This window comes from Salvelinus namaycush, chromosome 31 (assembly GCF_016432855.1).
Source record: "Salvelinus namaycush isolate Seneca chromosome 31, SaNama_1.0, whole genome shotgun sequence".
Taxonomy (NCBI): domain Eukaryota; kingdom Metazoa; phylum Chordata; class Actinopteri; order Salmoniformes; family Salmonidae; genus Salvelinus; species Salvelinus namaycush.
Window position 1 is genome coordinate 42,534,100 of NC_052337.1, and position 144,179 is coordinate 42,678,278.

Here is a 144,179-nt window from a genome sequence, read left to right on the forward strand (position 1 = left end):
TATAGGCTGAATCGATATATTTTCATCAGCTAATTTGTATCGACATTTTCGCCATCATTACAGTCTATGCTATGATTCATTTGCCTATCTGGGTCATTTCCATAATTTTCATCATATTCATATGGGCCACAAAAACATTCTTTAACTGCAGCGGAAGCAGAAATAATGCTCGATTCTGTTGGCCCTAGTGAAGATAGAGGAAATGAGTGGAATACTGGAACATAAGAATGGAGATGTTGTAAATCAAGATAAGCCTCGGAATGATAATGCCCCATTCCTTGTTGGAGTGCGATTCACGTTTGCGGTCACAAAGATGGAGAAGTGGAGTCAGTCAGAATGACCAGGAGTGGTATGATGTTGATTTCATGTGTCAAAAGAACAAAATGAGAACGCACAAATTATCGAAGCATGAAGTAGAATGCTATGATAATCGGAGTAGGGTACCGGTATCTTATCCGGCATCTCGATGGATATGGAGGTTTCAAAGTTTAAGATGAACATGTCAAGAATAGTTGATTCATGTCGCTTAACCTGCACTGTGAATGGAAAGAAGGGGGAAAGACTTTCTGTGTTATTGATGTTTAATGAAGAAGTTCTCCTGACCTGTATAAAGCTGGGATATATGAGATATGTGGTGTGAGCTTATGTACAAAACCCACTTCAATGTCATAAATGTAAAATGTTTGGCCATGTTTTTGAAAACGGAATATCATTGTTGAATCAGTGAGGATGCAGTGTTGCAATTGTTCCAGAGTTCCCGTGGTGCCCTGTTAGGGTGGAGGAGGTCAAAGTAGGAACGATCAGGGCTGTTGAGGTGTCCTATGCAGAAGCTGTGAAAATTGTCAAAGCAGCAAGTAGATGATGTCCAACAGTCTGTGGATGTCAGTCAGTTGAGAGATCCTGAAATACTAATCGTGAAGGTTGATTTTGTTTTGTTTATTGTGCAAGTGATTAATTGTACAGGTCAAACGAACAAAACATCTAAGAAATTGGAAATTGTGAAAGTGGCTAAAAGGTTCTGGGATCTCCTGGATTTCATAGCAGAAACTTTGTAGGTAATACTGTCTGAAAATGCTTCCCCCTCTCAGGCTCCAGAGCCTGTGTAGGGATCTGAGTAAATTTTACCAAGTGAAGGAGTACATTGACTTTTGTTTCATTTTAATTATTATTAACATATTTTTTTGTATCTCAGTTTTACCCTACCCAGCCAATAAAACATTTAAAGAAGAGGCAGAGCATTTTTTGTTTTGTTAATTAATGGACTAGCTAGGCTAGCCAGCTGAGCATAGTGTAGTAGTGTCATTAATTTATATTATGAACTAAAAGCCTGCTAGATCACAAAGTAAGGACTATGTACTGTCGATGACACCTCGTAGCCATCGATAGCATGCAACAAAAGGACATTTTATCTCTGCATGATTAATTCTGCATTCTAGCATGGAAGCTATCAGCAGCTAGCATGCCCGGCTAAATTAATCCAATAAACTAGCTATTACCCAAAGCATGTTGACTTGCTAATTTTATTAGTCATAGTTTCAGATCCTCTTGTTAGTCTTTGCTATTGTTACAGGTCCCCGTTTTGGGACTGGTGCAGCAGAAAATAGTTAACACAGGATAAACTATGAAACAGGAGAACATGGCTTCTCTTTCAAAGGTTCTCAATTATTGTCTTTTCATTGTATTTCAAGTGTATTTAATAATCTGTCTCGTAAATCCCTGACATATTAGTTATTTCACATATCAAACATACATCAATTTACACATCAAAAAGATTAGATTCCAAATCCTCAAATTCTTTACATTTATACCCGAAACACATTTACTCTTAACTGTAATTCACCCGTTTAGGTTATAACGTTAATTATGTAACGTTAGTTGACTGTTCCCCACTATAGCCCCATAGGAGACTCCAAAACATGTAAGCCTTTAAAGACTGGTATAACTCAATAGAAGTTGACTTTATACCCATGCTAAAAATACATTCACCCAGTGTAAGGGCTAATAGAAAGACCAGACTATTTCAACTGACATGAATGCGAATTATTGGAAAATGTTTGAACAAGCTAGCATAGCGCTAACCGAAGCTAGCAACCAACTGACCGGAGCTAGCAAACGGCTAACCGGAGCTAGCCAAATGCTAACAGCTTTTCTAACATTTAGAGGACAACAATTACAAAGTTCTTAAACATCAGTTACAACATTAAATTCTCTAAACCCTTAGGATATTGTCAAGAGTGACTTTTTTTTTTTTAAAGTTCAGGAGTTCGTTGTTTTCTAGAACGAATGCACAGCCATCATTTCATTTTACACTAGACATGCGTTTTCTGTCTAGTACGAACTTATACAATTACTATATTATTCAGTGTATTTTTGCACTTTACTGACCTGTAACACAGGAGAAATAATGAAACAGGAGAACATGCCTTGCCTTTCGAAGGTTCTCTCAATTATAACACACAGGTGCAGGATCGCATATAGTCCCAGTGCGAAGCGAACATGTCTCACTGCCCCCTACTGGCCAACTGTAGTATAAAGGCCTTGCAATGGCGAAACCTTAGAGGACTGACATTTCAGTAAAAGCATTCTTTCCCAATACAAAGAAACAATACATAAACACAAATGTGACCATACATTTTGCGTGTGTCATACTATCATTGCTATCTGGAGTAGCTTGATGACCTAGAAAAAAAACTATATTCTAACATTAGATTCAGTGTTGGGAGGTAGTGAACTAAATGTAGTTCAACTAGTAATTCAATTACATTTTGCAGTAGCTTAGTGGTATTTGAACCAAATTTGAAACACGTTGTGTGCCTAATTCTCAGTTGTTATGTTTAACAGACTAAATTACACATTCTGTTCATATCTGACTCAGTCATCTGTTCTGGAATTTGTAGTCTGACATTTCAGATTTAGATATGATCATTTTTCACTAAGTAGTTTGGATGAACTACTTTTCAAATTAAGTTTAGTTAAGTAAACTATATTTTTCTTAACGTTAGCTTTAGTGTAGCTTACAGTGCCTTCAGGAAGTATTACAGTGCCTTCAGGAAGACTCATTACACATTTTGTTGTGTTACAGCCTGAATTCAAAATTGATTAAATAAGATTTTTTCTCTCCCACCCATCTACACACAATACCGCATAATGACAAAGTGAAAACATGTTGAACAGCATGAACAGTGACATCTAGTGGTCAGAACATGGTACTTTCAAACTACATTATGGTAGATAATGCAATCGACTTCATTGACTAATTTCTCTGAACAGGGTGAAAAGAACATCACCAGATTCACAGGGAATACATTACATAGTATGGAGAAGCAATACTCAAAGCCACATCTTCATACTACTTGTCAAACATACAGAAAATATACTGGTTGTTGGGGTGGGATTGGCATGGGGTGTGGTGGGTCCATGGATGGCTTTTGACAATGTTTTTGAGATTTCTCTACCCCAAGATGTACTCTTAAGGAGCCAACCTTACTCCGTAAGGTCCAAGAACCTTTTATGTTATTTTCAGAGGTAGGCTGGCAGCCAAAACAGCCAAATACTCCATCTACCTAAACGTGAATCAATTCTCCATTGCGATACAGTTCTAGAAACATAAAGCCCTTTACTTTTATATCACAAAAAATAATTACGCAAATGCTAAATATACACTTACTGTACACTGTTTTAACCGGCTTTATCACAGTTGCAGCCAACAATATTTGTCAGTGACAACACGTTTCTGGCGACCTTCTTCTGCTACACATGTGTTCGGAGCATGCTAGATAGCTATCTAGCACATGCGGTCCATCTGTTTACCGTAAACACGTGCTGTAACATGGAGATATGGCCGTGTGGGAACCTGAACCCTATAAAAGGTGTGTATCAATTTAACCTTTTGTTTTATGAAAATTATTTCTCGCTGATATGAAGGATAAAGTCCTTATGCTTCCAAAACCGTACCGCAAGTGATGCGTGTTAATGTTCAGACCGAGCATCGGGGCTCTTAACAAAACCACCCATATAGAAGACACCTTCATCCAATGACTGTTATGTGTAATTTAATGGAACTGAGAGTCCTGACCAAGGGCTATGATTCCTCATGTCGTACTCATCAGTAGGAAGAAGTTTGGTCCAAATCAGTGTGAAGTTATTGGTAGCTTGGTAAACTATATTTTCAAATTTCCCCTACACGGGTTAGATAGTAGTGAAACCTTATTGCCATGCAATACCTGGACTCCAGGAAGAGTAGCTGCTGCTTTGGCAGCTAATGGGGATCCATAATATATACAAATACCTTTACTCTGTTGTGTGCCCCTTTCATCTTTTCAGCCTTAAAACTGTTCCAAAAGTCTGATGTTCCAAAATGCCTCAAACTCCTAAAGTTACACAAGAGTACCCATTACATTGAATTGGGGAGTTACCAGCAATGTTCCCTCTAATTTTATTAGTCACTGAGCAAGTTTCAGGTCTGCTGAGTGCAAACTTGAATGTTGTGAACATTTGCGTTTACTGTGAACACTGAGGTTGTACCCGCTTTAAGTTACAGTTTTAATTGTGGCCAAATAGGCTACTGTGGCTATTTGATCATAATGTAGGTGTCACAACTTCCGCTGAAGTTGGTCCCTCTCCTTGTTCGGGCGGTGTTCAGCGGTCGAAGTCACCAACCTTCTAGCCATCGCTGATCCTCTTTTCATTTTACTTTGGTTTTGTCTTGTATCACACCTGGTTCCAATCCCATCAATTACATGTGTATTTAACCCTCTGTTACCCCTCATGTCCTTGTCGGTGATTGTTTATTGTAAGTGTACGTCTGTACTGGTGTGCGTCGGGTTATGTTACCCATTGATTTTTATTATGTTTTCCGGTGTTTTTTGTAAATACACTGCGCCGTTTGAAACAGTTATTTCTCTCCTGCGTCTGACTTCTCTGCCAACAGTTCACACCCTTACAGTAGGCCTACCAGAGTGGCTTACCATCAAAAGCAATGGAGAAAATTCATCCCATAACATTTTTAACATGTTCTATCATTCAGCCTACAGTAACAGTCAATGTGTGGTGTTCAATGTAGGCCTACATTCCATGAAATTTTAGACAAAAACATGCATTAATGTTTATCCACTTGTCCTTCAGACAAAGAGGTGACTGAAAATGTTGTGTTTGATGCAAGAAACCACTTTACAAAATAAAATGCATTATTACAGATAATCAGACAAATTATGCTACCCTCTGCCTATTGGCTACTTAGCTTATTCAAGCCTGTCGCAAAATACAACACTGCCTCTTTAAGACAAAAAAAGATCTTTACTTGACTTACTTTTTAAAGATGTCTGGAAATGTATACGTTTTTTTCTTGTGTAGGAAGGAATCACTCCCCTATTGCTGACTACAAATGATCTATAACTGGGCTAATAACTCAGTAACTAGCACATGTGTGTAACGGCAGCCTTCCCTCTCTTCACGAGAAGAGAGGGTGTAACAGGGATCAGACCAACACGCAGCGTAGCCAGTGCTCAACATGTTTAATTAAATGAATAAACAGTGAACACTTACAAATACAAAATAATAAAATGTGGCAAACCGATACAGCCCTATCTGGTGCAGAGAAAACACAGAGACAGGAAACAACCACCCACAATCCCCAACACAAAACAAGCCACCTATATATGATTCCCAATCAGAGACAACACAAAACATCTGCCTCTGATTGAGAACCATATTAGGCCAAACATAGAAACAGACAAACTAGACACACAACATAGAATGCCCACCCAGCTCACGTCCTGACCAACACTAAAACAAGCACAACACACAAGAACTATGGTCAGAACGTGACAGTACCCCCCTCCTGAGGTGCGGACTCCGAACGCACCCCCTAAAACTCAAGGGGAAGGTCTGGGTGGGCATCTGTCCGCGGTGGCGGCTCCGGCGCAGGGCGAGGCCACCACTCCACCATTGTCTTTGTCCCCCTCCTTAGCGTCCTTTGAGTGGCGACCCTCGCCCCCGACCTTGGCCTAGGAATCTTCACCAAGGTCCCCACTAGATTGAGGAGACAGCTCAGGACAGAGAGGTAGCTCAGGACTGGCGGGCGGCTCTGGCGGCTCGGGGCAGGCGGGCAACTCAGACGGCGCTGGGCAGGCGGGCAACTCAGACGGCGCTGGGCAGGCGGGCAACTCAGACGGCGCTGGGCAGGCGGGCAACTCAGACGGCGCTGGGCAGGCGGGCAACTCAGACCTGCTGAGGCGCACAGTAGGCCTGGTGCGTGGTACCGGCACTGGTGGTACCGGGCTGAGGGCACGCACCTCAGGGCGAGTGCGGGGAGAAGGAACAGTGCGTACAGGGCTTTGGATACGCACAGTAGGCTTGGTGCGTGGTGCCGGAACTGGTGGTACCGGGCTGGAGACACGCACCACAGGGAGAGTGCGTGGAGGAGGAACAGAGTTCTGGAGACGCACAGGAAGCCTGGTGCGTGGTGTAGGCACTGGTGTTACTGGGCTGAGGGCACGCACCTCAAGGCAAGTGCGGGGTGCTGGAACTGGAGGCCTGGTACGTGGCGCCGGCGAGCTGGTGCATGGGGCTGCCACAGGAGAGCTGAGCTGGCACAGGACGTGCAGGGCTAGGGAGGCTCACAGGAGGCCTGGTGCGTGAGGCTGGCACAGTCTTCACCAGACGGCTAGCCCGCACCTCAGGACGAGTATGGAGAGCTGACTCAGGTGACATCAAATCCCCGACACGCTCCGTCGGGCGGATGTCGTGCCTCCAACACCAACACAACACCTCCCTCATAACTCTCTCCTCCAATTTCCCCATTAGATCCTTCACAGTCTCTACTTCGCTCACCTCCAATACTGCCCTGACCGGCTCTGGTTCCATCCTTGGCTCCTTACGGTAAGCAGGGGGAGTTGGCTCAAGTCTCCTACTTGACCCAGCTACACTCCCCTTTACCCCCCCCCCCCCCCCCCCAATACATTTTTGGGGTTTCTTCTCGGGCTTCCTACCGCGTCGTGCTAACCTCATTCGCTGGTATCCCTCTGCACATTGCTCCATGGAATCCCAGGCGGGCTCCGGCACTCTCCCTGGGTCGATCGACCACCTGTCTATTTCCTCCCAAGTGGTATAACCCAGATCCTGCTCACGCTGCCGAGCTAGCTCCTCAAAACGCCGCCTCTCCGCTTTCGCTGCCTCCAGCTCCGCTTTGGGGCGGCGATATTCCTCTGGCTCTGCCCAGGGTCCTTTTCCGTCCAGCTCATCCTCCCATGTCCACTCCTGAACTCGCTGCTGCTGCTGCTGCTGCCCGTTGCTACGCTGCTTGGTCCGAGATTGGTGGGTGGTTCTGTAACGGCAGCCTTCCCTCTCTTCACGAGAAGAGAGGGTGTAACAGGGATCAGACCAACACGCAGAGTAGCCTGTGCTCAACATGTTTAATTAAACAGTGAACACTTACAAACACAAAATAATAAAATGTGGCAAACCGATACAGCCCTATCTGGTGCAGAGAAAACACAGAGACAGGAAACAACCACCCACAATCCCCAACACAAAACAAGCCACCTATATATGATTCCCAATCAGAGACAACACAAAACATCTGCCTCTGATTGAGAACCATATTAGGCCAAACATAGAAACAGACAAACTAGACACACAACATAGAATGCCCACCCAGCTCACGTCCTGACCAACACTAAAACAAGCACAACACACAAGAACTATGGTCAGAACGTGACAATGTGGCTACATGCAGCTCTCACTTTGATCTCAGAACAAGCGCATCTATTCACGACCACTCATGCTGTAAACATAGTCCAGTTCAAAGTAAATGGCACAGATCCATATATGGCACTGTCTATTTGCATAATATACCATTGCATTGTCTATTATGCAATCCATGATTCGCAAAATAATTTTTTGAAAGAGGAAGCATATGTTTTCTTTTCAGTCTCCTCCATTTCCACTGAACGATGTGAACTGTAAGGATTTCTTTCCTATTACTAATATTGTAAAATTAACAAATTTACAAAAATACCTGTTTTAAGGCCAACTTACAGAAGAGGAACTTTTTGAGGCAAAATCTTTTCAGTCTGGAAAAACGCCAGGGCTTGACAGTATACCAAACCTTTTTGATGTACTCAAAGATCCATTATTAGCATGTTTTAATTACTCCTATAAAAATGGTAGACTTTCAGGTACTCAACAAGAAGGTCTGATTTCATTACTACTTAAACAGGACTCAGGTGGTAAGTATAAAGATCCAGTCCATTTAAAAAACTGGAGGCTTCTTACACTTCAATGTGATGCGAAAATCCTGGCGAAATGCATAGCACATAGAATAAAAAAAGGTTTTACTAGATATTGTTCATCCTGATCAGACAGGTTTGGCTATGTTAGCTAGCTGGCTATGACTATCCAACACAACACTGGAACTCTTCCAAGTCAAGGTAAGCTTTTGGTTTAATTAATTTATTGCCACCGGGGCCCACCGGTGTAACTGCTGACTGACTATGCACTAACCTTTCTGCATGATTGTAGTGGGTTTACGAACGTGTTAGTTCTGTTAGCTATGTTGACTAGGATTTTACTTTAGCTAATATGGGGACAATGATATAGGCTGTGTGTAGCAGTTATGACATGGTTTGGCTTGGAAAGGTTTTTTCGCCTGGTCACATACAGCTGATGTGTTGTTCATTAAAGTCCACAAACAAAGGGAAAATGTGAGAGGAGAAGAGTGCATTCTGGTGAAAAACGTTTCTTAAATGGAAGCAAACGAAACAGGGATAAAAATACCTGAATTTGTCCAATAGAAACTCTCGTTTTCAACTGTTGGATTAATGATTACACTCTAGATAAGCTAGATGCAGGCAAGAGTGTGCAAGGCGTTATTGAAGGCGTCTGTCTGTCCACGTGTCACTGTCTGTCATCTAAAAAAATGTATCTTGACCTGTGTGCACCTATGTTGTAAACTGTCATTCGTAGGCTAGGTTGTTGCAACCTCATGATGGGTATAGGGAAAATTTGAGTATCATGTAGTAGCCTAAACCTATCAATGTTACATTGAACTGGGTAAATGGAATATGAATGACAGCCATCCAACATGCTGTAATAGAAATAAGGCCATGCTCATGAACAAAAAAAGAATCCTCCCTCAACATAAAACTGCACTGAATTTGTCAAGAATATGATGAAATCATTTGCCTTGACATAATTTACTTTAACTTGTAGCTACAGTACAGTTGACCATAGCCTCTTGTCTTCTCCATGCCATTAAATGCCTTCCAGAATATAACCTAGTTTTGGTATGGGAGGATGATTTTCTCTAATCCCATTCTATAATCTGACCTGCCAGCGCAAATCGAGGGATTATAATCTACAGCCATTGTTCTCTTCCTACAGCCACTAATTAGAAGTTGGTAAGAACGGGTTTGAGCTGTCAGATACTCCCAACACAGACAGTAAATCTCCAGATTAGACAGCTTTGCCTGAGATAATGACAAAAAAAACATCTTTCCCACGACAGTCTGTTGGAAAAAAGATTTACCATATGCGATTCTTGGACCTAACCTGAATCGGATGTTCTTTTGGAGAAAACCCTATGGGAAAATATCACACCTAAAACAAAGGGCCAGATTCAATCCGATCACATTTTGTCCGCTATCACGATGTAGAGGCAACGTTCCCCTATTCGTGGAGACCACATTCACGGTAAACGCGGCATATGTCTGCTCAATCTGCTCAATCTGCTCAAAATGTCAATCGCGCTATAACACGGATCTTTTCCCATAGGGGATTTTTGAAACACCTAAAATAAGGGCTTTGTTTCAGTGTAGGCTTACCCTGGCGTGATGTTTGATAACCATGTAAATCTCTCTGACAAGGTGACTTTTATCAATATAATTTTCCTGTATTTACCCCCCCAAAAATACATAAATGCTAATTATCTGCTAATGTGGGAGTTACATGGTTACCATGGTGCTGTGAGGTCACCTAGGCGGAGAGCTCCTGTACATTGTGTTCTTTTTTATAAATCTCTGTTTTGTTCACATAAATATTGTGATCTTCAATGTAAAAGTTACAGGACTTCAACATCAAATCAGTTTTTTGCCTTGGCTAGCTAGCTACCTGGATGGCTAATACTTGCATTTAAATAATGCTGCAGCAGCTCCGGTTTTTATGTTTCACCTGGAAGGTGAAGACTGCGGTGTCTGAGCTGTCAGAGGGACTGTTCCTGACCACTGCTGATTTTCTGGCGCTTTACTGCAGCATCAACCAGGTGCCTGCTTCACTGTCGGCAATGGAGGATCAGCTACCTACGGAGTAGAGGCTACTATGGAGTAACTGCGAACGTTGGACAAAGCTATGGGCCATTAAGAGCTCCTGGCTTGTCTGACAGACTGACTTTCTCCCTGGCTGCACCCTCCGCTCAAGCCATACTGACTTTTCCAAACTGCCTCAACTCCATTCGTTTTGCATCTTTAATTTGTTATTCATTGATAAATGATGTATTTTGTTAACAAGAGGACCTCAATGGAAATACGTTTCTAAACTTTGTTGTCATATCTCATACTTAACTACAAATGCCTGTCTCAAGCTTCCCGTCACTCACCAGGGCCATGATGATCTGGACGAGACTAACGTGTCGAGGCAAAGGTAAGAATCTTGTCACGATCGTCGTATTGTGAAAGAGAGGAGGACCAAGGCGCAGCGTGATAGCAATACATCTTCTTGTTTAATGAAGACGAAAAACGAAGAAACACTTTACACACTAAACAAAACAACAAACCGACGAACGTGAAGCTATACAAACATAAGTGCAGACACAGGCAACTTAGACATAGACAATATCCACGAACTACCTAATGAATATGGCTGCCTAAATATGGTTCCCAATCAGAGACAACGATAGACAGCTGTCTCTAATTGAGAACCAATCTAGGCAACCATAGACCTACATACACCTAGACTGAACACTGCCCCATAAACATACAAAAAACCCTAGACAATACAAAACACATACATCCCCCATGTCACACCCTGACCTAACTAAAATAAAGAAAACAAAGATAAGGCCAGGGCGTGACAAATCTCTGGATTAGCTATCTAATATTAGCAAAGTAGTGAATAAATTGGCAACATTTGTTTAGATGGACAACTCTGTCTTGGGCAAGTTTAACATTTACACAATACCTGTTATCTTGCTAGCTAACTCATGGTTAGCTAGTTAGCAACATTAGTCTGGCTAGATTAAATGTCTATTTGTCTAGACATTTAAATGCATAAGAAATTCATAAAAACGAGCTTAGCCTTCTTTGGCTTTCATAAACCAACAGTCTAGCTTGCTAGTCAACTAGCTAGCTAACGTAGATGGTGAAGCTAGGTGTTCTTATGTTTATTTGTGTCTGTAGGTGAGGGTTGGGTAGTTTACTTCAAGTAACTACTTGACTTTTAGCTACCCTAGCTAGCTGTATTATTTTAGTCTGGATTTTTGAGAGGTTTCAGAGATGGACTGATTAGCATCCTCTCGAGTCAACAGTGTGCTTAATTTACTGCAGGAAAAGTTTGCTGTTACCCTCTGAACAGCAGGTCATTAGTATAGCTAGTAGGCAAGGTTATGGAACCATATTTAGTCCTGTCTGCTATGGTGGGTTTTACATTAATTGTTTTTGAGAGAATTACTGTCACATTATTGATGCCAAATTGCTAACCTTATTTGCACCTTCTCTATTCCAGAACCAATGGTTGTGCCTGAGTCTTATCACCTCTCAACTAGGTAAGCTGTTTTAACCTGGGACACTATTCTCCTGCTTTGGTTTAAGTCATTGCTGGAAGTCAACTGAAGAACAGGAGTGTGTGACGGGTTTTGTCCCAGTCCAGCTCTAACAACTGACTCAACATAACAAATCACGGCGATAGGATATGATTTTTGAGCTGGGCTGGAACAAAACCTTATACACGCTCTTGTCATTCAGATCTGGAGATGTCCACCGTTTTAAGTCATTTCTGTACTACGGGTACAATATGCTCCTCTCAAGTTGAACTTGAACTTGTTGACTGATGCCAAGGCGGCGGCTGTTAAGAAGGAAGCAGCTGTGAACCAGAAGACTGCAGCCAAGGCAACACTGGTCCACACCTGTCCTGTCTGGTGAGTAGTATTGGTTGGTACTGTATGTGCCTTTAGGTTCCTCTCCATGTGTAGACTATTGTACTGGCCTGTGTGGTACAGTCTTTCATATGTGTAGTAGTTTGTTGCATCTTATTGCTTAGTTTATCATTTGTGTCAACTTCAATCTAAGCCACAGATTATTTAACTTCCACCATTTTGTACTTGACCTTTATAGATGCAGACCTGAAGACATTCAAGCAGCACTTTGAGAGCAAGCATCCCAAGACTCCAATGGTTCCAGTACTGGTTGATGTGCAGGCCTGAGTGACCACACACTCAAATGGACCTACAGCTGAGATAAGATTCTTCCATCACTCACACACAGTAGACGTAGTGTGAACCACCATGTTGTCGGCAAAATGCTGTCCTCAATGCTTAAGTTGTATTGTGTATGTCTCAATTGGTGGAAATGCTGTGATCACTCACCGTCTTTAATGTTGTGATTCAGACGCACAATTACCACGATTTAAATGCTGCAACTGAGACGGAATGACGTCGAGGGACACACGCTGAGAACCCGAGTATGACTGGACACGGGCCGGATATTTGTGACAGACCTAAAAGGCGTGCAGAAGCACACCAGCACCCCATGTTATGTTTCTTCCATGGCCAACCATCCCTTTAGTTATCGCCTATTCCACACTATGCCCCCATACTCCCTCAAATTCGACCTTTTTGAAACTCTCCATCTTATCTCTATAAACCCACCCTACCTTCACCCGTTTTCCCTATGCTTTATCCTTCACTTGTTCTCCTGATTAGATAACATCTAGATTCAAGAACGTTTAAAACTGTGGTGTACTGTTTTTGTCACTTGTTTCCCCCCACATGTGTAACACTGTCCTGCTTATTCTAAGGTTCAAACTGAATGCAATGGTAAATATGCTGCTCATAATTGACAGCAGCAACATGGACCTGTTAAATTGACAAGAAGGGTGTTGATATAGCTGCGTTTGGCATGGCTTCCTTGTTTTCAGTCTTAAGTGTGTTTCTCATTCTGCTGTAGTTTACATAGACTCAGCAAAAAAAGGAAACGTCCCTTTTTCAGGACCCTGTCTTTCAAAGATAATTCAAAAAAATCAAAATAACTTCACAGATCTTCATTGTAAAGGGTTTAAACACGGTTTCCCATGCTTGTTCAATGAACCATACACAATTAATGAACATGCACCTGTGGAACGGTCGTTAAAACACTAACAGCTTACAGACGGTAGGCAATTAAGGTCACAGTTATGAAAACGTAGGACAATAAAGAGGCCTTTCTACGGACTCTGAAAAACACCAAAAGAAAGATGCCCAGGGTCCCTGCTCATCTGCGTGAATGTGCCTTAGGCATGCTGCAGTAAGGCATGAGGACTGCAGATGTGGCCCTGGCAATAAATTGCAATGTCCGTATTGTGAGACGCCTAAGACAGCGCTACAGGGAGACAGGACGGACAGCTGATCGTCCTCACAGAGGTAGACCACGTGTAACAACACCTGCACAGAACCGGTACATCCGAACATCACACCTGCGGGACAGGTACAGGATGGCAACAACAACTGCCCGAGTTACACCAGGAACGCACAGTCCCTCCATCAGTGTTCAGACTGTCCGCAATAGGCTGAGAGAGGCTGGACTGAGGGCTTGTTGTAAGGCAGGTCCTCACCAGACATCACCGGCAACAACGTCGCGGTTTTGTCTCACCAGGGGTGATGGTCGGATTCGCGTTTATCGTTGAAGGAATGAGCGTTACACCGAGGCCTGTACTCTGGAGCGGTTTCAATTTGGAGGTGGAGGTGGAGGGTCCGTCATGGTCTGGGGCGGTGTGTCACAGCATCATCAGACTGAGCTTGATGTCATTGCAGGCAATCTCAACGCTGTGCGTTACAGGGAAGACATCCTCCTCCCTCATGTGGTACCCTTCCTGCAGGCTCTGACATGACCCTCCAGCATGACAATGCCACCAGCCATACTGCTCGTTCTGTGCATGATTTCCTGCAAGACAGGGTATGTCAGTGTTCTGCCATGGTCAGCGAAGAGTCCGGATCTCAATCCCACTGAGCACGTCTGGGACCTGTTGGATCGGAGGGTGAGGGCTAGGGCCATTCCCCCCAGAAATGTCCGGGAACTTGCAGGTGCCTTGGTGGAAGAGTGGGGTAACATCTCACAGCAAGAACTGGCAAATCTGGTGCAGTCCATGAGGAGGAGATGCACTGCAGTACTTAATGCAGCTGGTGGCCTCACCAGATACTGACTGTTACGTTTGATTTTGACCCCCCCCCCCCCTTTGTTCAGGGACACATTATTCCATTGATTTTAGTCACATGTCTGTGGAACTTGTTCAGTTTATGTCTCAGTTGTTGAATCTTATGTTCATACAAATATTTACACATGTTAAGTTTGCTGAAAATAAACACAGTTGACAGTGAGGACGTTTCTTTTTTTTGCTGAGTTTAGTATTTTATATTAAACCTACCTTACACATCCATTTGTAACTCACCCACTAAAAATCACAATATGTTTTACATTCTGTGTTATTGATGCTGGTCTAATTCCTAAAATGGAAAAGCAGAAGAATCTGTGGCTCTCAGACAGTGATAATTAAGTGATTATGCCAGAGAAGCCGGTGTTTGGAGGATATATTAACATGGGTGTTGTTCGGGCAAACCGTGCCAATATATCCTCCAAACACAGCTTCGAGTACATTATCCCTTTTCTACAACGGGTTATCAACATATTCAAATAATGATTAATGAAAATGTCAAAAACGTTATTTTGATTAATTTATTCATACTATTTCATCCTTCCACACGATGTAGTCCCGACACAAATCTAGGGTTGTTACCCAAGACATTTTCTAGTGACATTTATTTGGATACATCCATGACAATGAGCTAATGACGTGCGATTTCGCCTGGCATAGAAAATGTGCTCACTGTTGTTCAGAGGAGCTAGCCAGCAACACAGCTAAAACAATCACTTCAAACTGAAGCTGGAAAGACTGCAAACTAGCTGCACTTCGTTTAGTTTAACCTTTTTTCAATTGACATTTCTTTGAATATATATCCATAAAAATTATGCCAGCTGATTCATGGTTTCGACTGGCTTAGAAACGCTGCCTGCCGGTCTGTCTCGTCCCGACTCCTGAGATATTCATTAATACCCGACAGCTGGTGATTAAATTTGAATATTGAAACAATGTTGCAAATGTCGGAGAAACAGACAGCAAGGTTGATACAAATCTCCGCTGTTGAAAACTAAACATTAGTCTAAAAGAAAATGTGAGATAATGTCTAAATGCTTTTTATAGTGGAGATCAAGGTTAGAAATTGCTTGGCTGACGAGACAGTGAATTGCGCAGTCAGATGGAACAGAATAAGTAGGCATTTTAATGTTATAGATTTAGCCGATGGCAATTTGTGGAATAGACACCGGCTGGAATGCGGCTTTAACCAAATCAGCATTCAGGATTTGACCCACCCGTTGTATAATAGTTCATATGGAGCTCTTTGATGTCAAAGGTTTGTGACACGGATGAATAAATACATTAATCTTTACATGTTATGTATAAAATACATATTTATGCGTTGTTTACTATTTTGATTTATTTAAAACAATATCATTGTTGGAGTTCAGGCGTTACGTGATTGATGGGTGACTAGGTGCATTGTCAAATAAATCTGCTTATTCGTTCATGATTATGGATACATTTTTCTGCAATCTGGCTTTAAATCTGCAACAGAACATGTCAATAAGTTAGTTCTGAATTGCTTTAATACAGCAGTGTATACTGACACCATGAATTGAAATAGATCTCACCTCGTTCATACACTATATATACACAAGTATGTGGACACCCCTTCAAATTATTAGGTTCGGCTATTTCAGCCACACCCGTTGCTGACAGGTGTATAAAATCGAGCACATAGCCATGCAATATCCATAGATAAACATTGGCAGTGGAATGGCCCGTACAGATTTCTGCCCTACTAGACCTGGTCCGGTCAACTGTATGTGTTGTTATTGTGAAGTGGAAATGTCTAGGAACAACAACGGCTCAGCTGCGAAGTGGTAGGCTACACAAGCTCACAGAACGGGACCGCTGAAGCGTGTAAAAATCATCTGGCCTCGGTTGCAACACTCACTACCAAGTTCCAAACTGCCTCTGGAAGCAATGTCAGCACAATAACTGTTCGTCGGGAGCCTCTTGAAATGGTTTTCCATGGCCGAGCAGCCGCACACAAGCTTCAGATCACCATGCGCAATGCCAAGCATTGGCTGGAGTGGTGTAAAGCCATTGGACTCTGGAACACGTTCTCTGGAGTGATGAATCACACTTCACAATCTGGCAGTCCGACGGACGAATCTGGGTTTGGCGGATGCCAGGAGAACATGCATAGTGCCAACTGTAAAGTTTGGTGGAGGAGGAATACTGGTCTGGGGCTGTTTTTCATGGTCCGGGCTAGGCCCCTTAGTTCCAGTGAAGGGAAATCTTAATGCTACAGCATACAATGGCATTGCAGACAATTCTGTGCTTCCAACTTTGTGGCAACAGTTTGGGGAAAAACCTTTCCTGTTTTAGCATGACAATGCCCCCGTGCACAAAGCGAGGTCCATACAGAAATGGTTTGTTGAGATCGATGTGGAAGAAGTTGACTGGGCGGGCACAGTCCTCAACCACATCGAACACCTTTGGGATGAATTGGAACATCGACTGCGAGCCCAACATCAATGCCCGACCTCACTAATGCCCTTGTGGCTGAATGGAAGCAAGTCCCCACAGCAATGTTCCAACATCTAGTGGAAAGCATTCCCAGAAGAGGGGAGGCTGTTATAGCAGCAAAGGGGGGACCAACTCCATATTAATGCCCATGATTTTGGAATGAGTCCACATACTTTTGGTCAAGTAATGTATAATTGGAAGAAATAAGGGTCTAGATATAGATCTCTACTGGCTGAACGAGAAGAGGATCTGGTTGCTAATAATCATCTAGGTAGGTAGGTAGCTAGCTAGCTTCTTTGCAAAAAACAACCTAGTATTCATGGCACATTGTAAATATCTGACTGCTATAAGGATAGTATTCTGTACAAGACCAAATGGATACATAAGACCACTGGTATTACAGGTAGATAAATGAAATATGGTACAATAAATGAAAATGTAGCTAGCTAGCTGACAGCAAAGATGTCAGCTAGAGATGACGTGCAGGAGCTTGCAGGCATTTGTAGTCTTGCATGATGTCTACTTTGATGCTAATTAGCATTTTCGAATCTGCGAGAGACTAATATATTGATAGAATTCACCTTGTCCGAGAGAGAACGATATACACGGTTATCAAAACGTCACGCCAGGGAAAGCCTACCTGAAACACAGACCTTGTTTGAAGTGGTTCTGAAATCCCCTATTGGGAAAAATGTAAGGCGGAAAAAAACGATTGGAAACATTTCCGTGTTTGGCCACTAGATTTTTTTATGGGTATTATGACACGTCCACTGTGGGCCTCTATGGGGGGGGGGGGGGGGGGGGGGGGGGTTACACATCCTTTTTACCTCAGATTGGTGTTGTTAGTATAAAAGTTTATAGTCAAGAACAATTGCTTTTAGTTTTTTTTTGCTGTTGATTTTGTGGCCACACACCAAGTTGTCCTATACAACTTATTCCCAGATTCAGTGTGGTTTTTGAGCTGTGTTATTTAAAACTTCTTAAGACTAGGGGGCAGTATTCAGAAGTTTGGATGACTGAGGTGCCCAAAGTTAACTGCCTGTTACTCAGGCCCAGAGCCTAGGATATGCATATGCATGGTAGTATTGGATAGAAAACACTCAAGTTTCTAAAACTGTTAAAATAATGTCTGTGAGTATAACAGAACTGATTTGGCAGGCGAAATCCCGAGGACAATCCATCCAGGAATTTTTGTTGTTGTTGAGGTCACTGGATTTTCCAATGCTTTTCTATGGGAAAGCATAATTATTAGGACCCAGATTGCAGTTCCTATGGCTTCCACTAGATGTCAGTCTTTAGAAATTGTTTAATGTTTTTTTTTTTATGAAGAAGTATTCGTATCCTTTCTAAGTGTCACCCAGGTGAACTCTAGTCTTTTGGTGCGCTTGAATCAGAGCGCGCTCCTCATTTTTCTCCGGTATTGGAAACAGTTTATTCCGTCTTAAATGTTATCGATTATTTACATATTAGGGTACCTGAGGTTGGATTAGAAACGTTGTTTGAAATGTTTGGACCAAGTTTACAGGTAACTTATTAGATACTTTGTAGGCATGTTGGGAGAGTTGGAACCGGTGTATTTCTGAATCAAACGCTACAAAGAAACTGACATTTTTGGGATATAAAGGACTTTATCGAACAAAACGACCATTCATTGTGTAACTGAGACTTTTGGGATTGCAAAAAGATGAAGATCTTCAAAGGTAAGCGATTTATTTTATCGCTATTTCTGACTTTCGTGATGCATCTACTTGGTTGGAAAATGTTTTTCATGCTTTTGTATGCGGGGCGCTGTCCTCAGATAATTGCATGGTATGACAAAGCGGCTGGATTATCAAAATCCAACACTCTGAAATGTAGCTGATGGTCTTCTGCAAGTTGTCCTCTAACCAGTGAAGTAAAAAAGAGCTTCAGTTTCCATGTGTTTTTTGTTGTTGTGTTAGTTTCAACATCGTCTAAAACCAGATTTCCCCCCCAATCAATATGATTTATTGCCACTTGTCAAAACAGGGTTTTTGGTGCTGAAAACTAGCGGTCATTGCAGATAGACCTATATGAAATAGAGTTTCAAACCTATTTCATATAGGCCTATTTCATATAGGTCTATTGGCCTGCCTGATGTCACCAGGCAGGCCAAAACTCCATGCCACCAAAACAGGCTGAAATTTCAGGCAGTCTTTTCAAACAGCTCTTACACAAAGGGTATTATCATAATTTTCAAAGTATTATTCTAACCTCATAGTGTGGAAATGTATGTAAAACACAGGAAAATCACGTTTGACTGCACAGGGCCATTAAGTTTTAGGAATATAAATTGAACTTTCAACATTAATTTCTAATGGCATCGTACTTAATCAGGTTAAAACTGCAGAAAGAGTCTAAAAATGTGCTGCGATTTATTTTGATGATATACTAGAAATCACCAAATCGGGTTTGCCCTGCCTAATGCTAACATGAAAGACTGCAGTATATTTTGCTTTATTAAAGATTCTGACTTTACATTACCTCTTCAACATAACGTTTCAGGATAATACAAAAAGATAGAGAACCAGGGTGTATTCATTAGTGGGATTCCTTTACAAAACGTTTTGTCTGTTGCAAAAAGGAAACCGTTTACTGTTTATCCTAGGAACCAAACTGAAGAAACAAAACAAAACACGGAGGACCTACCCAAATTTGTCCAATAGAAACTCTCGTTTTCGTTGCAAAATGTTTTCCGTTTGGAGTAAACGTTTTCTGTTGCAAAACACATAGATTTGATGTATTTTACTATGTGCAACAGACAAAACATTTTGCAACAGAATCCGACTAATGAATACACCCCCCAAGTTGCACCACTTGTTTTCGTTATTCTGTTTTCAAAAAGGGACTTTACATTGATTGTCTGTGTACTCGCAGCAAAGAGGACAGTCTTAAAAGTGCAAGTAAAATGTGGTGTTAGCTCAACAACTTCAATGGCTTTGCAACCACATGAAATCTCAAACTAACTGTAATACATTCAGGGACCTCTCCAATCCAAAGCAATTTGTTTGTTTATTTTTGACTTTACATTAAAAAAATTACTTAAAACCACCCCATATCACATGTATGAACACAACCAACTGTTATTGATTCAGGGATCTCTTCCCTCAAATCCACGGCAATTACTGTAGAACCTTTTGACTCTATTTCCTCTGAATTTTTATTCAATTTTACTTGCAAATACTTCCTTAAAACCTCAGTAGCTTCCACCCCATATGACTTTAAATGAGTACAACCAACTGTTATTGATTCAGGGATATCTTCCCCTCCAAACTACACCAATTACTTTTGCACTTTGTCTATTTTTTATGAATTCGAATTCATAAAAGTCAAAAGATAAAAACAGGGGGTGTAACTTGTTTGATACCGTCAGCTGATTTAGAATACAGAGTGGCTGCGGGTGCCAATTCTTCGGAACCCTTATCTCGATAGCTAAAGATCCAAAGCTTCTGCGCACGTGTCATTTCCATCATCCTGGCACGTTCCATTGAATAGGTATTGACGAGCATCTTTAATATCAAGTTGAATGAGAGCTATAGCTAGCTAGCATAACTGTTTACATTTCAAGTTGAATTTCAAATAATGAGTAGAATGCATACATTTTGATCAACTGCTTAGCTCTGATTTATTCCAATAAGCTGTCTATTACCCAAAGGATGTGGACTTGCAGATTTTTTTTCCTGTCATAGCTTCAGATCATCTGTTGGTCTTTGCTATTGGGGGGGCTCCCGAGTGGCGCAGCGGTCTAAGGCACTGCGTCTCAGTGCCAACGTTATATTGCAGTGAAACCTTTGTGGCCTCCAATAACTTTACCCTGTTGTGTGCCCCTTTCATATTTTCAGCCTTAAAACTGTGCCAGAACTGTGAAATCTGATGTTCCAATATGCCTCAAACTCCTCAAGTTACATAAGAGTGCCCACTACAATGAACTGGGAATTTACCAGTAGCTGGCCAGTCCTTGTGCCCAGGGGAATCCGCCTGTACACATTTGAACAGATTCTGTTATTCATGAAAGAAACCCCATACATTACAGATGGATACGGAGCCCGCTTACAATCCAAACTCTGTCTAAAAAGGTATGTCAAGAGAATAGTATAAGCTCAATGTAATGTAGTATGTTTTTGTATCGTTTTAATAATATTTACCTGGTTGTTGTTGTGTAGCCTGGTCCCAGGTCTGTACTGTCTTGCCAACTCCCACGGTTATTGTCACGTCAAACAATGACCATAGCAGTTAGCAAGACGGCTGTTACGGGATTTTTGTGTTTAATGACTAAAATATGTATACATTTGACTTAGAATTATAACTAAACAGAATACTACTATATTACTGTAAGAATGAATCTTATTACAATCATAAATGTTGAATGTTATGTGTTCCTTGTTAGAAAGAATGGGTTTATCTTCAGACAGGCTAGAATGATGTCTCTACCCAGGGAGGGGAAAGACCTTGGGTTGGTTGTAGATAGTTTAGCAGGTGGCAGACAGTAATGAGAACTCGAACTGTATTGCCATTGTATCCGAGAGGAGGTTGGACATTAAAACCTATGACATCATCTTTATTATATAACCTGATGTAAAATGTATTATGATCAGTACTCTCGAGAATAAACGCTATTGATTGATTGATTTTAAGACTGGTTTCTGTCCATTTAATGCTGATAATTATCTTACAAATTCTTATTTATAGGCAGAGTGTTTTAATTGAATTGGTTGATAAACAGGAATTACAATTCCTTTAACAACGGCACAAACAGATATGGAACGAGGCTCGTTGTTGAGAGTGTGTTGTGTTGGATGGTTTTCCACCCTTTTAGTATTTTTATCCTGTCAAATGAGACAGTCAACATGGAGTCATCTTCTGTGGTTCCTGCTCTTCTTCCTACTGGGGGTTAATGACATGTCTACGGTACTGCCAGCTTCAGGAGCCAACAAAGACTACGGCATCTACTGCATAGGACGGTTCTGCTTTCAGGTGTGTGTGTGTGTGTGTGTGTGTGTGTGTGTGTGTGTGTGTGTGTGTGTGTGTGTGAGAGAGGCAGGGGAGAGATCACATATCTGTCTGTCCTTGAAACTCCTACAGCTTGTTATGGTTTACAGGTCTTATCTGTAAGGCTTAACTGTGTCCAGGAGTATTGTTGTTGTATGAAGCTACCTGTCGTTTCTGTAGGTGTGTATGCTGTGTTCTGTGGGGTACCACCTGTTCTCCTGCCACCTCTCAGAGAAGAAGTGCTGCCACTGGACTACGTTGGAACCTTGGCTGTTACGTTCCAGGGGTCTTGTATGCCTTCCACTGCGTCGCTGTGTCTTAGACAATACATTCCATCATTTGTTGTGTTTTTCGCTCATACCGTTTGTTTCAGTAAAGATAACTTTTTATAACACATGCAATCTGACACTGTAAACATATAACTACGCAAACTGGCTCTGAAATTACATATTTTCCCATAGCGCATCTTCTACCCTCCGTCTACTCTAAAGTTCTGGAGACAGGTGTGCCTAGTGATTGTTATAGCGTTGATATTGGCCGTGTTCTTGGCTCAGATCCACCCTCACTACCACTCTAAGGAGTGGCGACACCAGCGTACTTCCATCCTCAGCTCAGTGGCTGGCTATGGGGTCATCCCAGCCGTCCACTGGGTCTGGCTCAATGGAAGCTTCAGCTCTGCTGTCGTCCAGATGAGTCATCAGATACCTGAATTACAATATTGGGTAACACTTTATTTGAAGGGTACCTACATAAGGACTTAATACCACATTCATAAAGAGTACAATTATGCATCGGTCCAGTATTCTGTTACCGTGAATGTCTCACCATCTGTTATCTCTGTCTGCAGTTGTTCCTGCCTCGTGATGGTGATGTACTTGATAGCTGGAGCCGAGTTCCTCTTTTACATCGGTAAAATCTACACATCTCATAGCAAATAACCACTTACATGTGTCATTCTGCAACTTGTCTTGCTCAAACTGATACCGTCAAACGAGCTGAAAATGTCAAGTGACCTTGTGATGCTCCTTGACCTACACAGGTCAGCTGAACTCCCTGGGTGCCAGCCACCAGGTGTGGCATGTCCTGGTGGTGTTTATGCTCTGCTCGTGGCACCAGACTTCTGTGTATTTAATGAACTTCAGGCACAACCAGCCCTGCCCCCTTATCTACACCAGCAGCAGCTAGAGCCTCAGACTGGCCCAGCCAACAACCGAGCAGCCACAGACTCTACTGTAGCCACTCAATGTAAACCAGACGACAACTGAACCTTTAACGTAATGTAACAAAATGTGGAAAAAGTCAAGGGGTCTGAATACTTTCCGAATGCACTGTATATACTAAAAGGGACATAATTTTAATGTATCTGTATTAAAGGCATGTCTCTCTTGATTATTTTAAATGAATAAAGAATGCCTAAAGGAATATTGTTCAATTAATGTTCAGATTTTTGTTTTTTCATTAGTCTGATTAATTTTGCGTAATTTTGTCAGATGCTCAAAGTCTGTCCACGAGAGATTACGCTCAGATTTACTTTCACTTGAAGATAACAGTAGCTATTAGAAAATGCCTTCCTCCTCAAAGTTAAGAGACCCACTTGTCTTCTCCACACCATCAAATGTCTTATACCAAGGTATAGTTTTGGCATGTTAGGATGACATTTTCTGTAATCCCATTCTATAATCTGTAGTAATCTCTGACCTGCCAGTGAAAATTGAAGGATTATACTCTAAAGCCATTGTTCTTTTCTTAGAGACACTAATTAGAATTTGAAAGGAAATGGTTAAATAGTCCCAGCACAGACAACAAATCTCAAGATTATACAGTCTTGCCTGAGATAATGACAGAGATCATCTCTCTTCACAACAGTCTGTTAGCAAAACATTGCAGAACCACATTAGGAGGATTTATCAGAGGATCTTTTGGAGACCTCAATCTTAGTCTTACTTGACACATTGTCTTTATTTTCAGGTGCAGACAGAGATTAAAAATTCCTGCCATGTAAAACACAAAATCACACATTATATCAGAATTGTGCTAAACAGCTTTCACTGGTTAATCACCCCATTACATGGCAACTCAGGAGTCTGCACTGTTTTGGGGATTATAGGGTGAGATCAGGGCTTTGTATTACGAGAGAGACTCCATGATAACTGACAGTTCTGAATCAGATGTGAAAGTTATTGCTTGCAAATCCAATGCAAGCATTTTTGTACAACCTCTTTTCAGAAAAAAAAGTAAAATTAGTTAAATGCCCAGTGCATTCAAAAATGTGATTCTGTGTTTTATATACACAAACCATCTCTTTCCATGACACAGACTGACCAGGTGATGCCAGGTTACCCAATTATTTTTAAGCCGTGAGACATGGATTGTGTATGTGTGCCATGCAGAGGGCGAATGGTCAAAACAAAAGATTTAAGTGCATTTTAACGGGGTACGGCAGTAGGCGCCAGGCGCACCAGTTTGAGTGTCAAGAATTGCAAGGCTGCTGTGTTTTTCTTCACGCTCAACAGTTTCCCATGTGTATCAAGAATGGGACACCACCCAAAGGACATCCAGCCAACTTGACACAACTGTGGGAAGAATTGGAGTTAACATTGGCCAGCATCACTGTGGAATGTTTCAACACCTTGTAGTCCATGCCCTGACAAATTGAGGCTGTTCTGAGGGCAAAAGGGGGTGCATTTCAATATTAGGAAGGTGTTCCTAATGTTTTGTACACTCAGTGTATACTTCCACACTATGACATGAAATTGTGAAAATTATGATAATAACCTTTTAGTGTAAGAGCTGTTTGGAACTCTTCCTTATTGGTCTATTAACTAATTTACCGCCTGTTGATATCACCAGGCAGGCCAAACACCATCCCACCAAAACAGGCTTAAATTTCAGGCAGTCTTTTCAAACCTCTGCCAATAACAGCTGGTTTTCCCCTCCCCACGCAGACCACTCCCAGGCAGTCCTAGTAAAATTCTTGCTTGAGAAACTGCTCATCAGCCATTTTTTCCCCTTTTTGACTGTTTTAATTGAAAACCGTCACTTTAAGGTTACCCAGAAATGATTTGATATTGAGATAAAAATGGCTGCGTTGGACCTTTAACTGAATCACTGCTACTTGAACTGCCTTTGCTCGTATTCTACAGATTATATGACGCTTCGTTTCCACCTACTGGATAAATACCACATTACAACCAACTGTTAGTTTTAATACTACACTTCATCCTAAAACAGATAAAATACCTTCCCTCTTTGTACCTTTAACAATTTGGGTAATACCACCAATGCAGGTTTGTCCTAATGAAATGCATTCAGTCCTCAGTAATGTTGGCAATCAATATATCAGAAAAAGCTCAATAAGTGACTCTGGCTAAAGAATCCTGGTGTGTCTGCTGATCAAACACATTACATGATCGAAATGCTTCCCAATGTAACACTTTATACACACTGAAACAAACATATCGATGATTCTCAGGGTGAGTTACTAGACAGAAGCTAACATGTGCAGGGTCTTCCCTGCAGAGTAGACAGGAGTGGACTCGTGTCAGTCGTCTTCACCGCAGAGCTTCTCCATAGCTTCCCACTGAGGGATCAAGAAGATGTTCACATGGGCAGGGTTATATGATGACTGACTATAATGTATAGTCACAGATCCTATTTTAAAAAGGACTTACTGATCCAGACCCGAGTTCCACGCCTGGGAAATGGTCCATTAACGCAACAAGGGAAATAGAGTAATTCTGATGGCATGGGAGTGAAACAGCACCTCATATAACAGCATGTCTCATATTCCAGAGCGAGAGAGGTAGTACTTCAGGCACTAGCATGCATTGGCTTGCACTGATGTAGCGTGGGTAAGCAGCTACTTGGAGGCATGAGCAGGCTTGGGGCATCAGCAGGTGGGACTGGGAGGTGACGTGAGCAGCATTACTTAGCAGAGAGCATCCTGTAGGTAGCTCCTCCCACTGGAGGTGGGGTTCGCAAATCACTCAGGCAGGGGGCAGAGTTAATCAGCATCTCCTTCACAATGATTTTCAGGGCGTTAACAAACTCAGCAAAAAAAGAAACGTCCTCTCACTGTCAACTGTGTTGATTTTCAGCAAACTTAACATGAGTAAATATTTGTATGAACATAAGATTCAACAACTGAGACAAACTGAACAAGTTCCACAGACATCTGACTAGCAGAAATGGAATAATGTGTCCCTGAACAAAGGAGGGGGGGGGTCAAAATCAAAAGTAAGTCAGTATCTGGTGTGGCCACCAGCTGCATTAAGTACTGTGTTCCACTTGCAGTTCCACCAGGGCACCTGCAAGTTCCCGGGGGGGGGGGGGGGGGGGGGGGGGGGGGGGGGGGGGGGGTATGGCCCTAGCCCTCACCCTCCGATCCAACAGGTCCCAGACGTGCTCAATGGGATTGAGATCCGGGCTCGTCGCTGGCCATGGCAGGCAGAACACTGACATTCCTGTCTTGCAGGAAATCACGCACAGAACGAGCAGTATGGCTGGTGGCATTGTCATGCTGGAGGGTCGTGTCTGGATGAGCCTGCAGGAAGGGTACCACATGAGGCAGGAGGATGTCTTCCCTGTAACGCACAGCGTTTAGATTGCCTGCAATGACAAAAAGCGCGGTCCGATGACTCTGTGACACACCGCCCCAGACCATGACGGACCCTCCACCTCCAAATTGATCCCGCTCCAGAGTACAGACCTTGGTGTAACGCTCATTCCTTCAATGATAAACACAATTCCGATCACCCCTGGTGAGTCAAAACCGCGACTCGTCAGTGAAGAGCCCTTTTTGCCAGTCCTGTCTGGTCCAGCGATGGTGGGTTTGTGCCCATAGGCGACGTTGTCGGTGATATCTGGTGAGGACCTGCCTTACAACAGGCCTACAAGCCCTCAGTCCAGCCTCTCTCAGCCTATTGTGGACAGTCAGAGCACTGATGGAGGCATTGTGCTTTCCTGGTGTAACTCGGGCAGTTGTTGTTGCCATCCTGTACCTGTCCCGCAGGTGTGATGTTTGGATATACCGATCCTGTGCAGGTGTTGTTACACGTGGTCTGCCACTGTGAGGACGATCAGCTGTCCATCCTGTCTCCCTGTAGCGCTGTCGTAGGCGTCTCACAATACGGACATTGCAATTTATTGCCCTAGCCACATCTGCAGTCCTCATGCCTCCTTGCAGCATGGCTAAGGCACGTTCACATAGATGAGCAGGGACCCTAGGCATTTTTTTGAATCAGTATAAAGGCCTCTTTAGTGTTCTAAGTTTTCATTACTGTGACCTTATCAAATCAAATTTTATTTGTCACATACACATGGTTAGCAGATGTTAATGCGAGTGTAGCGAAATGCTTGTGCTTCTAGTTCCGACAATGCAGTAATAACCAACAAGTAATCTAACCTAACAATTCCACAACTACTACCTTATACACACAAGTGTAAAGGGATAAAGAATATGTACATAAAGATATATGAATGAGTGATGGTACAGAACGGCATAGGCAAGATGCAGTAGATGGTATAGAGTACAGTATATACATATGAGATGAGTAATGTAGGGTATGTAAACATAGAGTGGCATAGTTTAAAGTGGCTAGTGATACATGTATTACATAAAGATGGCAAGATGCAGTAGATGATATAGAGTACAGTATATACATATACATATGAGATGAGTAATGTAGGGTATGTAAACATTATATTAAGTGGCATTGTTTAAAGTGGCTAGTGGTACATTTTTACATAATTTCCATCAATTCCCATTATTAAAGTGGCTGGAGTTGAATCAGTATGTTGGCAGCGGCCGCTAAATGTTAGTGGTGGCTGTTTAACAGTCTGATGGCCTTGAGATAGAAGCTGTTTTTCAGTCTCTCGGTCCCTGCTTTGATGCACCTGTACTGACCTCGCCTTCTGGATGATAGCGGGGTGAACAGGCAGTGGCTTGGGTGGTTGTTGTCCTTGATGATCTTTATGGCCTTCCTGTGACATCGGGTGGTGTAGGTGTCCTGGAGGGCAGGTAGTTTGCCCCGGTGATGCGTTGTGCAGACCTCACTACCCTCTGGAGAGCCTTACGGTTGTGGGCGGAGCAGTTGCCGTACCAGGCGGTGATACAGCCCGACAGGATGCTCTCGATTGTGCATCTGTAGAAGTTTGTGAGTGCTTTTGGTGACAAGCCGAATTTCTTCAGCCTCCTGAGGTTGAAGAGGCGCTGCTGCGCCTTCTTCACAACGCTGTCTGTGTGGGTGGACCAATTCAGTTTGTCCGTGATGTGTACACCGAGGAACTTAAAACTTTCCACCTTCTCCACTACTGACCCGTCGATGTGGATAGGGGGGTGCTCCCTCTGCTGTTTCCTGAAGTCCACAATCATCTCCTTTGTTTTGTTGACGTTGAGTGTGAGGTTATTTTCCTGACACCACACTCCGAGGGCCCTCACCTCCTCCCTGTAGGCCGTCTCGTCGTTGTTGGTAATCAAGCCTACCACTAGTGTCATCCGCAAACTTGATGATTGAGTTGGAGGCGTGCATGGCCACGCAGTCGTGGGTGAACAGGGAGTACAGGAGAGGGCTCAGAACGCACCCTTGTGGGGCCCCAGTGTTGAGGATCAGCGGGGTGGAGATGTTGTTACCTACCCTCACCACCTGGGGGCGGCCCGTCAGGAAGTCCAGGACCCAGTTGCACAGGGCGGGGTCGAGACCCAGGGTCTCGAGCTTGATGACGAGTTTGGAGGGTACTATGGTGTTAAATGCTGAGCTGTAGTTGCCTACCGTCTGTAAGCCGTCTGTAAGCCTACCGTCTGTAAGCTGTTAGTGTCTAAACCGTTCCAAGGGTGCATGTTCATTAATTGTTTATTGTTCATTGAACAAGCATGGGAAACAATGTTTAAACCCTTTACAATGAAGATCTGTGAAGTTACTTGGATTTTTACGAATTATCTTTGAAAGACAGGGTCATGAAAAAGGGACGTTTCTTTTTTTGCTGAGTTTAGTTACTGGACACTTCCAACTGACCAGGCAAGAAAGAAATAGAAATGGCAAAAAAATGCCAGAAAATAAAGCCAGAATTGCAATTGCATGTTGATCAGATTGGTTGACCAAATGATAAAATCACAGGATAGAAAGGTTGGGTTGGATAGAAATTAATTTAAATTCATGCCAAATTTAAAAGGTCAATATAATAAAACATAGTTATTTAATTGGTCAAAACGATGGTGTACAACTAAAGTAAACATTTTCATAGGTTCAATTTCTATACACCTATGTCACAAGAAGCCGGCAACACTTACCTCGATAGTGTAGAAGAGAGAACCAAACATCTTTTTTAACTCTGCCCTGATGTCCAGCATGTCTATCCCCGAGCGACTGACCATTACCCTCAAAGTCCCCAGATGTGTCCCCCTCCGGGTCAACAACTAACGTCTGGGTGGTCAAAGGCCTTGTAACGATGTACGCTGAAAGTCGGGAAGCAAGTTCAAGGAGTGAATACATTTAATAAATAAAAGAACGAAACACGAACAGCGCACCGACATGAAACAGAAACAGAAACAATGACGACACCAAAGGGAGTGACATAATATGGGCAGGTAATCAAGGAGGTGATGGAGTCCAGGTGAGTGTCATTATGCGCAAATGGGCGTAACGATGGTTACAGGTGTGCGCCATGAACGAGCAGCCTGGTGACCTAGAGGCCGGAGAGGGAGCACACGTGACAGGCCTTAGAGCAACTACATCTTCTGCTGCTTTGAATTCTGCTTTCTCTTTAATGGTTCCTCAGGCGGTAGAAACAGAAGAAAAATGTCAAGAAACTAGCTTAAAGCAAACTAGTTTATAATGACATTAAAGTAGTTAGCCCATGGTTAAATTAAAAGTAGAACCTAGTAAGCCTACCATCACTGTCCAAGAGGAAGGAGAATCCAAAAGGAGATCCAAGTCACCCTGAAAAGGAAATGTACAGCCTACCATCAGAGGACCATTATTGACTAAATAGAGCAACAGTCAGCCAATGCACGCCAGGTCAGGTGGAGAAGTGACACAGAGATGTGAATCAAGAACTTCTAACATTTAGCATCTAAAGCAATTAGTAAGATCATTATTTCCATCACAGAACATAGTCATTTCAATTGACAGTGCAACGTCAGGCGAAACATTCCATTCGCAGTAGGTGTGTTACTTAGGCATTTAAACAGAATATAATCTCAATCAATCTGATAGAACGGTCTGAAATGCAACCAATCTTTTTGAGATCATAATAACATTCTGTATCACATCTGGCAAGAGAGCTGATGTGGAACGGACTTGATAAAGTCGGGGAAATAATAAAAGAACTCTACCAAACGACGCACTTCACTGAAGGGCAACTTGTACAATAGCGTGTCATGCACTCAACAGTCATACGTTTTTAGGTTTTACAATCAGAAAAGGCGACACACCTTTTACTCGAGTACAGAAGGCAACGCCCACAGCAACCGGGGGGAACTCATTCACTACCATACCCACAGTGGTCACTCCTTGGGAATATTCCCAAACCCCTCTTCATTTTACAGTGGACAGTAGGCTACATCTGTGGTACAGTCACACTGAGGGTATTATTTCCCGAAAAAGAACATGCATGTTATTTCATTGTCTTGGTGCATGTTGATTTGATCATCTTTCCCGATACAGGACTTCCAAAAACATTAGAAATGTGAATACATTGTTGCACTGTCTGATCATCACCATATACATTGTATCAACAAGAGCAACGGATTACAACTGGATGATGAGTCACTACAGATATACCACCATTGGAAATGACATTGAAATATGAACGAATCCCTATTGAAAATCCTTCACTGTATATCAACATGTAAACTAGGCCTACTTGAATTGACCTGACCAATGTAATGACATTCCCTCTCAGGAAATCTGCCAGATACAGGGTTATTAATACCTCCAGCGTCGTATTTACACTGTGAGGGAACTGTAGCTGGCGTGCTCAAGACTCAACTATGTACGGAATATTATTCCTCTTCAGAGTGTACTGTAAACAGAGCTCCATGTGGCTCATCACTGTGTGAGATCATATCTATTGAAAGGAGTGGGATGATGTGGTGATTGCGGTCTCTAACCGAAGTGCTAAATTACAGATACATGTAAGAAACAGAATTGCTTAATCAGTGAAAAATACATAAATGCAATGGCCACAAGACAAGGGTGTGTAAAACCCATCACGGTCAGCATTTCAAACTACCACAACTAGAAACCGTTATGTTTTCATCTGGACGAAACAGTCAATGCCCGGCTTTGTTCAAGTAAATACACTTTCAATTTACAACTTCAGGCCAACATCCTCAAACCTCATTTTAGCCTTTGCAGATTTAAAAGTTGGGAGGACGACGCAAAAGACACCACGACAACACACATATCAATTACACATAACAGTTGAGTCAAGCCATGAAACAGTTATCTTTATGGGGTGAGGAGGACCGCGGGAAATGAATCAATCTCATCCGCAGCTTCTAAAAGACTATCCTGTCCGTCAACGGTTTTAAAACCAATACATTCGATTCCTGTTTTCTAAAATAAGTTTTAGGATGAAATATTGTGGTTTGTGAAAGTCTTCTCAACGAACGTCTTGTTGGGGAAAGAGGATGAAAACATATGTCAAAACATTTTAAAACTACTGTTTTACTACAATGGGTGCTGGACAATGGAGAGCCTGGCCGTGACGTCAGTCCCTGCGGGTGTCTCGGGGGGGGGGGGGGGGGGGGGTTGGGATATGCAAGAAAAACATACCCATTACACACTTACAAGTGTGTAACAAGACAAATATTTATTACCATTATTACTATCATCATCATCGTCATAAGTTGAACTCTCACTGGGAGTATACATGATCAGTCCCCCGAGTCTTTCTGCACTTTGGCATCTCTAGCTGCAAGAAATTATAATAAGAGGTAATAACTAAGGCATTAACTTGTTATTGTAAGAAATGTAAGAAAACAAATCCACACATTTTCTTTTTTTTACTTACCAGTGATAAGGTTGCTTGTGCTTCTACACCTGCATTGCTTGCTGTTTGGGGTTTTAGGCTGGGTTTCTGTACAGCACTTCGAGATATTAGCTGATGTACGAAGGGCTATATAAAATAAACTTGATTTGATTTGTGGCAAAAGCAAACACCGCCAGAAAACTGCATGATCGCCGGTTCAAATCCCAGGTCTGACAGGCATATCTGATGGGAAGTAAGTCTCTTAAATGTGCCCTTGAGCCAGGCACTTGACCTCTGTCCACAATCTCTTTTGGTGTGACCTCTGAACTCTCCATGTCCGTTTTCTCCTCCTGGTTCTTACAGCACAGGGAGTGCAGCAGCACCACACAGACACACAGGTAAACAGCCACCACAATCTACACCACCACCCCAAACAGCACGAAGGACGACAGGTTACCGTCCACGGTCCATCACACTCACCAACCCATAGGTGTGGAGAGGGAGAGAGATAAGGGAGAGAGAGGGTGATAAAATAATGTATATGTTTAAAGATAATGATTCAATAATTCCACTCTGAAACCGTATAATTGTATGACATTTATTAGAATCATAAAACTATAATCTGATGATGGGTGTAGTTTTAGTCAGAATTAGAACAAGGACCTTTTGTTTCTTTTTAGTATGTAAGCAGGGCGCAAGTGTGAAACAAATGATAAGAGGAGCTATCGACAGACAAGCTGGACCACTGTGTTCCTTACAGGACATTCTGTCTCCACCCGTGGAGGGGAGAAACTGTTAGGCTTGCAGAAAAGTATGAAACATGTTGCAGATTAAACAATGTATCTGTGTAGTGGAAAAACACTGACTGTCTGAGCAAGGCGTAGCTTAAGATTTGAACTTGTTTGTGTGTGTTATAAAGACTGTGTTTGCATTCTTCACTTTAGAACGTTCTCGTGAATAAACTGTACTAACCTTTTGCATGAACTGAGTCTTTGCCTAATTATTATTAAACCCATGGTCTTACAAACCTCGGGGATTGGTCAAAGCTATTGATTGTTAGTTATTATCATTGGGATTGAACATTCTCGTGACAGAGAGAAAGAAAGAGAGGGATATGGTGAGATAGAGGCCCTGTTGACCTTACAAATGGACAGACAGTGCGCAGACCTTAGTGACCAAAAGGAGGAGGACAGAATAAGTACTGCAATAGTAATGAATAGTGTAGCATCACACCAATTGGTTCGTATTCATGTGTACATAATGAACCCCTGCTTATCTGTTCAACCCAGACTAAATATAGAAACAAACTATGTACAACCTGTCACCCACGTCATATTATGGAATAATAAAGTGCAGCAAAGGTAGGGACTGTCAGACTGTCAGTCTCTGTCTCCCTCTGTTGGCTTAATAAAGAATAACAATTGTTTCTAGTTCCCCTGACAGTATTGAGGCTGAAGATTGTGTGTGTGTGATCTGAACACAGACTCAATATCTTAACTTCAGATTGGTCATTTGCGAACCCAGCAGATGATAATACAATATGGAGGGCAATAAAGTTACATTATAATCTCTGGGGTAAGGAGGACTGTGGGTAAAGGAAAGGGAAAGGGGGGATACCTAGTCAGTTGTACAACTGAATGCCTTCAACTGAAATGTGTCTTCCGCATTTATCCCAACGTATAACCATAGAAAATGATATAGAGTTGTCCTCTCAAAACCCAGTCCATTTTTTCACCACTTCTACACTCAAAATGCAATTTTCCTCTCAGGGAGAGCTTTTTATCAAGCTATTTTTGAAGTCACCATTTGTCTATATTCTAATCTTGAACACTTGTAGAGAGAGATTGGATCTTGGCTCTTGAGAGTGTGAGGTTGAAGGAGCGGTTTTCTGTGACTGTGAGTCAGAAGAGAACAGAGAGTTTCATCACGGATGATTCTAGAACACTGCGGTTTAGTGTTCCATTAAAGAGAGAGAGAGACCTCTCAACACGGCTGAAGGAGCACTGAGCTGAGCTCTATTTATTCTATCCCATTCTATGTATCCTATCATTTAAGCCTATTTTATTTATTTCTGCATTAGTCTCTCGTGTCCACTGTTATTTTAATATTTTAATTTCTCGCTTATTGTTTTCCTTGTCTATATTAAATGTATATTTTTATAGAAAACATTTTGCGTTTTTTTTTCTCCCCTCCCTTCGCACTTTGAAATGCATTCTCTTACTATGTAAATAAAGTTTGATTAATTGATTGTCAGAAGTTCATGTAGCATAAAGACTTTACAGTCCATTATAGGCCTCCAGTCCATCCATACAGGCCTAATCAGTCACAGACAATCAGATAAGACTAATTCCTTAACTTAAATAACAATAGCATGACCACAGCAGGAGTTACATCTCTCTTCCTGGACTCAGCAGCAACGATTACAAAAAATAATAGCTTTTTGTAACAAGATACATGGGAAAACATTATTCTATCCCCCATCTCTGTGTGGAAATCAGATTGTTAGTTCATGTACTGCCACAAGGTGGTGCCCTCTCCTCTCCGCATAAACACATTCACACTGGTGTCGTGAGGATGTGGACTCAGAGTTACTATGGAAACCAACCATGCCTTAATAAACTAAGTGGGTGAATGAAAAACAAAAATAAAGAGAGATTGATAAGAAAAAATATGTGTTCACTTTGGGCATCAGATTAATTAATGCTCTGATGCAACGATTTAGTTTGAAGCCTATATCCAGCTTGCAGAGTCCATGGCATGCAGGCAAGCTTCTTCTAATACCTGGGAAAATTCTACCTGTACAGGTGTGTGTGAGAGCGAGAGAGAGAGAGAGAGAGAGAGGGGGGGGGGGGGGGCAGAGAGAGAGAGAGAGGAGACGGAGGGAGAGTGACAAAGAGAAACAGTAACAGAATTGTTTTTGTCTCAGACTCTTCATCTGCAAAGGACCTTTTGATTAAAAATAAACCAACAAAAACATCTTCTCTGGTCGACATCAACAGGAACAGAACACATGTTCTGCAGCTTTCAGCCTTCTGATCTTTCCTGTTTGCGTTTGACTTTTCGCATGTGAACTGAGAAATAAATGACATGCTCCAAACCATTCTTTCGCAAACCTGTGCCATAAATACTTTTAGACCAGCCTGAGCCAAGCTCCTCCTGTCTTAAGAGAAATGCTACTTCCTCTGGAACTAGAATACCAAATGTCTGATCCCCCCCCCCCACAAATGACAGTTAAACCCATCACATAGGACTTCCTCCTATGCGTTAGGCCCCTCATCCTCCTGCAATATCAACCCAGAGACCAAAAAGACTATGGCTGTGTCCCAAATGGTACCATTCTCCCTACATATGGGGAGTATATGGGCCCTGGTCAAAAGTAGTGCACTATATAGGGGATAGGATGTCATTTGGGACGCCGACTATCTGGTCATTAATATTCCAAAGGAAAGGGGGAAAGCATCGGGAACCAATTATTCAATAACGCTTTCCCCTCCTCTTACCTCCTTGGATGTCTCCCAAATGGTACCCTATTCCCTATATAGTGCACTACTTTTGACCAGAGCCCACCTTTGCATTATATTGGGAATAAGGGTGCCATTTGGGATACATCTGTTGTATTCTAAATGAGAGGGACAGCGCGTAGGCAGACCTGTGTCGGTCGGGGTACACCTCAGTTTGGGCTCTTACCCGTTGCCATGGAGCTGTGATGTGGCCTTGCAGGTTCAGAGTCAGATTAGGGGTCCGGTATCACTACACCACCACCAGTCAGACCTGGGTTGAAATACTATTCGAAATACTTTAAAATACTTTATGTGTGCTTGGTTGAGCTTGTCTGTTGCAGTGGAACCAAAAAGAAAGTCCCAACAGTCCCCAAACCCGGTCACTCCAGGCAGGTTAAAGCAAACAGACAAAGTATTTGAAAGATTTCAAACACTATTTGAAACCAGGTCTGATCACTACACCACCACTATAGCACCAGCACCGCTAACCAACTGACTGAGGTAATTGAGATCAGATGGGCCATTGAGGCGAGGCGGCCGGGTGAGGAGGCAACCTGGGCTAGGCAGAGTAACCTGGAAGCATTTATTTTATGGAAAAGATGTTTAGTTAAGTGCAGTGCTGAGGCTAATGAGTCTGGGCCTGGCCGGGCCTGGCGGCTGTGATGAATATGATCGGTGAAAGCTCTGAACGCTGGTTCTTGAGTCCTTCCTTCCTCCCGGATCGGGTTTCAGATTAACAGACTTCCTGTCCAATCCGTGGCATTTGGAAAGCAAATGATCACCTCTTTTTTATGAGGGGAATTATCATGTATTAGTCTAGTTCAGGATATCTCAGAGGATATCTCAGGACCGGTTAGAGTTTAAGGGGCCTAAAGATTGGAGTCACGTTTCGGACTGTGTGTGTGTGTGCCAAGGCATTTTTCAAAGAGCTTTTGGGATGGAGAAAACTATCTTGTAGTCAAGATGCTTGGGTGTCTGTTCAAGCTTGTGACCTCCAGAGTCACCAACAAAAGTAAGAAACATAGACACTGACATGAGCATCGTCCCCAGTAGACCGTTCTCGTTTAAAAGTACCTATCAGTACAAGTTACTGTTGTAATTAACAGGTATCACCTGTTTGCAAGTCGGTGTTAAAAATGGCAACACAGTCCGGAAAAACGGCAAGTACAATCTCAAATCACAACACAGGCTCTTGCACCATTCATCATGTTGACACGTTGAGAGCACCAACAGCCACGACATGCCTTGCAAGTCTGATGAGTTCATACAGTAAAGGGACACAGGTCTTTCTCAAGGTAATTTACACGGTCGAAGAAGATGAGGATTATAGAGATGCTGAACGCAACAATAGGTCTTGCGGCAGTCCAACTCCATTACGCTTGAGCCCCGTGAACAACGAGGATGCAGGCAATCGCTTTGTTTTGCTTTCCTCAACTGGTGAAGCCTTCATATGGGTAAGGTATAAGCTTTGTAGGCTATATACGTTTCTGAGAGTGGGGGACTTACATGAGCACCTTCACATACTTTCAAATATAGGCACAGCCATCTACTTATGAATGTATTACAGTCTATACTTGTAGTAGGGGGTTATGAGTCATATGCAGATTAGAATAGGAACACAGAACACTGTGTCATTTATGATACCCCGGCCCCATCACACCCTCCTCCCCCCCACCACCACCATCCCATTTCCTCTCTCTCCTCTTTGCCGCTCCGCTCCGAGGCCCTTGATTACAGTGTTCCCAGGGGACGAGTTCAACTCCTCAGAGATAGGAACCGTCGAGGGTACCAGTCACTTAAGATCAAGACGGGGGGAGGAAATCGCAGCGAACATAAAGCTAAATATATAATTCCTCCTGTGCCGGTAATCACGACGTCCAGGCGATTTGGAATGACATTTTAACCACTTCAGACTAAAGCAACGCTCTACTCGAGAGACAGGCGCACGGGCAGCCGGGCCCGTGGCGAGGCGTGCACTGACCCACCCAGGGGTATGACCCCACCCCCCAAACGAGTGCACGTTCTGCCCGTGACGCTGAAATGGCTCACAGGCCAGGTCAATTCAGTCAGATGTTAGACAAGAGGAAAGGAAGGAAGCACTTTCTCTCCCCAGTATTAGTTACCTGAGGATTAAGATCCTCCACCTCCTGCTAATGGTGTTTCAAATATGCAACCACAATTTCCCCACTATAATAGACCTATTCTTGAGATGTTCAAATGGCTTTTAAGGGCCTACATTAGACCCATGCTTACAGCACAGCATCTTACAGGATCAAAACCTCTGCATTAATGCATATCATTCATCCTACATGCGTATTTGACCATATGACCCCAAAGTCACACATTCCTAGACCTCACATGATATTCCATTAGTCCTGAACCATATGCATAGCAGGCCATCAAGATTGTAGCCTACCAAAGTAGGCCCGCAAGGGCAATCGTTCTTATCTGAGAACTGACTTAATTGTATTTCAAACAATGCCACCAAATATGAATAATGGATCAGCAACTGTGCAGAGCCTATTCTTTTCTCTCTCTGCCTAGCTCATGAGACAAGGGTCTCTCTCTGCCCACCCTCCAATTTTGCCCCCTCCCTCCTAACAGCTTTCTGAACATCAAATCTGAGTTAATTTCCAGTCTGATTTACATATGCAGCGAATATGCCCCTATGGCACAAACTACCTGTCTGCAAGTCTTTCCCATCACACCAGAAGTGCATTTTCTACATCCTCGCTGATTGGATTCTTGATGAGATCGTCAGGTGGCTCGCACACTTCACATGGCGAAGACGCGATGGGCGTACGGGTTGCCAATTCTGAGGCCACTGAAGTGCTTCACGGCTCTCTACATCTCACTCTCTCGCTCTCTCGAAACACTCATAACCACCGTTCTGAACATGGGCTGGGTGTTGGGTGTGTAATCAGAGCAGTACTGGCAGGGAGGTATGATAGCCTGCTTCATGCCTGCACAACCCCTCCGCCAGGCTCCAATGAAGTACTCTCTTACTCTCACCAAATCTAACCGGCATATCAATGTTACACCATAGTCACAAGACTCCAGAAATGAATAATTAAATCATGCATAATCTGCATGCAAAGTAAAGTAGGAAGACGAGCCCCCTGGGAGAGAGAGAGACTTCCTTACTCTTGCTCAGATAACCAGGGAGGAACTGTAACATACAGTATCTCTGTCTACAAGGACTGACTGCAGTTACCTCTCCTCTTACTTTATCCTCTCAACCAGCCGCTGGTTTATCTAAGGGGGGTACACTAGTCTAACACTATCAATTCTAATAGTGAGTGTTAATTTAGACAAAAGGCACAACAAAAAAAAACATTTCCTCTCTCCTCACCGTTCCCCGACGGCCCTCTCCATTCCGTGGCAGCAGCAGTAAACAGTGCTGCGAGCGGAGGACCAGTAATTCAGTTGATAAACGTCAACTGAAATGAAGCTATCAGCTGAAAGCAATTTCCAGGGCTGCGTTCGGTGCCAGGGATTTGAGATTTTCACTCCTCCATCGATCATGAGCCTCTGCTTTGGGCCAAGATACACAATGCCCCCAAATTGCTGACATGTGGACCCAGAATCAATGCCATTTCCCTCCTGTCTGGGCTCTCCTCCTCTAAACCGTTGTTTATCCAATGACCCTCGTCTGTTTTGCCCATTAAAGACCAAACTAACGTCTCAGGGTGTGTGTGTGTGTGTGTGTGTGTGTGTGTGTGTGTGTGTGTGTGTGTGTGTGTGTGTGTGTGTGTGTGTGTGTGTGTGTGTGTGTGTGTGTGTGTGTGTGTGCAGCGTCTCATGGTGTGTTAATGTGTGTGTGTGTGTGTGTGTGTGTGTGTAGCGTCTCATGGTGTGTTAATGTGTGTGTGTGTGTGTGTGTGTGTGTGTGTGTGTGTGTGTGTGTGTGTGTGTGTGTGTGTGTGTGTGTGTGTGTGTGTGTGTGTGTAGCGTCTCAGTGTGTGTGTGTGCGTGCGTGCGTGCGCGCGTGCGTGTGTGCGTGCGGTGTCTCAGGGTAGGGCCAAGCATACCACCGTATTATAGACGGATGGATGAAAGACCATAGAGGTGTGGTGCGGTATAATTCTGTCTTAGTACACAGGAAGAATGTAGACGATTATCACTCTAACTAACGAAGGAGATCTAACATCCTACTCACATGAAAGGCAAGAGAAGAAGAAAACACATAACAGAGTTGATGTACAAAGCAGTGTTTTGATTAAAAGGGTGTCCATAAATACTGGTGGGTGCCCACTTTCTTGTGTTTACATTTGGTAGCTGTAGGATTACTCCTCGACAAACTGACAGAACGAATCAGTGAGTTCGGAGTTAAAGGGAAAGTTGAGCAATTTAGATATGTTTCCTTTCCTTGATATTTGTTTCCTTACCTTGAAATATCAGCATTTGTTTGCAGTGGCTAGTTTAACAAAACCAAACTGTGTATTGCCTTGTCCATAGACTGCTTTTCAAGGTAAAGAAATAAATATCTAAATATGTAAAATCACTGAACTATCCCTTTAACGCTGAACCTGAAACAAATGTTGGCACCACGTTAATATCTCTATTCTGCCTGTCCTCCGGGAGACTGTCTCGGTGTCTCAGGCCAGGAAATTCACACAGTTTACAGTGAGTGTGGTGCTTTTTACATAAACACAGCTCTCTGTGGCCTCAGTTTGATTAGGAGGCTCCCAGATGCCATTAAAAGTCCATTTCTCCCCCTCTGTGTTTGTTTTAAGACGAGAGCGACAGAGAAACCCAGCAGCCACTGTCGTGCAATGCCAACTTCTGTTTACGCATGAGTGGAACACGCAAACAACCCTAGAGTTAGCGCCAACCGAACCTACAGTACAGTACAGTATGTGCTCGCCCTCAATTCTCCATCATTAAACATACACGTTTGGCTTTTGTTGATGATTCGGTATCGTGTTCAGTATCGTGTTCAGTATCGTGTTCAGTCATATTTGCAGGAGGAACCATTGCAAACATGATTGTATCAAAAATAGAGGTGTGGTAATTTTAGTAATGTCACCCTTGGTTTTGGTGGCCAGCTGCTTGTCTATATCCGCTGCAAAAGCCGTTTGCCATTTTGCCCGACCTGAGAGAGTGGAGAAGAGGAGAGAAAACACTTACTAGACAACTACTACTATTGGTATTATTATACAAATACTGTGAAATTATAGAAAGGATTAATCTGAACCTTTGTAACTACTGATTGTAATTCTGTCCTCTGACTGGACAGGAATCCCTGGCTCAGTACTTGTTTCTCCACCAATCGGATGGTGTCCTCTGACATAGTCTCACCCTCCTCAGAGACTCCTTGGACTTGTTACTGAACTGCTTAACCCGGTTCTCCATGTGCTCACGCGTCACCCTGTAGGGACGGATGGGCAAACGTGCGTATGTACACACATACACACACACACACACACACACACACACACACACACACACACACACACACACACACACACACACACACACACACACACACACACACACACACACACACACACACACACATACACACACACACAAGGGGCAACACACACACACGGTTTAAAATGCCTGCGATGAGTTATGCAGATTTTCCTCCTCTATCTCCATTAATGCCCAACTCATTTAATTCCAAAAAACAAATACCTTTTGTTTCTGTGCCACTTGAAAAATAGTTTTCAAGGTCGCAGTGCAGTCAACAACTTTGTTTTTGGTTTGCTTTGCTGCCTGGTGATAACGGTTTATTTTCCTTAATTGGCATTTTTGCCTGGGACTATTTGCAAACAATCCAAAAGTGGAGTCTATTTACTGCAAACAATAATGCGTAATTACTGAGTCTGGGCCAAATCAAGCCGCTCGCTCTCTTTGGAAATGCAAATGTGGGTTGCTTGCCGACACTGATTGAAGAGGAAGAAGGCGTCCGTCCGTCCCACTATCCCGCGCTGCCAGACAAGCACCTGCTGTTGCTGGGGCTCCGCTTACTTAATAATCACACATATTTTGTGGTTTAGCGAGTGACGGCAGCACGTCAAAGGTCCTTGCGTTCTAAATGGCACCCTATTCGCTATATAGTGCACCGCTTTTGACCAGGGCCCGTAGGGAATAGGGTGCCATTTGGGATACAAGCAAATTATTGGATTTGGCAGGGAGCTGAGCTGGACAGAGGACTTTTGACCAAGGTTGGTGTTTTCTAACTGCTACAGTCGGGCGAATGAGTTAAACGAATATGTCAGAAACACCTAGAAACACACAGACATGTTCGCGCATTTCTCTAATGTGGCATTTTAAAAGGAGACAGTAGGTCAGGTAAGGGACTGACAGGAGAAATAATAAAACGGGAGGGGGGAAAGTATGAGAGGAGGAAATGCAGAAAGATGGACGGGGAGAAATGGTAGAATGAGGAAAGTGAGGAAAGATGGTGAATATTGAGAGTGAGAGAGAAGGGAGAGAGAGTGGGAGAGAGAGAGAGAGAGAGATAGAGGGGGGAGAAATAGAATAGAGAGAGATAAAGAGAGTGAGAGGAGAGTGACAGAGTGAGAGGAGAGAGTGACAGAGCGAGAGAGAGAGAGACCCCACATTAAGACCCCACAGGACAGCAACACAATTAGACACAAACAAATCATGAGAAAAAACAAAAGATAATTACATGACACATTGGAAAGAATTTACAAAATAACAGAGCAAACTAGAATGCTATTCGGCCCTAAACAGAGAGTGCACAGTGGCAGAATAGCTGAACACTGTGACTGACCCAAAATTAAAGCCTTACCTAGTGGTTAGAGCGTTGGGTCAGTAACCAAAAGGTTGCTAGATCGAATCCCCGAGCTGATAAGGTAAAAACATTTCGTTCTGCCCCTGAACAAGGCAGTTAACCGTCATTGAAAATAAGAATTTGTTCTTAACTGGCTTGCCTAGTTAAATAAAAGGTTACTATGTACAGACCACTGCGCCCCCGGGTGGCGCAGTGGTCTAGGGCACTGCATCGCAGTGCTAGCTGCGCCACCAGAGTCTCTGGGTTCGCGCCCAGGCTGGGCTGGGTTCGCGCCCAGGCTCTGTCGCAGCCGGCCGCAACCGGGAGGTCCGTGGGGCGACGCACAATTGGCATAGCGTCGTCCGGGTTAGGGAGGGTTTGGCCGGTAGGGATATCCTTGTCTCAGTATGTAAAAAATGTAATAAAAATGTATGCACTCTACTGTAAGTCGCTCTGGATAAGAGCGTCTGCTAAATGACTAAAATGTAAATGTAAATGCATAGCCTTAGGCGGACCTGGCTCTCAAGAGAAGACAGGCTATGTGCACACTGCCCACAAAATGAGGTGGAAACTGAGCTGCACTTCCTAACCTCCTGCCAAATGTATGACCATATTGGAGACACATATTTCCCTCAGATTACACAGACCCACAAAACCCAATTTTGATAAACTCCCACATCTATTGGGTGAAATACCAGAGTGTCATCACAGCAGCAATATTTGTGACCTGTTGCCACAAGAAAAGGGCAACCAGTGAAGACCAAACGCCACTGTAAATACAACCCATATTTATGTTTATTTATTTCCCCTTTTGTACTTTAACTATTTGCACAAAACATTTAAAATTATTTTGGGAGTGTAATGTTTACTGTAAAAATATATTTTACTGTTTATTTCACTTTCTTTGGCAATGTAAACATGTGTTTCCCATGTCAATTGGAATTGAAGAGAGAGAGAGAGAGAGAGAGAGAGAGAGAGAGAGAGAGAGAGAGAGAGAGAGAGAGAGAGAGAGAGAGAGAGAGAGAGAGAGAGAGAGAGAGACAGAGACAGACAGACAGACAGACAGACAGACAGACAGACAGACAGACAGACAGACAGACAGACAGACAGACAGACAGACAGACAGACAGACAGACAGACTGACTGACTGACTGACTCTAAAGGACTGGCTCACTTACTTGGGAATAGGCACCCTGATGATGGTCCTGTCCACCTCAGGGTTGAGTTTCATGCTGCTCTCACGCAGGGCGCGGGTGGCAGCAGCCATGGCCTGAGGACACATCAAACACACATTAGACCTAGACCTAATAACTTCCAGCTGGGGCTTGGACTGGGGCTGGAGCTACACTACCTGCAGACAGACATCCAACCACCCAGCCAGGTCCCAGCCCCTATCCATTCACCAGTCCCAGCCCCTATCCATTCACCAGTCCCAGCCCCTATCCAATGTACGAGTCTGTGAAAAAAATATGTATTTCTTGGGCAACAATAAATCGAATCTAATTCAATATAATGCACCCACCCTCAAGACACCCACCCCGCCCCTATCAATCCACCCCAGGCCCCCACCCTTAGACTGCCCTGGCCTTTCTCCTGCCCATAGGAGCACCAGGAAGCAGACCTTGGCTGTCCCTGGTCAGGTTGGCTTTGATACATGGCGAGCTGGGTGAACTGTGTAGCATCTCCCCACAGAGCAGCTCTGGAGTGTGTGTCTGTGTGTGTCTGTGTGTGTGTGTGTGGGGGAGGGGGGGGGGGGGGTGGTGGGGGGGGGGTTCAGCCCTGGCCGTGGCAGGAGAAGCACATGCGGTGTGGAAGTGCCGCGGGGCGCTGTCAGAACCGAGTCCTCTGGGAACGGGCTGAGGGGTTGCAGTGCAGGGCAATGACCTCTGGTAACCTCTACGGGATGGGAGGAGTGGGACGGGGCAGGGTGGCTGTGTGTGTCTGTGTGTGTGTGTGTGTGTGTGTGTGTGTGTGTGTGTGTGTGTGTGTGTGTGTGTGTGTGTGTGTGTGTGTGTGTGTGTGTGTGTGTGTGTGTGTGTGCACGTGTGTGTGTGTGTGCACGTGTGTGTGTGTGTGTGCGTGTTTTTGAATAACTGGGGGAGTCCTGGCTTGGCCAGATACCCACAATGCATTAGACTAGAGGATATGTCTGTGTAACATATTAGAACTCTAATGGTGGTTGGACTCCAAAAGGCAATTAAAGAAAATGCTGTAATCTGGATATGTGATTTGTCTGTGTCTGCGAGTTGTGGGAGAGGTGCCTGAGAGAGAGAGGCAGAGACGGGACAGACTGAGGCCTGTTGAGACTCCAGTATGTGTTCTATTTAATTCTATGATATGGAGCGTGTTCAGACACATATTCAAAACAGGCCGTGTGGGGACAACATGCTAAGACTGAACACACTATTGTTCAACCGTCAGGTACCCATCACCAGTGGTGGAAACAGTACCCAATTGTCATACTTAAGGGACTCAAGTAAAAGTGAAAGTCACCCAGTAAAATACTACTTGAGTATTAAAAGTGAAAGTCACCCAGTAAAATACTACTTGAGTATTAAAAGTGAAAGTCACCCAGTAAAATACTACTTGAGTATTAAAAGTGAAAGTCACCCAGTAAAATACTACTTGAGTATTAAAAGTGAAAGTCACCCAGTAAAATACTACTTGAGTATTAAAAGTGAAAGTCACCCAGTAAAATACTACTTGAGTAAAAGTATAAGAGTATTTTGTTTTAAATATACTGAAGTCTCAAAAGTAAATGTCATTGCTAAAATATACTTAAGTATCAAAGTAAAAGTATAAATAATTTCAAATTCCTTTTATTGAGCATACCAGATGGCACCATTTTCATGTTTTTAATTTGACAGATAACAAAGGGCACTCTTCAAAACTCAGACATAATTTCCAAACGAAGCATTTGTGTTTAGTGAGTCTGCCAGATTAGAGGCAGTAGGGATGACTAGGGATGTTCTCTTTATAAGTGTGCGAATTGGACAATTCTCCTGTCCTGCTAAGCATTCAAAATGTAACAAGTACTTTTGGGTGTCAGGTAAATTGTATGGAGTAAAACGTACATTATTTTCTTTAGGAATGTAGTGAAGTAAAAGTAAAAGTTGTCAAAAATATAAATAGTAAAGTACAGATACCCCCAAAAACTACTTAAGTAGTACTTTAAAGTATTTTTACTTAAGTACTTTATACCATTGCCCATCACAACATTACCAGATAGATCCCAGCACCAGATAGAAATCCCCTTCCATCCCCTCGCACCCGCCCACCAGCAGCCCCCTAACCTCCCATTACCTAACAGTCTAACAGCCCTGCTAAGCCAACACAGAGGTGACTGTACAGCACCCAAAGCAAATAGGATTATAATTATTCACATCCATTACCCACGTTCCTAACGAGACGCCATTGTTTTCCAGTCATTCATTACAAGGTCCAGTACTGCATTAACTGCAGTACAGTGTTACTGCAAACCCCCAGTGCCTGTTGTGCAGTGGCAATGGCAGCATGAATTAAACCACTTGAATTTTTGGGGAAGAAGGGAAGGGGAGGAAAAAGGCTGTGTGTGTGTATGTCTTAATGTGTGTGTGTGGTATCCTCCACATCATTAACAAGGTGTTTCTTTAGCTCTGTTCGTTCCTTTCGGCTGGGCTGTGGCTGTGTTTAATCAGAAACCTCAGCGTTATCCCACTATTTTTAACATATTAACCAGAACACGCCTGGTGTTTACGGAGCTACCCAGAACAGAGCACAGCATTCCCCCAGATTTCCGTAACTGCTGGAGCTGTGGGGAAATAATGATGAATTCAATGCTGAGAACAATCAAACATAGGTATGGGCTGGATCTATCATTCTGGAGTTAAAGACAGGAACCAGAGATTAGGAGAGGCTGTTTAAAAAAATATATATATATATGAATTTAACATGCAAGGCAATAGGCCTTGTGAAATAATACATACAAATAAATCCTTTAATCTTGCTGCCAATTCTTTCCCCAGTGGTTTAGACCAGAAAGTGGATGGGAGAAAAAAGAAAAGAAGAAATTGATACCCCTGCTTTCACATCACACATTTGCACCCTTTTAACATTTGGTCTGAAGGAATTGTGATGTTGCAGCAGTAAAGTTTGTACATGTGTGATGGTACCAGTGGGTTTTTCGGCCCATTTGAATATATATCGTTTGGCGTTTCTGTCTGAACTTTCTCGCTCAGATATGGTGATATGTGTGCAACATAATGTGATATGGTGAATTTCCTCTATTGAACTGATTCAATGATAATGGTGACATGTGTATCATATGTGCGCAATATGCTTATCTATGTGTGTTTGTCACGGCCGGTGCTGGAAGAAGACCAAAGTGCAGCGTGGTAAGCGTACATATTCCTTTTATTTTAGATAATGACGCCAACAAAACAACAAACGACGAAAACAACCGTGACGCTTACAGGGCTAAGTGCCACTAACAAAGTTAACTACCCACACTGAAAGGAGGGAAAAAAGGGCTACCTAAGTATGGTTCCCAATCAGAGACAACGATAGACAGCTGTCCCTGATTGAGAACCATACCTGGCCAAAACATAGAAAAAAAGAAACATAGAAAACAAAGCATAGAATGCCCACCCCAAATCACACCCTGACCAAACCAAATAGAGACATAAAAAGGCTCTCTAAGGTCAGGGCGTGACAGTGTTTCCAAATGAAGCACACATAATGAGGCATATCTGAAAGGTGTGATCCCTCAGGAACATTGTACATGAGTGGAGGCTGCTGAGGGGAGGACGGCTCATAATAATGGCTGGAATGGAGTACAATGAATGGAATGGGTGAAAAAAACAAAAAAAACAAAAAAAACATGTTTTTGATACCATTCCATTAACTCCATTCCAGCCATTATTATGAGCCGTTCTCCCCTCAGCAGTCTCCACTGTTGTACACCTATTGTGGCTGAGTGCTGCTGAGTTCCCGGGCTGAGCTCCTCAAGATGAAGCAGAACTGTGCTTCACTACTAAATGAATCTGAGTCAAAGCCAAAAAACATCCATCTCCCTTTAAAACTGATCCCAGCATCAGACGGGGACAACCCTCATTCATAACAACATAGGATGAAGGAGGGAGAGAAGAGAAGGGGGAGAGAGAGAGAAAAAGAGAGAAAGAAACAACACAGGGAAAGGAAAAGAGACGAATGAAGACAGGGAAATAGCGAGGGTTGTGCGTGTGCGTGCGCGCGCGTGTGTGTCCGTGCCTGCGTGCGTTGTATGTGAACATGAAAAGTGTGTATGTGAGAGAGCATCACTTGGAGCAGTTAGTCCTCCTCCTTCGCAGAGGGTACAGCAGGGTCACTTCCTGCTGATGACAGCTGACCACAAAATATTGGCCTTTGTTTCAATCGCTCTAGATCAAAGGGCTTCCCAGAACCATCGATCACTACGGCTGAACACAAGGCTGGAGAGAGAGAGCCCGACTCAGGTTTCAGATGGTGAAAGAGAGAAATAGAGAGAGAGAGAGAACGAGTGAGAGAGAGACGTGTTCATTTCACAGTGCGTTGCCATCAGCCCAGTGTGGTTCATGCAGAGCAGAACCCTAACCCACCCAGCCAGCAGTGTGTGGGAAGCCAGTCATGTTGACCACGATGAGCTAAGCGGGTTTCATGGAGATCTGACCCAACTGGTTCAGGGGGAATTTGCCATCTGTCGTGTACACCACGATATGATCCAGAGCTCCTGAAAAACAAAGGACCAGAATAAAACATGAATTGAATATACCTCAATGATAAACTTAATTGATTTCCCAGAGGGGAAATTGGATGTCACCAGCAAATAACACAAGACATGCCCAAGCATATGACCAATATAAGCATTATCTAGGCCCGCCTAAACCCTCATCACCAAAAACAGCCTTGAGTACTCGATCCAAACCAACCTCCCCACAATTCAATTGGCAAAGTGTAAGCTGAGGCTTATGGTTGGGGTGAGGAACTGAGAAACAGCTTCTATCTCCACCCAATACCCTGCCCTGAACTTTAGTCACTGTTACTAGCCGGCTACCACCCGGTACTCTACCCTGAACCTTAGAGACTGCTACCTTATGTACACAGTCATTGAACACTGGTCACTTTAATAATGTTTATAAACTGTTTCACCCACTTTATATGTACACTGAGTGGACAAAACATTAGGAACACCGGCTCTTTCCATGACACAGACTGACCAGGAGAATCCAGGTGAAAGCTGTGATCCCTTTATGAATCCACTTCAATCAGTGTGGATGAAGGAGAGGAGACGGGTTAAATAATGATTTTAAGCCTTGAGACAACTGAGACATGGATTGTGTATGTGTGCCATTCAGAGGGTGAATGGGCAAGACAAAATATTTAAGTGCCTTTGAACAGGGTGTGGTAGTAGGTGCCAGGGGCACCAGTTTGTGTCAAGAACTGTAACGCTGCTGGGTTTTTCACGTTCAACAGTTTCCCGTGTGTATCAAGAATTGTCCACCACCCAAAGGACATTCAGCAAACTTGACACAACTGTGGGAAGCATTGGAGTCAACATGGGCCAGCATCCCTGTGGAATGCTTTCGACACCTTGAAGAGTCCATGCCCCGACAAATTGAGGCAGTTCTGAGGGCAAAAGGGGGTGCAACTCAATATTAGGAAAGTAATCCTAATGTTTTGTACACTCACTGTATATCCTCTATTCTAGACATGGCTCATCCTATATAACTACTGCAGTACACGTATTTTGTATTCATATACTGTCCATACATTATATGTATATATATTTATATTCCGTCTCTGACATTGCTTGTTCTGATATTTTCAGGATCATTTTTTTTTTTACTGCTAGTCATTACTGCACTGTTGGAGCTTGAAACTCAAGCATTTCGCTGCACCTGCGATAACATCCGCAAATCTGTGTACGTGACCAATACACTTTGATTTGGTTTGGTTTTGATGGGGTGCAGGTTTCTGAGACCCCCCCCCCCCCCCCCTAACCATCATCTCCTCTCTCTCCCCCACTAACACGGCAGACTGCAGAACCAGAGTTACTCTCCAACATGAGTCTCCTTTCCTCATCTGGTTTACCTCAGACGCCGCTGTTTCCTCCCTCTCTGTCCTCTGCCTTACATCACCAACTCTATGGTGGGGAGGTGGGGTGGGCTCAAGATTATTCTACCACTTGTTTTGTATAGGAGAGGGACTACCGCCAGTCTGGGTACTTATACTTGTGCTTTAGAAAGTAAAATAATACGTTGATACAAACTATTGCTTCCTTCATTCTAATTTCCGGGTCCAAAGACAGGTCCTTAACAGATTTGGACGCATTCAACACCAACGACCAAACCGTAACTGTAACTGAGTGCAACCGGTGTGAAATCGCTCGCTACTTAGAGGTGTGCGCTAGTAGCAGTTTAATCGTTATGTCACTCACTCTGAGACCTTTAAGTAGTCGTTTCCTTTGCTCCACAAGGGCCGCGGCTTTTGTGGCACGATAGGTAACAATGCTTCGTGGGAGGCAGTTATTGACATGTTCAGAGGGTCCCTGGTTCGATCCCAGGACGGGGCAAGGAGAGGGACCCAGCTATTGGGAACAGTGAGTGCGTGCCACGACAGTAAGAGCTAGTCTGGTCTGAGATGTTGTCTGGTAGGAAAGACTTCCTGTAAGCCATGTCTGTGACTCTGGGCCCTTACTTCAACCCAAGGCAAGTACTCAGTGCCTGTATGTATTACCTGAAAGTAATAGGAATGTGTGATAATACGCAGTACTTTAAATAAACTTGATTTTATACTCAGTGTCAGCCTAACTAAGAGCCAGACTGTGCTACCTGGGCCCTTGCCTCTTCCTCAGGCTAATTGCTAGAGCCGGCAGGTGGACGAGAGAGACTACCTGGGCCTCTATGGACGTGTGCCTGACTGCCTGCTCTGCACATCTGCTTACACTTCCAGAGGGCACACAGGCATTTCCTAAACGGCATGAGGAGGGATGTGGATCGACCGGGAAGCCATTAGCCAAATGGGCTCTTCCTGGTCAGGGCACAGGCAGCTGACCCACAATGGCGAAAGGCAGACAAGTAGTCAACAATATAGGCTTCTCAAAAAACTAAACGTACATATCCTGGGTCGTGTTCAGTAGGATACACCGTAGACAAACATTTTGCAACAGAATACAAAAATGTATTATCATAGGAAAATATTCAGGTAGTAGCTAACCCCCCCTCCCCGTTTCAAAACGTTTTCTCCCTAGTACTGAACACGACCCTGGCTTCCTCATGATAAAGTCCTATCAGAAAACAGACTTTGAGTTGGTTCTTGTGTGACTTTATACTGGTGATGTTTAGTGGGTGGGTGCCCTAGACTGGAGGGCGTCTTGGGAACATGAGGATGACATGACATGAACTAATCGTTTTGAACTATGGAAGCCTATGCTAACCCATCTCTTGGTGTCTGGGCTCCTGATCTGTTATAAAAATGGCTCTCCTTTCACAGTGTATTAATCTGAGCCAGTATACACAGAGCTGTCCAGCGAGGACTGGATAGGCTGACGTTAGCCCAGCGTTCCCACGGAAAAGAGAGGTTAGTCTTCTTCTAGCAGAGGAACTGACAGAGTGGCAGGCTGTAATACCGCCCCTGTGTGTGTGTGTGTGTGTGTGTGTGCGTGCGTGCGTGCGTGCGTGTGTGTGTGTGCGTGCGTGCGTGCGCGTGTGTGTGTGTGTGTGGTTTTATTTTTTGAGAACTAACAGCTGACTGAAGACGGGACGGCCGCGGAGTTGTGCGGTTGAGTCCGTTTCTGCAATAACAGGGACCATTAATAATGTGATGAAACTTTGTTGCCCCTTGCTGAAATAAGCAAAGTGTTATATCAAACGATGAATAGAATGGAAGTAGTCTGAGTATCAGTCTCTTTAGCTAACATTCCACTCCTTGTCATTGTCAAAGAGACTGGCCTTTCAGAAATCTCAACGTTCAATATGCAGCTGGATTTACGGCGGATTTGCTCATTGGTTGTTGGAAAAAACATTCATATTTTACATGACACCACGTTGAGCCTCGAAAAAAAGAATGACAATTTAAGTCAAAAACAAACATTTAGCTGTTAGCTAGCGTAAAACAAAGATAAGACGTTTTTTTGGTTGGAATTGCAGTAGCTAAGCATTTACCGCAAAACTCAAATGAATTGCCCGGGCACTTATTTTGCTTCAATCGCAGAACACAACCGTTGTTTTTTAGAGACAGGCTTCTATTTGAGCCAGGCGTCTATTTCTTTAATACGCACAGCCTTTGCTCAATAAAATGTTGTAAAGACTACCAGACTGTTAATTGTGACCAGTATAAACATTACAATACAAATCCATCATTTTTTGCACAAGCTGGATGGTACTCAATGAAGGTCACTTGTAAACAATGAATTTAGACCTGGCGTTTATTTGAAACAGGCATTTATTTGCTGAAAATGTGTGCCGATGCCTGGCTATTAGAGACAGGCGGCTATTTGAGACTGCGATTAATTTAAGTTTACGGTAGTTTGAGAATTTAGAAGTGAGCTACCAACTATTCACAGACTGTTTCGCCTGGACAAACAAAAAGAAAAGGAGAAAACTATTCTTTACACATGTACTTTTCTGGAATGTAGTTTTGTAATTGACGAAAACAAGCAGACAACAAGAAAATTGCGTTTGAAAATGATCAAGTTTTTGCTGTGAGCCAATGGGGTAACCAAGGTAACCATGGGACCGCAACATTCTATTTAATACCGACTGGGACTATGGGTACACTCGTAATGGCCGCCAGTCCACCCATTATGCCATCATTGACTTGAATGGGGACGCCCATTGTATTCATTATATTTCTATGGCAGAACATGCAGTCAGGACCGGATGAAAGGAGAAAATGTGTGCACATTTTTATATATATATATATATATATATATACTGTATATATATATATATATATACTGTATATACAGTGCATTCTGAAAATATTCAGACCCCATGATTTTTTCGCACATTTTGTTACGTTAGAGGCTTATTCTAAAATTGTTTAAATTGCTTTTTCCCCACTCATCATTCTACACACAATACCCCATAATGACAAAGCAAAAACAGGTTTTTAGAATTATCACATTTACATAAGTATTCAGACCTTCTACTACTTTGTTGAAGCACATTTGGCAGATATTACAGCCTCGAGTCTTTTTGGGTATGATGCTACAACTTGGCACACCTGTATTTGGGGAGTTTCTCAAGGACATTCAGAGACTTGTCCTGAAGGGTCATTGTCCTGTTGGAAGAAGAAACTTCACCCAGTCTGAGGTCCTGAGCGCTCTGGAGCAGTTTCAAGGATCTCTCTGTACTTTGCTCCGTTCATCTTTCCCTCGATCCTGACTAGTCTCCCAGTCCCTGGCGCTGAAAAACATCCCCACAGCATGATGCTGCCACCACCATGCTTCACCGTAGGGATGGTGCCAGGTTTCCTCCAGATGTGACGTTTGGCATTCAGGCAAAAGAGTTCAATCTTGGTTTCATCAGACCGGAGAATCATCATGGTCTGAGAGTCTTTAGGTCCCTTTTGGCAAACTCCAAGCGGGCTGTCATGTGCCTTTTACTGAGGAGTGGCTTCCGTCTGGCCACTCTACCATAAAGGCCTGATTGGTGGAGTGCTGCAGAGATGGTTGTCCTTCTGGAAGGTTCTCCCATCTCCACAGTGGAACTCTGGAGCTCTGTCAGAGTGACCATCGGGTTCTTGGTCATCTCCCTTCTTTCCCGGTTGCTCAGTTTGGCCGGGCGGCCAGCTCTAGGAAGAGATTTGGTGGTTCCAAACTTCTTCCATTTAGGAATGATGGAGGCCACTGTGTTCTTGGGGACCTTCAACGCTGCAGAAATGTTTTGGTACCCTTCCCCAGATCTGTGCCTCGACACAATCCTGTCTCGGAGCTCTACAGACAATTCCTTCGACCTCTTGGCCTGTTTTTTTGCTCTGACATGCACTGTCAACTGTGGGACCTTATATAAACAGGTGTGTGCCTTTCCTACAATCACGTTGTAGAAACATCTCAAGGATGATCAATGAAAACTGGATGCACCTGAGCTCAATTTTGAGTCTCATTGCAAAGGGTCTGAATACTTATGTAAATATATTTCAGTATATTTCAGTTTTTTTTGTGTGTGAAATTAGCAAACATTTCTAAAAACCTGTTTTCGCTCTTTCATTGTGGGGTATTGTGTGTAGATTCATGAGGGGGGAAATAATTTTATCAATTTTAGAATATGGCTGTAACGTAACACAATGTGAAAAAAGTGAAGGGGTCTGAATACTTTCAGAATGCACTGTATATATACAGTTACAGTCAAAAGACAGCTACTCATTCAAGGGTATTTCTTATTCTTACTATTTTCTACATTCTAGAATAATAGTGAAGACATCAAAACTATGAAATAACACACATGGAATCATGTAGTAACCAAAAAAGTGTTAAACAAATCAAAATATATAAGAGATTCTTCAAAGTAGCCACCCTTTGCCCTGATGACTGCTTTGCACACTCTCGGCATTCTCTCAATCAGCTTCACCTGGAATGCTTTTCCAGCAGTCTTGAAGGAGTTCCCACATGCTGAGCACTTGTTGGCTGCTTTTCCTTCACTCTGCTATCCAACTCATCCCAAACCATCTTAATTGGGTTGAGGTCGGATGATTGTGGAGGCCAGGTCATCTGATGCAGCACTCCATCACTCTCCCTCTTGGTCAAATAGCCCTTACACAGCCTGGAGGCATGTTGGGTCATTGTCCTGTTGAAAAACAATTGATAGTCCCACTAAGCGCAAACCAGATGGGATGGCGTATCGCTGCAGAATGCTATGGTAGTCATGCTGGTTAAGTGTGCCTTAAATTCTAAATAAATCACAGACAGTGTCACCATCTAAGCACCATCACACCTCCTCCTTCATGCTTCACGGGGGGCACCTCACATGCAGAGATCATCCATTCACCTACTGAGTGAACAATGGCGCCGGAGAAGAAGGCTGACGTTTTACGTGTGCCCAAAACCGATTGTGTTTTTTTGTTAGTTTATTTGCGTAGTTTATAACTTATTTTTTCACTTATATTGTACATAATGTTGCTGCTACCGTCTCTTATGACCGAAAATAACTTCTGGACATCAGGACTGCGATTACTCACCACGGACTGGCAGAATAATTTTTTTTCTTTAACGAGTCTGACAAGCCCGACGTGAATGACATACTGCTTTCTCGGGAACAAGCTCAGATCCCCGTGATTTGCGTGAAGAGGAGGCAGAGAAAAAGGGATTAGAGGAGGGGCTGCCTTCTGAGAATTCGTAGGCGATCGAATAAATCTCCACTTCCTTCCATTCTGCTTGCAAACATGCAATCTTTGGAGAATAAAATAGATGACCTACGCGAAAGAGTAAACTACCAACAGGACATTCAAAACTGTAATGTCTTATGCTTCACGGAGTCGTGGCTGAACGACGACACTATCAACATACAGCTGGCTGGCTATATGCTGTACCGGCAGGATAGAACAGTGGGGTCTGGTAAGACAAGGGGCAGCTGACTATGTATTTTTGTAAATAACAGCTGGTGCACAATATCTAAGGAAGTCTCGAGCTATTGCTCGCCTGAGGTAGAGTATCTCATGATAAGCTGTAGACCACACTATCTACCTAGAGAGTTTTCATCTGTATTTTTCGTAGCTGTTTACATAATGTACCACCACAGACTGAGGCTAGCACTAAGACAGCATTGAATGAGCTGTATTCCGCCATTAGCAAACAAGAAAACACTCACCCAGATGTGGCGTTCCTAGTAGTCGGGGACTTTAATGCAGATCCATTTTACCAAATTTCTATCAGCATGTTGAGGATAGAGGGCGCTATTTTCACTTTGGGGAAAAATCGTGCCCAATTTAAACGGCCTCGTACTCTATTCTTGCTCGTACAATATGCATATTATTATTACTATTGGATAGAAAACACTCTCAAGTTTCTAAAACCGTTTGAATTATATCTGTGAGTAAAACAGAACTCATTTGGCAGCAAACTTCCTATCAGAAAGTGAAAAATCTGAAATCGAGGCTCTGTTCCAGGGCCTCCCTATTAATTTGCTTGAAATTTATGACTATACATGCACTTCATACGCCTTCCACTAGATGTCAATAGGCAGTGAGAGGTGAAATGGGGAGTCTAGCTATATCTATGGTCAAAAGAGAGGTCTTGGAATGACATGACCCCAATTTCCTTTGTTCAGGAAGACGTGGGAAGGACATCAGCTTTGGCTTCTGAAAAGCTTTCGTTATAGACGTCTAATATCTCCGGCTTTGATTTTATTTGATAAATGTGATAATATCATCGTAAAGTATGTTTTTTCAATATAGTTTTATCAGATTATTGAAATTTTTTCGGGAGTTTTGGCGTGTTCCGTTCTCTGCGTTTGGTGACGATGGACAGCTTCGCGCCACTTGGCAAGTTTTGGTTGCTAAATCAACAGACGAAGAGGACATTCTAAATCCAAACAACGATTATTCTGGACAAAGGACCCCTTGTACAAGATTCTGATGGAAGCTCACCAAAAGTAGGACCCATTTATGATGTTATTTCGTATTTCTGTCGAAAATGTTTACTATTAGTTTCCGCCCAGATTTTGGGCGCTCTCTCGCTATAACGTAAGCTGTATGTCGTACTAAAGTTATTTTTAGAATTCTAACACGGCGATTGCATTAAGAACTAGTGTATCTATCATTTCCTGTACAACATGTATTTTTTAGTAAAGTTTATGATTAGTTATTTGGTCAGAATAGGTGAGTGTCAGAAATATATCCGGAGATTCTGGAAAATAGTTGCTACGTTTTCACAATGTATAACCACGGATTTCAGCTCTAAATATGCACATTTTCGAACAAACCATATATGTATTGTGTAATATGATGTTATAGGACTGTCATCTGATGAAGTTTATGAAGGTTAGTGAAATAATTAATATCTTTTGCTGGTTTTGTCGCTATCGCTACTGTTGCCTTGAATCAATGCTGTTGTGTGGTTGGCTATTGTAGTAAGCTAATATAATGCTATATTGTGTTTTCGCTGTAAAACACTTAAAAAATCTGAAATATTGGCTGGATTCACAAGATGTTTGTCTTTCATTTGCTGTACACCATGTATTTTTCATAAATGTTTTATGATGAGTATTTAGGTATTTCACGTTGGTCTCTATAATTACTCTGGCTGCTTCGGTGCTATTTGTGATGGTAGCTGTGATGGTAGCTGCAATGTAAAACTATGATTTATACCTCAAATATGCACATTTTTCGAACAAAACATAGATTTATTGTATAACATGTTATAAGACTGTCATCTGATGAAGTTGTTTCTTGGTTAGTTTGGTTGGTTCTTGGTTAGTTTGGTTGGTTTTGTGCAAGCTACCTGTGCTGTGAAAGAAATGTCTGTGCTTTTTTGTATTTGGTGGTGAGCTAACATAAATATACGTGGTGTTTTCGTTGTAAAACATTTTAAAAATCGGACATGTTGACTGGATTCACAAGATGTTTATCTTTCATTTGCTGTATTGGACTTGTTAATGTGTGAAAGTTAAATATTTCTCAAAAATATTTTTTGAATTTCGCGCTCTGCCTTTTCAGTGGAATGTGGGAGGAGTTCCGCTAGCGGAACCCAGGGGCTAGACAGGTTAAATGTGCAACCAGAGGAAAAAAAACTCTGGACCACCTTTACACCAAACACAGAGACGCATACAAAGCTCTTCCTCGCCCTCCATTTGGCAAATCTGACCAAAATTCTATCCTCCTGACTCCTGCTTACAAGCTAAAATTAAAGTAGGAAGCACCAGTGACTAGATCAATAAAAAAGTGGTCAGATGAAGGACTGTTTTGCTAGCACAGTTTTACAGGACTGTTATGCTAGCACAGACTGGAATATTTTCCGGTATTCCTCCGATGGCATTGAGGAGTACACCACATCAGTCATTGGCTTCATCAATAAGTGCATTGATGACGTCGTCCCCACAGCGACCGTATGTACATACCCCAACCAGAAGCCATGGATTACAGGCAACATCCGCACTGAGCTAAAGGCTAGAGCTGCCGCTTTCAAGGAGCGGGACTCTAACCCAGAAGCTTATAAGAAATCCCGCTATGCCCTCCGACGAACCATCAAACAGGCAAAGCGCCAATACAGGACTAAGATCGAATCGTACTACACCGGCTATGAAGCTCCTCGTATGTGGCATGACTTGCAAACCATTACAGACTACAAAGGGAAGCACAGCCGAGAGCTGCCCAGTGACACAAGCCTACCATATGAGCTAAACTACTTCTATTCTCGCTTTGAGGCAAATAACACTGAAGCATGCATGAGAGCACCAGCTGTTCCTGGAAGACTGTGTGATCACACTCTCCGCAGCCGATGTGAGTAAGACCTTTAAACAGGTCAACATTCACAAGGCCCCAGGGCCAGACGGATTACCAGGACTTGTATTGTGAGCATGCGCTGACCAACTAACAAGTGTCTTCACTGACATTTTCAACCTCTCCCTGTCCGAGTCTTGTAATACCAACATGTTTTAAGCAGATCACCATAGTGCCTGTGCCCATGAACACTAAGGTAACCTGCCTAAATGACTACCGACCCAAAGCACTCACGTCTGTAGCCATGAAGTGCTTTGAAAGGCTGGTCATGGCTCACATCAACACCATTATCCCAGAAACCCTAGACCCACTCCAATTTGCATACCGCCCCAACAGATCCAGAGATGATGCAATCTCTCTTGCACTTCATACTTCCCTTTCCCACCTGGACAAAAGGAACACCTATGTGAGAATGCTGTTCATTGACTACAGCTCAGCATTCAAAACCATAGTGCCCTCAAAGCTCATCAATAAGCTAAGGACCCTGGGACTAAACACTTCCCTCTGCAACTGGATCCTGGACCTCCTGACGGGCCGCCCCCAGGTGGTAAGGGTAGGTAACAACACATCTGCCACGCTGATCCTCAACACAGGGGCCCCTCAGCGGTGAGTGCTCAGTCCCCTCCTGTATTCCCTGTTCACCCATGACTGCATGGCCAGGCACGAGTCCAACACCATCATTAAGGTTGCCGATGACAGAGCAGTGGTAGACCTGAACACCAACAACGATGAGACAGCCTATAGAGAGGAGGTCAGAGACCTAGCCGTGTGGTGCCAGGGCAACAACCTCTCCCTCAACGTGATCAAGACAAAGGACATGATTGTGCACTACAGGAAAAAGAGGACCGAGCACGCCCCCATTCTCATTAACGAGGATGCAGTGGAGCAGGTTGAGAGCTTCAAGTTCCTTGGTGTCCACATCACCAACAAACTAACATGGTCCAAGCACACCAAGACAGTCGTGAAGAGGGCACGACAAAGCCTATTCCCCCTCAGAATATTTGGCATGGGTCCTCAGATCCTCAAAAGGTTCTACAGCTGCACCATCGAGAGCATCCTGACTGGTTGCATCTCTGCCTGGTATGGCAACTGCTCAGCCTCTGACCGCAAGGCACTACAGAGGGTAGTGCGAACAGCCTAGTACATCACTAGGGCCAAGCTTCCTGCCATCCAGGACCTCTTTACCAGGCGGTGTCAGAGGACGGCCCTAAAAAGTGTCAAAGACTCCAGCCACCCTAGTCATAGACTGTTCTCTCTGCTACCGCATGGCAAGCGGTACCGGAGTGCCAAGTATAGGTCCAAGAGGCTTCTAAACAGCTTCTACCCCCAAGCCATAAGACTCCTAAACATCTAATCAAATGGCTAACCAGACTATTTGCATTGCCCCCCCCCCTCTTTTACACCACTGCTACTCTCTGTTGTGTTGTTACCATCGATGCATAGTCACTTTAATAACTCTACCTACATGTACATACTACCTCAACTAACCGGTGCCCCCGCACATTGACTCCCTACCGGTACACCCCTGCATATAGTCTCGCTGTTGTTATTTTACTGCTGCTCTTTAATTGCTTGTTACTTTTATTTCTTATTCTTATCCATATATTTTTTTAACTGCATTGTTGATTAGGGGCTCGTAAGTAAGCATTTCACTGTAAGGTCTACAGCTGTTGTATTCAGTGCATGTGACTAATAAAATGTTATTTGATTTGATTTACTCTGCGCCTCACAAAGACACGGCGGTTGGAACCAAAAATCTCAAATTTGGACTCATCAGACCAAAGGACAGATATCCACCGGTCTAATGTCCATTGCTCGTGTTTCTTGGCCCAAGCAAGTCTCTTCTTCTTATTGGTGACCTTTAGTAATGGTTTCTTTGCAGAAATTCGACCATGAAGGCCTGATTCACGCAGTCTCCTCTGAACAGTTGATGTTGAGATGTGTCTGTTACTTGAACTCTGTGAAGCATTTATTTGGGCTGCAATTTCTGAGGATGGTAACTCTAATGAACTTACCCTCTGCAGCTGAGGTAACTCTGGGTCTTCCTTTCCTGTGGCAGTCCTCATGAGAGCCAGTTTCATCATAGCGCTTGATGGTTTTTGCGACTGCACTTGGAGAAACTTTAAAAGTTCTTGAAATGTTCTGCATTGACTGATCTTCATGTCTTAAAGTAATGATGGACAGTCGTTTCTCCTTGCTTATTTGAGCTGTTCCTGCCATAATATGGACTTTGTATTTTACCAAATAGGGCTATCTTCTGTATACCACCCCTACCTTGTCACAACACAATTGATTGGCTCAAACGCATTAAGAAGGAAAGAAATTCCACTATTTCACTTTGAAGAAGGCACACCTGTTAATTGAAATGCATCCTAGGTAACTGAAACTGCCGGGGAGCAGGTAGCCTAGTGGTTAGAGCGGTGGGCCAGTAACCGCAAGGTTGCCGAAAGATTGCTGGATCGAATCCCTGAGCTGACAAGGTAAAAATCTGTTGTTCTGCCCCTGAACAAGGCAGTTAACCCACTGTTCCCCGGTAGGCTATCATTGACTGACTTGCCTAGTTCAATAAAAGTTCAATAAAAAAACGACCTCATGAAGCTGGTTGAGAGAATGCCAAGAGTGTGCAAAGCTGTCATCAAGGCAAAGGGTGGCTACTTTGAAGAGTCTAAAATATATTTTTGATTTCTTTAACACTTTTTTGGTTACTACATGATTCCATATATGTTATTTCATAGTTTTGATGTATTTACTATTATTATACAATGTAGAAAATCATAAAAATAAAGAAAAACCCTGGAATGAGTAGGTGTGTCCAAACTGTTGACTGTAACTGTATATATACAGTGCATTCTGAAAGTTTTCAGACCCCTTCACCTTTTCCACATTGTGTTACGTTACAGCCGCATTCTAAAATTGATAAAATGATTTCCCCCCTCATCAATCTTCACACAATACCCCATAATGACAAAGCGAAAACAGGTTTTAAGAAATGTTTGCTAATTTCACAAACCAAAAAAAACGGAAATATACTGAAATATATGAGTAGGTGTGTCCAAACTTTTGACTGGTACTGTATGTTTATTTAAATATATATATATATATATATGCTATTCTAACGGTTATTACGGAAACCGGTCATTTGGCTAGCCAATTACGGTCATTCTTAATTCCATGACCGATTCAGTCCTACCCGGCGACGGTTCACCACATTAATCCGCCCTCTACAACAGGCCTTCCTTCAGCTAAGGTGACTTTCCTCTCCCCTTTACAACAAACACACCACATAACGAGACCCAGATGAGACTATTATCAAGCACACACAAGAACAAAATTATCTCATGATTCCCCCATTCCAGCATCTCTCCAGTCAAGATTCCCTGTCAGCTCTAAATCCTGCAGCTTCCATGGATTACTGTGCATCTGGACAGAGGGGCACAGGGTGACGGAGGGAGAGCGTGAGAGGAAGGGGAGAGGGTAAGGAGGGGGGAATGGAGGGAGAGGGTAAGGAAGATAGGGAGGGATGAGGGGGGTGGGGATGAGCTTCCTCCCCTTCGGGCCCTCCCCTTTAGCCCCCCTCTCAGGGTTGAACTGCCCCAAGGGGAGAGGGGGAACAGGGGAGGGGAAAGGCTGTGACCTGGATGTCAAGGTCAACAGGGGTCAAGGTAAAGGGCAGGGTTCACTCTCACCCCTCAGGGAGAAAGTAAACACATGGAGATGCACTTTTCCTCATCTTTTGACCAATAATTAAATGAGAACCAACAGTGGACTTGTTATGCTTACAAAGATGGACACAGCTCAAACTTCAGGCCTGCAGGGCTCTGCATCCCTTTTTGAACAATCGGCGGCTGGTATACACATACATTAAAATAGAACTGAAAAGTATCCTCTCTATAATCTCAGCACCCAGAACTGAGTGCAGTGGCCAGCTCCTCAACAGTCGTCATGAGAGACTATCCCTTTCCATTGAATCAGGGAGTGACCGAGAGTGAGAGCCCCTACCTTAGTCTATAGCCCCTATGTACCTGGAGAGGTTTTGATGCTCAGGTTGCGGCTGAAGTCCTCTTTCAGGGCGGTGAGGACGGCGGCGATCTCCTCCTTCACTTCCTCCAGACTGATGATATCCTCCGCCAGCGAGGAGTTGATGTTCACTTTGGCCGCCTGGCCCTTCGCTGCCTTCGCTGAGGGAAAAAAGAAAAGCAGCGGCCTTCACTACAAGAGAGACTTCAAAGGGGGAAGAACAGAAGGAGGATGGAGGAGAGGAAGGAGACCTGCATGCTGGTAGTCTAGTCTAGTCAATCAGAGTTATTACAAATAAAAGCAAAATGAGAAAACACAGTGAAGTGGGGTTTTCTTCAACCTTCTCAAAAAGACTAAAAAAGCTCTTGAACGTTCCGTCCACCACTTCAGTACACAAGCAGAATAGAGATGGATGGATGGAGTCGTGATTCCTACCCCTATATTTCCTGAGCCTTTGTTTTTTTTTTTGAGGGCAACACAAGACAAAATCAAATAGGTACAAAGCAGTTGAGAGGCAATCGGCCCTCCACTCACCTTTACTCATCTTGGTGGCATACAGGCGAACGCAGGTGGCGGCAGTGGGGCGATGTTTCGATGACATGTATTTGGGAACAGCAGTGGGACTCTGGAGCTGACCACCAGCTGACAGGAAGACTTCAACAAAGGGACCAGGCATCGGCACAACGCCGGCCACAGTAGGCCCAGCTGACTCAATGCCATCGCTGTCACACACAGACACACAAATGACAGAGATACAGAGAAGCGTAACAAAAACATTCTTGAGACTTATGCAGATATTATTACAGTCTGATCTTATGATAACACACAAGCATAGTCACGCAAAATAAAAATACTAAAGTACTGAAATAAAATACCAACATCTATGTATCTAATTTTCCTTTCATATTAGTGTAGTGATATTACAGTGCCATGGATGGCAAGCTGTAATAATAGCCAGCAGGGGGCGATATTTATATCTATCTACATACTGTATGTTGCTGCCTCAAGTGTAAGCACACAGCTGCTGCTTAATCATATAAATATATATTTTTAAATGTTGAAAATGTGGGTGATAAAAGTTTGCAGTGTAAACTTAAACGACTAAACCCAGATATAAAGTATGTAGAAAAGATAATGGAGCAATATATTTTCAAATAAGATCATCTTTGACAACTGACAACCAGCCATGTGTCATACCCTGGATGACATCCTCTATTGTGTGTGATGAATTCACACTCCTTACACACCATTAGGAGAAATGGGGCACTACGATATACTATCACACCAGGCGGATAGACAATGTCAACGTCATCCTCGTAAATCGCCTCAACAGTATGTTTGTGTGCCAATTAAATGGCACCCTATTCCCCACAAAGTGCACTACTTTTGACAAAAGCTCTATCAGCCCTGGTCAAAGGTAGTACACTATATAGGGTGCCATTTGGGATGCAACCTACATCTAAGTGTGAAGCTTCAGGCTTGGCTCCTAGTCATAATACCACCTTGCTGTATGTGTATAGAGAGATGGGCTACTGATATACACTCAGTGGCCAGTTTATTAGTACATGAAAATGGTTCGCTCGTGGCTTGCTATATAAAGCAGGCAGACAGGCATCGAGGCATTCAGTTACTGTTCAATTGAACGTTAGAATGGGCAAAACCAGTGACCTAAGCGGCTTTGAGCATGGTATGATCGTTGGTGCCAGGCGAGCCGGTTCCAGTATCTCAGAAACGGTTGGACTCCTTGGCTTTTTACGCACAAGTGTCTAGGTTTTACCGAGAATGGTGCGACAAACAAAAAACATCCAGTCAGCGGCAGTCCTGTGGGCAAGAACAGCTAGCTGATGAGAGAGGTCGAAGAAGAATGGCAAGAATTGTGCAAGCTAACAGGTGGGCCACAAACAGGCAAATAACGGCACAGTACCACAGGAGCGTGCAGAACGGCATCTCGGAACGCACAACTCGTCGGTCCTTGTCATAGATGGGCTTTTGCAGCAGATGACCACACCGGGTTCGACTCTGATCAGCTAAAAACAAGAAGAAGTGGCTCCAGTGGGCACGCGATCACCAACACTGAACATTTGAGGAGTGGAAAAACATTGCCTGGTCTGACGAATCCTGGTTCCTGTTGCGTCATGCTGATGGCAGAGTCAGGATTTGGCGTCAGCAGCATGAGTCCATGGCCCCATCCTGCCCGGTGTCAACGGTACAGGCTGGTGGCTGTGGTATAATGGCGTGGAGAATGTTTTCCTGGCACATGCTAGGTCCCTTTATAGAATTGATCAACGTTTGAATGCCACAGCATATCAGAACATTGTTGCTGACCAGGTGCATCCCTTCATGGCTACAGGGGGCCTGACCCAGTACTAGATGGGTTTACCTAATAGACTGGCCACTGAGTGTACATCACAAGAAGGCAGGGGGATCTAGGCAGGCAGGGTGATACTTATGTCTATCTACAGACTGTATGTTGCTGCTGTATGTTAGGACTCCCGAGTGGCGCAGCAGTCTAAGGCACTGCATCTCCGTGCTAGAGGTATCACTACAGACGCCCTAGTAAGAATCCAGGCTGTATTACAACCGGCCGTGATTGGAAGTCCCATAGGGCAGTGCACAATTGGCCCAGCATCATCCGGGATTGGCCGGTGTAGGCAGTCATTGTTAATACGTATTTGTTCATAACTGACTTGCCTTGTTAAATAAAGGTAAAAATAATGAACAAAAAATCCAGTACAGCCCACAGTCTCCCCTTACAACCTCTGTGTTGTTACAGTCAGCAGCTCTCTACTGTATCAATAATATCTGGGACAAAAGGCAGATCCCATACAAGTGCTTTATTCTCTGATTTTATCACTCCCTTGTAAAGCCAGCAGCAGGCAGGCTCACTGAAAGACACGGCTGGTGCCTGGTGGTAAGGCTATAGGAAGATCAAAAATGAAAAGCATGACTCTTTTGTGTTACCTCTAGGGTATATGTAACAATTGGTAGTGTGTCTGAGTCCACTGGAAGCGATAGAGGAGGGATGATGGCTGTCTTTACACGTGAAGTGAAGCAGAAAAACTGTAGCACAGGTGTTCAGTGGGATACTGTATCTCTGTTTGATATTTCTTCATTTTACCAGACTTTATAAGTCAAGGGGTATTAGATAGTTGACTGCATATCGATCATATCAATATCAATCATGCATGTGACACGCTGACACGAAAGCTAACTAGCTTAGTATGATAGCTACTACTAGCTAGCTAACGTTAAAGTTTGTGGAATGTATCTGTCAAATATGGAAGGAAGGTCGTTGGACATGCATTCGAGTAAGCTTAAAGACATATTGGATCGATACGAGAGTATATTTGGGATTTGATGTTTACACTGTAACTACTGTATTCATGCACAACTTCGTTGCATTTTAATGTTACTACTTAGCTATATCTTGTAAAATGTTTTTTTTTTGCGCAAGGCTGTTAAGAGCGTTGGAAAAAATGCCGCGTTCAAAATAACTGGGAACTCAGAAATCCCTGACTTCCGACTTTAGTGGGTGACAGCTGGGAACTCGGGAAAAAAACAAACTCCGACGGAGGAAAATCGTTTTGAACGGCCATCTGATGCTAGTCGGACATAGGAAACTCGGAAATATCCGACTTGCTGATTCGTTGAACGCGGCACGTGTATAACTACAACCAGTTAGCAAGTCGGACATTTCAGAGTTTCTTAGTTCCGACTAAAAGATCACTGACGTCATGATTTGACCTCTTTCTTTTCACGAATACTCAGTTATCTTGAAAGCAGCAATACCTGGAGCCGACGCTTGCGTTATTCCTCATATTAATTCAAATAATATGTTTTGGGTGTCATCAATGTGTGTGCTCTTTTTGGGCGAGATTGTGTAAGACGTCATTCAAAGGCGCCTTTGTTTTTGCTATCTTGCGGCTAGTAGCTAGCTCACCGGAGCTTTGTGTACTAAGGTATTTTAACTAAATTATATAATTCTACTGACGTTTTGTTGATATAGTAATCCCTTAACGCTGAGCCGTTCACCGTCAGACAAAGTTTCTACCGAACAAGGTAAATTAAACGTTTGATACAGACACTTAGTTCTAGCATAATAGCTAGCTTACTTCGTTAGCAAAGCTTGACACCCGTCCGTGTCGAGGGCTCTTGGCATTGACAAATCCATGTTGCAAAGTGAACAGAAACATAAAACAAACAATTCATATATATATATATATTTATTTCCTCGTGGTTTATCTTTAGTCCTCTAACTAGATCCATTGCCAATGATAGTTAACTGGATTGCTGTTAACGTAAACTAGCTAGCTAAATCAAATTGTATTGGTCGCGTACACATATTTTGCGGGTGTAGCGAAATGCTTATGTTCCTAGCTCCAACAGTGCAGTAATACCTACAATACAATACATGCACATTCCCCAAAGGAAGGAGTATTAGAAATATTAGAACGAGCAATGCATGTCATAGTCTGGGATATAAATATAGATGCATATCATGGTGTGTATAGACATTATGGACAGTAACGTATATGAATTGAAAAGGTGTACAACAGCAGTTATATAACATGAGCTGTTACTAGCATTCAGTATATACACATGAAGTGGGTAAAACAGTATGTAAACATTATTAAAGTGACCAGTGTTCAATGACTATGTACATAGGGCAGCAGGGTTGAGTACCAGGTGGTAGCAGGCTAGTAACAGTGACTAAAGTTCAGGGCAGGGTACTGGGCTGAGGCTGGCTAGTGGTGACTATTTAACAGTCTGATGGCTAGTTAATGTTTCTGTCTGAACAGTGAACGTAGTGAAACGTATGATCACAAAAAATAGGACCTGTGATTAGCTAGCTAGGCTACTTGATGTTTTCATTTTCATAAGGGTTGATCAGTATTTAATCAAGTTGTGGGCCACATTATTTTGCCGAAGGGCACACTCCCAAAGCCTATCTCTCTCTTTCTCTCTCAGGAGACCCATGGAGTCGGCAGTGGAGACGGCGGAGAGTTCCCCCATTGTTACAGAACGCGAGAAACCTACTCGGTCTGCAGTAGAGACAGCGGAGAGTCCTCCTACCATTTCAGAAGGGAAGGAAGCCACACCATCAGCCGTGGAGGACCAGGATGTCACCGTAGTTTCAGAAAGCAAGAAAACTACACCTTCTGCAGTGGAGACGGCAGACAATGATGTCACTATCATTTCCGAAAGCAAGAAAACTACACCTTCTGCAGTGGAGACGGCAGACAATGATGTCACTATCATTTCCGAAAGCAAGAAACCTACACCTTCTGCAGTGGAGACGGCAGACGATGATGTCACTATCATTTCAGAAAGCAAGAAACCCACGACAGCACAGCTGGCCGTGGAGACCGTGGAGAATGCCTCTATCATTTCAGAAAGCTCGTCACACGAAGGCCATCGCCTGTGGATCGGGAACATCGATCCTAAAATCACAGAGTGAGTGAATCCCCTTGGTCCATGAACCTCGAGGTAGAATTTGTCCCTAACCACAGCTCTAGGATCAGATCACCCTACTCTCAAATCCTTGCCTTAACCATCAGGTAGATTAAACATGTATTTAACCCTGAACCAGTGGTAAGGTAGCCTCGTACAACCAGCCTAATCTCACCAGCTTGCTACACAGATACGAATCATTTATGTGAGCTTGCGAGATCAGGCTGGTTGTACGAGGCTAGTTGTTAAGGGCAAATTTTACTCTCTCCGCCCCTGACTGGGAGGTGGGGCGCTCGCTCCTCCCTGCCAGGGAGGCAATGCAGCAGCAGCCCAGCGGAGCAACCGCTGTGACTGGCCTCTATGATTGATTAGCCGTGTGTCTGTGAGGGCAGGAGAATGAGCAGACAACGTTGGGCGTGTGAAAGAGAGGCACTCGGGCATGGCGACCTGTTCTGCTGAAGGGCTGCCATCATTTCTCACTCACCTGGTGTGTTTACTCTGTCAACCTGTAGCTTGCTGGCTGCTCTTTTTGCTTCAGAAGAAGGAGTGGGGTGGAGGGCAGCACAGGTTGGGATTGGCTGGTGGGCTCCTGGAAAAAGTACAGCTTGCTGGGGCTGGTGTCTAGACAGGCATTTCCTTCCCCTCTACCCTCTGTTTTCCTTTAAATAACCTGGAGTGCATCCCAAATGGCACCCTATTCCCATAGGGCTCTGGTCAAAAGTAGTGCACTACATAGGTTATAAGGAAAACAACAAAATATGCCCACAGGCTGGTGATTGGTAAGATGAATTAGTTCACGTGCTCCAAGTGTTTGTTGTAGCACGACCTACTTCAGGGCCCTCCTCTCTGTAAAGTGACATGCAGGCAGGCAGCACTGTAGAGAGTTCTGTTCTTGTTTTCTGAGTGAGGGTCAGTATTCAGCTACAGTCACTTTGTTCTTTTTCTTTTTACAGCGATACAGGAGATCAAATAAGTGAGTAATGGAGATGTGAGGTAAAAATCTCTGCTGTAATTTCTTAGTTTTTCCACTAATGTGTAGTCTCTGTCAGAGAGATTGATTGTGGTATTGAAGAGGAGATGGGTCCTGGTAAAAAAGTATTGCAATATATAGGGACTAGGGGGCCATTTGGGACAAAGTCTTAGACTCAATGCTTGCTGCACCATCAGGAGCCATTGATCACTCATTTCTCTAAGGAGAAGTCCAAACTGGAAGATTCCCCCAGGGCATCTGGCACTACAGTTGCACTCTGAAACCTGGCGGGAAACGTTGTACACTCTTTTAACACGACCACACGGTTTCTACAACTGCTACTAGGCTACTTTCTCCCTGTCTCTTGTCCCTCTCGCGCTCTCTTTCTCTCGTCCCTCTCGCGCTCTCTTTCTCTCGTCCCTCTCGCGCTCTCTTTCTCTCGTCCCTCTAACGCTCTCTCTGTGTTTTCTCTCTGTCTCTCTCAGCCAAGAATCCTTTATTTTCTCGTTATTTTCCATGCTAATTAATCCACAGGTCTTAATGATGTCAGATCCTCAGCACCATCATCAGTCATGATCTCATGCCCTCCAGATCTCTGGAAGAATTCAGTCTCGGGACAATGCTGAGCGATTGCTCAATTCCCCGTTTTTTTCCTTCTCTTGGAGAAACTAAGAGTGGTAGAAAAGCTCAACTGAAGTTGGGAGATCATCGGAGTTTAGCTTGTTGAAAAATGCATCATTCCGAGGTCACAGTCTGGATTCTGTGAATGATTCTTTGAATGATATAGGCTGCATTTCATCTGGAAATGCTTTTTCTACCTTCCCCATATCTCAGGGAGCAGAATCAACACTTTGGCACATTTGTTTTTGAAGAGGCAGCTGAGCTCTTATAGCAGCAGATGTGATACCTTACGAAACGTGTTGTGCACCAGTCTCAGGCACAGGCTGTCGTTAGACAAACACCAGCCTGACTGTGTTTCAAGAGTGTGTCTTTAGCGAAGGCGGCAACACCCCAACCCGCCTGCTCGACCCGCCTGCCCAGGCACATCTCCCACACACACACACACACACACACACCACACACATGGCTAGAGTTGGCACAATTACCGTATAACTGTGTAACTGACAATTATGGATGAAGACCGTCATGAAAATAAAATAACCGTTAAAATAACAAATGTGGATAAAACAGCTGACCGAAGAAGGAATTGGCTGGGCATTTGTGCGGTTGAGTCCGTTTCTGCTGTAACAGACTCTACAGTAACATGGACTTAACAACATGATGAGACTTTGTTGCTCCTTGCTGAGACAAGCAAGGTGTTGTAGCAAACAAATGTTCTGTTTCAGTGGTTCCCAAACTTTTTTTAGTCCCGTACCCCTTCCAACATTCAACCTCCAGCTGCCTACCCCCTCTAGCACCAGGGTCAGCGCACTCCCAAATGTTGTTTTTTGCAATCATTGTAAGCCTGCCACACACACACACTATACAACATATTTATTAAACATAATGAGTGTGAGTTTTTGTCACAACCCGGCTCGTGGGAGGTGACAAAGAGCTCTTATAGGACCAGGGCACAAATAATAATCTAATAATAATAATCAATAATTTTGCTCTTTATTTAACCATCTTACATATAAAACCTTATTTGTTCATCAAATTGTGAGTAACTCACCACAGGTTAATGAGAAGGGTGTGCTTGAAAGGATGCACATAACTCTGCAATGTTGGGTTGTATTGGAGAGAGTCTCAGTCTTAAATCATTTTACACACACAGTCTGTGCCTGTATTTAATTTCTTGCTAGTGAGGGCTGAAAATCCACTCTCACATAGGTACGTGGTTGCAAAGGGCATCAGTGTCTTAACAGCACGATTTGCCAAGGCAGGATACTCTGAGCGCAGCCCATTCCAGAAATCTGGCAGTGGCTTCTGATTTTAAATTCAACTTTCACAGAACCGCTTGTTGCAATTTCGATGAGGCTCTCTTGTTCAGATATCGATAAGTGGACTGGAGGTTAGGGCAAGAAAGGGATAACGAATCCGTTGTTTGTAATTGCGTACCCAACTCACTCAGGTGCTTCGCTATATATCACATTTGACATTGTCTGTAGCTTGAGTTAATTTGCACACAAAAAAATCATACAATGATGGAAAGACCTGTGTGTTGTCCTTGTTAATGCAGACAGAGAAGAGCTCCAACTTCTTAATCATAGCCTCAATTTAGTCCCGCACATTGAATATAGTTGCAGAGAGTCACTGTAATCCTAGATTCAGATCATTCAAGCGAGGAAAAGACATCACCCAGATAGGCCAGTCGTGTGAGAAACTGGTCATCATGCATGTGGTCAGACAAGTGAAAATTATAGTCAGTAAAGAGAACTTTAAGCTCGTCTCTCAATTAAAAAGAAAAACGTGTCAATACTTTGCCCCTTGATAACTAGCGCACTTCTGTATGTTGTGAAAGCGTTACATATTCGCTGCCCATATTGCATAATGCAGAAAATACACGAGGGTTCAGGGGTCTTGCTTTAACAAAGTGAACCATTTTCACTGTAGTGTCCAAAACGTCTTTCAAGCTGTCAGGCGTTCCCTTAGCAGCAAGAGCCTCTCGGTGGATGCAGCAGTGTACCCAAGTGTCGTCGGGAGCAACTGATTGCACACGCGTTACCACTCCACTATGCCTCCCTGTCATGGCTTTTGCGCCATCAGTACCGACACCAACATGAGCAGCAGCTACGTTTGGCTATATACAGACCGTTAGTGGAATTCCCACGAGAGAGTAACGGTTAATGTGATTGGATGTTAATTATTTGACTAGACTACCTGTATTTGACATTGTGTTGTTATTTCGCTGAACACTAGATGGTTTAATTTTTGGGGGGTCAGTGAAACGAGGCTACTCAGGCAAGAAAAAAAACCTTACCCAAATGTATAGCCCCATTGGAAAATATAAATGGACTGTTTGAAAATGTGAAGGAACATTTTTTTGGGGTGTACCCCCGACGTGAGTATGCGTACACCAGTTTGGGAATATCTGCCTAGGCAATGTCCCCTCTCTGCAGCAGCACATGCAGTCAGGAGAGGAGAAAATGTGCATCTTAAAAATCAAATTTTATTAGTCACATGTGCTGAATACAACAGCTGTAGACCTTACAGTGAAATGCTTACTTACGAGCCCCTAACCAACAATGCAGTTTAAAAAGAAATACGGATAAGAAATAAAAGTAACAAGTAATCAAAGAGCAGCAGTAAAATAACAATAGCGGGACTATATACAGGGGGGTACCGGTACAGAGTCAATGTGCGGGGGCACCGGTTAGTTGAGGTAATATGTACATGTAGGTAGAGTTATTAATGTGACTATGCATAGATGATAACAACAGAGAGTAGCAGCGGTGTAAAAGAGGGGGGGGGGGGGGGGGGGGGGGGGGGGGCAATGCAAATAGTCTGGGTAGCCATTTGATTAGATGTTCAGGAGTCTTATGGCTTGGGGGTAGAAGCTGTTTAGAAGCCTCTTGGACCTAGACTTGGTGCTCCAGCACCGCTTGCTGTGCGTTAGCAGAGAGAACAGTCTATGACTAAGGTGGCTGGAGGCTTTGACAATTTTTAGGGCCTTCCTCTGACACCGCCTGGTATAGAGGTCCTGGATGGCAGGAAGCTTGGCCCCAGTGATGTACTGGGCCGTACACACTACCCTCTGTAGTGCCTTGCGGTCGGAGGCTGAGCAGTTGCCATACCAGGCAGTGATGCTAACCTTTTGAGGATCTGAGGACCCATGCCACATCTTTTCAGTCTCCTGAGAGGGAATAGGTTTCGTCGTGCCCTCTTCACGACTGTCGTGGTGTGCTTGGACTAGAGGTCGACCGATTAATCGGAATGGCCGATTTCAAGTTTCAATAACAATCGGTAGTCGGCATTTTTGGACACCGATCATGGCCGATTACATTGCACTCCACGAGGAGACTGCATGGCAGGCTGACTACCTGTTATGCGAGTGCAGCAAGGAGCCAAGGTAAGGTGCTAGCTAGCATTAAACGTATCTTATAAAAAAACAATAAATCTTAACATAATCACTAGTTAACTACACATGGTTGATAATATTACTAGTTTATCTAGCTTGTCCTGCGTTGCATATAATCGATGTGGTGCCTGTTAATTTATCATTGAATCACAGCCTACTTCGCCAAACGGGTGATTTAACAAGCGCATTCGCGAAAAAAAGCACTGTCGTTGCACCAATGTGTACCTAACCATAAACATCAATGCCTTTCTTAAAATCAATACACAGTATATATTTTTAAACCTGCATATTTAGTTAATATTGCCTGCTAACATTAATTTATTTTAACTAGGGAAATTGTGTCACTTCTCTTGCATTCTGTGCAACAGAGTCAGGGTCATGCAGCAGTTTGGGCCGCCTGGCTCGTTGCGAACTGTGTGAAGACTATTTCTTCCTAACAAATACAGCCAACTTCGCCAAACGGGGGATGATTTAACAACGAGCATTTGCGAAAAAAGCACAATCGTTGCACGAATGTACCTAACCATAAACATCAATGCCTTTCTTAAAATCAATACACAGAAGTATATATTTTTAAACCTGCATATTTAGTTAAAAGAAATTCATGTTAGCAGGCAATATTGAACTATGGAAATTGTGTCACTTCTCTTGCGTTCATTGCACGCAGAGTCAGGGTATATGCAACAGTTTGGGCCGCCTGGCTCGTTGTGAACTAATTTGCCAGAATTTTACGTAATTATGACATAACATTGCAGGTTGTGCAATGTAACAGCAATATTTAGACTTATGGATGCCACCCGTTAGATAAAATACAGAATGGTTCCGTATGTCACTGAAAGAATAAACGTTTTGTTTTCGAGATGATAGTGTCCGGATTCGACCATATTAATGACCTAAGGCTCGTATTTCTGTGTGTTATTATGTTATAATTAAGTCTATGATTTGATAGAGCAGTCTGACTGAGCGATGGTAGGCACCAGCATGCTTGTAAGCATTCATTCAAACAGCACTTTCGTGCGTTTTGCCAGCAGCTCTTCGCAATGCTTCAAGCTGGCAATACTAAAGTATCTATTAGAACATCCAATAGTCAAAGGTATATGAAATACAAATGGTATAGAGAGAAATAGTCCTATAATAACTACAACCTAAAACTTCTTACCTGGGAATATTGAAGACTCATGTTCAAAGGAACCACCAGCTTTCATATGTTCTCATGTTCTTAGCAAGGAACTTAAACGTTAGCTTTTTTACATGGCATATATTGCACTTTTACTTTCTTTTCCAACACTTTCTTTTTACATTATTTAAACCAAATTGAACATGTTTCATTGTTTATTTGAGACTAAATTGATTTTATTTATGTATTATATTAAGTTAAAATAAGTGTTCATTCAGTATTGTTGTAATTGTCATTATACAAACAAAAAATAATATATATATATAAAAATCGTCCGATTAATCGGTACCGGCTTTTTTTGGTCCTCCAATAATCGGTATCGGCGTTGAAAAATCATAATCGGTCAACCTCTAGCTTGGACCATGTTAGTTTGTTGGTGATATTTTTGTTGCTATTCTAATGGTTGTTACGGTGACCGTGGTTTTTTGTCTGACCAATAAACGTCATCCAAAATTCCATGACCATCACAGCCCTATAACACGGCTCCACCCAACGCATGGAGGTAGAAGAGGAAAGGTAGAAAAGGATGGGAGGAAAGACCTGGCTGGGATAATTCACTGCCCTCTTTAACTTATCCTTTACCAGGAAAGACCTGCTTTGGAAGACTGCCTCCTTTACCTCATGTTCATGTGAGATTATAGACCATAAAACATGGCCTCTGGGTCATGTCAGACGTTGGACCAGGCAAACGGACCAGGCAAACGGTCTCTTTCTCTTGGTCTCTTACTTTCTCTCTGTCTGTCTCTCTCTGGTGCCCAATTTGAGAGTGGTCGCCATATTCAGACAGCATTCAGTTCCTCCCTGACTCAGTCCTCAAATAGATGGAGGAACTGTAGGTGCTGGTTCGCTTCACTGCCTGGTTATTTAACAGATGTCCAGCTTGGCTCGGGTTCATGCTTTCACAGAAGAACCCCCTCGAGCAAGGAGATCACTCCTCCCCTCACCAACCCTTAGCTCCCCTCCTCAACCTCCTGCCGGCCGGCACGTTTTACAACCCCCAGGAGAAGTGCATTGTGGTCTGTTACAGGCCAGACGTGGTCCCGTCCCCTCCCGTGGTCCTTCCCGGTGTATCAGCCCACTATCAATTCCTCAATCTGTGCCAGCAGCAGGTCGCAGGAAGACACTCCATTCCAGCCTGCAGAGGGTGGAGTCTGGGAAAGTGAGAAATTCTGCTTGTAGAGAAAGCTCCTGGGAGGCCAAGGAAAGACATTAATACATCCAGTCCATGGCTGTATCCACAATAACATCCTATACCCTATGTAGTCCACTAATTTTGACCAGGCCCCATAGGGCTTTGGTCAAAAGTAGTGCACTATATAGGGAATAGGGTGCCATTTGGGACGTAACCCGGGATCCCTAGTACTCCCACAACTCCTGCTCCTGGGCTACATACCTTTCCACGATTTAAAAATAACTGCTGGACAAATGTATGAAAGCAACAAGCATCTCTGTTAGGCTACTTGTACACAACACAATTCCCAGGCAGTCACTCCGGGGAGAAAAAAAATAAAGGCTCACCCATGTTTTTTACATTTATTTACGTAACATGGGCTACCAAGGGACATTCACATTCTAATTGTTTTACATTGTGAAATAATGTAGATATTTCTTTAAACTAAGTGATTAGTCTTCCATAGGAAACATTTTGTGTTGTATCTGACCTAAGCTTGAGATCAATAAATATCAAATCAAATGTATTTATATAGCCCTTCTTACATCAGCTGATATCTCAAAGTGCTGTACAGAAACCCAGCCTAAAACCCCAAACAGCAAGCATTGCAGGTGTAGAAGCACGGTGGCTAAATACCGGTTAGACCTAGACTATTGCCTGGCCTGAGGCTCTATTGCATTATGTGGAATTCAACGTCAGCCAATGTAGCTGCATGTCATGCTTCCAACATACCTGTGATGACTATGACACAACCACTACCCGTTTTATAATTCCATAAGAGATAATGAATGTAGCCAAAAGTTACAGTACCAGTCAAAAGTTTGGACACACCCACTCATTCAAGGGTTTTTCTTAATTTTTTAATATGTTCCTCATTGTAGAATAATATCAAAGACAGCAAAACACATATGGAATCATGTAGTAACCAAAAAAGTGTTAAACCAATCAAAATATATAAGAGATTCTTCAAAGTAGCCACCCTTTGCCCTGATGACCGCTTTGCACACTTGGCATTCTCTCAACCAGCTTCACCTGGAATGCTTTTCCAGCAGTCTTGAAGGAGTTCCCACATGCTGGGCACTTGTTGGCTGCTTTTCCATTCACTTTGCGATCCAACTCATCCCAAACCATCTCAATTGGGTTGAGGTCGGGTGATTGTGGAGGCCAGGTCATCTGATGCAGCACTCCATCACTCTCCCTCTTGGTCAAATAGCCCTTACACAGCCTGGAGGTGTGTTGGTCATTGTTCTGTTGAAAAACAAATGATAGTCTCACTAAGCGCAAACCAGATGGGATGGCATATCGCTGCAGAATGCTGTGGGAGCCATGCTGGTTAAGTGTGCTCTGAATTCTAAATAAATCAGACAGTGTCACCAGCAAAGCACCCCCACACCATCACACCACCTCCTCCATGCTTCACGGTGGGAACCACACATGCGGAGATCATCTGTTCACCTACTCTGGATCTCACAAAGACACAGCGGTTGTGTCTTTGTGAAACAAAGGACAGATTTCCACCAATCTAATGTCCATTGCTCATGTTTCTTGGCCCAAGCAAGTCTCTTCTTATTATTGGTGTCCTTTAGTAGTGGTTTCTTTGCAGCAATTCGACCATGAAGGCCTAATTCACGCAGTCTCCTCTGAACAGTTGATGTTGAGATGTGTCTGTTACTTGAACTCTGTGAAGCATTTATTTGGGCTGCAATTTCTGAGGCTGGTAACTCCAATGAACTTGTCCTCTGCAGCAGAGGTAACTCCGGGTCTTCCTTTCCTGTGGCGGTCCTCATGAGAGCCAGTTTCATCATAGCGCTTGATGGTTTTTGCGACCGCACGTGAAGAAACTTTTTAAAGTTTTTGAAATGTTCCGCATTGTCTGTGACCTTCATGTCTTAATGATTGACTGTCATTTCTCTTTGCTTATTTGTGCTGTTCTTGCCATAATATGGACTTGGTCTTTTACCAAATAGGGCTATCTTCTGTATACCACCCCTACGTTGTCACAACACAACTGATTGGCTCAAGCGCATTAAGAAGGAAAGAAATTCCCCAAATTAACTTTGAACAAGGCACACCTGTTAATTGAAATGCATTCCAGGTGACTACCTCATGAAGCTGGTTGAGAGAATGCCAAGAGGGTGCAAAGTTGTCATCAAGGCCAAGGGTGGCTACCTTGAAGAATCTCAAATATATTTTTGATGTTAACACTTTTTTGGTTACTACATGATTCCATATGTGTTATTTCATAGTTTTAATGTCTTCCCTATTAAAAAATGAAAAACCCTTAAATGAGTAGGTGTGTCCAAACTTTTGACTGGTACTGTATATTGTGACTCTATGACTAGGTTAGCATTTCTATTCATCTGGTCATGCCCAGTCTACACTGTTGATGTTCTTCTGATAACGCCCTGAAATGGTAGCATGCAGCATAGGCTTTTGGCGTTCACGGACAGTGATAGTTGGCTCGGACAACAGAGAGAATGCACTCTCCTACGCACAGACTGCATGCTAGGCTCCCCACCAATACAGACCGTCGACATGGAAATATGAAATTGGCTGCTTCTTGTTCAGACTGACCCCCCCCCCCCCCCCCCCCCCATTACAGCGTGGACTAAATATATCTCCTTTACTGTTGTCCCAACTTCTCTCTCAGTTATACGGTAGATGGCGTGTGAGAGAACTCTCGTAATCACTTCTACTTGAACTTCACAGTGTGTGGAATGAGTGTAGGCTTGAATCTTATGCCAACATATTGAGTCTTGTGTCGGGAGGTATAACCTCAAGTTCCCTCTGAATCACTGGTACAGCTGTTAGCCATGGTCATGACAAATTCATCTATTGATTGGTACAAGGCCGGGACAGTACAGTATGTACTACTGTAAGGGACTCTTCATAGTTTAACACTTGTTAACAGGGCAATGAGGCTATAGTCGAGACCACCTCAAGAGTCAGACGGTCAAGCAATTAATATATTTTTTTAATGGATCCTGGATGTTAGTGACAATGAATCCGACTGCTAATAACCTTCTGAGTGGAAGGTGGACGTGTTCAATTTCCCACGACTATTGTAGGCTAACAGGCCAAGGCAGTTACGGCAGCTAGCCACACGCAGCCGTGCACTGTACAGTAGCGAATGTTTTTCTTGAATTCAGGCTTCCTCTTTTTCTTTTTTTTCTCTCATTGTCCTGCCGCTGTATCCTCTGTATTGTGTGGATGAAAGATTTACTGCGGCTAAAAAGGTGTAAGAGACCGGTCATTCTAATCAGGAGCAGGTGACAGGGAGGCAAATATAGTCATGCTATATGATGTTTTATGAATAGGTTGGACTGTCCGTGACAAAGGAATGTTAGCTAATTTATGTTATGAGTCGTCTTAGTTGATGGTGGAAGTCTGGCGTTGAAAGACCCGGCCTGTATTGAAAGAGACATTTTCGTAATGCTTTGTTTCAACCGATTCTACTGGAATTCAATTTAGTCTTTATATTAATCAAATGTGTTTGGAGATTACACATGTCCACTAAATGTTATTTCAAAGTAATACGTGACTGAGTTTATCCAAGCAAATCAAATACATAAACGACAAAATACATTGATTTTACGTTGTCACAGCAGATCAAACGCGCTGGAGTGAGTCTCAGTATAAGTGTGTGTGTTTCCTCTACAGGTATCACCTGGTGAAGCTTCTGGAGAAGTTTGGGAAGGTGAAACAATTTGACTTCTTGTTCCACAAGTCCGGACCGTTGGAGGGCCAGCCCCGAGGATACTGCTTTGTTAACTTCCACACCAAAGAGGTACGACACCCCACCAGCCATTTCACATCTTTCAATTCCAAGAAAAGATAGTCTCTGCTTCATATGAATTTACATTTGAGTCATTTAGCAGACGCTCTTATCCAGAGCGACTTAATAGTGCGTTCATCTGAAGACGGCTAGTTGAGACGACCACATTTCACAGTCGTTGTAAGTAAATGTTTCCCAAATGAAGTAGTTATCAGCTTATTGGTAAAGATAAGTGCATTGTATAAATGTGCATTGGCAATTAACTCACAAAAGTGAAAAGTTAGGGCAAGTCAAAAGCTATACACAGCATAGACAAAAGATACAGTATAGCCAACCGTTTCCCCTCTCTCCCCGTGAAGATATTGTCTCAAACTTCATAGGGCTCTTCAGGGCTCCACCAAAGCTGAGATAAAGATATCTTATTCACTGTGAGTGTCTCAAGTGTGATGGGAGGCTGTCCCTGGGGTGTTATTCAGAGGAAGTGTGTATTTATTAGTCTCATACACACGCAAACACACACGCCACTAGAGCCCCACGGACTGGGTGATCCATCCATCAGTCGTTACTGTCTCTGTTATCACTTTATGATAAAGTGATAACAGATACAGTTATCACTTTATCATAAAAAATATTGATTTGTGTAAGAGCTCTTTGATAAGTGTTTGCTAAATGACTACAATGTAGTGATACTGGCCTCGTTTTTCATGGTGAAATTGTTTTTTTTATGAGGATCAAACCCCTTTTTCCCGTCTCCAGGAGGCTGAGAGGGCGATCCATTGTCTGAATGGGAAGCTGGCCCTGTCCAAGAAGCTGGTGGTGCGCTGGGCACACGCACAGGTAAAGGTAAATGTCACCCGGTTAAACCTCTCGCCTTTTACACACACACACACACACACACACACGGACGGACGGACGGACGGCATGGCCTGTGATTCTTGTGTGTCCCTCTCTTAGGGCAAAAAGGCCAGCCTTAACCTAAGTGTCCTGCATGCAGCAGTGTGTTGGCCTGTGGTCTGCTCAGTGGTGTGTGTGAGTGTTGTTGGGTACAACAAAATGGCAGCATGGTGTACAGGCCACACATGGACATGGTACGAGTGTAGAACAGTAGCAGAAAGGCAGGAGTGTGGGACTGGAGAGGACAGTGCTCCAGTCAGTCTCTCTAGGCAGTGGGGAGATCTCTTGGACTCCAGCAACCCTGGTCTGTCCCTAACAATAGGCAGCTGCCGTATGGACTAAGGAAATCCTGTATGGGGCCGAATCACGCCCCTCCTGTACACCCCCTGTCCCCCCACTCTCCCCTGAGGGGAATGAGACACCAGGTTCAGGTCAAGGTTAACAGTGCAGCCCTCCTTTGACAATAACAAGCAGCGGACAACTGGTTCCAGACCCCCCCCTCACCCCTCTCAAGGTTCATGACATGCTCCCCACACAAGACAGATCAAGAATAACAAATCGCATTTTATTTGGCACATGCTTTGTAAACCCATAGGTGTAGACTAACCGTGAAATGCTTACTCCCCAACAATGCAGAAAGACAGAAATAGATAAATACACAACGAGTAACGATAACTTGGCTATATACATGGGATACCAGTACAGAGTTGATGTGCAGGGGTATGAGGTAATTGAGCTAGATATATACATATTGGGATTTTTACCTTTATTTAACTAGAAAAGTCAGTTAAGAACAAATTCTTATTTACAATGACGACCTACCAAAAGGCAAAAGACCTCCTGCGGGGACGGGGGCTGGGATTAAAAAATAAGATAAATAAATAACATATAAATATAGGACAAAACACACATCACGACGAGAGACAACACAACATAAAGAGAGACCTAAGACGACAACATAGCAAGGCAGCAACACATGACAACACAGCATGGTAGCAACACAACATGGTAGCAGCACAAAACATGGTACAAACATTATTGGGCACAGACAACAGCACAAAGGGCAAGAAGGTAGAGAACAATACATCACGCAAAGCAGCCACAACTGTCAGTAAGAGTGTCCATCATTGAGTCTTTGAATGAAGAGATTGAGATAAAACGGTCCAGTTTGAGTGTTTGTTGCAGCTCATTCCAGTCGCTAGCTGCAGCGAACTGAAAAGAGAGACCCAGGGATGTGTGTGTTTTGGGGACCTTGAACACAATGTGACTGGCAGAACGGGTGTTGTATGTGGAGGATGAGGGCTGCAGTACATTTCTCAGATCGGGGGGAGTGAGGCCTAAGAGTGTTTTATAAATATGCATCAACCAGTGGGTCTTGCGACAGGTATACAGAGATGACCAGTTTACAGAGGAGTATAGAGTACAGTGATGTGTCCTATAAGGAGCATTGGTGGCACATCTGATGGCCGAATGGTAAAGAACATCTAGCTGCTCGACATCTATAAATGATGTCTCCGTAATCTAGCATGTGTAGGATGGTCATCTGAATCAGGGTTAGTTTGGCAGCTGGGGTGAAAGAGGAGCAATTACGATAGAGGAAACCAAGTCTAGATTTAACTTTAGCCTGCAGCTTGGATATATGCTGAGAGAAGGACAGTGTACCGTCTAGCCATACTCCCAAGTACTTGTATGAGGTGACTACCTCAAGTTGACTACCTCAAGTTGACTTCCTCAAGCTGAGGTGATGAGGTGACTACCTCAAGCTGAGGTGATGAGGTGACTACCTCAAGCTGAGGTGATGAGGTGACTACCTCAAGTTGACTACCTCAAGCTGAGGTGATGAGGTGACTACCTCAAGCTGAGATGATGAGGTGACTACCTCGTGATGAGGTGACTACCTCAAGTTGACTACCTCAAGCTGAGGTGATGTGACTACCTCAAGCTGAGGTGATGAGGTGACTAGCTCAAGGTGACTACCTCAAGTTGAGGTGATGAGGTGACTAGCTCAAGGTGACTACCTCAAGCTGAGGTGATGAGGTGACGAGGTGACTAGCTCAAGGTGACTACCTCAAGCTGAAGTGATGAGGTGACTAGCTCAAACTCTAAACCCTCAGAGGTAGTAATAACACTCCAGGGAAGAGGGGCATTCTTCTTACCAAACCACATGACGTTTGTTTTGGAGGTGTTCAGAACAAGGTTATGGGTAGAGAAAGCTTATTGGACACTAAGAAAGGGATAAAGTGACTAGGCAACAGGATAGACCAACAGTAACAGCAGCGCATGTGATGAGTCAAACGAGGTAGTGGAAAAAGGGTCAATACACAGATAGTCCGGGCTATTGGTTAACTATTTAACTAACTATTTAGCAGTCTTATGACTTGGGGGTAGAAGCTGTTTAGGGTCCTGTTTGTTCCAGACTTGGTGCATTGGTACCGCTTGCCGTGCGGAAGCGGCGAGAACAGTCTATGACTTGGGCGGCCGGAGTCTTTGATGATTTCTAGGACCTTCCGCCGACTGGTTTAGAGGTCCTGGATGGCTGGGAGCTCGGCCCCGGTGACGCGTGTGCGTCTAGTCCATTTCCACATCCCGTGTCTGACTCACTGAGTCATTCTGTATCGAGTGACATTAACGCCAATAGGATTCAATCATTTTGATGACTTTTTTTTTTTTTTTTTTTTTAAATATCATTTTTAAGTAACGGTCACGTCATTCAAGGATTCATGCTGTTGATTTGCACGCGTTTGATTTTGCCATGTTCTGTGTAATATAAATTCACCATGGCTTAACCGAGGGGATGGACAGGCCGACTGTCTGGAGATCTCCAGCTTTGTCATCAGACATGCGTCAACCACTGGACGGATGTTTCCCCCCCCCCCCCCCCCCCCCAGAAACGTTGAGAGTCGTTCGCCTCTGAGCCTGACCTTTTGAACCTGTGAACTTAGAGATAATGGAGGGAAGAGGCACTGATCTAAGGAGGGAAATGTGATACGGGTCACGCGTGCAGTAAATAGACCCTTGGTGCTTGCCTATCCGGAACGTATAGGATACATTCATATAGAACGCCTTGTAAAATGGAGGGAAGGGAGTATTTGAGGGTCATTGTTTGACGCCTAATCATGGTCCTAAATGTATGACCTCAGCATCTATTATGACTAGTGGGTTGTTAAGTACTCTGGCGTGAGAAAGCAAGGGGCCCGTTTGTTTGCTTTCATTGTAATACTTATTTCCATGTTGCGTTGAGGAATAGTCATTTTCATGACTGATATGTGGTTGTCTCACCTAGCTATCTTAAAGGGACGCTTTGGGATTCGGGCAGTGAGGCCCTTTCTCTACTTCCCCAGAGTCCGATGAACTCATGGATACCCATTTTCTATCTCTGCGTCCAGTCTAAAGGAAGTTTGGAGGTAGTTCAGCGAGCCAATGCTAACTAGCGTTAGCGCAATGACTGGAAGTCTATGGTATCTGCTAGCACGCTGGCACTTACCATGGACTTCCAGTCTCGTTGCTCCGACGCTAGTTAGCAATTGCGCTAAATGCTAGTTAGCAACTTCCTTCAAACTGCACACGGAGACATAGAAATGCCACGAGTTACTCTTGTCTCTGGGGAGGTAGATAAGGGGCTTCATTGCCGACCTGAAGCATCCCTTTGAGATGGATGCACCAACTGTAAGTCTCTCAGGATAAGAGCGTCGGCTAATTGACGAATGTCAAAAAAATGTCATTCATCCATTCATATTGGTTCAGAAAGCAACACGATGCTTTTTGAACCCGCTTATTAAAAATGCATCCTATTGATCCTAACTGATTACTAGACCTGGTAAGTCTAATATGAGTCTTTTCTTGTATGTTGATGTGTTTTTTCGTTCTTCTCTCTACAGGTTCACATTGCATCACTCACGTTGGGGAAGTTCTGAGGGGCGGTTTTGAGAGGAATGAATGCACAGTTATATTGCTGTGCCGTTCACCTTCCCCACAATGCCTCAGAAAAGGGCATCACAATGCCAGTGAGGGGATTTGACCAAAAGCAGCAGCAGACAAACGGAGTGACCTGGTCCCTCCATGGTGCAACCGTAATCTAAACGGGCTCCGCTCTGGTTACCTGGTCCAACCATGGTGCGACTGTAGGCAACCTACCGTAAGCTAGCTGGCCCCAAAGCTCTGCTCCATCTGTGGTTACCAGCTCATGTTCTGCTCAGCAGCCAGCCATGTGGGAGGAAGTTGCAGTTCATTCTCTAGAAACTCTCCTTATACCTCATCATGTCCTATGTTACTTTACTTACATGTCTCACAGATGTTCTTCTCCTTGCTTTTGTTTTTGTATCTCTGTTTGTTTGTCTCTCTGTCTCTCTCTCTGTCTCTCTCTCTGTCTCTCTCTCTGTCTCTCTCTGTCGCTCTCTCTCTGTCGCTCTCTCTCTGTCGCTCTCTCTCTCTGTCGCTCTCTCTCTCTGTCGCTCTCTCTCTCTGTCGCTCTCTCTCTCTGTCGCTCTCTCTCTCTCTGTCTCTCTCTTTGTCTCTCTCTTTCAGAGGTTTGAGGGTTTCAGAGGGGATAAGAATGGTCCTGCCAGCCTGGAGCCGTCCTGCAGCGCAGAACTAGACTTACCAACCAATCTCAGGTCGGTCCAATCTCTCTGCCCCTCCTCCCTCTCTGACTCTCCCTTAATAGTTCACTCACCCTCCCCACACTATTTTAGAAGCCTATGAATTACAGTATGATATACCAGATTAGGGTGTATATTAGACTCATGAACTCATGATCAACACCTAAAAGTCTAACTTAAATGTATTTAAAAGCTGGAATCCTTGATGGTGACACTGCCACGTCCATTTGCGATATTATAACAACAAAGAAGTTACTGCCGACTACGGACACTGTTTTTCCCATCGGTCATAATAGCACGTGCGATAGACCAGCAAAATATGTACTGCAATGTATTTTACAATGTTACGCGACGCTCCTCACCTTCGTCATCAAAACAAGATAGTGATGATCAAATTTCATTTGTCATATGCGCCGAATGCAACCGGTGTAGACCTTACCGTGAACTGCTTACTTACAAGCCCTTAACCAACAGTGCAGTTCAAGAAATGGAGTTAAGAAAATATTTATAGAGAAAGTTTCAAAGTTGAATCACCACGTGCACAAGGTGTTAAAAACAGTACAGTGAATTTCTTTCCCAACAATACAGTGATATTCCCTCATCAATCTACACACAATACCCCATATTGACAAAGCAAAAACAGGTTTCGACATTTTTATTTTTTTATTTTTAATACATTTGATATCACATTTATATAAGTATTCTGACCCTTTACTCAGTACTTTGTTGAAGCACCTTTGGCAGCGATTACAGCCTCGAGTCTTCTTGGGTACGACGCTACAAGCTTGGCACACCTGTATTTGGGGAGTGTCTCCCATTCTTCTCTGCAGATCCTCTCAAGCTCTATCAGGTTGGATGGGGAGCGTCGCTGCAAAGCTATTTTCAGGTCTCTCCAGAGATGTTCGATCGGGTTCAAGACTGGGTTCTGGCTGGGCCACTCAAGGACATTGAGACTTGTCCCGAAGCCACTCCTGTGTTGTCTTGGTCCTGAGCACTCTGGAGCAGGTTTTCATCAAGGATCTCTCTGTACTTTGCTCCGTTCATCTTTCCCTCAATCCTGACTAGTCTCCCAGTCTCTACTGCTAAAAAACATCCCCACAGCATGATGCTGCTTCATCGTAGCAATGCCAGGTTTCTTCCAGACATGACGCTTGGCATTCAGGCCAAAGAGTTCAATCTTGGTTTCATCAGACCAAAGAATCTTGTTTCTCATGGTCTGAGAGTCCTTTAGCAAACACTGGGCTGTCATGTGCCTTTTACTGAGTGGCTTCCGTCTGGCCACACTGACAGAAACTGTCAGTGTGACCATCGGGTTGTTGGTCAGCTCCCTGACCAAGGCCACCCAATTGCTCACTTTGGCCAGGCAGCTAGGTGTCTGTGGTGTCTTGGTGGTTCCAAACTTCTTCCATTTAAGAATGATGGAGGCCACTTTAAAAGAAAATGTTTTATACATTTGCAAAAATAAACTGTTTTCACTTTATCATTATGGGGTATTGTGTGTAGATTGATGAGGGACATTTTTTATTTAATCCATTTTAGAATAAGGCTGTAACGTAACAAAATGTGGGAAAAGTCAAGGGGTTTGAATACTTTCCAAATGTACCGTATCTAATTGTTGGGCCTTTCAATATAAAATGTATGTCTCTATCATAATGTTCAGGGCAAATATTAGCCCATGAGTAAGCTCTGGCCACCTGGTAAACATGTTATACTAAAAATGTTTAAAGTGCTATACTGGTGGATTACTCAGATTCTCTAATATATTATTTTAGTCAGATACTTTGCTGAGGGAGCCTAATTACCCTATAACTCATCTGCCAGTCCTCTCAGCCAAGTTTGCCTCTCCACTGTTGTCATTTTAGTTTTGTTTTCAACGGGTGTGGCTGAAATACGGGCGCAGCAGTCTACGGCACTGCATCTCAGTGCTAGAGGCGTCACTACAGACCCTGGTTCGATTCTAGGCTGGATCACAACCGGTCATGATTGGGAGTCCCATAGGGCGACGCACAATTGGCCCAGCGTCGTTAGGGTTTGGCCGGGGTATGCCGTCATTGTAAATAAGAATTTCTTCTTAACTGACTTGCCTAGTTAAATAAAGGTAAAAAAAAATATATATATATATATGAAAAAGCCGAATTCACTAATTTGAGGGGTGTCCACATACTTTTGTGTGTGTGTATATAGTGTAGATAATAATAGAAAAATAGAATAAAACATTTAAGTACGAATAAAACCCCACAAGAACTACGATGCGAGTTAAAGAAACACGAGAATGCCAGTATATACAGGTCAGTGTCAGTACCGTATTCAGTGTGCAGGAGTACTGGAGTGTGGTTGAGGTGGGTTTATACATTTAAAAAAAGTGGAAAGTAGCATTTATAAAAACAAATGCCCTCGTGAGCTCAAATGCAACACTTTTTATTTTATTGATGAAACAACCATGTCTAAGATGGACTTTAAAAGAGAACTTTGCTATTTTACAACAAAATCTCAATTGTTGATGTAAATGCCATGTTATAGAAGGTTCCAGACACTTTCTTTTTGCGATTTCACTTATTTTTTAGAAACTTACCCCAACCAGCGATTCACTTCGTCATCCTTGTTGTCTAGTACGTGGGTTTTGAAAAACATGAACAAATACTCCAAAACACCCAAATACTTTTAGAAATGCTGTCATTATAGTCACGCAGGTCTTTTAGATGTTGTACACATGAAATTGTCATTCCAAACTTTATCCGCAACATTGAATTCCATTTTCTGCGACTCGAGCTGTTACCCCTGTCCAGCTGTTCAATTGTCTGTGTAGCCTTCTGCTCGAATGGACGGCGAGGTATCGCTCGAGTCGCAACTAAATGGAATATAACATTGAGGACAAAGTTCGGAATGACACAATTTCATGTGGTCTACATCTAAAGACCACCACTGTACTGAGACAGGGTTCACACAAGGTGCTTATTTTGGCACTCTGAAATTCAAGTACACCTTGAAAATAAGAATTTTCTCAAGTTAGTACTTCAAATATGTTAATATGAAAAATGCATTGGTCTTACAAATTAATTTCCAGGCAGACTACAGAGTTCTATTTCCTCATGTGTTTCGCGCTCTGGTTGCCAGGCAAACTCAGATATTCCACCCACACTGCCACTCAGCCAGGCAGGTACAGAACTGACTGATTAGGCACCACCAAACGTCACATCGATAGCTAAAATGTAGATTAAATCCTGCCTGGCAGGATATTAACGTTTATGAAGGGGTTTTGCCAGACCCAACCAGGGATGTAGTAGAGGCTAAACGCATGTAAACGCCATTTACGCACCTTTTTATTTGTGAAATAGCATTTACTCACGTTTTTATTTTGTTAATTATAGTTTGCGCACTTATAATTGCATTCCCAGCGTTGATCAACGCTCAGAAGCCTTCTTGATCTGCGTTCTAATTGCAAATTATTAATGTATGCTCGTTATGTTCGCCTGCTCCCCCGGATTTGCCTTGTTAGCAGCATATTCATTCACCTCTCTGTCCTACGGGAAACTCGGCTGTGTCAACAGACATCCCCTAAACAAAAAGTCCCTGACTCGGAGAATGAGTGTACATCTGGTAAATAGTCGCTGATATTTCAGTCAGATGTCTTGCTAGCTATGTAGCTCAAGTGCTCTTGTTGATAATCTGGTAGCGAGCTATGGCTAGAAGGATGAGGTTAGAAGCTAACGTTGAATGGAGGCTGCAATGAAGGACGCAAAGGAGATACACAGAGAGAGGAAGCATTGAAGCAAGTAAGGAGAGAGGTTAGTATTACAGTGGTTCCCAAACTTGGGGTCACGGACCCATGTGGGGTTCTTTAAAATGTAAATAGGATCCCCTGAGAGAATCTTTAATCTTATCAAACACATGAATAACTTGTTTCTCTTCAAATGGGTCTAGAATACAACATTTTAGAGTCAACTAGGGGCCTTTTACACTGTTAGAATTCACTTTCATGTCATTGTGTTGGGACAGCCTGTGGGACCTAAGATTTTGTGAAATATAAAGACCATTTAAATATAAAGACAATTTAATATTGTTATCATGTACATTGAACTAAAATATTGAGTTACAGTTCATATAAGGAAATCAGTCGACGTCATCAGTACTGACTTACCACTCATGTATGTATGTAATAAATAAGTAGTGAAATGTAATATTGAGTCAAACTTGTAAGGAAGGTAGTGATGAATAGTAAGTTGTTTTTTTTCATCTGGTTGTGGCAATATACTGCCATCTGGTGGTGACTAGAAACAATTGCATAATAGGAACTATTACAAATTGATGGTCCTTGAAAATAAATATTAGTGCTTGAAAAAGTACTTCAAAGTCCTTGAATTTGACTTGTCACTGTCTGTACGAACCTTGCTGAGAGCATTTCAAAAGGACATATTTGGTGCGGGTAAGTTTCTCAAAAACAAGTGAAAATTGCACAACCAAAGTGTCTGGAACCTTCTATAACATGCCATTTTCATCAAAAATTTAGATTTGTTTGTAAAAAAGCTAAATTGTCCTTGAAGGGAGAGTCCTCAGGAAAGTGCATTTCATTTAATTTACCATAAACTTCAATAACACAAACTCACCAACCATAGACCAGTCAGTGTGGAGGAAGAGAAGGAAGAGTTTCCTTTTTTTCTTTCTTTATTCCTGCTGCACCCCCCCCTCGCTCTCCCTTGTTTACTTCCCCACTCACTCAGTCACTCACTCTATAGCTCTCTCGCAGTCGCACTCTCTCCCTCTCTTGCTCTCTCCTACCCACTCACTCTCTCTTCTTCTCCCTCCCATACAAAGTACGAGTGCGAAGATTCGTGCGATCGAGGCCAAGCTTCAGATGATGGAGGAGAACCCAGACGAGGAGTACCAGGGCCCCTCAGCCTACATGTACAACAAGCCTCCGGAGAAGAAACGCCAACAGCCTTACAGCAGACCCTTCCGCAAGTTCAGGAGATGACACACAGGGGACAGAACATCCAACACCTAGGCTTGCAAAATTCCCCCGTTAACTTTCCCCGAACTCCCAGGCTTTCCAGAATTCCTTGTTTGAAGATTCCCAGTGTTCGGAGATTCCCAATATCAGAAGGGAATAAGCAGGACATCTGGAATCGTCCAACCAGGATTTCTGGAAAAGTTGGGAATTTTGACAAAGTTACTGGAATTTTGCAACCTTACCAATACCTGACTGGCTCAGTGACTTCCTCTACAGCGGTCTCCTGTAATACGTTAACAGATTCCAAGACAATTGAAGTGCTAATTAACATTACCATGATGCAAACGTATATATGGAATATGCTCAGATTGTTAAATTATTGTTACACTGTAGTGTTGTGGGAGTTGCCTGATGCCAATCTGTTTGTGCTATTATCCCAACTCCTTGTCACTCATTGACAATGACTGCAATGGAGTTGGCAAGAGCACAAAAAGATCTGGGACCAGGCTATAGTGGGAGTCAGGCCACCAAACTGTATGACTTCAGGTTTGGACAGATGGCGCAACAAGCCATTTAAATTTTTTCCTATTGTGTGTATTCTTACTTGGAAGAGGAATTATAATTTTTTTTCAAGGAAGGTTTTTTTTTTTTTGTAATCTACTTTTCTACAACTTCAGCCAAAACTATTTTCAATGGCTATATGTATTGTATGATGTGTAGAATATCACACCTTCCATTTATCTTACTATTGTTTTTCTGTTTGGATTTTTTTCAAATACATTGTTATTGTAATGTTTCATTTCTGTCTTTGCCGTTCAGTGTTGGGAGTTTGACATTATTACCCTTCATAATTCCAATTTGACCTGATGTAGTGGACTAATACAGTATATTATGTTTCCCACATGCTCTGAGTCACTTGTTATCATTAGCTACAGACCAACATTATCATGTTGGTCTGTAACAAAAAAGAAGGCAAGGCATAAAATCATGTATTTTAAAACTGAGTGGTTGTCACCATTCTGTGTTTCTTGTGATCAAAGAAGGTTACGCTAAATGTATTTTATTCATAACACATATTTGGCTATGTTTGAGTGTGATTTGAGGGCCATCAAAAGTGGAGAATGTTGAGCAACTTTGGACAATTATAAATATTTTTATTTATGCTATGACACCCGGTAAACGACATTGCAACTCAACTCGTAGATGACATTGTTCAATCATAAAATTGTCTTTGAAAACAAATAATATTTGTATTTTTTTATTTCAATGTAAATATACCGCCCTATATTGTCGTCTACGTGTTGTTTTTGAAGTTTTTACATGGCTATTTTATGTATCCCATAATTTGTAGATCTGCCAAATGTTTAGAAGAATCTGGTTCAACTAGAGCAGGAGATTCACATATCTATTTACCACTCCTCAGCGATGTTGTGCACGGTATATCTCTATCTTCAATGAGGATTATAAAATAACAGTCCTCATAGTCTGACTAATAAAAATACGCTAATAGAATGTTCTTCAATCAAGAAATTAGCTTGATATCACATTGAGCTTCTTCACCCCGCTCCCATTAAATGTGTTGCAAGCACCTGAAATGTGGGCGTCCGATTGATGCCCACATGAGTGGTTCATGGTTACTCTGCCTGCAACCTGAATGGTAAGAAAAAGAGTAGGCCTACCTCAGAATATTTGACCTTTTGCAAAAAATTTTCAATATGATTTATTTAGCAATCTTACTGTGAATTGAACATGTTTTTACAGTGACATAGCTAAAACCTGATATGATTGAAACAGCTTCCGGGAAATCACAAACTCTTGGTAGTATTCAACATGGTTCTCATTTTGAAGGGGAGATCCGCGCGTGACATATTTACTGCCAAAGTTCCAGGTACTCGCGCGGGTCTCAAGATAGTAGTCTGTATATTGGAAATCATAGGATGACCTGATTATCCATCGTTTCAATCATTATTAAATAAATTACTGCTAGTTGGTATTTTTGGATGCTGTGATAGATAGGCCTATGCGTTTTTAGGATTATCATGAGTCACTGAGACAAGCATATTGTCTTCAAGGTCCTAGAAAGCCCATATTTGGGGTGAGAATTAGATGTCATGTTTATTTTGTGTCAAATTTTCAATAGATCCTCTTGCAGAATCAAACTTTTCCGTTGAGATTTTAATCCTTCAGTAATCGGATATAAGACACAATCCCTAATATTAATATCTATTATAATAGTCTAGGTATCAAATAATAATAATACATTGACATTAGAGGCCTAACAATAAAATTGAACTGTAAATAAACTACCTTTATTTTGTCTCGTTTAAAATCTTATCGCCTATAGTCTCGCAAAGTGAAAGAATCCAAAATAATACATTTATAGCATGAATAATTTAACCTTAATAAACCTTTATGGTGCATAATTATGTTGCAATTATGCAAATGGTAAAAACATGATTCGATGAAGTGCTATGTTTCTAATGACTGTCTTCTTTAGAATCACTTAACAAGAAAGATAGCCAGTTAAATAATTTCCAGAGAGACTTTGTTTTCTATGATGGTTTGTGTGTGGAATGCAGAAATAATAGGCTCGTGTAAATATGTAATAATAAACACACATTAAAAGGAACTATTCAACACCTAAATAGTTGTTTTCAATTAAACCTAAATCATAAAGTATTGACTTGAACCCACATTATTCAACATCAGACTTACTTTAATTTGGAAATAGGTTATTTATTATGACCCATAACAGAAATTGCCAAGTGCCAAAACTCCATTATAGCGGTGCTCTGTCAGAAAATTGGTGTCCATGAACCGTACCCTATTCGCAGCCATAATACAACAAGTTTACCCTCCCCCCTCCAATCCTGGAGCGCAACTAAACTTTCACTTCAGACGAATTACGCTTGGAGAGACGGTACCCTAACCTGCACTCACTAGTTGTGTCTCGCGTTCTCGCAGATCTCGAGCAAACCTGCCAACCCATCTACTTCCTGTAATCAGCAATTCCATCCCTAACTGAGGGAAAAAAAGGGAAGGAAGCATTTTCTAAGTGTTCTAAATATGACGTTCTGAAGAGCAACCTCCACTTGGTCGTCCGTCCGCAACACCCACGAGCTTCCTCATATAGATACCATAACTGTTTCTCATGTTTTATATCGCATGTGTGCTGGGAGGCCGTTGCATCGATCGTGGGTAGAAGTAGAACACGCCGTGGGTTCAAAACAAGACGTGTATTAACCCTGCAAATCCATGGCACGGAGAATACAATAGATGCTCATCTTTTTTTTGCATGAAAGTGAAATCAGTTCAAACTCCGAGCTTGGGAAGGGAAGGGAACTCGACTTACGTTCTATCAGAATCCCAAGTGCGTTCATGTATTGGAAAAATGAGGTTTTGGCCCCTCTACCAGAGGGAAATAAGTTTTTATCCGAAGGAATTCCCTCAAAACAGGTAATGTGAAGAAAACAATAGCCTACAATAATAGCCTATGCGTAAAATATATGCGTAAAAATCATTTGGATATGAAAGATTGCTTTCTGGTTTAGCATGCATGTCTAAGATACCCACATATTATTGGTTGATACCATTGTATAGACTACACTAGGATCCTACTGGTCATCTATCTGCTGTCATCATGTTGCTTTCTTAACTGCAACTGTTTTTATGTGTCTTAAATTGATATCATAAGAATCACTGGTTGTGTACAAAGATCAGCTGCGCCTCGCGCCATGAAGAGACAATCGCGTCTATTATGAAGTGTGATTTGCAGTCCACCCTCTTCAACATGCCAATTCGCCAGAGAAGAATTAGATTTTAATTAGTGCCATTAAAAATCAAATTTGCCATTCTTTGGGTGGCCCGTTGCCTTTTCTGATTGACAGTTGAAATTGACACTCCGGGTCTCCTCTTATCGTGAGCATTTCAAGCTATTTGTAATTGCAGGTTTTTTTTCGGTTCCCTGGATTGCGAGGAAAACACGATTACTTTAAAGAGCCATGGGTTAAGTGCAGAGAAAAATCAATCCAAATTGAAATAGCTTCATTAAAACGGCAGCTTTTGTTGCAGGGCCCTAAATAGTCCACAACGGTTCAAATCGGGAGTTAATGTTTGAACGCTTTATATAGCTTCAGGGCTGCAATGTCTCTCAAGGATTTCATGGCTGGAGATGGATAGTACGTTAGCCGCGAGTTGACTTCGACTTGCCGTTGAATCTTGTCTTGTAGGTGATTTCTCCAGAAACGCCGCAGAGTACACCGGGTGCCTCGCGCTGCGTGGAAGCCAAATACACACACGTCATGGTGAGAAGTTATGTAAACGTTTTTTTGCAATGTGTGCATTGCTGTTTATTTTTTATAGCATCTGAAGCTTAAATTATTGCCATGCGTAAAATGTCATGTTATTGCTATTAGTTGTCTATTGCCTGTCAAGTATTTATGCAACATATATGGTGACCCTGATAGCGAGCCTCAATATGCTTTTCTATGCTAAGCATGACTTAGGTCATGAAGTAGCCTATAGGCTGTAATATTTCAAATATTTTGGTCCAAATGCGCTTAACGCTTAATCCATGTCCTTATTCTTGACTTGTTTCTCGTGCAGTCTCAGTCGGACGGAGAATCGCACCGATCGAACATGGAGAGGGAGGACACGCGCTCCTCCCCGAGTCCCCCCTCTACCCCGTATATCTGCTCGCCTATCTCCACCGCCTCCTCCGTGCCGTCCACCGGGAAGAACGTGTGCGCGAGCTGTGGTTTGGAGATCCTGGACAGATATCTTCTCAAGGTGCGAGTGCGCGCGTTATTGGTCATGAAAAGGCTAAAACCGCACGAGCATAGGATTTATGTTTCTGCGAATGTAAAACAGATATGGAAAATCCTTTTGACTTGTTTTTGTTTTTACAACTTTACTAACATGTTTGATGTATTTAGCCCAAGCTACATCCACGTTGACTTCATTATCTTCCTTAAATATTAATACGAATATAAATAAAATCATACTCCGAATTATGAAACCATGAAATAATTTAGTAGGCTAAAGTGTTGATCTTCTGAAGCTCCATTGTTCTGAACATAATACTTTTTTCTAAAACAAAAGAAAGGACAGTAGCCTAGATAGGCCAGTGTCATACATCGTGTTATGGTTTTTCTGTCTTTCAAATTCACATCAAGAACAACGCCCAGCCTCGCTTTGCGTGCTCCGGAGTAAAGACAACTGGCTGGGAGTGTTTTGCAGAGTTGCAGGAAGTGTGTGTTACCAAACTAAGGGGATCATTATTCCGCTATCTGTGCTCCATTTCTTTTAAGTCTTTATATGGAAGCGATACATGTCGAAACAATTTTATCAGGAAGCGATGCATGTTCATGTTAAATGCATAACTATATTCATTTTGAAATCGATTCTTTGTAGGCTATTTATCTTTAAATGATTTGAACATTTTGCTTCTATTAAAAAAAAAATGTATTCAGAAAACCTATAGCATAATGCTATTTGATGTATGGGGGTTGTGCCGTAATATTAGCTGATCATAAAGAAGAAATTTGAAATTCACTCATAAAACAGACCCAGTGGTCCACTCCACCAAAACTCGCTGTATATATATTTTCTGTTTAATAATCTATATGCCTAGTGCTGCAAGGACATTCCCCTTTATTTTGCACATGGCCCATTTTCTTATACGGAGAACGAAGTAATAATATAATATTTGTGTTTAGCTTAATGTTCATATTTCATTAGTTTCCTTTACTTGGCAGGCTGGGCCTACGCTACACGGGCAAACATCGAGAAGAACAAAACAATTATAAGATATATTAATTACATTTACATTACATTTGAATTATTCTTCAACGAATTGTAAGGTTTAGGAATAATTGTAACATTAAAGGCAATAATAAAATCAAACAATATTCAAACCTTTTGCATGGTCTGCGTATGTATGCACAATTGATGAGTGAATACACAGTATAGCTGAAGTCAAATGGCCCAATGGCCATACGTGTTGTATACATTTTTTACATGCGTAATCAAATTGAAAGTTACCGGATAGAGGGAAACATATTTATTATAAAAGTCCTACTGTCTTTGTAGCTCCACCAAAATATCTACTAAGTCATGGATGTTTTTTTTTATTGGAACAAAATCAATTGCAAAGTGCATAATAGCCTACATGAATTATGCTATTTTTACAGTTGTTTATTTTGTTATTATTATTGGACATGTTCATTAATTTAAATCGTTTCGCCTAGGCTACTATTTGAGAAATAATGTAATTTGCCCGATTCAATTTGATTTCACATAGGCTATATACAGACATATTGTTATAATTATTATTACTATGATGATGATGATTATTATTACTTTTATTTAATCTTCTTTTTTTTAACACTGTTTTGTTTTGCAGGTAAATAACTTGATCTGGCACGTGAGGTGTCTGGAGTGTTCTGTCTGCCGGACGTCGTTACGTCAACACAACAGCTGTTACATCAAAAACAAAGAGATCTTCTGTAAAATGGATTATTTCAGGTAGGGTAAGTTTTTGACTTTGTTTTCAAAATATTATTGATGTTTGCTTCCGCCTGCCATACGAAAACCTGCCTCTCCTTTGCGTGATAGTGGCCATGCGCATAATTGTATGTGTCGGTGTTTAAAAAGGTATTCAAAAGCATATAAGCAAAATAAGGATAGGAGTTAACTCTAGCCACGTAGCCACTTTTTATGAATCCCATTGTTGAGGCTACATCGTCGGCCTAAATATTAAGGTGTTATAAAATAAATGCAATTCTGCTGGTATAGGCTTTTGTTATGGGGCGTGCAGTGAGAAGTGTTTTGCAGGAATTATAAATTGCTGGGATATTATACGCGCATTTAATGATGAAGATGACATCAATGTGGCGGCAGGTAGCCTAGTGGTTAGAGCGTTGGGCCAGTAACCGCAAGGTTGCTAGATCAAATCCCTGAGTTGACAAGGCAAAAATCTGTCGTTCTGCCCCTGAACAAGACACTGTTCCTAGGCCGTCATTGTAAATAATAATTTGTTCATAACTGACTTGGCTGGTACATTTTTTTTTTAAAGCGCAATACCCATGCTTCTTTGCCTTGCAGTTTTGAATAACAAATGTATTAAATCATATTAAAAAAATTATAGTAACAATAAGCGATTGCAAAAGCCCTAGGCCACTAGGCCTGATAACAACAACGCCAATACCACAGCAATAATAATGATGTTATGACATACAACACGACTTAATTTGTACAGGTTTACACTTTTTAAATCATCGTCCATGGATCGTCAGCTCAGTTTGTCTCTTGATTTAAAAAGCAAAGAGAGATCAAATAACGACAATCTGATTATATAATCGCATACACATTTAGCAGGTGTTATTGGGGGGGGGGGGGGGGGGGGGGGGGCGAAATGCTTGTATGATACTGTAGTATACTATCTGCTATTCTATTGTCATATAATCTAATACATACCAAAACATGTATGAGTTATGACCAAATATAAATCCAGACTAATCTCTGGACTGATTTCGTGAGATTGTCTAACAGAAATCAAATCAAAATCAAATGGTATTTGCGACATGCGCTGAACACAACAGGTGTAGACATGAGAAGATATTCACAGTAACACTTACTGATAACGATTCTAATCAGTGCTACCCCAAGACTACAATTTGTTGGGCTATTATCATATAGCATGTTGTTACACACTACTTCCACAGTTCCTACACACAATAACACAATAACACCATTCATCATTGCTTGCATGCAATGCTATTATATTTGTTGATAGTTTCATATTTTTCCACATTATTTAACACCCACAAAATATACATCAAACACAATTGCTTTCAATGCTGTCAATGCTGTTATATTTTCTATAATATTCTATATTTATATATATTCATATTTTACCAGCTCCATTCATATAACACATTTGACACAATATTTTAAAATACCTGTAATTACATACATACGCACGCACACGCACACGCACACACACACACACACACACACACACACACACACACACACACACACACACACACACACACACACACACACACACACACTGCAGAGTAAGAATAACACTCCGCGGCTAAAGCTAAACTGTGAAGTCTCATGCAGCATGCGCGTCTCCAGCGTGTCATGATTGCAGAGCACTCAACACAGAGCCTGAATGCAAGCTCTCAATTGGCCAGGCCTCCTCTCCTCCGCATCCATTTCCAGTCAATGTGAAGTGACTGGCCCTTTAAAGTCGATACTGTGTTTTAGGAGCTGCTGCCTCAGAAGGTTTGTTTTCTGTGTTAGGCTAATAATCTGAAGTGATGCTTCACAAGATGTTTCATCTAAAGCCCTTAACAGAGAGACCCGGTCCCTGTGAAGCACAGTGTATCTATTGAGATCGGAACATCGGCACTTGTGTCCACGCATGCGGGCGTGGAGTGTACTTATCAGATCAGCATCAAGGCTTAGACTACAGAACTAAAAGAAGTCAATGTCAACCAAGAATGTATTACTGGACTTTAGTAATAGATGAACACCATCAGAGATGCATGCAGGGAGTGTAAACGTGGTATATCTTTTAAATATAATGCTTATGTAATATGTTTACAAGAGAAAATTATCAATACTGAGCTACTATGATTGCAAAACTCAAATGAGCCATGAGATGGTCTCTCATAATGCAGGATAAATGTGAAACACTATCTGACTATAGCGTCTTATTAATAGCTAGAGGTAATGTTCATCTGAGTTAAAATACTAAAAACCTGTATGCATCCTGAGAATATCACATGGAGTTTGTCATTAATAACTAATTATATTGAACTCTTCTGGCTCAGAATTGTTATATTGTCCCATTCATAATAAACCGCCGAGGGAATTGCTTTACAGCTGAGCAAGGCCGTATATTTAAAAAGGAGATCATTGCAGAATAATATTGCCTGTAATTTAATTTACTGACCGATAGGTTGAAATATTCAAATTTACATATTGGTTTATATTTATGGAAAGTTTTCCAGATTATTGAAACATTTTGGACATTTATCTGGTAAAGTTTAATATGGTAAACCATACAGTATGACCATCTGTTGTAGGAAAGAGGAGTCCACCATACGCCCCACAATACAACGCGCAAAACCTCCAGCGTTTCGCCTTCATAACTAGTGTCCACTCACGTGAGATGCGGGTCGTGTAGTTTTATGGTGTTCAAAAAGATATTCCAAAACTTGAACAAAAAAAGCGTTTGAACTTAACCGTTGCCACGTTTTTAAAATCCCATTATTGTAAGAAATACGCCCATCTGCTGTTGGAAAGAGGAGTGCAACACTGAACACAATGCAACCCACAGAACCTCCAGCATTTCTCCTTCACAATTCCCCCAAGCATTCTAAACTGGTCGTTTCTAGTATTATTTATTTCATTCGGGAATAATTCCACATCATAAAGATATATTTTTCCTGACGCAATATTATGTGCCAAATGGCACCAAATCTCCTAAATGGTGCACTGACTAGAGCCACATGGGCCCTGGTCAAAAGTAGTGCACTATAGAGAATAGGGTGCCATTTGAGACGCTACCACAAGACTATGGTGGCATGTTGGGAACATAACTAGAGGCAGAATGTGATTGACTGTCTAACGTATTATTGTGGACATAGTGAAAGGGCTTTAATGGTTCCAAGCTTGAGAGGGAGCTTGGCACTAGAGAGGGAGCCTGGGAACGGTTTTGTCCCGACAGTCAGTGGGCACAGCGGCATCTCTGTATATGCGTGCATGCACGAGTGTGTGCGTCTGTGTGTGCGCGCTCGCTTGTGCGTGCATGTGTGTGAAAAGTTTAGCACCACAGGCAAAGTCATAGTCAGTGGGCACGGTGGCATCTCCCTGCTCTGACTCCAATCCCTCAGAGGATGGCAACAGGTCCTGCAGAAAGAGAGGTGTGTGCGTGTGTGCAGGTGCGTGTGGTTGCGTCAGAGAGGTGAAGGGAGTGACCCTGCTTTAGGGGTGTGTGATGTGTGTGGGGGGCGGGATGGGATGGGGTCCATACTGGCACTGTTGCTGTGAGGGTTCAACAACACCAGCACAGAACAGAGCTGTGAGGAGGAATAAGCTGTAAGCTGGGTCTGCCTGCCTGGTGTTTTTCTGATGGTAACCTGATACAGAGCCACTGGTCTGAGGTTTATAATCACCAGCAATTAAAGCCCCAAGCCCAGCACCCAGTGTTGTCCGGGTCAACGTGTTTCTGAATGTGATTTATGTCACACTCCACACACATAGACACACGCAGGAACACACACGCATTCACGTGCATTCACTATACACCACACACACACACACACACACACACACACACACACACACACACACACACACACACACACACACACACACACACACACACACACACACACACACACAGGGATCACTATGTCTCTGAGCCTCCCGTTCCAAAAGGCGCTTAGGGAAAATGCCTGATCTTTCTGTCCATGACGGGTGTGTTGTGTGTGTGCGTCAGTGTGCGAGTACGTGTGTGTGTGTGCCTGCCATGGGAACCTGCTTATGTAAAACTGACTGTGCCTACTTCCACACAAAGACCTTTGTTATTTACTCTTGTCCAGCCTTCAGTCATTAAGGTGAAGTTTTTTACAACATGTAAATTGTGTGTGCATTCTGCTACACAATAATAATGTTATATGTGACCCATATCAGCATAAGGCTCCCTTGGCCCCGTCCCCATTTACCCTGAAACCCCAAATACTTCTATTCCCTCCAGTCGGGGCAGCAATTAAAATAAAACATGGAGGATTTTGTATTGTGAAATGGACATGGATGGAAGCCATAGTGATGAATGATGGGGCATTGTTGTGGTTGGGACCAGAAGCATCCCCATATGCTGAGTTCGTTTGTTTACAACGATCTTAACCAGTGACTGGTCAGGTGTGTATAAAACCGTCAAACTGAATTCATTGCTCTGCTGCAGAGAGGGTTGGATTGAAATCTCTCTCCCTTTTCCACTGTGCAGCTTGACATTCCACCTCAATGGTGTTTCAACACCAGTTGACTTGCTAGGCCTGTAGGAAGGGTTAGACTGCAGTGAGTTCTGAGGACCAGACAGGGCTGGGCGTCACTCATTCCTCATTCTGGCTCTGGAGAGAAAAACAAGGAGATATTTCTAATTTGTGTCAGTCTCTCATCTGGCTCTGGACTGACAGCTGTTGTAATGGGGCGTAATAGCAGGAAATCAGAGTGGGTTTACTCTGCCTAAGGGGGGTGGTGGAGAGCAGGGGCAGAGGGGCAGAGGGGTATGGGACAGAGCAGGCGCTGTAGTAACTAAACCCTCTCTGTCAGCCAGGCCCCGAAACAGAAACACAGCGAGCCGTGAGCTGCCCGTGAGCCGCAGGCCACACAGGAAGTTGCAAAGCACCGCCAATCAGGGGCACCCTGGGATGCTGACACGGTAACCTGAGTGGCCGTCCTCGCCGCTGCGTTGGGGTTGGGGCGGTCAGTGGTGCTAGGGGGCGGAAGGTGTGTGCGTGTGTGTGTGTGTGTGTATGAGGTTGGGGGGGGGGGGCGAGGAGCTGCCGTATGTAGCCTATCCAGCCGTCCTCATCAACCCGCCCCGCTGCCAGCCTGCTTCCCGCCAGGCACTGATGAGGTCTCCGTAGCAACTGAGAGGAGCATGCCGTGAGTGAAACCAGACCTGGTAGAGGAAAAAGACTCTTGAGATGTCAGATTGTCTGACAGGAGAAGTCAGGAAGGTAAACAAACACACTGAGGCTCAGGACATCAGGATGTGTCTGTCCTTTACTGACTTAGGAGGAAATTAGGTGTTTTTACCTAGTAGGAAATAGGGTAAGTATCCTGTTTGGATAAGAAAATATGCCTACATCTCATACAATGGTAATTTTGGTCTTCATTTCAGACTGGTGACTAAAAAAGGAATGCACGTTGGAACGCTTTCAGAATAGTATCTGCAGAAGAAAATGTACATGGACATTTCAATAAGAAATTTGCCCATCTTCAATAATACGTTCAAGCTCAATAATCTTGGGGATGAATATACTTCTCTTCAGCTGTAGGTAGATGAATGTGGAGCTGAGCGGAGCAGAGAGGAGGGCTGGAGGAAAGCTTTGTGGAGAGAATGTTCCTCCTAAAGGTAATAGGGGATTGGCATACACCCAGAATAAACACCAGCTTTTTGATACAAAGGCGTCATTAACTACAAAGCTAGTGAAGATGAAGAAAGATGATGATATGCACACACATGTGTGCATGCCGTGCAAAGAAAACCACACAGACACACACACACTTCTGTGTTGTGTCGTAGAGTCTGAGGCAGACAAGCTGTCATGGTAGATTACAGTTCTGTTCCACAACATGTCTTTCTTAACTGTCGTCCACAATGCATCATTAATCAACACGCGGTATTCTCAGTAAAGAGCGCCATAGATAGTCGGGTTTAAAGTACACAACAAACTCTGGAATGGTTTCACAAAGTTTGAATAGGCTTTTGTTGTGAGCAGTGTGTATTCTTGCATAATGACGTGTATACTGTACCTCCGGTCCTTACCCTCATCATTCAGTAGTCCTATCTATGAACTCAAATGGATGTAGCTGGAACAGAGCATTTTAGGTGATCGGGCCGGGGAAGGAGAGGTGTGTGTGTGTGTGACTGTGCGTGTTTGTGTATACCGTAGTAGTGTGTGTGTGTGTGTACCGTAGTACCTTTTCCCAGGGAAGAGGCTGAGACATCCAGCCAGCCAGGTCTGTACAGTCAGTCTCAGACCTGTCTTAGTACGTCGTTGTGTCATTTCTTTGTGGACGTATCCCAGAGTGCTTCTCTTTCAGCACTAGAGTCAGTGGAGCGTGGAAGCCAAGCACATAAGAACTCCGACTCAACCTCATGGCGTCATTCTGGAACTGGGATATCCCAAATGGCACCCTATTGCCTATATAGTGCACTACCTTTGACCGGGGCCTACAGGGCCGCTGTGTAGGAAATAGGGTGCAATTTGGGACGCCTGGCATTGAGCCGGGGAGATGCTGCTTTCTACCAAATCAGTCTGCTGCTCCCTGCCTGGTCGGCTATGATTGGTGATTGGCTTCCCCCAGCCCCTTATACTTGGCCCTTCACCCCTCATCTCTAGGCCTTTGGGGTTGTTACCATGCTTATGTCACTGTGTTTATGTGAGAGATCTCTGAGCTCTGGAGACGGGGGTCGTTTCCTCTTAGTAGACTGACTCGACTCTCCTTGTCATACACGCATGAACGCAAGCGCGGACACACCCACAGATGGTCAGGCTAGGAGCCATCTGCAGACCATTAGTACAGCCTTTCTCTGTCCGTCCACATCGGCCCCGCCCTGCCCCTGAAACACTGACTGGGTCAACCCGAATGTCTGGATCTAAACAGGCTGGACATGTCCAGGTCAAACAAACTAACACCTGATCTCTCAATAGCCTCTTTTATGAAGGTTATGACAAGGACAGTCAGGCAGTCAGAAACGATCAACTAAATGTAGTACTTCATTGATAGGACTTTAGTTTGTCATATGTGCCCCTCGTTGCATATACTTACGTGGCTAACAGCTGTGATATTGGTGTAAAACATCAAATTGGCTAAATATGCTTCATGTCAAAATCATGACGGTAGGAACATTTACTTTGGCAAAAATGGAGCCCGGATAGCGAGGCCAAGTAATTCAGTGAACCTATTAGTTTGAAATTAAATAATTCTCCACTTCCATTCAACTCATAATGTAAACTGATGGACTGAACAAGCAAAAACCAAATTCTGCAATATTGACAGAACAATTTTTATTATTTCAAGTGATCTACAGTAGGCTATCTATTAAAAAAATATATATCAGCATGATTCTTTCTCTCTCTTCTCTCTCTCGCCCTAAAATCAGACCAGAACATGTAATCAGCCAGGCTCTGCTTCACATTTGTAATGTTAGTGCCCTCAAAAGAGCTGCTTTGGTTCAGTGTGGAACAAGTGTTGAAAGTAAAAAAAGTTTTAAGGTTGATATATGGAAGACTTCATTTATTTAATTATTTGCAAATCATTGGAAGGTGGGGATACCTGATTTATTAAAGGTCCAGTCCGAATGTCCGAATCGCGCTTTTCACACTGTGCATCCATTTAAATTAATGGATTTGACTAGTTCAATTCAGCTTTAAACACGGTCATATTTTGTACATAAAGTTGACATAATAACAAGTCTGGTTATAGACCGTTTTTTTAAATTCCGTTTTTTTGTCCTCCTCTATAGCAGAATATTGATGCCACAGCTCTCTCTCGCTCTCTCTGTCTCTCTCTCTCTCTCTCACAGTAAGTTCGGTACAAAGTGTGCCCGATGCGGCCGCCAGATCTACGCCAGCGACTGGGTGCGTCGAGCCAGGGGCAACGCCTACCACCTGGCGTGCTTCGCCTGCTTCTCCTGCAAGAGGCAGCTGTCCACGGGGGAAGAGTTTGGCCTGGTGGAGGAGAAGGTGCTCTGCAGGATCCACTACGACACCATGGTGGAGAACCTCAAACGAGCTGCCGAGAGCGGTGAGTCACTGGGCTCTCTAGAACCTGCTCTGAGTGGGTTCACTAGTCTAGAACGTCCTATCTCAGTGTTCTCTCTAGAACCTGCTCTCTAAAGTTGCTTTCAAAATGATAACCTACTGTATGTGTACACTTTTATATAGTATACAGCTACACAACACTATAGGATACACTACACTACAAAAAAAAGTGTTATCTAGAACCTAAAAGGGTTCTTCAGCTGTCCCCATAGGAGAACCCTTTGTAGAACCCTTTTTGGTTCCAGATAGAACCCTTTTGTGTTCCATGTAGAATCCTTTACACAGAGGGTTCTACATGGAACCCAAAATAATTCTACCTGGAACCAAAAAGGGTTCTCCTATGGGGACAGCCCGAAAACCCCTTTTGGAACATAAGAGTGTATAACACTGTGATGTAACTGTGGTGATAACAATTCTCACTGGGAAAACTCTAAATATAGCTTTTTCCCCTCTCTTTTTTTCTGTCTTTCTCTCATTCTTCCCTATCCTCCCTTTCTTTCTCCCTGTCTCTGTGCCCTGGTGTCTCAGGCAGTGGCATCACTCTGGAGGGGGCAGTGCCGTCAGAGCAGGACAGCCAACCCAAGCCTGCCAAGAGAGCACGCACCTCCTTCACTGCTGAGCAGCTGCAGGTAAGTCACAGAGGAGGGAACCACATGTCCCTGTCTCCTCATGTCTATTTCCAATAACAAGTCAATAATACATTTGAATTATTTTACAAATAGGCTGGGGAATATGATCTCTCTGTCTTAGTAACTTTCTAATGGTCGTTGTTGGCAACATCGTCAGATGTGCTTTGGTGTCTCATTCATTTCAATGGGCTCGTTGTTGTTTAGCTCTGTGGTGATATTACATTTTCTGGACGCTGATACTACACTATTTTCTAATATACAGTCAAAATCGCTGAGACGGTGAGGTCATATAGTTCTAATAACTCATGTACAATTCCCAGGTGATGCAGGCTCAGTTTGCGCAGGACAACAACCCTGATGCACAGACCCTGCAGAAGCTGGCGGACATGACGGGTCTAAGCAGGAGAGTCATACAGGTGAGGGGCCGTTCACGCCGTCTCAAAGCAATAATGTAAATAAGTTGTAAGTTGCTTTGGAGTGTATGCTAAGTGTCACATGACTCATGGTGGTAAAACAATGAGAATATAGCTATATATTTATATATATATGACAGCTGGTAACATTGCATTTTCATAGGTTTGGTTTCAAAACTGCAGAGCAAGACACAAAAAGCATACCCCCCAGCACAGCGGACCCCCACAAGGCCACCCCCAGTCCCGGATGCCCCCTTCGCTGCCCGACGACCTGCATTACTCCCCCTTTGGCAGTCCTGAGAGGGCGCGTATGGTGGCCCTGCACGGATACATCGACAGTGAGTGTTACGTTGGTTAGTCTCTTCACTACATCCTCACAAAGCCCTCTACTCTGCTTCACCAACTCTCTTTTCAGTACTTTCATCCTTACGTCTCCTCTCCGAGAAAATAAAGGAAGAAGGATAAAAGGTATGAAGAGCGATAAAGAGGAGGGATTTGTCCTTGTCTACTCAGTAGTGGCTGTGTTTCGCTGTGTCAATAGTTCAAGTTTTCTAACAATAAAACAAATTGTACTGTGCTTGAGTATGTTCCTTTACTGCTCCCCCATCTTGATACTGTGCTGAACTGAGTTATAATATTTCACGTGTGTCCTTCTCTTCTGTTCCACCAGGCCACCCATTCTCCGTTCTAACAACACAGAGCCTGAACCCCCATCAAGCCATGTCGCTGCCCCAGCTGCCCCTCAGCCGCTAACTAATGTACGCTGCCGCTGCTGCTGCCACCCCCCCCCTCCCCCGACCTCTGACCCTTGAATCCTGACCTCCCATCAGCAAGATGACTTAAGGAGAGGATCAAGATTTGAGAAGCTCTCTACTCTTGACCTCTCACCCTTAACCACTCGGACAGAGAGCGAAAGAGAGAGAGCCTCATCGACTCCTTTCCCACGAACAGGATTATGATTATACAGTCAGTCTGACTGTTGTCATGGAGGATGTGAGCCCTTCCTTTTGCTCACTGGGACTTATTCAAGGTCAAGACACATTGAACCAGACTATGAGCTCCTTGTGCAGAGCTGGACTGAAAGGACTCCTCTCTCCATCCTCCGATGGGGGTGACGGGACCAGGCTAACAGGAATACAGCCTCATGTGCGCTGTCAAATTTCAGAAGATGTACTTATGAGGGGGAAAAAACGGCAAGGGATTGGACTTGTGGGCTTGACAGAGGACACCGAGGTAAGAAACCTCCCTCCTTTCTCTCTATGATGATACCATGAAGGAATGCGAAATAACTGAGTTTTGTTGTGGAATCTGCTTCAAACTTCTTCTTTTTTTTTTAAGTCACAGCTGTTAGTATTGGTATTATTTGAGATCACGTGGTGATCAGCTCTTCGTTAATACATTGTCATCAGCAGCCTTCTGTACAGGATAGAAGCCTCAGATGAGGGTAGGTTGTGTGCCTTATCTTATCCGTGATAAGCAAACAGAACGACCCTAATACGGTTGTTTTGAATTATGACTAATTTCCAGGCAGCTGAGGTGAAACACCACAATTCACAGAGAAAACGAAAAACTCAAATTTATTAGGATGATTTAAAATAAATTGTGGCAAAGTGTAACTTTACATTTTTACTGGTGAAAATATTGAAATACAATTTTTTTTTGGGGGGGGGGGGGGTGATTTTAATTTTCACCATATCCTCATGTGCAAAGATTATGATAAATATAAATGTATTATTATAATATGGATATTTCAATCATTTGACGCTCCAAATTGTAAAATTAGGATTTACAGTAACAACCTTGGTGAGGCTTTTGGCATTGACATACCTCTGTTAAACGTTGAACAATCACATTTGAGTATGAGAGAAAGAGAGGGAGGTCTGAAATGTGTTACCCGATAATCTTCCTCCACTTGTAAAGAAGGACTAAAAGACAATACATGTCACATTACATGTAACACCTACCCTTTTTCTAACCAGGTGTATTGTCACTAATTTATCATTTATGTCTGTGCAGGATCCATGTCAGGTCAGTGTTTTTGTTGCTGTCTTCTACAATTAGTCTGTGAGCTTCACTTCTACGGGGTGAAATGCAGATGTGGTACAGCGGACTGGGGATATGATGTGTATATAGACATTGGTGGCTGGTCAGCCTGGGGAGAGGGAGATTGTGTGAAACTGTAACTTTGTGTCTTGGCTGTGGAGTGGAGTCAGTGAGGAATAGGATCCTGTGTTTACAAAGGGACTAAGGGAGACAAGACCTCAATGTTCTCGTATTTATTGAGACAATAGCCTGTGAGCACTTTTTTTCCCCCGGAAATTGTCAAAATTGTCTTGTTTTATTAAAAAAATGAAATGAAATCGAAAGTTTATTTGATTGACTGTGCATCACATAACTGTTTTGTGTACTAAATGCAATAAAATGGACTTTAAAATGTGACATTTGTATTTTTATTTTATAAATTTCAGTTAGACCCTAACAATTTGATGGAAGAAGCCCTTTTAAGCCCCTAATCCCAAACAATCCACAAGCAAGGACACACAATCCACACACAGTGGAGCCAATTTAGAAATAGATCTGGGAAAATCAGTGGTTGGTATCAAGTGATCCTGAGGGGCTGGATAACTGATCTCTGTATGCTCGCTATGTATTATGCTACTCATTGTACATTTGTATATACAGTGCATTCAGAAAGTATTCAGACCCCTCGACTTCTTTCACATTTTGTTACGTTACTGCCTTATTCTAAAATGTATTAAATCGTTTTTTCCCTCATCAATCTACACACAATACCCCATCATGACAAAGCAAAAACTGTCTTATAATTTTTGGCAAATTTATTAAAACTGAAATATCATTTACATAAGTATTCAGATTCTTTACTCAGTACTTTGTTGAAGCACCTTTTGCAGCGATTACAGCCTCGATTCTTCTTGGGTAAGACGGTACAAGCTTGGCACACCTGTACTTGGAGAGTTTCTCCCATTCTTCTCTGCAGATCCTCAAGCTCTGTCAGGTTGGATGGGGAGCGTCGCTGCACAGCTATTTTCAGATCTCCCCAGAGATGTTCGATCAGGTTTCAAGTCTTCGCTCTGGCTGGGCCACTCAAGGACATTTGGAGACTTGTTCCGAAGCCACTCCTGCATTGCCTTGGCTGTGTGTTTAGGGTCATTGTCCTATTGGAAGGTAAACCTTTGCCCCAGTCTGAGGTCCTGAGCGCTCTGGAGCAAGTTTTCATCAAGGATCATTCTGTACTTTGCTCCATTCACCTTTGCCTCGATCCTGACTAGTCTCCCAGTCCCTGCTGCTTTAAAACCTCCCCACAGCATGATGCTGCCACCACCATGCTTCACCATAGGGATGGTGCCAGGTTTTCTACAGACGTGACGCTTGGGATTCAGACCAAAGTGTTCAATCTTGGTTTCATCAGACCAGAGGATCTTGTTTCTCATGGTCTGAGAGTCTTTATGTGCCTTTTGGAAAACTCCAAGTGGGCTGTCATGTGCCTTTTACTGAGGAGTGGCTTCCGTCTGGTCACCTACCATAAAGGCCTGATTGGTGGAGTGCTGCAGAGATGGTTGTCCTTCTGGAAGGTTCTCCCATCTCCACAGAGGAACTCTGGAGCTCTGTCAGTGTGACCATTGGGTTCTTGGTCACCTCCCTGACCAAGGCCCTTCTCCCCCGATTGCTCAGTTTGGCCGGGGGGCCAGCTCTAGGAATAGTCTTGGTGGATCCAAACTTCTTCCATTTAAGAATGATGGAGGCCACTGGATTCTTGGGGACCTTCAATGCTGCAGAAATGTTTTGGTACCCTTCCCCAGATCTGTGCCTCGACACAACCCTGTTTCTGAGCTCTACGGACAATTCCTTCGACCTCTTGGCTTGGTTTTTTCTCTGACATGCACTGTCAACTGTGGGACATTATATAGACAGGTGTGTGCCTTTCCAAATAATGTCCAATCACTTGAATTTACCACAGGTGGACTCCAATAAAGTTGTAGAAACATCTCAAGGATGATCAATGGAAAGGATGCACCTGAGCTCAATTTCAAGTGTCAGAGCAAAGGGTCTGAATACTTATGTAAATGTGTCAGTTCTGTTTTTATTTTTTAAACATTTGTCATTATGTGGTATTGTGAGTAGATTGAACAGGGAAAAAAACTATTTCATCGATTTTAGAATAAGGCTGTAATGTAACAAAATGTGGAAAAAGCCAAGGGATTTGAATACTTTCCAAAGGCACTGTATGCCTCTGCGGGTCATTCTGGTGTGTGTGCATTTTCCAGTCTCAAATAGCTGCCTGTCTCATTTAATAGCCAATAATCGGCACACGTTGTCAACAAATAAACGCCTGTTTCAAATAAATGCTGGGTCTAAAGTTATTGTTTACGAGTGAACTGTATTGAGTACCATTGAGATTGCTCAAAAGTAGATAAAGAGCAATGGGTTTGTTATTATAATGTTTATACCGGTCATAATAAACAGTATGGTAGACTTCACAACATTTTTCTGAGCAAAAGCTGTGTGCATTAAGGAAATAGACACCTGGCGGTTGTGTTCAGTGATTGAAAAGCAAATAAACGCCTGGGCTATTATTTGAAGTTTTATGGTATGTCCGGTGCATACCTGGTTGTGTGTGTGCATACATACTTGCATGTCTCGGTGTGTCAGTTTGTGTGTCTGTGTGTAAAAGTGTGCGTGCCCGGCGCTGGGCAGGAAGCAATCACAGGCCGATGGCTGAGCTGGCGGGTTCTTCATGGGTCAGTGTGCGCAGTAATGACTCATCTCCTCCCCTCTTCTTCTCCACCACTCTGCAGCTGATTCGTCCAGCAAGCCCAGCTGAGCGCCATCACAGACAGGAAGTCACTGTCAGGCTGCATCATGAGATTGATCCTCTAACCTAGGTCCTGTTTCAAAGGGCAGCTTTAGCCGAGACAGACTAAAACGTCTCACTCACAAATATACGCTTGTCTGTCTGGGCAAAAACACTACAGCACAACATTATAGTAGAAAATACAATTACTGGATCCAAAGCCTTATATTGAGAAATATAGTATAGCATCTAAATAGAAGACTGACTGGAACAAAGCCTATCGGCAACAGTATATTGTGCTGGTGGATATCTTGCATAGCCTATATAAGAGGAAGTCATATTTCATGTTAATTTGCATCCATTAAGCTGCTGAGTCTTCGAGGACACTTGAGAGAACAATCTGACACTGATTACATTGGCCTGCACTGGTAGTACAGTCATTTCAGCACCATGCAGAGAGAGCAGAGCAGGGACATTTAAGGACAAACATTACAAGTAAACAATTGGCTTTACAAGTTATAAATCAAGGATTGGTGGGTTTTTTCCTCTCACACTGCATGAAAATGTTTGACTAAGTGAGTATATTCTTCTAGCATGACTTCCTCCACATATTTAATTTCAGTAGCTCACATGTGCTTCACTATGTTTTTGTGCATCTGAAATAGGCTTACCTATTTTGTTTTTATGCATCTGGTCAAATTAAACCTATTTAAAATAGAAACGAACATGTAGGATATTTCAGATTTGACAAAATATAATTCACAGGTAGGCCTGTATGCACCACAGTTGAACATTCCATAAACGAGCTGCCTTTTAATTTTTTTCGCTCAGGCCCGCAACTCAATGTCCAGTTCTGAAATGTGGCCTAGTTTTCAGGTGAATGTCCAACGATCTCGTCCCAGCTCTTCCGACAAGTGGACACAATCCACTCGTGTTCATACTCATCTGCAGGAAAATAAAAATATTTTCAGAATAATAAATAAGACCATAAAAGGTCAGAATAAAGCAACAACCTTTTAAAACTATTTTTAAACGGTAAATTCCTCTAACAACTACAAGGCTAGTATAAACAAATAACCTATTCTAATAGCCTAGTTCATAAAAAAACATTTGAACATTTAATCAAGGGAGACGGGGGAAAAAGCCACTGGACTGGAAGCAGCATATCATTGTCATTCTATTCGAGCTTTTGAAATGAACACATACATTCAACTTAAGTCCCGTTTACATCTCCGTCAAATCAAGGTAACAATTAGGAGAAAATAACTTCTTAAATCACACACCAAAGAAAAGTACAAACAGTTTTACAAGGATGACTCGACTACCAAAACAACAGATAATATATTGGTTTTCATATCGTTAAAACTGAAATGAGTTAATCATTGCAGATCAAGGGGTAGCCGAGGAGGCTATAGCTTCTCTGTTGGGACTGAATCGGGGCGTCGCAGCTGCACACACTTGAGTGCTCACCCTGTGGAACAGTGTGCGCTGGGCCCATTGTTGGGAACAGGTCTGAAGCTCTCGCCTGATTGTGTGTAATTGCCTGCGATAGTCCTAACAGCCACTCCGTCGGCTCTCTCGCCACTCTACCTGGCTCACGCGTTCGGCAATTGAAAATCACAGTTGCGCCCTGGCCCGGATCCGCACCAGGCACCACAGCAGCTGCATACGAAACTAAGGCTATCCATCATTTTTGTCGCGTTGTGTTGCCTCCCCTCTTTGCAACGGAGGTCACCGTCAAGAAGGACATCTCATCACTATTTTAAACAAATTAATACCTCTGCACCGGTTTCTGTTGGTGGCGAGGCCTTAGCACTGCAATTACCGTTTCCCTGAGCGCTTATGGTAATGAGATAGAATTCACACATTTTCATTTTTGCTGTAATTTCCCCTCTTAGGATTGTGATCGCTTCACAGAGCGTTTAAGTCAATGCTAAATTGATACCTTAATACAATTCTATTTGAGGGCACAGGTGGCCACCATAGTTCGATGCAATCTGAAAGAAATGGAAATTCAGAATCTAAACATTTAACACTTCATGTGTTTTTAAATTCTTTGCCTACTGTGGATTTGTTATTTAAATATGCAATAAAGCCTTCTGTAATAATACTCTACATAGTTTAGGGGCTTTAATTTGGATATATTAATTATTGGGAAAATAATTTTGCCTACACACTAGTTAAAAAAAATCATAAATGGATAATAAAAAATATTATCCACCAGGTTCAAATAATTTTAGCTTGCATGGTTTATTGTTTTGTTCATTTGTCTACACGACTGTCATGTAAAAAAAAAAGAAGATGAATGTTAAAAACGAGTTATACACTAGGGTGATGTCAGCATTAGTGGGACATTAGGTGTAAACCGAGTGGTACATTTGTGTTTTAGAGTACTGTACTATGGTAATATTGCAAACCACAAAAATGTGTATTGGGTTGTTGCTGAATGTGTTCTGTGCATGAAAAAATGGTTTTGGTTAGTGTGGAATCATTGTAGTGTGTGTGGTCAGGATTCCTAGATGGGGTGACCAGTTGAAACTCAGCACTCAGAGATATCAGCTGATGTAAGAAGGGCTTTATAAATAAATTTGATGAACAACCCCCATACATATGAATCCTTGCGCTACAATGATGATGTTGTCATACTGTCAATTATAATTCCACAATCTAGCTTTGTTAAAATGAATAGTTATTGGTAGTTCTTTCAAATATAATAACCATTCATGTAAACAGTTATATTTTATGAAAATTGGATTTATAGTACTTTTCAGCTATAACAAATGCACCAAATTAAGCTTTAATCAATTTAAAAAACCTTTCCTGCATTAGATATTCTAAAATACATTGAAATATGTTGTTTTAGTTGTTCATAACAGCTCTGAATCGATTTTAGACGCTATATATAGCAAATCAGCAGCATCGGACAATGGTGGAAGGAATTAAAGGGACACAAGGCGAGGAAAGGAAAAGTTTGTCACAAAATGTTTAAAACAGTGTGTTATCTACAAAGGCTTTTTGATGAGTTCATAACAAGTGTGAAATGGGACACAAACTTATTACTAATGAAAAAATAGTGTCCCAGTTAATTTACTAAATTGTCCCAATAACACTGAAAGCAACACGCTTTAGCAAAAGTATGGGTGTGATGTTGTTTTAAGGGTTTGTAGCATAAATGATCAAGTTGTTTCATCCCCAAAAAATGTGAACAAGACCTTACTTGAAATAAACATTACTTGAGAAGGAGCAAACATAACACCACCAAAAAGTGTCCCACTCATACATACTTCACCCTACATGTAAACTATATTGCATATTATAAACTGGGTGGTTTGAGAGCCCTGAATGCTGTTTGGTTGAAAACCGTGGTATATCAGACCATATACCACAGGTATTACAACAAAACAAAACTTTTTACTGTTCTAATTACATTGGTAAGCAGTTTATAATAGCAATAAGGCACCTCGGGGGTTTGTGGTATATGGCCAACATACCATGACTAAAAACTGTATGCTTTGTGCCTAAGAACAGCCCTTAGCCATTGTATATTGACAATATACCACACCTCCTCGGGCCTTATTGCTTAATTAAACGTCAGTTAGCACATCATAAACATGACATTAATGCTACAAATATTTTCTTGTTGGTTGTCTTCCCATACTAATTCTGCCTTTCCCCCCCTGGCCCTTACTGGGACTGTTTGGTGGTGTCTATAACTGGATATAACTCGTTACCCAAACTCTCTCACAGAAAGGCTCACCCACGAGCAGCAATGTAAAAGGGAAACGATAATGGCTCCTTGTTAAAAAAAAGAAGTGTTTCCGTTCAACTAATGCAGCAGAAACACTTAACAGCGTTAAATTAACGTAATGCCTGTCAGATCAGCTTGACCAATAGATTAGCCAACCAGCCAGGTTAGTTACTTAACGCCTGAATATAGTTGACGTCGGAGTTGTCATTATTCTGGGAGAGGTTATTTGTTGGAATGAAAATAATCTGAGTGGATTTACAATTGGAGAGGAGATAGTTTCAGGATTCAGTAAAGGACCCTGTGATATTACAGTAAACATGAACATTACTGATTGTATCTTTTGGAAAAAGCTTCAGCTTGGTTGCATCCCAAATGGCACGCTATTCTACTTTTGACCAGAGCCATATGAGCCCTAGTCAAAACTAGTGCACTTTATAGGGAAAAGGGTGCCATTTGGGATGCACACCTTGACTCACAATAGAGTGGCAGCAGCCCAAGCCGGGGGTGTTTTCCTTGGCAGTGGGATACAGGGCTTTGCAGACCTTTGGGAGGGGGGGGGGGGGGGCAGGTGCAATAATAATAATTTTAAAAAACAAGGGCAAGCACCCACTCGCCACCACCCTCAAAAAGAGCAAACAATTTAATTACATTTCATAATTCATAACTTGAAATTCAAAACATACCAACTGCCTCTGTAGCCAACATTTCAACATTTATAGGCCTATTTATTTTCCACAACAACAACACACTCATCACAAATTGTATGCAAGCTAGTGCAACTGACTCCTAAACCAATGAGAGATTATTGACATCAGGAAAAGAGTGGCCATCAGCTGATCATAGTGAATGATGATGTAAATATGCTAGCTAGTTACCTTGAGAAAGTAGTTGCCTTCAGAAAGTATTCACACCCCTTGACTTTTTCCACATTTTGTTGTGTTACAGCCTGAATTTAAAATGGGATTAAATTGACATTTTTTGGGGTCACTGGCCTACACACAATACCGCATTTTACAAATGAATTCAAATGAAAAGCTGAAATGTTTTGAGTCAATAAGTATTCAATCCCTTTGTTTTTGCAAGCCTAAATAAGTTCAGGAGTAAAAATTTGTTTAACAAGTCACATAATAAGTTGCATGGTCTCACTCTCTGTGCAATAATAGTGTTTAACATGATTTTTAATTGACTGCCTCATCTCTGTACCTCACACATACAATTATCCCTCAGTCGAGCAGTGAATTTCAAACACAGATTCAACCACAAAGATCAGGGAGGTTTTCTGAACATGCACAATCTAATCATCTATGTCAAAGTATTTCAAATATGTAAGTTGAAAACACTGTGTTAAATGCACTGTGTGTGTGTGTGTGTATCCCTAACCTTGCCAACAGACAAAGAGCTATGAATGGATGTGGTTGATTGGTTTATCATTGGCTCTGCAAAAGTAAAAAGGCATGATGTGTAATTCAACTTTTGGGGGGGGGGGGGGGGGGGAGAGAACATTTCTTTGGGACCATCAGGTGACGTCCTGACAACTGATACACAGAATGTTCCTGCAACATTCCCATGAAACATGTCTTGAACATTGGTATCTTATATTCTGAGAACATGGCAACCATGTTGTGTATGTTTGGTGGGACGTTGATGGAATATTGCCCTCTAGAACATTTACGTATCTAGAACATTGATATCCTATGTTCTGAGAACATGGCAAACATGTTCTGAGTATGTTTGGTGGGACGTTGATGGCATATTCTCCTAACCCTCCGAAAGCAAAACACATACATTTTCTTGCAACGTTCCCATTTCTTATGTTCTGAGAACATGGTAACTACGTTCTGGGTGAGTTCAATTTAACAGCACATTGCATCCCTATGAGTTAAACTGTTTAGGATAGATGACCAGTCCCATATAGTCTTCCACTCAATTGATTTTGCTTGTGTTTTTCCTCTTCTTCCTATGTTTAAGGTCATTTAGAGCATATTGCTCATAATAATAATAATAATAATAATAATAATGAGGATATTTCATTGTTTACGCTTGCATTTCTGTTCCTATATTTAGCCTACTTTTCCCCCCATCATTACCCACCCTAATTTATGACGTCTGCAAACTTACATTTAAAGGTCTGAAGGGGTAAATGGTTAATCATTTTATGTTTTACTTTATATCTTTTTCTCAATACCTTAAGACCATAAAACAAATATGCTGCTTTTGAAATTTCATAGATCAGGCTCACACTCACCACTATGCTTCAACCCTGTTATGATAGTGCAGGGCGGGTTCTGGGTGGGAAACGACCAATGGGTGGGTTTCCCTGTGGGTCCTGCTTTTTGTTTCACATCCATGGGCTTTATATCAAAGATAATAATGACATCATTGAAGTGTAACTGACAGCATTTTAGCAACATAAAATCGTATTAATATCTGTTCATATACACCTCCAGGAAGAATATGTTCCCATACTGTATGGTCATTTTCACATTTTCATAAATTCTTAGAACGTTTGGGAATTACGTATACTAAGGCATTTGTGAAAATTCTACAGCAATATAGAGTGGGAAACCGTCCGTGCATTTGGACAGTTAAGACACTGCAGTAAATAAAACATCTGTCTCATCCAGAACCAGAGTCTATGCAGACCGGTGCACCATAGCAAATCAGAGCTACAATAGGCCTTTACGCAAATAACCCATTTGTTACAAGGGCCTGCCATCATTCAATTTGAACTGGACTGTGTGTTTATGTAACAGTATAACTTTAAACCGTCCCCTCGCCCCGACACGGGCGCGAACCAGGGACCCTCTGCACACATCAACAACGGTCGCCCACGAAGCATCGTTGCCCATCGCTCCACAAAGGCCACGGCCCTTGCAGAGCAAGGTGCAACCCTACTTCTAGGTTTCCGAGCAAGTGACGTAACTGATTGAAATGCTACTAGCGCGTACCCGCTAACTAGCTAGCCATTTCACATCCGTTACACTTACAGGTGTAACAGTTTAACTTTATGGCGTCCCCTCGCCCCGACTCGGGCGCGAACCAGGGACCCTCTGCACACATCAACAACTGACACCCACGAAGCGTTGTTACCCATCGCTCCACAAAAGCCGCGGCCCTTGCAGAGCAAGGGGAACCACTACTTCAAGGTCTATACGCGAGTGACGTAACCGATTGAAACGCTATTAGCGCGCCCTACCGCTAACTAGCTAGCCATTTCACATCCGTTACACAGGCAGTTGTAACAGCGCGACTTGGATCATTAGAACGCATTCGCCAAAACATACAACTGAATGGATTTCTGCAAATATGTCAATACCATGGGAGTCCTCTTACATTTGGAAACTTTACAGTCCTATTGCTCAAACAACCATGAAATGGTAGGCTCCATTTCCCTCAATTATCCACATCAACGACAAGATCAACAACTAATTCTAGCCAGAGCAACATGAGCTAAAATATAATGAAGAAACGTTAGATAAACCCTCTCAAACTTTTTCAGCTAGTTGGCTGTCAAAATTGCCCTGATAAACAATGGGGAATTGTAGCTTACATGTCCTTCTGCAGTTTACCTGCCTGGCTAAAGTTGGCTAGTGTGAGATCAACTGTCCCCAACACTAGCTTGCTAGCTAGCTACTTCCAGACAAAAATGAGAGAACACCTGACTCTGACCATTTTACTCGCCCTAGCAGAGCTGGTAAGCTAGGCTGTTTACATGTTATCTAGAGTGTTCGTGACTAACTATTGTTTTGCCTACGTTTACTGACCATATTCAGCGGGTGTTGCGTAAATTCATCAGTTATTCTGCGCTCTGGCACAGTCAGACAAGAGCGCTCTTAAATTGGAGTAGATAGCCAGAGTTAATTTGCGAACTCAAGAGATATGCTAACTGGATAACAGTCGTTCAAGTTCTCGTTCAAGCTAACCAAATGACACCTGCATCTCTAGATGTGTATAGTCACCGAAAAACTATATGAGGGGAAAAAGTCAGTCACTCACCAATGACATGACATCCTCCTAGCAGCTAGCTATCTAGCTAACCTTAGGCTCCGTGTTTTTAGCTTGCTACATAAATAGATACGCCACCCTATTAGCTATGTTATGACTGACGTGTGATCATTGCCATTGCTAGTTTTATTGTATTGACATTCACAGACAGACACTCCGTTTTTGTCCAAAATATTGAGTCATTGAAACTGAAACAGTGCATGCCGAATTGAGGCAGCAAACAATGTACCAGGCCAGCTGTTACTTACAACCTGATAGCAATATTTGTTGGACTACCAAGAAAAGTATTGGTGAATTATATGAATCATGCATTGAACTGCATCTATCTATTCTACCAACAAAGTATCTATCTATTCTGCCAACAATGTATCTATCTATTCTGCCAACAATGTATCTATCTATTCTGCCAACAATGTATCTATCTATTCTGCCAACAATGCCTTAGTGTACGTCATGGAATGTTGAGTCAAATAGAACCTATTTTAAAACCTCTTATGAAGTTGGTTTTGTAGCATAAACTGGGAATTTGATATTTTTGACTGATTCTGTTTGTTCCATATCTGGAAAGTCGTTAAAACGCTGTCAGTTCTACTTTAACACTACATATTGTTAGGATTTATGTTTATGCACTATAGCCCGCTACCATATTGTTTGAAGATGAATATTGTTTTGTTACACACACACACAAACAATACAGATGTGTGTGTGTGTAGGTGTGTAAAGACTGATCAACATAGAGGGACAGGCTATACAAGCTGTGGTCAATCTGGAGAGGGGAGGGGTGCATATCTCTAAGCCAACCAGGGTGGGTAGGGCACTGGACAATACCATATTAGGAACTGTTTGAGTGTAGAATCGACGGGAAGACACAAGACGGATCTAATCTACCCAACAACCAGATGCGGACAGAGGAGAGCACAAAGGGACTTGGACAAGTCCGAGTGCCAACATAGGCTGAGCAAAGTTTAAACCGCGCTCAGCCTCTACTATGATAGGCCAACGGACGGGTTGGAACTAAAGCTGTCATAGTATAAAAACTGTTATATGAGCACATTCCACAGTTCTCTGTTCTACCCTGCGCGGAGATACAGTGAACCCGTATATACGAAAATTGCATTTACCATTTATCGCTTGAGTTTAATTAAAATATATTCGGTGACTCTGAATCACATTTTGTCCTGATACCAGATTTGAACTGACGCAAATCTCTTTCAATATATATTTTTAAAGGCCTAAACTCACCTATTAAAACGTTCCAGCTGTCTTTATATCCTAGCAAGAAACTATATTGATATAGCAATGCACCAAGAAACACACCTGCTCTAAAAGGACACACATAGAATAGAGAACCATTTGTACAAACTGGCTGCTTTTTCATCAGCCCCAAAATAAACTAAAGATGTAATCATAATGATTAGTGCTGAGCGATTAGTGCTTTTTGAGGTGGGTTTGGTTTCGTTTCGAATATGAAAAAAGAATCACGTTTTAGGTTTTGATTATTTAATAAAACAATTAATAAAAGTCCATGATGGCAGTGACTGCCCATTACTGCTTTTCACATTACTTAACTTTAATCAAATAATTTAGTTGTGTGTCACGTTCTGACCTTAGTTCCTTTTTTCTGTCTTTATTTTAGTTTGGTCAGAGTGTGAGTTTGGGTGGGCATTCTACATTGTTTTTCTATGTTTTGTTCTGTTGTTCTATTTCTATGTGTTTGGCCTAGTATGGTCAATCAGAGGCAGGTGTCAGTCGTTGTCTCTGATTGGGAGCCATATTTAGGTAGCCTGTTTTCCTTTGTGTTTTGTGGGTGGTTGTTTCCTGTGTCTGTGTTTGCACCATACGGGACTGTTTCGATTTTCGTTTGTTATTTCACATTTTTGTAGTGTTCAGTTTTATATATTAAAATGGACACTTACCACGCTGCACATTGGTCCGATATCTCTTACTCCTCGTCAGAAGAGGAAAGTCGTTACAGTTGTGTATATTACATGTTTTATTTGATTACTTAATTATTTCATTCTAAGTAATCATTTCATCTCTATAGAGCTGCTGCCTATGATGTCTGACAAAAATCACTATTTTGTAGTTCTTCAATGTAAATAAGGCATACTTTTTATAACTGCTGAATACCAACTATCAAATCACTTAGATCGTGTATTTTCAGGAAGAGATACCTCACGAAACAGCTGCTCTCGACATCACCTCACGATCGTGCATTATTCTCTCTTCTGTTGCAGGCGTAAAAGAAACAGATCGGACAAGTAGATGCACAATGGATTGTTGTTATTGTACAGTCGTGGCCAAAAGTTGAGAATGAAAATGTATATTTGTGTCACAAAGTCGGCTACATCAGTTTGTATGATGGCAATTTGCATTCTCCAGAATGTTATGAAGAGTGATCAGATGAATTAAAGTACCTCTTTGCCATGCAAATGAACTGAATCCCCAAAAAACATTTCCACTGCATTTCAGCCCTGCCACAAAAGGACCAGCTGACATGTCAGTGATTCTCTCGTTAACACAGGTGTGAGTGTTGACGAGGACAAGGCTGGAGACCACTCTGTCATGCTGAATGAGTTCGAATAACAGACTGGAATCTTCAAAAGGAGGGTGGTGCTTGGAATCATTGTTCTTCTTCTGTCAACCATTGTTACCTGCAAGGAAACACGTGCCGTCATTATTGCTTTGCACAAAAAGGGCTTCACAGGCAAGGATATTGCTTCCAGTAAGATTGCACAGTAAGATAAAGTGCAATCTTACTGGAAGCAATATCCTTGCCTGTGAAGCCCTTTTTGTGCAAAGCAATAATGACGGCACGTGTTTCCTTGCAGGTAACAATGGTAACAATCAACCATTTATCGGATCATCAAGAACTTCGAGGAGAGCGGTTCAATTATTGTGAAGAAGGCTTCAGGGCACCCAAGAACGTCCAGCAAGCGCCAGGACCGTCTCCCAAAGTTGATTCAGCTGCGGGATCGGGGCACCACTAGTACAGAGCTTGCTCAGGAATGGCAGCAGGCAGGTGTGAGTGCATCTGCACGCACAGTGATACGAAGACTTTTGGAGAATGGCCTGGTGTCAAGAAGGGCAGCAATGAAGCCACTTCTCTCCAGGAAAAACATCAGGGACAGACTGATATTCTGCAAAAGGTACAGGGATTGGACTGCTGAGGACTGGAGTAAAGTCATTTTCTCTGATGAATCCCCTTTCCAATTGTTTGGGGTATCCGGAAAAAAGCTTGTCCGGAGAAGACAAGGTGATCGCTACCATCAGTCCTGTGTCATGCCAACAGTAAAGCATCCTGAGACCATTCATGTGTGGGGTTGCTTCTCAGCCAAGGGAGTGGGCTCACTCACAATTTTGCCTAAGAACACAGCCATGAATAAAGAATGGTACCAACACATCCTCCGAGAGCAACTTCTCCCAACCATCCATGAACAGTTTGGTGACGAACAATACCTTTTCCAGCATTATGGAGCACCTTGCCATAAGGCAAAAGTGATAACTAAGTGGCTCGGGGAACAAACCATTGATATTTTGGGTCCATGGCCAGGAAACTCCCCAGACCTTAATCCCATTGAGAACTTGTGGTCAATCCTCAAGAGGCGGGTGGACAAACAAGAACCCACAAATTCTGACAAACTCCAAGCATTGATTATGCAAGAATGGGCTGCCATCAGTCAGGATGTGGCCCAGAAGTTAATTGACAGCATGCCAGGGCGGATTGCAGAGGTCTTGAAAAAGAAGGGTCAACACTGCAAATATTGACTCTTTGCATTAACTTCATGTAATTGTCAATAAAAACCTTTGACACTTATGAAATGCTTGTAATTATACTTCAGTATTACATAGTAACATCTGAAAAAAATATCTAAAGACACTGAAGCAGCAAACTTTGTGGAAATTAATATTTGTGTCATTCTCTTTTGGCCACGACTGTAGTTAATTACCATGTTTATTAATGCACTAAACTATTGTAACGACCCATGGTTTATAAGCGTGGAAATCGACTCTGCCGCACGAGCATGCTTTTGCGGCACAGTCGATAGCGCGCTGGACTTCGGGCTAGAAGGTCGAGTGTTCGAGATCTGCTCCCTGCTGTTTCATTACATTGGAGTCAGAAGTGATCGGACCTTGCATCCACGACAGTGCGTGTGCTTGGCTGGTGAGCGCGTTCCTGTAAGACGTAGAGTCGCAAGCTAGCGCGAGGATGCGCTCTTTGAAAAGGAGGGAGTAGTATAACGACCCTGGGTTTATAAGCTCGGAAATCGACTCTGCTGCACGAGCATGCTTTTGCGGCACAGTCGATAGCGCGCTGGACTTCGGGCTAGAAGGTCGAGGGTTCGAGACCTGCTCTCTGCCGTTTCATTACACTATGTAGAAAGGTGGCCTGTCAGAAACTACAACCTCACAGTTCAGGCTGGATCTGATTTATCTCTCGAGAAACTGATGTGCGCATTGAGCTCACAGAAAAAAAAATGAAGGAAATGGAATTCAAATAATTGAACAGACTTTGGTCAGTTAGTTGTTTAAAAAAATAAACGTTATCGAAATTTAGGTTAAATCGCTCAGCACTAATAATGATACATAAGAAACTCAAAATTACCATCTTGATTAAAGGGGAATACCAAAAAGGCAGAATCACTTTCCTTAAATGTATCGATAATGGAATGAAAATTGCCTTTATTAATGTGTATGCTCCAAATTCATATGATCCTGTGTTTTTTAAAATTCTATGAACAGCATATTGTTAGAATTAACTGAATGCCATCTGGTTATTGGGACAGACAGTAACGCCATTTTGACATGCCGGACAAATCTAAGACCAACTACAATTCACACGCAACCAAGGTTTTCCAGCATACAGACTCGTAGAGGCCTACAGTGCCTTCGGAAAGTATTAATTTTGTAACATTACAGCCTTATTCTAAAATGGATTACATTTCCTAATCAATCTAAACACAATACACCATAATGACAAAGTAAAAACAGGTTTTATTTATTTTTGTAAAAACAAATCATCAAGTATTCAGACCCTTTATTCAGTACTTTGCTGAAGCACCTTTGGCACCGTTTACAGCCTCGAGTTTTCTTGGGTATGACGCTACAAGCTTGGCACACCTGTATTTGGGGAGTTTCTCCCATTGTTCTCTGCAGATCCTCTCAAGCTCTGTCAGGTTGGATGGGGAGTGTAGCTGCACAACTATTTTCAGGTCTCTCCAGAGATCTTTGATCGGGTTCAAGTTCGGGCTATGGCTGGGCCCCTCAAATACATTCAGAGACTTGTCCCAAAGCCACTCTTGTGTTGTCTTGGCTGTGTGCTTAGGGTCGTTGTCCTGTTGGAAGGTGAACCTTCGCCCCAGTCTCAGGTCCTGCGCACTCTGGAGCAGGTTTTCATCAAGGATTTCTCTATACTTTGCTCCGTTGATCTTTCCCTCGATCCTGACTAGTCTCCCAGTACCTGCCGCTAAAAAACATCCCTACAGAATGATGCTGCAAACACCATATTTCACCGTAGGGATGGTGCCAGGTTTCCTCCAGATGTGACGCTTGGCATTCAGGCCAAAGAGTTCAATCAGACCAGAGAATCTTGTTTCTCATGGTCTGAGTCGTTTAGGTGCCTTTAGGCAAACTCAAAGGGGACTGATTGAAGTTGGTGTACAAAATGAAAGTAGAAGACGCAGAAACTAAACTTAAGAATTGCTTCTTAGACTTGCTTTCAATGAGAATGACAGATCTATTCCATGTGAATTTGGTCGGGAAGCCCAAAAAGTTACATATTGCAGCTTTAAGTTGTATTTCCAGGCTCTAGCATTTTGCCCCATCCTAATATTGGTTTAGATTCTTCTGCCCCCTGGCTGAGTATCGAGAGAAATATAGTGTATAGTGTCTCCTATTGCCCTGTAAGAGGTGGTCTTCAGTGATATATCCCTTAAAACCTTTCCAGGACAGGCGTTCCGCTAGCGGAACCCCTCGACAACTTTCCGCTGGAAAGGCAGCACGGGAATTTTTAAATATTTTTTATATATGTAACTTTCACACATTAACAAGTCCAATACAGCAAATGAAAGATAAACATCTTGTTAATCTACCCATTGTGTCCGATTTCAAAAATGCTTTACAGCGAAAGCACAACATATGATTATGTTAGATCACCGCCAAGTCAAAATAACACAGCCATTTTTCCAGCCAAAGACAGGAGTCACAAAAAGCAGAAATAGAGATAGAATTAATCACTAACCTTTGATGATCTTCATCAGATGACACTCATAGGACTTCATGTTACACAATACATATGTTTTGTTCGATAAAGTTAATATTTATATCCAAAAACCTCAGTTTACATTGGCGCCATGTTCAGAAATGCCTCCAAAATATCCAGAGAAATTGCAGAGCCACGTCAAATAACATAAATACTCATCATAAACTTTGATGAAAGATACATGTTTTACATAGAATTAAAGATACACTTGTTCTTAATGCAAACGCTGTGTCAGATTTCAAAAAAACTTTACGGAAAAAGCAAACCATGCAATAATCTGAGACGGCGCTCAGAAAGAAAAAAAGAATTATCCGCCATGTTGGAGTCAACAGAAATCAGAAATTACATTATAAATATTCCCTTACCTTTGATGATCTTCATCAGAATGCACTCCCAGGAATCCTAGTTCCACAATAAATTGTTGTTTTGTTCGATAATGTTCATTATTTATGTCCAAGTAGCTACTTTTGTTAGTACGTTTAGTACACATATCCAAACGCTCGTGTAGAAAATGCTGCCCCCTATCCCAAAAAAGTTTTAATATCTCTTCAGTGATATGCCCATACAATATTTCATAATAATGGCTTGCGATCTGGAGGGCAGCCTTTGGAACCCCCCAATCGTCCAAATATGGAATCCGTACCCTTACCAATATCATGGACAGTAATGGTTTGAGAACATTCCAAGATTTGAAATACACATTAACGGGCAACTCCTTTTTTCTACATTTAGAACTTAGGTCAGCAATGCTGGCCTATGGAGTCCCTTGGGAAACCCAACTACCGAAACATCCATTGATGGGATTTATAAATAAATTATCTGGGCTCCCGAAAGGACTGATCTCTATAATATCTAAACATAATATCTGAGATAGCCATTAAAGAAGTATGGTCTACAGATTTAATGTAATCTGTTCCATGCTTTAAATGGAACAGAATGTGGGAAAAATATAACCCTGGCATCCCGTAATCCAAACCATCAATTTATACATTTCAAGTTTGTTCAGACTGTATTTAACACCCAGGAAATGTTTTATGATTAAATTGTCCCCAACTCCCAACTGCTCACTGAGTCACCTAAATCAGGTAAGCATATTCCTTCATATGATGTGGGAGTGACCTGTTGTTAAATGCTTCTGGGGCAAAGTTATGAAATAAATAATAAAGTGCATGGTGGAGTGGGAAGCATGGTTTCTGGATGGGGAGAGGGAGGAAGCGGGCGGGTGGATGGGGACTGAGGGGGTGAATGGATCAGGGTTATCTTTATATGCATTTATTAGATTTTCTTTGTACCTGTAACCACCCTCTGAAAAATAAAAATGGCAAAACTAAATAAAAAGGTGGTGGGGCATTGAGACCGACTTAGACCAGAGGGAGAGTGTCCTCTACTGGCCCTCCAACAGTATCTGATCTCCCATCCAGAGACTGACCAGGACCAACTCTGCTTAGCTTCAGAGCCAAGCCAGCAGTGGTATGCTGCTGGCATTAAGGGAATGGTCTCTTTGAAATATTCCTTGCAGCAGAGGAACATTCTTATAAAAACGTTAGTTAATGAACTAATGAAACTCTTTAGGGAAAATGTTCTAAAGTTGCGGGAACGCTTGTTGTTAGCTGGGATGTCAGTCGATCACTGCCTGCCTGCCACCTCGACTCTGTGCGGTTTGCTCCATGCAAGATGCTCTGTGAAGTTCCTAAACCTCGTTCATACACAAGGCTCTCCTAGCCAGTGTTATTACACATGATCAAGATAATGATGGGGGCTTGGCTTTGGCAACAGCAGCCTTCAGATTACAAAGCCTCCAGTGTCCTACACTTCCCCTTGAAATACCCCTATGGCCTCATAGAATTAGAAGCACTCATTCGAATTCTAACTATGAATGGTGTTCCGATGGTTTCAGGAAAAGTACCTTTCATTTACAAAAGTCTCAAGCTTTCTTTTGATTTCTATCTGTGATTCCTAGGTTGTTTATTTTTGGAGACAGAGCAGTGCTGGGGTGTGTTTGTGCGTGTGTGTGTTGCCAGGACAGGGGAGAGTAGGGAAGGGTAAAGAGGAGGATACAACGACACAGTCGATTATACCTGGGAGGCAGGCAGCAGTGGGCTCCATGTGGCGTTGGTTGACAGTCAGGCGGACGGGGACACTCCTTTCTTCCACCCGCGCCATGGCGCCACCACTCCACTCACGGACTGGACCGACCTGAGAGATGCTGGGTCACATCCAGATGATCTCTCTCGCCCCGCCCCTCCTCCGCTGCTGCGAAGACTTAGAGATTCCTCCTCAGGGCTTCCTCCCATCTGCTTTTGTACTTCTTCTCAAGTCTTGGCCCAAAGCCTGGGCATTTCCCTGACTCTTCCTTCCCGGCCCAGCAGCAGCTCTCTGGGCTGAGGGCCCTGCTCCGCTCCCCCGTCCCCCTGCCCTTTTACCCCTGCCTCTTATCTCCCCCTTCTGTTCTTGACTGTGTCCCAAATAATCACCCAATTCCCTATATAGTGCACAAAGTGGTGCACTATATAGGAAATAGGGTGCCATTTGGCACACAACCCTTCTTCTGTCCTGTACCACAGCTGTGAGTGCACTCTTTCCTCTCCTCCTCAAAACACGTCGTCCCCGCAGGGAGAGCAGTTCCTCTGGACGTCCAGTAAGTGCCGGGACCCTCTGCTCTCCTCCTTCCTGGACGGAAGCCATTGGCAATAAATTCCGTCTTCACACCCATTTTGACAAATGTACCTTCAACCTCTCAGAGATGAAAATAAATCCAGAGGACACACAGTGTTCCTCGTCACGTCATATGGGCCCGAAGCCCAATGATTCCACTCGTACACAGTTCCTCTTACACAAACACTGGATGTTTCCATTAAAAGAAACATATGCAGATTACATTTTTAATTATGCACTATAGAAGTGTCTGGATAAGGGGCCAATAATCCATCTAGGAGATGATAATGTATCTGAGAGATTTATAATGTTGAGTTTGAAATCACAAATCAGTGCAAAATGAATTATATATGTCCTGTGCAAAATCACAGAACAAACAGCAGACAGACCTAATTAATCTGAATCAGACTATTGGAACAACAGTATTGTTTTTAAAGCTCCTCCTATTTTTCTCCTCAACTCTACCTTTCTTTCCCTCTGTTTCATTGATCAATAGCAGAACTGTTATGAAGGACCCAAAGCGAGGAAAATCGGGAACATAATTCTTATTACATACAGTATGTTAAAGAAATCTGTTCAGGATGTGCATCTCTTCGTCTGTTTTTGTCTATACACATGAATTAGATTTACATGCTCCGGATCACATAGTGATTAATATGCGGATTCTTATATGTATTATGTTTGGCTGGGACCACTTGTAAATCATAGGCCGCTGTCTGCCTGTCAGCGATCATCCAAATTTACACACTTTGTTTGTGGTGTGCTAATCAAAGACAATCATAAATATAAATGTTCATATCATAATTTGTTTTTCAGTTCTTGTATGTGTATGTATAGGCTAAGCTACACTCACTGTTTCCAAAGAATGCTGACTTGGCTGCAACCTATGCCAAAAGATAGCATACAGTATGTCTATTATTTCACAGGACATGACAGCTGGGCCGTCTCCCATAAAGCACCATGCATCCCATTCACAGAGATACGACTAGATCCATAACCGTTCCTAAACCATGACATTGTCTGGTGATGCAAAACTATGAAAAACTGGCACGGGTATTGGAATTGCTATCGGAAAACCTGACATACCTCATTGCCTTCAAATCAAAGATCCCACATTGGGCACTCAATGGGTGGAAAAAATGTGTTTTACATTTTCCCTTTGAAAAGAAAACTAAAATGACTGCAGTGGAGAGGCAAGCTTGGCTGAGAGGACCAGCAGATGATGAGTTATAGGGTAATTAGGCTGCCTCAGCAAAGTATCTGACTAAAATAATCTACTATATTAGAGAATCTGAGTAATCCACCAGTATAGTAATTTTTCAGTTTAGTATCAAATGTTTCCCCGATGGCCGACGCTTACTCATGGGTTAATATCTACCCTGAACATTATGATAAAGGAATACATTTTACTTTGAAAGGCCCAACAATTAGATAAGAAAGACATATGTCAAAGTCAAATTGTAATGGAGACAAGGTGGCACACTCTCTGAGCTCTAATGAGCTGGAGGTCAGAAACATATGTGATACAAGACGCCAGGATCTGTTCTCACAAAAACCTTGAAGTGAGCTCCAATAGTCTCCACTCACCTGCGTTTCTGAGAAAGTGATGCTCATAGTCAGTGACGACCCTGGCGTTGGGGTCGTAGAATCCATCCCCACAGTCATAGCAGCCATCTGGGATGACACGCAATGAGTCTAGGTCTGTCAGCTGAGACTCCCCTGCCAGGTCAGATAGACAGAGAGTAAGTGACTGGTTATATGTATTGAGACAAACAACAACAAATGAAGTGACCTAATTTAAGAAAAAAAGACAGATTGCGGTAAAAACCATTGAGATAATATATTATATTCCATTGCTATGGTATAGACTAAATAGATGATTACCCTAATTCTTTAAATAAAGTTGCACTATGCAGAAATCGCTCCGCCATTTCCTGGTTGCTAAAACTCTAATAGCTCCCCTAATTTCAGTTCATGTGACAAAATAAGCTGGTGTAGAGAATCATTGTACCATCTAAACCGCTGTGAAATATATTTTCGATAACCAAAATTATTGTTGTTTCAGCTGTTTGAAGCTGATGTACAAAACCGAAAGTAAAAGACGCAAAAACAAAACTTAAGAACGGGAAGTATAGAAATGGTGCACATAGAACAGATATACTGTTTCTTAGACTTTCAAGTAGAATGATATCTACAACTCACATTTCTATGAGAATTTGGTCAGGTCGCCCAAAAAGTTACATATTGCCACTTTTAAGGATTTGAGGATTTAGTCTGCTTATATTAAAGAGGAACCGACACTGTTTTAGCACCATTAAAGCTTATTAAAATCTGTTCATATACACCCTCTGGAAGATTTTCACAGAAAAATAAGCTAAAGTTTACCTGCAGGTTTGAGTCCATTGCACCTCTCAGTGTAGAACTGTCTGTCATAGCCATCACAAAACTCCCAGTCTCAGTGTAGAACTGTCTGTCATAGCCATCACAAAACTCCCAGTCCTTCTCTTGGTACTCCAGTCCATCAGAGAAAGTATACTTACCCTGTGGATTAAACACTTTGTAGTTTCAGTGATTTTAAACACTGTAGTACCCTGCATCAAACTGTTTATATTCAGTCATAAACTTGAAACTTGCATCTAATGGCAAAAGAGGGATATTAGGCAAAAAAGAGACAAACTTGTGTTTGGATTGGGGAATTACATTTTACCACAACATAGGCCTATGTCAATATGGTTGAATTGTCTTTTAATCATGCATCATTTGTTAAGAGATCGAGGCTATGTTCCATATCCTGTGGAGTTTTTACCATGAACAAAGGGTCTGCGCTGGCTCGGAGTAAGGTGTGTTTGGTCATGGGCTTGCTTGCTTGCTAGATCATGTCTAATGGAGCGTAGTAATCATGATAATAATCGAACTGGCTACTATTATGGCTGAGATACGCATGAATGAACTGTTGACCAAAAAGGAATGTATTTCCTGTGTGGAGCATGCAGAGAGCACATGTAGGGGGAGAGGTATAGCAACGTAATAATTGCGACAATTAATGTATATCATTGCTAAAGGGGACCAGATGTAATGTCCACTATAACCAATGTGAAACACACACATAGACCTAATGGACTTGACTGGCCATCTCGGCAAAAAATATGATTTGACATTAAGGTACAGACTCCCACTCTTTTCTGTACATTTTTGATTGAGACATGTTGATTGATGTTGTAAGTTCTGTTCAAGATCAAACATTCGTGAGCAACTATATTCATTGGGTTTGGCTCGTCAAACCTTACTACTGCTGCTGCAGTCAGCCAACAATGATTTGCAATTTACTGAAATTGCTGCTGGCCTTCTGCTGACGTCACTCACAATGCACGTTTGCAGCCAGGCACGTGTGTTGTGACTGAGTGTGTGACAGAGAAAGTCGTTTTTGTGTCATTTAGAGGGAAAATGCGTGCATTTTAGCGTTTGAGTCAATTTTCAAAAGTTGCTAAAAGTTCCAAATACATTTTTTAAAGTAGCTAAATTTGTTGCTAGGTGCTGTTTGAAAAAAAAGGTTGCCAGGGTAGTCTGAAAAATTGCCTAATCTAGCAACAAAATTGCTAAATTGGCATCACTGTGTCTGGTTTCTGTGGGCGTCACTAGTTACAACAGCCACAAACCCCGCATATTTATACAATTTCTCTTATTAATATGTGATTTTTAAACCTAACCCCGGACCTTAATTTAAGACCAAAAAGCACATTTTCTTCTCCTTCACTTTTACGATTTGTGGCTGTGCTATCTAGTGGAAACCAATTTCTGCAACTAGGCCTGCAGGGTGTTTGTTTGACAACGTCGCCGTGGAAACAGTGAAGCTAGGGTTGTGTCTTTTTGATTATTTCACCATTTGCATGTCGTTTATTATGCTAAAAGAAGCCGAGCATGTTATCTCTTGTCTGAGAAAAAACTAGGCTTGTTAACACAATACTTGAGACAATGCAAATTGCTCTAAAAATCGAGAAAAGAGAATAACTGGCTCACATTTTCTCAGTTTTGTGTCGCAAAGAAATTGCGTCACTGAAGTGCATTCGAAACCTGCAGACATGCGCAATACACTGACCTTCCTTGTGCGGGTTCGTCCTGTAGGTAGACGAGGACCTTGAGTGTGTTGAGGCGTTTATCACTTTATTCTTTCATTTGGATTATTCTAACATAAACCGAACCATGCCGGGTTCGGTGGAGGTTCCCACTTTTAACGACTTGAATGTTGAGGAGGTAAGCACGAATCATAGTATTGAGGAACAATCTGGTTGGCAATGCTAGCTTGCTAGTTAGCTAAATCAGCTGCAATTGCAGCTAGCATAGCACTAGCAGGCTGGGAACCGGTAGTTATAACGTTTTCTAAATAGGCTACTACTGTACTGGCTTTCCAACAGGTTTAGTAGCTAGGTTTCGTGTGCTAGCTTTTGTGGTGATTGGAAAGTATTGTATACGCATAGCTAGATTGCGATAAGATCTGGGTAGAATGTTTGCTAGAGTTTGGAACATACAAACACAGCTGTCTCGAACATACCCAGGGTTGTTGGCCATACCCTACAGTGCAAGATAAGCTAACAAGCTAGCGTGTTGTTGTGGAATTATTTTGCAATCGGTCACTAGATTAGGCTGTTAATGTTTGATATTGAAGTAGGCTAGACGTGTCTAAATACGGTATGTGTGTTTGTGTTAAATAGTGTCATTTCTTCCCTTGCTCATGTGTAGATCAGTGTGTCATCTGCGGTGCTGAAGGGAGCTGCCCACCACTATGGCTCTCAGTGTGACAAGGCCAACAAGGAGTTCATGCTCTGTCGCTGGGAGGAGAAGGACCCAAGAAAGTGTCTGAATGAAGGGAGGAAAGTCAACGAGTGTGCTCTTAACTTCTTCAGGTAGGCAATCATAGTGTTGAGTGACTTCGCACCCAAAGTGATAAAGGTAGGTCTGTTTTAACTTGAGCAACTTCAAGACTGTTTTAGTGTCATTAAAGAATCAGTGATAGTTGTGATGCGATTTTAAGCCTCTGTGTGTTTAAAAAAAAAAAGATGTGAACCCCTGTGTCGGGTGTATGTTTCTGAATGAAACTGCTGATCCACATTCAGCTCTCTTATCTCTACAATGGCGTGCTAATCTTTGAGGTCTGCTGTTTCGATTTTATCGTTTTTTGAACCGCTTTGTTTTCATCCAATGAAACTCTCAACCAGGGTGTTTTGACATGAACTTATTCACCGTTGTAAAGGCAACGTGTATGTTATGTTTGGGTTAAACTTAGCACATGTTTACCTTTCCACTTCTGTTCTGCAACTGACCAACAAGAGTCAAGAGAGGGAGGCTGTAGCTATAGGATAACTGTAGGCTGCTGTTTCTCTGTCATAATTGGGATATAGATGGAAGTGGTCTGCCTGGGTTGTCTCACTGTGGGGCATGGTGTCTGTGTTTACATAAGGCTGCTGTGCACTAATAACACTACCGGACGAGCGTGCGCGTGCGTGCGTGCACACACCTCTGCAGTGACTGGTAGCTGTCACTGAATGGGGCAGGGCTTGAGATGCAGGCTCTCTCTGTGTCAGGTCCACAAATAGCACCACTTCCAAAGCAGGAACCAATAAACAGTTCTGGTCCCAGATGTAAACATAGGGTTTCTGAGAATGGTAATGCATGTAATTATTGTAATGGTGCCAGATTTGACAAACTTATAATTACACCTGGTTGTTTAGGCTTTGGAGGTCCTACACCCACCTCAAAGTTGTAGCTTACTCGCATTGCAAATGTAAATAATCCTAGGCGTAGCTAGATAGTAGTACATGCATCTGGAACGTCTTTTAACAAAATCTGGTTCCATTATTATAATATTATGAACCCACTTGTTAATTCCTCAATAAGAAAGTCAACGCATGTGCTTGGAAAGGGATACATTTAGAACTCACTCTAGTTGCCTGGGTACGATGGAGTTGCCGGAGTGTGATTTGGGATATTCGTCAGTGGCCTATTCTACTGATAGGAGCAAAAGGCTTAAAGAGCAACTGAACTCGCCGATTGCCACGTGTGTTTTTCTGTTGCTCATGAGAAAAACGAGATTTCAGTCTTGGAGCAGTTTTCCGTTAGCCGGTTATAGCCCGCATTTTTTTTAAATAGAAAAGCTGGTAAATAAAATGAGCACTGGCCAATTGTCTGGGCGAAGAAGAAAAATCTCATTGTGAAGTAATTATTTTATAGCCTATTCATTTATGTAAATACCAGTCGATAGAAAATTCATTTGACTTGTCATGCTTATCGGTTTATAGGTTAATTTGCATAATTTAGTGGAATTAAATTAGCATGTCTGTGCAGTATATATTTGTTATGTATCTTGTTTATCATACAGATACAGAGCCTAGTTTCAGCAGAGACTCTGTCAGACAGCACCAGATGTGCTGCTACAGCATCTAAAACAGCATAGGTAACGGAAGGCAGGCTTTTCCAACGTGTCACACACCACTTTTCAATGAGCTGGAGGCAGTATGCATTTTGAAAACATATACTTAATTGTTTGAAACCTAAATGTTTTACTACTTATTATGAGGCCTGTCTTGCCTTGCTTCAAAGTAGCCTAACCAAAATCAGCCATATACAGTGGGTATAGAAAGTCACCTCCCCCTTTCAAAACACATAAAATATACTTTTTCTGGCTTTATTTACACACAGTAACCCACAATATCCAAGTCGTCACCCCCCCTTTAGAATTGCAATTGCAAACCTGCTGAGGTATAACCAACCACCTTCCAGATCACAAATCAAGCAAATTGGATTCCATCTGTGATCAATTGTAGTGATTGATTAGTTCAGAATAAAAGCAGTTGTTCTTAGAGGACTCCACTTTGGTTAGGCTACTACTTATCAGGAGAATTGCACTACTGCTTAGTAGTGCAATTCAAAGCAGTAGTGCAATTCCCTCCAAACTGGATGACCGGGCAAGGAGGAGACTGATCAGAGAGACTACCAAGAAGCCAATGGTGACTTTGAAGGAGCTTCAGGCCTTTATGGCAAAGACTGGTCAATGTGTGCATGTGACCACAATATCACAAGCGCTCCACAAATCTGGCCTCTATGGGAGGGTGGCAAGAAAAAACACTCCTAAAAAAAAAAAAAGCCACAAAGTCTCATTTGAGCTTTGCCAAAAAGCACATTGTTGATTCCGAGGCCAAGTGGCAAAAGGTGCTGTGGTCAGATGAGACCAAAATTGAACTTTTTGGCCTGAACGCAAAACGATATGTCTGGCGAAAACCCAATACATCTTTCCACCCAAAGAACACCATGCCTACAGTAAAGCACGGCGCTTGCAGCATCCTGTTGTAGGGGTGTTTCTCTGCAGCAGGGACTGGAGCACTTATCAGGATAGAAGGGAAAATGAACAGTGCAAAATACTTACAGATTATTGAGGAGAACCTGCATCCCTCAGCCAGGAAGTTGAAAATGGAAAGATGGTTCACGTTTCAACATGACAATGACCCAAAGCAACCGTACAGTGGCTGAAGGACAAGAAGGTGAATGTCCTTGAGTGGCCTAGTCAGAGCCCCGACCTAAATCCCATCTAGAATCTGTGGAATGACTTGAAGAGTGCAGTCCATGAGCGGTCACCATGCAATTTGACTGAGCTTGAACAATTCTGCAAGGAAGAATGGGCAAATATTGGAGTCTGGTTGTGCGAAGTTAGTAGAGACGTAGGCACAATCCTAGTCATATTAGCAACCCATGCTAGTTGTTGCATATTAGATATCCCCTCTGGAAAAATGTCTAATGGATATTTTTCATTCTGTCACATGAAACCTCTTGCATGTGTGGTGTGCTTTTGACAACTTTCCCGGTAATTTCATTATGGAACGAACATTCACACAGCCTACTGCCTTGTGCACACTGCTGCACTTATAATGTGATGAAATTGTTAATCAACATTTTAAGCTATATACATACACACGCACACAAGTTTGGGGTCACTTAGAAATGACCTTGTTTTCCATGAAAACATGCATGAAATGAGATGCAAAATGAATAGGAAATATACTTAAGACGTTGACAAGGTTATAAATAATGATTTTTAATCATTGCTTTAGTCAAAGAATCCTCTATTTGCAGCAATTACAGCCTTGCAGACCTTTGGTGTTCTAGTTGTCAATTTGTTGAGGTAATCTGAAGAGATTGCACCCCATGCTTCCTGAAGCACCTCCCACAAATTGGATTGGCTTGATGGGCACTTCTTACTTACCATACGGTCAAGCTGCTCCCACTACAGCTCAATAGGGTTGAGATCCGGTGACTGTGTTGGCCACTCCATTATAGACAGAATACCAGCTGACTGCTTCTTCCCTAAATAGTTCTTGCATAGTTTGGAGCTGTGCTTTGGGTCATTGTCCTGTTGTAGGAGGAAATTGGCTCAAATTAAGCGCCGTCCACAAGGTATGGCATGGCGTTGCAAAATGGAGTGATAGCCTTCCTTCTTCAAGATCCCTTTTACCCTGTACAAATCTCCCACTTTACCACCACCAAAGCACCCCCAGACATCACATTGCCTCCACTATGATTGACAGATGGCGTCAAGCACTCCTCCAGCATCTTTTAATTTTTTCTGCGTCTCACGAATATTCTTCTTTGTGATCCGAACACCTCAATTTAGATATGTCTGTCCATAACACTTTTTTCCAATCTTCCTCTGTACAATGTCTGTGTTATTTTGCCAATCTTAATCTTTTCTTTTTATTGGCCAGTCAGAAATATGGCTTTTTCTTTGCAAATCTGCCTAGAAGGCCAGCATTCCGGAGTCGCCTCTTCACTGTTGACGTTGAGACTGGTGTTTTGCGGGTACTATTTAATGAAGCTGCCAGTTGAGGACTTGTGAGGCGTCTGTTTCTCAAACGAGACACTAATGTACTTGTCCTCTTGTTCAGTTGTGCACCAGGGCCTCCCACTCCTCTTTCTATTCTGGTTAGAGCCAGTTTGCGCTGTTCTGTGAAGGGAGTAGTACACAGCGTTGTACGAGATCTTCAGTTTCTTGGCAATTTCTCGCATGGAATAGCCTTCATTTCTCAGAACAAGCAGAGACTGATGAGTTTCAGAAGAAAGTTCTTTGTTTCTGGCCATTTGAACCTGTAATCGAACCCACAAATGCTGATGCTCCAGATACTCAACTAGTCTAAAGAAGGCCAGTTGTATTGCTTCTTTAATCAGAACATCAGTTTTCAGCTGTGCTAACATAATTGTAAAAGCATTTTCTAGTGATCAGTTAGCTAATCCAAGTTTATCATTTTAAAAAGGCAAACACAACGTGCCATTGGAACACAGGAGTGATGGTTGCTGATAATTGGTCTCTACGCCCATGTAAATATTCCATAAAAAAATCTGCCTTTTCCAGCTGACTGATTTGCCAAGCAGCATACCACCCTGCATACCACTGCTGGCTTGCTTCTGAAGCTAAGCAGGGTTGGTCCTGGTCAGGCCCTGGATGGGAAACCAGATGCTGCTGGAAGTGGTGTTGGAGGGCCAGTAGGAGGCACTCTTTCCTCTGGTCTAAACAAAGATCCCAATGCCCCAGGGCAGTGATTGGGGACACTGCTCTGTGTAGGGTGCCGTCTTTCGGATGGGACGTTAAACGGGTGTCCTGACTCTCTGAGGTCATTAAAGATCCCATGGCACTTATCGTAAGAGTAGGGGTGTTAACCCCGGTGTCCTGGCTAAATTCCCAATCTGGCCCTCAACCATCACGGTCACCTAATAATCCCCAGTTTACAATTGGCTCATTCATCCCCCTCCTCTCCCCTGTAACTATTCCCCAGGTCGTTGCTGCAAATGAGAACGTGTTCTCAGTCAACTTACCTGGTAAAAAAAAAAAAAAATTGTTCAAAACTTGGTATATTTAGAAAGAAGACATCTGGGAGATTGAGGAAAAGATCAGAAGATAGAAGTTATATCGTTCAGAATACACAAGATCAAGCACACACAAGTAACTTATTTATTTTGAAAGTCATCTTTCATTTACAAGCTATTAGTGAATTATTGATGCCCAAAGCTGGAAACACATCAGATGGCTTCCACAACGTGAACACTTATCAGAAGAAAATGGGATTGATAGACCTAACTAGAAATGGGCAGATGTTTTAGTAAGTGGTGTCAGGTGTGGTCACGGGATGTTTCCAAGTGTCCCTAAACCTCTCCAAACAGTCTGCACTGTTTTTGCACACTGGATGTGCCTAAATGTTATTGTTCACTATAAAACATCTACAACAAACTCTCTCAAACGTGGTGGTGTCGGGGGACATACAGGGGATATCCTGAACGTTTAGCCGAGGCATATCCAATGTATTGGTCCCACATACAAATTAAATGTTTACAATATAAAAGCAATAGATATAGATATATCTACATCTTATCAAACACAAACTTGGTTACACACATGTCCTTCACTAAAAAAGGTGCAAAAATAGAAATAAACTATTTACAAATGGCATTCGTGTTCGTTTTACATCCCAGGTGTAGATGATTAGACTTCACTTTCACCGTAGCTTGTGCATGTCATGATAGTCTTTGAAGCAGTCCCTCTCTGCCAGGAAACAAAAAGCGAACTGACATTTTGGACTGGAGGTCTGGCATTTCACCCCCCCCCCCCTCCCGTGTTTTGTGCAATGCTTGCAGTTCTTCCTTTTGACATGTGTTGGATAGTGGCGCTCACCTTGAGTGGGGGGGTCTTGTGATGGTTGTGAGGTTGCGTTGGGCCCCAAATCAGCCATTTCCAACACCAGCTGCTCCCGAAAGGCCAACTGGGAGAGAGGGGTTTGACCTTTAGCTTTGGCCATCTGCTTGTGGAGAATGAAAGCATTTACTGAAGCAATGTCTCCAAAGTGGTTAAAAAGTCTTATTTAAAAAATAAAATAAAAATTATTTAACCTTTTTATTTAACCAGGTAGGCCAGTTGAGAACAAGTTCTCATTTACAACTGCGACCTGGCCAAGATAAATCAAAGCAGTGCGACACAAACAACAACACAGAGTTACACATGGAATAAACAAACGTACAGTCAATAACACAATAGAAAAAGTCTATATACAGTGTGTGCAAATGGCGTGAGGAGGTAAGGCAGTAAATAGGCCATAGTAGTGAAGTTCCACATTTTGTTACTTTACAGCCTTATTCTAAAATCAATTACAGTAAAATTCTCACCATTCTGCACACATGACCCCATAAGACAAACTGAAAACAGGTTTTTAGAAATGTTTGCTAATATATAAAAAAATAAACAGAAATATCTTATTTACATAAGTATTCAGACCCTTTACTATGAGACTCGAAATTGAGCTCAGATGCATCCTATTGCCATTGATCATCCTTGATGTTTCTACAACTTGATTGGAGTCCACCTGTGGTAAATTCAATTGATTGGACATGATTTGGAAAGGCACACACCTGTCTATATAAGGTTCCACAGTTGACAGTGCATGTCAGAGCAGAAACCAAGCCATGAGGTCGAAGGAATTGTCCATAAAGCTCAGAGACAGGATTATGTCGAGGCACAGATCTGGGGAAGGGTACCAAAACATTTCTGCAGCATTGAAGGTCCCCAAGAACACAGTGGCCTCCATCCATTCTTAAATGGAAGAAGTTTGGAACCACCAAGACTACGTAGAGCTGGCCACCCTGCCAAACTGCACAAGGAGAAGGTCCTTGGTCAGGGAGGTCACCAAGAACCCGATGGTCACTGGCAGAGCTCCAGAGTTCCTATGTGGAGATGGGATAACCTTCCAGAAGGACAACCATCTCTGCAGCACTCCACCAATCAGGCCTTTATGGTAGAGTGGCCAGACAGAAGCCACTCCTCAGTAAAAGGCACATGACAGCCCACTTGGAGTTTGCTTAACCTCACTAGGGTATGCGTCCCACCTCGTCAACAGCCAGTGAAACTGCAGGGCACCAAATTCAAAACAGAAATCCCATAATTAAAATTCCTCAAACATACAAGTATTTTACATCATTTTAACGATAAACTTGTTGTAAATCCAGCCACAGTGTCCGATTTCAAAAAGGCTTTACGACTAAAGCACACCAAACGATTATGTTAGGTCAGAGCCAAGTCACAGAAAAACACAGCCATTTTTCCAGCCAAAGAGCGGAGTCACAAAAAGCAGAAATAGAGATAAAATGAATCACTAACCTTTGATCTTCATCAGATGACACTCATAGGACTTCATGTTACACAATACATGTATGTTTTGTTCGGTAAAGTTCATATTTATATCCAAAAATCTGTTTACATTGGCGCGTTATGTTCAGTTGTTTCAAAACATCCGGTGATTTTGCAGAGAGCCACATCAATTTCCAGAAATACTCATAATAAACATTGCTGAAAGATACAACTGTTATGCATGGAATTTTAGATCCACTTCTCCTTAATGCAACCGCTGTGTCAGATTTTTTAAAAACTTTACGGAAAAAGCACACCATGCTATAATCTGAGTACAGCGCTCAGACAAAACCAAGCCATACAGATATCCGCCATGTTGTGGAGTCAACAGAAGCCAGAAATAGCATTATAAATATTCACTTACCTTTGATCTTCATCAGAATGCACTCCCAGGAATCCTAGTTCCACAATAAATGTTTGATTTGTTTGATAAAGTTTGATTTGTTTGATAAAGTCCATCATTTATGTCCAAATACCTCCTTTTTGTTTGCGTGTTTAGTACACAATCCAAACTCACGAGGCGCAGGCAAGTCCAGGCAAAAGTTCAGACGAAAGTCATATTACAGTTGGTAGAAACATGTCAAACGAAGTATAGAATCAATCTTTAGGATTTTATCATAAATCTTCAATAATGTTCCAACCGGAGAATTCCTTTGTCTGTAGAAATGCAATGGAACAGAGCTAACTCTCATGTGAACACGCGTGATCAGCTCATGCCACTCTGGTTCTTCTTACTATCCAATCTTGACCGTATGGAGGAACTTAAATGCTTTGAAAGGAATATTGGTTTAAACTAAAATGCAGTTAATCATTTTAGCCTTAACTGATTATTACTGTCTCTAGGCTGTCAAATTGCTATAAATGACACAACTTAAACTTTACAAATGTGCTCAACTGACTTGATTAATATAATGAGAGCAAATTTACAACACAGCTCATCTTTCATTTAGGGAGAAGAAGAAAAAACTGCTTTGTATTACATTTAAAATCTTGATCTATACCAGCCATGAATGAACAACAGAAAAGCCATTAGGCTTAGTAAACATTTTTCCAATGACTCTAGATGGCTGGGTTACAATATGACTGCCCATTTACAATTTTAACATTTGGGTGAGGTTTTTCTTCACAAAGAGGACCTGCTCGGCTTTGTCACGAGAGTCTGTTTCTTTTTTTGTCTACAATGTGTGAGGCTGCACTGAAAAGGCGCTCACTGTCATCCCTAGTACAGGGAGCACCAAGATACTTGCGCGAAGCTTTAGCTAGGATGGGGAAACTTCTCTAGTGTCCAAGTGCATTCCTGGGAATAGTAGGTTCTGTCAGGTATCCTAGTATCTGCAAATAATGGGGGGGGTTAGTACATTTAATACATATTATTTTTGCATTCCAAAGGATCATTAGGCATAGATCAACATTAGCAAATGTTGGCCGATGTAGTAGCAGAAAATGAAAATACAACGCCTCTCACAGAGATACACTCTGACCAAAAGTTACTTTGTTGGCATTTATGTATGTCCCCATTACCAGTAAAACATAATCAAAACCTATTTCTTTCACTTACTTGCTGTTTTGTTCTTTTGTTCAGTCGTTTCATGCAGGATTTCATCACACATGTAAAGCAGTGACGTTTTGTTCCTGTCTGTCCGTGGCCCTTTCTGTCATGGGTCCTCTTCTTCGGTGTGCACTGTGTCCGTTTCCATCTTGTCCAGCTGTGTCTGTTAGCATTTCACGTAAACCCTGTTTCTTGTCTACATCGGAGTAGCGGTCCTTGTACCTAGCATCGAGCATGGTGAGCACAGTAAAGAGGCTCAGAGAGAATGTCACCGAATCGCTTGTTCACGGCGTCTAGTAGAGTACTTTTGCAAGTTTTAACCCCGCGGTCTGTGTCGGAAGTTTTGTTGAGCAGGTGTTTCAATGCCATGACAGAGGGTATCACGTCTGCTGCAGATGCAGTTGAAGAGCTTTTTCTCGAGTCAGTTGTTCGAATGGAGCTAAGAGTGTGTTCATGTTTTCAATGAGATTCCACTGGTTTGTACTGATTGTTGCAGGTAACTCAGTCAGCTGCGTACACGCCAAGCACTCGTTTTTGTTCCAGCATGCTCTCCATCTTGTAAAAAGTACTGTTCCATCTGGTGGAAACGTCTTGCTTAAGCCTTTTTATTTTCACTCCAAGCTGCTCCTGTGTTGCTTGCAGGTGGCTGTATGCTTCTGTGAGTGTTTAAAATGACCCACTGTCTTCCTACCTGTTGCCACTATGTCAGATATGCTGCGTTGGGCCAAAACACCTTAGTTCACAGCCAGTTGCAGCGTGTGTGCCATGCATGGCAAACTGGCGACTCCGCAATCTTCAAAAGTTTTTGTCATGTTACGTGCATTATCACGTAGCACAGCGTGTACTTTGTTCTTGGGGTTTCAAACATTTTCTCAAATGCCATTGAAATGGCAGCAACGGTATGGGAACCAGCACATTCTTGAACATGCAATATGGCTTTCCTCAATACGAAATCCTCGTCGACCCACTGTGCTGTCAGACTCGCCATGCTCATGGGGCTGAGCAAATTTCAGTCGTAAAGCTAATAGCAGTGACGCCCATAGCAAGTAGCTCGTGGATGTGCGATTCAACAAGACTGTGTAACTCCGGTAGGGCAACATCTGAAAAATAGCGCCTACTTGGTAGTGTGTACCGGGGCTCGAAAGCCAACCTCATCCACAACAGAGAACGGTTGATTGTCAAGGGCAATGAATTCCATTATTTTGGCATTAATTGATTTCACCTTTGAGTTGTCTCGCTGAAATGTTCTTACTCTTTCAAATGACTGCTGGACTTGAATTTGTTTAGTTGTTGGAAGTGTGCACTTAGTTTTTTCTCCTTTTGTTCCAAGTAGTCGCTGAACGTCTGGGGGTGATGCACTTTCAAATTAGTAATTAGGTTTGTGGTATTGAAAGATTTCCCTTTCTCCCCTCGGGAAATAATAGCAGCAGAAACGTTGCGTATGACCTTTTTGTTATCTTCCTTTGAAACTTCAAAATAGATCCACACCGCAGACCTTGTGGGCTAGGTTAGGAATGCTGTGTTGCACGTTTAGAGCTGTATTTTTCTTCATTATGGCGTCATTATGTCACCTACCTATGCTATATAGGTATGCACTTCAGCTTTAACATTGGCGTTAAACTAGACATCGGGCCGATGCCGATGTTGGCATTTCTGGCTAATATTGACCGATTCTGATATTCTCACCGACTATATCGTGCATCCCTAGTCTGAACACTTTTCAAAGGCACTGTACAATGTAGTCAAATGACACTAGAACAACCGTTAATGACTCACCGATGCCACATAGGCCGTTTACAAAGAGATCCGTTCCTTTTTAAAGGGAGTCACTCTTAGTAATTAAGTCAACAGCTGCCTGGGGAAGTGATTGTCTGAATTGTCACCTTTAAAAAAAATGTCCTTAACAAATGCTTGCTTCAATTATTCCTCCAGGCAGATAAAAGGAAGCTGTGCTGAGTCCTTCACAGAGTACTGGACCTGCCTGGACTACTCCAACCTGGCGGAGCTCCGTCAGTGCCGCAAGCAGCAGCAGGCCTTTGACAGCTGTGTGCTGGACAAGCTTGGCTGGGAGAGACCCAACCTGGGAGAACTGTCCAAGGTGAGTCCCCCGGAGGCATAATGCCTGCAGCTTTACTGCCTCGCAGTATAGTTCTGGGGATTTAAAAGTTACTTGACAGTAACATCCGGTATGTCGTTTAATGTAACAAACTCTCATAAGGTGACGTCAAGCCCCAAGTTCATTAGCAATCATTTTAATGATTAATCCCGACAAGATCTGGGATTAAAAAGGTGGCTTGTGTTTTGCTAGCTAGTTAGCAAACGTTTTCATTTCTGTGCAACAGTTTCTGTTAGAGACAGCTGCTTGTACGTCCCAAACAGAGACTGTTAGCTATACCCTACAGTGCAAGATAAGCTAGCTAGCGTGTTGTAGATTTCTTTTTTTGGAATGTGACAAACTCTCATAGGGTGACACCAAGCCCCAAGTTCACTAGCAATAATTTAACAATAACCTTTGTAATGAAAGAGATTTCTGATATATTATGCCCCTGACGTGCAACAGTTAATCCTCTTTTAAGTATTTTTAGCTTTTGAATGACCAGCTGTATACTGCGGTGTACTTGCCTTTTCAGTCCTCCAGCAGTGTTAAAGGGATACTACGAGAGTTTGACATTTAGATCGTTTTTTTTTTTTTTTTACTTACGCAGAGTCAGCCAGACTTAAAAAGCTACACATATTTTATAAATTCGTTAATTTTACTGATAATAGAAATCGCAACGTATCTGTGAGCGCACGGGCAGCGCCATTGAGACGGATACATCGTTGCGACAACGGGACAGAATGAGGAAGTGGGTAGAATCTAGTATCAGTCAAATTTACACATTTATTAACTATTGAGTGATCAATCACTCAGCTTTGGAGTAGATTTTATTTTATTTTATTGAGATCTCCATTAGCCGACGCCAATGGCAGCACCTAGGCTAGTTCTGGGCATTAGGAATGCTGTGTTGCACGTTTAGCGCTGTATTTTTTGTGGCGTATTTGGAAATAGCCACGGGATGTTTTTTTTATTACTGTCAGCATTTTTTAATTTTAATATTTGTAGCTACTTTTTAAGTAAATACATGCCGTCAACATGTGCAATACGTTAGGAGATAAAGATCACGTACTTCATTTCACCTGTCACCAAATTTTTCATTATGAACCTTACTGGTAAGTCCCCAGTCAGATGGTGTTTGTTTACAAGCACACAACAATGAGAGTCAGGAGCCTTTTGAGTCACTCACTGTTGTACAGCACATACCAGGTGATCTAGTTACAGTATGGAATTCACAGCTAATTGTTTGCCAGCTAGGTATCTTATAACTATTAAGTTAACTGTCTAAAATGTGATAAATGCTCTGCTGTTGTGCATTTGGTGTGCTAATTTAGTAGCTAGTTAGCTATCTAGCTAAGCGGTTAGCTTCTTCCAAAATCAAACTTTGTCCGACACATAACGAAAATACATTACTAGGGTGTTAGGGATCAAAATTAAACTGTGGTTTTGGTGTTATACTTTGTATTCCATGTTATAGAAAAGCTTCTCAGGAACACAGAACATTTATTTCATGAGGATAGGCCTTACCATTGCTGAGGTCTTATTTTAAAGTGATCGGAAAAGGTCAGAGAGGTCGCAGACTGGTCAATGTTAATCCCTACTTAAAAATTCTTTCAACACGTTTTGTCCAGTATCTCAAGATAGGGTTGTCATATTGTTATGACATTTTCAGGGCTGGTGTAGAACAGAGTTGATTCGAATAAAAGTACAAATGTATGAAATTAAAAAGCTATACTATGCAAATGTGGGCCTTTAATATACACATGAGCAGTACAGAATACACAATTACAGTAACTTAAGACCAATAATTAGGGTAGGGTCGTCATATTATTAACAAATCCTTATGCTTTATGCAAAACTGAAAGTTTGTTACAATTTATGAAGTTATAATTCTACTTTTTACTATTTATGCAAATGTAAACAGTTAGTGAATTGCAACGTTCCATTCACTTCATTGGGAGATTGATCATTTCTTCGAATTATTTACGATATATATATATATATCTCACATTTTAACTAGTCAATAATGAGGAGGTGACTTAGTAACACAATTATGATTGCACATTTTGGGAAATATTCAGAGGTGGAAACTTTCCGTGGGAATTAACAGGATATATGGGGATTAATGGAAATATATGCACATTTTATATTAATACAATTTAAATGTAGATGTTTTTTGCATTGGATATATTTACCATATCATATGGAGACAAACATTTTACCTTATCATAAGTAGACATAATTGCAAATGATTAAATCCTTCCAATAGAAACAAAACAATTTATTTACAAATTGAACTTTAATTAAATGAGTTGACTCTTCACATGGGATGATTTCACTGAACATCAAAAGAAAGGGGATGAGTAGATAAAGCATGTCTGGTTGGAGGGGTTTATGCTGGGCGAAGAACATTCAGACATCTCTTCCAATACACATTGCCTGTGAGCAACAGAGGTGAACCAGTTGCATACACAGCTCAAGCAAGACATTCATCAGCATTTCTCTGACTACATTCCTCCATTGAGTAAAAAACAAAATCTAATTCCAGGAGGACCATGAGCTGTTGCTATCGATAAGGTGTCTGATTCATCGTTTTCACCTCATAGACTTTTGTCAGAGGTTGCTTGTTGTGAGCGCTGAGGGAACTTTATGCACTTGGCCAGATAATTCTGCATCTTTGTTGTGTTTTTC

The 144,179-nt window shown here is 42.5% G+C and overlaps 3 protein-coding genes and 2 pseudogenes across 5 annotated transcripts in view; 4 read left to right on the forward strand and 1 right to left on the reverse strand.

Moving 5' to 3' along the window:
* Positions 1 to 3,837: 3,837 nt before the first annotated feature.
* On the forward strand, positions 3,838 to 23,046 carry LOC120025630 (annotated as a pseudogene).
* A 16,525-nt stretch (positions 23,047 to 39,571) lies between these two features.
* LOC120026355 lies at positions 39,572 to 62,247 on the reverse strand (annotated as a pseudogene).
* A 2,151-nt stretch (positions 62,248 to 64,398) lies between these two features.
* Positions 64,399 to 89,821, forward strand: LOC120025963 (probable RNA-binding protein 18). 3 transcript variants are annotated; one of them, XM_038970722.1, is made up of 6 exons: positions 64,399 to 64,438; positions 66,496 to 66,981; positions 77,975 to 78,101; positions 78,846 to 78,926; positions 83,508 to 83,596; positions 88,394 to 89,821. In XM_038970722.1, exons 2-6 carry the CDS (start codon positions 66,503 to 66,505, stop codon positions 88,551 to 88,553), a joined length of 936 nt encoding a protein of 311 aa, XP_038826650.1. In that variant the 5' UTR covers positions 64,399 to 64,438; positions 66,496 to 66,502; the 3' UTR covers positions 88,554 to 89,821. The 3 variants fall into 3 exon arrangements, with proteins under 3 accessions (XP_038826650.1, XP_038826647.1, XP_038826649.1); XM_038970719.1 differs by lacking the exon at positions 64,399 to 64,438 and adding an exon at positions 65,241 to 65,586; XM_038970721.1 differs by lacking the exon at positions 64,399 to 64,438 and adding an exon at positions 65,241 to 65,486.
* A 1,885-nt stretch (positions 89,822 to 91,706) lies between these two features.
* Positions 91,707 to 105,747, forward strand: LOC120026337 (LIM/homeobox protein Lhx6-like). The gene is made up of 9 exons (XM_038971179.1): positions 91,707 to 91,985; positions 92,759 to 92,833; positions 93,135 to 93,317; positions 94,933 to 95,054; positions 102,868 to 103,088; positions 103,634 to 103,734; positions 104,055 to 104,150; positions 104,311 to 104,485; positions 104,818 to 105,747. The coding sequence occupies exons 1-9, from the start codon at positions 91,806 to 91,808 to the stop codon at positions 104,898 to 104,900; spliced, it is 1,236 nt and encodes a 411-aa protein (XP_038827107.1). The 5' UTR covers positions 91,707 to 91,805; the 3' UTR covers positions 104,901 to 105,747.
* A 23,970-nt stretch (positions 105,748 to 129,717) lies between these two features.
* Positions 129,718 to 144,179, forward strand: part of ndufa8 (NADH:ubiquinone oxidoreductase subunit A8) — a 17,715-nt gene continuing 3,253 nt past the window's right edge. Inside the window, exons 1-3 of the mRNA XM_038970517.1 lie at positions 129,718 to 129,881; positions 130,368 to 130,531; positions 141,326 to 141,491. Coding sequence (XP_038826445.1) covers positions 129,831 to 129,881; positions 130,368 to 130,531; positions 141,326 to 141,491 — 381 coding nt within the window. The 5' untranslated portion in view covers positions 129,718 to 129,830. The remainder of the gene's footprint in view (positions 129,882 to 130,367; positions 130,532 to 141,325; positions 141,492 to 144,179) is intronic.

What these genes read in the sequence shown, in the direction of transcription:
- LOC120025963 (XM_038970722.1), top strand. Translation starts at nt 66,503, where the DNA reads ATGGAGTCGGCAGTGGAGACGGCGGAGAGTTCCCCCATTGTTACAGAA. An exon ending in ATCGATCCTAAAATCACAGA is followed by an intron (nt 66,982 to 77,974) that starts GTGAGTGAATCC and finishes TTTCCTCTACAG; the next exon opens with GTATCACCTGGTGAAGCTTC. An exon ending in TTAACTTCCACACCAAAGAG is followed by an intron (nt 78,102 to 78,845) that starts GTACGACACCCC and finishes TCCCGTCTCCAG; the next exon opens with GAGGCTGAGAGGGCGATCCA.
- LOC120026337 (XM_038971179.1), top strand. Translation starts at nt 91,806, where the DNA reads ATGCTCATCTTTTTTTTGCATGAAAGTGAAATCAGTTCAAACTCCGAG. An exon ending in CCAAATACACACACGTCATG is followed by an intron (nt 92,834 to 93,134) that starts GTGAGAAGTTAT and finishes TTTCTCGTGCAG; the next exon opens with TCTCAGTCGGACGGAGAATC. An exon ending in TGTAAAATGGATTATTTCAG is followed by an intron (nt 95,055 to 102,867) that starts GTAGGGTAAGTT and finishes TCTCTCTCACAG; the next exon opens with TAAGTTCGGTACAAAGTGTG.